Below are 144179 nucleotides of genomic sequence, written 5' to 3'. Positions count from 1 at the left end.
TGTATTGTGAATGCTTTGCAATAGCCCGAGTCTATTGTGTAGATTCATGTACTTGTCAAGGTTTCTTGAACAAGCTAGAGGTTAAAGAAATGGTCTTGGGAACAAGACAACAAAAGTATCATGACCCACTGGCCTTTGCCCCCAAAATTATACGAGGAGCTAATCCTTCAACAAATGGGGATGATTGTGGTGAGACTCTTAAGGTTGTAACTACAAGAGGTCTCGATGTCTAAAGGAGTATTGTGAATGCTATCAAGCGGCAGGTGTTGGCTATCTAGGTGGTTGTCATTGTGAAGGGTGCAAGAATTTGTATGGAAGGAAAGAAGCTTTGGAAGAATCTAAAGATAGAGGTTCTCAAGGCCTATCACTCTCTTATGGATGCCATTATCTATATGGATAGCAATATGACTACGAGCAACATTAATTTCCTTCTTAACTATATGCTTCTCATGAGTACCATGGACAATAGTATGATTATTCTATTGCTAATCTATATAGTGATGATGTGGGTGACATTGTGTCTAAAACCTATAAAGCTTGACAATTAACCAGTATAGTGATGATGTGGGTGACATTGTGTCTATAAAGTGATGATGTGGGCAATATTGTGTCTAAAACTTGTAAAGCTTGACAATTAACCAGTGATCAAATCAGAGAATTGCATGCTCAAGGGTTATGTTATAGATGTGCTAAAGTGATTTATTGTAATCACAAAGACATGTGTAGAGCAAAGACTGCAAGGATATTTGTGGTACTTGAATATTCAAATGAAGAGGATGAAGAGAATCATGTTAAAGAAAATTTTGATGTTGATTGAGCAGAAGACAAAGGGTTGAAAGTTGTAGCCTATAAAGTTTCTTATGAGGAAGACCATGATCATGGGCTTCTATTTGACTCAATTTCTTATGCTTTTATGGATTCACAAGTACATCCATATCATTTCATGAGTGATGATATCTCTGATTTGATGGTCATGACTTTAATGCATGGATGGGATGTCACCTTTCCTTTTGACCTAGGAGGCTAAGGGATGGGCTTAACTCTCTGCATGGACTAGCATTACTTTGGAAGTAATGTCCTTACCTTAAAAATTTTTGAGACAATATCATGCTAACTAGTGGGGTTTGTTTTACTATATAACATATCTCTATTTTGGGCTAGATTCAATGTTGAATTAATGTCAGAGATACATGAGTCATATGATCTCAAAGTATTTGAAGAGAGCTTCAATTGGAGCTATAGCATGTCTGATTTGGATCAACAAATTCAAAGTTATTATAGACTTAGTATGGCAAGGTCTACAATAGACATCACAGAGTCTCCATCTGGAAGACGCTCTTAATGATAACATTTTGATCCAAGATTTCATTTTTATATTTCCAAATGGCTGTCAATACTTTTTACTTGATTCTCAACCCTCTAGTTTTTGGAACTCATTTTGTCACTCCTTGAAGATTACACTAATTTATTTTCAGTCCATGCAAAGTGTTTTTCCCCTTTCCACCACTTGGCAATTTGTAATAAGTCCCATTTTTGTTTTTTAGAACAAAAATTCCTAAGTGGGGATGGAATGTAAAGACGTGAATTAGGGGCATATAAAATGGAAAAGGACATATGTACAAGTTATGATTTTTTAACACAATAATACAACCTTGTCCATCATAACTCTAGCTCTTCCTATCCTTCCATGGCTTCTACCCATCTCACTCTTTCTTTCATGTCTTTCTATCTTTGTTTCTAGTCTGTGTCTCTCTTCTGCATTCTTGTTCTCTCTTTCTTGTAGTCTTCTCTCTCCTCTTAGGTCCCTCCATGACATACAAAGCCTAAGAAACATGTTAATACTACCTAACAATCCAATCCTAGAGCTTATATGTAAAGCCATTCCTCAAGATAAGGAATGTGAGATACTTTTGGCCATAGTACTGTGAGGAAAAAGTTTCAATGCCAAGATAAATGCCTATCATGCAAATAATGGTTGTCTATGCTACCAAGATCAACTTTGTGTCCCAAAAGGATAAGGAGTAAAGTTCAAAATCTTAACCGAAACTCATGATAAAAGCTATCACTAGTAGCTACGACTAAAAAGAGATTATCTACGGTACATAAGCCAATGCCTAACTTGTGAAAGGGTTAAGGTTGAAAGAATTAAGATGCCTAGGAAACTACAATCCTTGAACATTCCAAAGATGAAATTAGAGTCAAAAAGTATAGACTTTGTAGTTAGATTACCTATTACCACTAGCAAATATGATTCTATCATGATAGTGGTGGATAGATTGACCAAAGTCGACTTGGACCAAATTCATGCACTTGATATTTCCCAAATTTCCATCAAGCATATATTTAGGTGAGGGAAAATTTTTAGTGAGATTTCTTAGGCAAGATTCTTTGGCATACCTTTAAATTAGGCAAGCTTTTGCTCCATTATTTACATCAATAACTTCATGGTTTATTAGACATCATCATACCATTAGAATGACCAAGTTTCCAAAAAGATGTCACATAGAAAAAATAGCCATGAAAATAGACATGTCTTATCCAATAGTAATTACTTGAGGGAACCTAAACATTTAGTTCATGTTGCTTCTGTTGGCTCCAAAAGGGGGGTAAAATACTAGGACACTTGCTCAGAATTCTCCCAAATCACTCCTTCTTCTTCTCCCAATTCTTAGTGTTGTTTGTTGCCTGTAAACAACTAGCAAGGACTCCTAGAATAGTTTCCTAGCAAATTAGTAGAATAGGGTCACTAGAGCTACCCTCAATAATAGGTCTTTTAATGCCTAACAATGTCTTTGCAAGAGGTAGACAAATACTCAAACCTTTTCCCAAATATACCTAATCTAACCCTAGAACTTCATGCCTTGATTCCCAATCCCAAACAAATGAAAATAAAATAACCCCCACATACACATATAACACTAGCAGCTTAAGGGGGAAAACTCAAAAAAGTAACAACACCACCGGAATGGCCACAAGAAGCTCCGGCGCAACAAAGCCTCCCTTGTGGCACTTCCTCAAACATGTATGATGTAGTCAGTGAAATAGAAAACCATTAAATGTACCCATACCAAACAAACATATGGCCCTCTTGGCCTAAAGAAATATAACATTTCAGAACCAAAAAACTGGCCCTCTTGGCCTTATGAAATAAAACATTAGAACCCAACAGAGATGACCCTCTTGGCCTTATTAGATAATCCACTTCACTACCAATCATGTACTGTAGAAAAAAATCATTGGTCCTAACATAACACTACTAAAGCACAAGACTGACGGGCTCCTCAAGCCCTATACCAAATGCATCAGGTTATTGGCTAAACCCCCAGCATAAATAGCAAGGGTTGTCTGACGAATATGACAATCCTATACATCCATGGTAGAATAGGAAGGTGCTCAATGGCTACTTGACTCATAACCCAAACTAGCCATCGACAGCCAAAAGTGTTAGCAAGAAGACACCAAAGTAGTCCAGGGCTAATTTTAGAAGGTAATTGTAAGAGCTCCCCTGGACTCCAATTGAAAAAGACATATTCAAAAAAAGCATAATTGGCCAGGGAATCCACAAAGCAATTCCATTGTGGAGAAACTAGCTAACAAGTCATTGTCTCAAAAATATGCAGCATATCCAAGGTTGCATAATGATACATCCATAGGATGGGATCCCACATAATATAGGTCCCATTCAACTGATTGATCACTAAATGTGAGTCACCTTTCACCAATAATCGGTAGATACCACCACATCGGGCTACATTTAGCCCCATAATCAAGGCCTTGTATTTTGCCATATTATTAGTAAAAGAGGATCCTAAATATACTCCTATCTTCACGACAACCCTACATCCGATATCTTTTATGACCGCACCAATGCTTATATGTTTTAGCAGGCCCAAGTGCCGCAAGGTCCCAAGAACAAAGAACTCTACTTTTTTCTCAAAAACCAAGAGAGAAGATTTGCACGACATGAAGCAAGAAGACTAATTGGGTGCAATCTCCCCCCATGCCTTGTGTGAGTGCTCCACAAAGCATGTATTTAATATATTATTCATCTCCAAGCTCAAAAATAACCCAAATTTACAATTAGCACGCTTTAACTTTTGTGTTTGCTTTTTTCCAAATAAAGAATAAAGCGGTTGGGCATCCAAAGAGTCAGACTATGCCCAAATACAATGTCCAATAACAAATATTTAAATCCACTACAAGGATATCAGGCAATAGCGACGTTGATTAGTGACGACAAATAGCGGCATCGCTATTTGCGTCGCATTTGCGACGCTAATAGTGACGCAAAATGCGATGGTACCTAAAGCAAAAAAATGCGGACTGAAACCCGAGCGCGTTACATTTCGCGCATTTACGAAAGAGAGCGAGAGGGAGAGCGACCGTCTTGCTGAGAGGGAGAGAAAGAGAGAAAGAAGGCTTCTCACCGCCATTGCCGCCATCACCACCGTCGCCGCCACCGCCGCTGTTTGCAAAGAAGAGAAGGAGGTGTACGGAGGGCGAAGAGGAGCCGCCAAATCCTTCTTCGAGTCTTTATGGTGAGTGCATTCTCTCTCTCTTTTACTTGTTTTTTGTATAATTTGTGTATATTGAGAGAGGGAGAGGAAATGAGAGAGAAAGAGAGGGAGAGGGAGAGGGAGGGAGAGGAAATGAGAGAGGGAGAGGGAGGGAGAGAGAGAGAAAGAGAGGGGGAGGGAGAGGGGGAGGAAATGGAAAAGGAAGAGGGAGGGAGAGGGAGAGGGAGAGGGAGGGAGAGAGAAAGAGAGGGGGAGAGAGAGGAAATGAGAGAGGGAGAGGGAGACATTAAACATAATAGGGAAATGAGACATGGAGAGGAAATGAGAGAGGGAGAGGGAGAGGGAGGGAGAGGGAGAGAGAAAGAGAGGGGGAGGGAGAGCAAATGAGAGAGGGAGAGGGAGACATTAAACATAATAGGAAAATGAGAGAGAGAGAGAGGAAGAGGGAGGAAATGGGAGAGGGAGAGGGAGGAAATGAGAGAGGGAAAGGGAGGGGGAGAGAGAGAAATAGAGGGAGAGGGAGAGGGAGAGGGGGAGGAAATGGGAAAAGAAGAGGGAGGGAGACATTAAACATAATAGGAAAATGAGAGAGAGAGAGAGAGAGGAGAGGAAGGAAATGGGAGAGGGAGAGGGAGGGAGAGAGAGAGAGAAAGAGAGGGGGAGGGAGAGGGAGAGGGAGAGGGGGAGGAAATGGGAAAGGAAGAGGGAGGGAGAAGGAGAGGGAGGGAGAGAAAAAGAGAGGGGGAGGGAGAGGAAATGAGAGAGGGAGAGGGAGAGGGAGAGGGACATTAAACATAATAGGGAAATGAAAAAGGGAGAGGGAGAGAGAAGAAATGAGAGAGGGAGAGGAAGAGAGCAAAAGAAAATGAGAGAATGAGAGGAGAGAGAAAAAGAGAGGAAAGATGTTAAATATAATAGGAAAGGAGAGAAAGAGAGGGTGAGGGTGAGGGATGGAGAGGAAATGAGAGAGGGAGAGGAGAGAGAAAAAGAGAGAAAAATCATTAAACCTAATAGGGAGAGAGAGAAAGAGAGGGTGAGGGTGAGGGAGGGAGAGGAAATGAGAGAGGGAGAGAAAGAGAGGGTGAGGGTGAGGGAGGGAGAGGAAACGAGAGAGGGAGAAGAGAGAGAAAAAAATGAGAGAGGGAGAGGAGAGAGAAAAAGAGAGAAAAATCATTAAACCTAATAGGGAAAGAGAGAAAGAGAGGGCGAGGGTGAGGGAGGGAGAGGAAATGAGAGAGGGAGAGAAAGAGAGAAAAGGAAATAAGACCTTACAATAAGCTCATCCTCGGCTCATAGGGGTTAGGCCAATCCTCAACAAACCTAAGGGATATATGGTTAGAGAACCCTAGCACAATTGCGCCTCCTAGCATAATGTTCTTCCTACAAAGAGATCTCTCATACACGGGGCTTGTCCTAGCCTCCACCATACAAGTATACAACGAAGGCAATCAGCCTATCAGTTAGAAAAATATTCATTTTTCATAACGTAAATCCAAAAATAACTTTGGATATTCCATAAAAATCAATCTCTTCTTAAAAAGACAAATACAAAAAACTAAAATAGCATCATTCATATGCTTCGCAAAACTAAAATAGCATCACCACAAGATCTCTTAGGAAACTCATCTTCAACTATCAATTTTAATTAAAAAATCAATCTAAAATCACTTGCAAGGAAGGACACTCTTTTATCATTAACCTTCTTTCTTCCTTAGAATAGTCTTAGGAACAAATTTCTGCTCTAACAAGCATATATTTGAGCATAATAACTATTTTAAGGTTTATTCCATGAGTAGTAGTAGTATATATGCAACCATCAAGCTAGAGATCATGCTTTGGTATATGTGGAGATTCCAATCTCATGCCCTCATAGAGATTGTAGTGTGCAATAGTGTGGAGAGAAGGTGGGTGAGTTGTAAATGGTAAAGGATAATTCTATGGATGAAGGAGAGAAGATGAGGTGAATCACCAATTCTATTCTTAGTGAGTGCAACCTACCCATAGTATGGCATCCATGGCCGATTGAAATTAGTAAGACTTTGAAATCCTACCTCGAGTATTATAACTATTGTTTTGTGGTAGATTTTCTTGCCATAATTCAATGTCAATTTGTGCTTGTGTTTTCCACTGTGTGTTGACTATGGGTGTCAAATGCTCTAGTTGGATCTCTCTCACTTTCTCCTCTCTCTTCTCTCAACCCTTCTCTCTCCCTCAATCTTCCCTCTTTCTCTCTTATTATACTCTCTCTAAATCCTTCTATCTCCCCCCCCCCTCTCTCTCTCTCTCTCTCTCTCTCTCTCTCTCTCTCTCTCTCTCTCTCTCTCTCTCTCTATTTCTACCTCTCTCACTTCTCTCCTCTTCTTCTCTAACTTTACTCTCTCCCTAACTCTTGTCTCTCTCTTCATCTCTATATAAGTAGTTGTAGTCGTGGTCGTGGTCGCGGTCGTGGTCGTAGTCGTGGTGGTAGTCGTACTTGGTAAAGATAAGTTCATTCACTTTAAACAGCTACTTGGAGTGATGCAGATGGTTTGAGTTTTTGGTTTGAGCTTGAGGGGGAGTGTTAGAAATCAAGCTCCATCATCAGTTTGTCTTGGTGTGTAACCGACATCTGTGACAGCTATTGTGTACAGCCATCTCCATGTGACTACATTAAATAAGTCAGGTTAGTAGTTAGTCATTGACTTGACTAGAGTTAGCCAGTTTAGTCAGTCTAGTTTACTTTACATTGTATTCAGTGGTTTAGTGTTATTCTACATAATGAAGAAAAGACATTGAGAGCCTCATGGAGTATGGAGTTTTTCCCTGTCTCTCTCTCTCTCTCTCATCTTTGAACAGCCTCCACTACTTTGACCCTTGTTTCTGCCATGATACTCTCACTCTGTGCTAGGGCAAGGCATTCAGCCAGGTCTTTGACCCTTCCAAGATTCTCTCTTCCCAAGCCTTTGCCTTCTCCATCGTTCCTTGACTATGGATCAACTCTTGTGATAGCATTGTCACCACTTTCTCTTATCCTCTCTAGATTGCCAACATCTTCTCCTTGTCTTGTTTGTGAGAGTTCAACTCATCCTTTAGTCATTCGTGCTCTTGCAAGGTCCTAAGGAGTCAGTTTTCTAACAGTAGCCTCTTAGTTGACACCTCATTGTTATGTGCCCTAGCCTCTTGTAGTTCCTTCATAAATTGTTTCTTAGACCTTGCACTCAGTTCATCTAATTGCAAGATTTGATGAAGCTGCATTACCCTTGCTGATAGCCATTACTATCTAAACATTGCCAATGGGGAGGTGAATGTGCTACGAGTCATAGTCCACATTGCAATGTTCTTGTTTCTTGAATGCGCCTTAGTGTTAGGCAACACATAGAAGATCATAGGTAGGCTTTTAGTCTCAATAGTGACTACTATTTTGCACTTTCCCAACACTGAGTAGGACTATCCCCCAAACGGATTGAGTTTAGTGTTAGTAGGTCGCAGTTGGGGCTAACCAATGAGGGTCCAATGATCATGTGTAAGGACATTAAAGTCAGTTCCCTTTTCAATAAGTGCATCAAAGGTGTGTGTCTTCTAGGTAGTTTTACTGATATCCATAGATAGGCAAGTGCTATTGCTTCCTCATCCTTGTCCTCTATCTCATTGATGGTGGCTACTCTTATGTTCACAGGTGGTTCTAGCATTGGAGGCTTATGCAACGGATGCGTTGGAGGGTCATACTTCTTGAGGTGTATGCCATTGAAGAAGCCTATGTCCTCTCCCTCAAGGATATCAAGCTTTACATTGCCAATTTGACTAATGTTGTGGACTGTGAAAGATCCCAATCCTCCTATGAACTTCATCTTTTGCTTATGGCCCTTTACAAAATACAGTAGCACTAGGTTTCCTTTCTCAAAGTCACGTTCTTTCATGTTTGTCAAACTGACTCTTATGTCTTTTCTTTTCACAGATTAGCGCATGGGTAGCTAGGAGTCGGGTCTTGAAAAGGCATTCTAGCTCTACCAGACGTTCTGTCCATGCCTCCTTTCTATCCCATCTCTCTTGCATTGCCACTCTCAAGCTTGGAATAAAAAACTCCACTGGCAGGAACACTTCAATCCCATAGATAAGCTCGAATGATGTTTTCCCTATAGTCATCTTGTAGGCTATGTAGGCCCATAGTGCTACCGTGAGTTTATTGTCCTAGCCACCCACTGCGCGAGGCGGAAGAGAGGGACTACCTTTGTTAGGACGCTCACCAAGATCTTACTCGTGGATTCCGCATGACTGCTAGCTTGAGGGTAGTGTGATGATGCTTTTCTATGGATGATCAAGAATGTGGATAGTAAATGGACAATCACTTCATTAATGAAGTGAGTGCCTTGATCACTAACTATCTCGATGGGGTAGCCGAATCACAAGATCACATTTTCCCAAAAAAACTTAGCCGTGGTCCTAGCGTCATTCTTCCTGGTGGGTCGAAGCTTTAGCCCATTTTGTGAGATAATCCATCACTACAAGGATGTACTTTGCCTGTGAGTATTGCACTACTACGGGACTGATTGGCCCAATAAAGTGGATTCCCCCACTTTTCAAAGAATTGTTGTGCTATTATCAAGATCAACTCCATCTTGTCCTTACGAATGGGCACTTTGGTCCTTTGACATTCTTCATAATGCTTCAAAAACTTAGTAGAATTGTGAAATAGGGTAGGCCACCATAGCTGATATTGTAGCACCTTGAATGCTATAATGTCTTTGCTAAAGTGTTCTCCAACAATTCCACCATGTGCTTCAGTAAAGCACATCATCCATTTCATGCTCATACACACATCTTCTCAATAACCCATCATGTCCTAGTCTATAAATCTAGTCAGCAATTAATTGATAGGGCTGAATCTTAAGGGTAAGGCACTTTAGCCTAGCCTTCTTTATAAGTCTCTCAGACAATCCATGCTCTAGGACTTGGACTATGTCATGTGCCCAATATGGCATTAGATCGGTCTTGAATAGGTCTCTCTCACTGGACATGCTAAACATGTGCATATTAGACAAGTCATCTATGATACCCTATCTAGTAGTTTCTCCTATGGATATGTGGGGTGGCATGTGGTCTGCCATGTAATGCTGCTTACCCTTGTGTATAACCACAAAGAAGTCAAATTCTAGAAGCAAAAGTAACCATCTAACTATGCGTCCTATAGCACAAGGTTTGTTTACTAGATAAAGCAAATCTTGATGGTCAACAAAGAGGGTAAAGGGAGTAGCCAAAAGATAATGATGAAACTTCTTTACAACAAACACCATGGCTAGGCCTTCCCTCTTTGTTGTGAAGTAATTTATCTTTGTATTTGTGAGTTATCTATTAATAATGCTCACAAGATAATCAAGATTATGTTTACCAGATTGGCACAAAACAACTGCCACGGCAAACTTCAACTCATCAATGTGCGCGTTGAATGTTATGTTCCAATCTGGGGCTCATAGGATTGATGTGGTCACGAGAGCCTTTTTCAGTTCCTTGTTAGGCACGTTGACGTTCCTCAGTCCATTTGAATACGATCAACAATTTGTAAAGGGATCTAATAATCAATGCATAGTTTGAAACAAATCGCCAAATAGTACCCTGTGTGTCTCAAGAAGCACTGAACTCCCTTATAGTTTGTGGGTGGTAGTAAATTGACAATGATTCTGACTTTGGAGAAGTCACTGGCAATGATGTTCTTAGACACTACATGCCCTAGGATACATTTGTGTTTCACCTAGAACTGGAACTTCAAGGGGTTCAAGGAGAGATTATACAACCTACACCGCTCAAAGACTACACGAAGTTTATTTAGATGTTTCCTCAAACAATAGGAGTGAGCACATAGATTGTCAAATAACACCAATTCTTACCTAAGAATGTCTCTGAAGATGACACACATGAGGCATTGAAAGGTAACTAGTGCATTCGTCAGCCCAAATGGCATGACTATGTAGGCAAACACATCCCTTTCCATCGCAAACACTATCTTATCCCTATCATTGAGGTATACCTACACCTAATTATAATGTGAGAAGCCATCCAAGAAACTGTAGGCCTCTTTTTCCACTACTCTTTTGAGCATGTGCTCCATGTAGGGTAGTGAATAGTTATCTATCTTTGCCATAGCACTGACTTTTTTATAGTTTACGTACACTCAAATTTTTTTGTTCTTCTTCAGGACAATTAGTATGGGCAATACCCAGTCTGTGTGCTCAATTTCATAGATGAATCTAGCCTTCAATAGCTTATCTATCTCCTCCTTAATAGTGTGTGCATGCTGTGGATTCACATCGGGTATGGATACTATATTTAACTAGTGTTGCATCAGGAGCCATCAGGATGTTATGGGTCATGACCCTCGGATCGAGTCCCTTGAGTTCATCTGAGGACTAAGAAAATACATCTATGTATTCTCATAGGAGTGTGGTAAGATCAGCCTCCTCTTGCTCAGTTAGGTCGTTAGCTATGAACACGGGTCGAGGCTTTTTCCCTTCCCCTACCAAGTTGACTTTCTTGACCATAACATGACTTTCTATTGGTTCATTTGCTTGTCCTTGCCTTATAGCTCCTAGCAAGATCACTACCCTATTGCCCTTTTTGAACTTTGTGAAGCACTTAGGTAGGTCTTGGGGCTTTCATCATTCTTTGGCTTCTGACTCCTTTGGCTACTTTCTATTTTCCTCCTTCAGCCACCTATGCTTTAGGTGGGCTAGCAAGTCCCCTTTGGTGCATTTGGTCTTGGGTGGTCAAGGTATTTCTGGGTCACTCTCAGAGCTCACTTTTCAGATTGGGAGTTAAACTCACAACCTTTGCTAGAAGAAGGAGTTTCCCCTAGTGGTTGCAACTCTGAGGCTGATTTTTTTTAAAGAAGTGGTGCCATACTTGGTTCAACTAAACCAGCTTGCTCATATCACTCCTAGGTGGTTCCAACCAAGTATGGTTGCATTCCATTCTAAATTCTTCTCTTTTGATTGTAAAGACATTGGCTTTCTATGGCTTGGAGTCCACTCGTATCTATTCAATCACTCTATCTTCCGTGTCATACTCTATTGTCTCAGTTTCTTCCTCACATTTCTCATTTGTAGAGTAGTAGTCTTCATAATCATTGTTTGAATCCTTACCTTCTAATTGCTCATCATCTCCTAGGTTTCTATTCTCAACTATCCTCTTCTCATTTATGATCAATGCCCAATTTTACATTAGGTTCAAGTCATGCACTTTGGTCCACTGCCACTTTGGCTCATCCATGAGATCCTTGAGGGGTTTGAGATTGGTAGCTGGGATACCTGCTAGCTCTCTTGTCAAGTATTCAAGGATCCCTTGGAGCTCGAGTTGTTAGATGGAATGTGGAAAGGAATAGGTGTTGGTTGTTTGCTAGAGCTCCTAGCCATCATGGAAAGTGGTATTGATTGTAGGGTCTTACCCTTTGGCAGCTAAGACCTTATGGCTCTATGGGACTCACTAGCTATCATTGCAATGTGCTTATAATCCTCTTCATCATATGAGAATGGCAGGTCAATAGTGGCTAGCACATGCATCTAATCATGCTAATCCTTGAGGCAAGGGATATACTTTTTTAGTGGCCCCTAAGAATTTCTAACCTATGAGTCTCCTTTCAAGATAGCGGAGATGGCATCAAGGTCGACTAGTGTGGTCTTCTAGGTATATATCTTGACTCTTACAACCTCTAATGTGTTGCCTAAGAATATGAGACCATTCCCCCAATCTTCTATCACTCATGTATTTTGCATCCAAGGTCGGCCTAGCAAGATGTCGTAGTCCACTCCCTTCATGACTATGAAGTTCAATGAGAACTGGAATCTCGCTATCTTCAAGGGCTAGTCTTTTGGTACCCCAAATGGCCTAGCTTTCATTTTGTAATATAAAGGGATTAGTTATAGATTGAATAAAAAAGGTTGTATTTTATTCAAAAAAATTTTATGGATAAGGATATTTATAAATATACCTTGAAAGCATGTGATATAGAGGATATACATATAGTCAACTCCGTAAGAAAGGACACAACTACTAGAAGTAAAGATGCCTTGCTCATACATGTAAAAGTATTGCATGCTAACATGCTATTGTGTTGCTATGTGGATACAATGCAAAAAACCTTGGAGTGCATCATCATTCGACTTTCCTATTGATCTAGAGAGTCAATGTCATCTTAGTCATTAATGTTAGTGTCCGTAGTATGGATAGTTTCAAAATACAATATTTTTGGATAAGTTTAGCCTATTTTTGATATTTTAGATATTATTTCTTATAAATATCCTAAAAAGGTGTAAAAAACTTCTAGAATAAAGTGAAATACAAAAAGCAAGTGGCTTTTCAGCCAGTTTTGGGAGATCTCATGCAAAAATAAGGGGCTTTCAAATTTGTGTGCCGCATGATCGCTGTTTAGAGGTAGCGAACAACACTTTGAATGGGGAGAAGAAGAAAGAGTGATATGGAAATTTTGATCAAGCACCATGCATCGTGGGGTTTTACCCCTTTCGGAGCCAACAAACCATTAGACTTGCGATCCAAGCAATATAGAACAAGCTAGTCTTTGGTGGGCATTTTTGGTCTACTAGGGAGCTCCATGAGATCTACTGCTCCAAGATTGCTTTTGAGTAGTCCTAGGCAAGGATTTTGTTTATCTTCTTAGTGTTGGGGGTAAAGGCGCCTCCGCTGTGCCGCCCCGTGTATTACTACACTGACAGTACCCGCCACTGCACACTGCAGGTGGCGGGCGCCCGTCACGTCACTTTATTCTTTATTCTTTTAGTGACAATTTGAATAAATGAAGGCCCGGTCACACATTGTGACTGTTGGAGTTCCCATTTTCTTGTCTCTCTCTTTCTTGCTCTTGCTATCCCGCCATAGCTCGCGTGCAAGCTTCGATCCTTCTCACCTTTCAACTGGTATCAGAGCTTGGCATTCTCTTGCTCGAACTCGACTCGGTGCTTCCCGACCTTCGCATCGACTCGCTTCACGCATTGGGTCTCCATCCCGGCAGTCATATCCGATCTCCCCGAGCTCCCGTCACTCCCCGGCTTCCCGAGCACCTTCCCAGCCTATTGAGGCACCTTCAAGGCATTGATACTGAGGTATTTGATCATTCTTTCAGGGTTTTATTTCAGTCTACAGGTTGCAAACAGCAAGGGCAGCCATGGCTTCAAACCCTTGAAGCTTATTCCCCTCATATTGTGCCTTACACCTATCAAGGCTCAAAGAGGCTTGTCATAGGCCTTTGATAGGCCCTTCTTGAGCCCCCCATTACCCCCTTTTCAGCCCATGTGGAGCAACAGCAAGTTCAGCACCAACAGGGTAGATTGCATCATTTTTTTCCAGGCTGTGAGCACTCATCTACTTCAGCTCCACACTTGGCCATTGCTTCTTGCTCTCTACCTTGATCAAGAGGGCTATAGACTTCATGTTTGATGTCATTCAAGCTTTGGGCATTGGTCTTGATCATTCGGGGCTGATCTCTTCAGATTTGGGACTGTCATAAACTGTCATAACAGGCTGAAAACAAGGTAGCACCATTGGCATTAGCATTTGTTGCTTATACTCCATTCCGGTTGTGCTATTTGATGCCCGTATGCGGTCTACATGATGCCTAGTGCCTTGGGAATGTATGCACATGATTATGCCATGATTTTGGCCTGAAATATTGGCTGATTTGGGACTGTTATTTACTGTTATACAGTGTTGGAAACAGGGCAACCACACTTGGCATTGGCATTTGATGCTTAGACTCTACTCCGGTTACCTTATTTGATGCCCATATTAGGCCCAAAAAGGCTAGGATGTGGAAGAGAAATAGAGATCTCTCTTGGTTCCTCCATGAAAACTCTAAGAATGCTTGAGGAAAGGAAAAGAGAATCCCTAACTTTTGAAAGTAGTGATAACTTACAATTCCACTAACCTCGATTAGCCTTCTTTCTCCAAAATGCTTGTCAAAGTGGCTGAAAATTGGTTTATGACATGCTATTTAGGCCATGATGATGCCAAAATTGTCCAAACCTCCTATCATAGCTTGAAAGATAGTCACTACTACATGTAGAAGGCATGAAATGTGTCTAACTTACATGTTGCATTGTATTTTCTATAGCAAAATAAGAAAATGGATATGGAAAACCGAAAAAATCAAATGGATCAAAATCCTATGCTCAAAGGATGGAGAATGAGAGGAGAGAGAGAGTTTGAATATAGGAGAGTGAAATTTTGTATGAGGAGAGAGAAATGTGAAATACTCAGGATCTAAAGCATGGCAAATGCGAAAGCTATGGAGGTTGAAAGAGGAAAAAGAAACTTATGAAGACATTGACCCTAACTAGGACAAATTGTTACACAAGTGAATTAGGTTCCAAGATTGAGACTTGGACTCATAAACACAATCTTGTGTATTGACACTGACATGACACTTTACTGGAAAGAAAAGAGTACTATCATTGCATTAAAAAAAGAGTGCAAGTACAATGCTTTATAGGAATTGAGTGGTGGTAATTTCTCCTACTGTGCATATGGGATTCTGGTCTTGAGCCCTCACTACTTCTCACAAAGGGACTAAAGTAGGTGTGACTGCAAATATCTAAACACCCCTCCTCAATCACAACCAAAAGTACAAAGCGTATAGAGGCTTTAGTGAAAGTGACACCTGCAAAGTGTGGGCACACCATAAACATGGCAAAAACACCAGAGGCTGTCGCAGAAAAAGCCAAGTGTGGGTACCACAAACATGATGGACATCCAGAGACTGTAGCAGGGACCTCACAAAGTGTACAGAGGCTGTAGTACAAGGATAACTGAGGAGTTTACAAGTTTATGTTTGAGGCATTAGGGCTAGGAAATGCAAAACTAAAAAAGTCTATCTGAATAGAAGGACTGATGAGGTTTGTCCTTCTCCTGGTAGTCTTTTTCTTCTTCTTCTTCCTTTGCTCCATTTTCTTCTTCTTCTTTGACTGCAACTAGATAGGCCTTTTGGGACCTCTTTCTAGCATGACAGAACTTCTCAGTGTGTCTGGTTCTTTTGCAGAAGTCACAGAAGAGCTGATCCTTCTTGCCTTTGTACCTGTATATAATGCATGCTCATCTCTAGAGGTACTTGGTTCTTCCTTAGTTTTTAGCTTATTTTCCTCCTCTAACAGTGATGCCTAGATATCAACAAGTTCAGGATTTGGCATGTTGATTAAAGTGAGACATTATTATATTAATGGCCCGAGCCTTATCATCATTCTTTTTCCAAATGACAGCAAGATCCACATCACGAGGCTTCTTTTCTTTTCCAGTGGTAATGGCCCAGAGGCCCTTCTTCATCAAGATCAGTTTGATGCGGGTCTGCAAGGTATGAAACCCGACTCCTTTGAAACGGGAAGTTGGAGAATCTTTGCCCATGTTTGTCTTGAGAGACCAGTAGAAAATCAGCTTCAAATGACTTAGAATAACCGGCAATGAGTTAATCTTTGTATGTGTCAAAAGACACAAGCAATGGCAGTGAAGTATCAAAAGATACTAGTTTGAAATTTGATGTTTATTGCTTAAGTTTGAATTGATGATCTTCAAAAACTCTTCATAGCTTCCCCTCCTTGCTAATTTGATGTGGTTGAATACTTGCTGAATACTTCAGATTAGAATGGCCTTGGCTTGGTTTAAGTGGCAGGAGAGAGAAAATGAAGGAAAAATGAGCTTGAAGGTAAGTGGCTATGGCTATCCTGTCAAAACAGGGACCAGTGACTGGTAAATGAGCTCCCACGAGCTCCACAGGTAGAATATGCTCAAACCCTTTGAGATGGAGGACCCTCACTAATGGATCTAACTCCCCCTAAGAGGGTTTGTACTCATTTTGCTCCAGTTGAGAGATCTAAGCCTTCAAAGTGGTCGCTGTCAAAATTGCACCCAGATTTGGGAAAATGCAAATCCCAGGCATGGTGTGCATCAATCTCCTTGATTTTTGTGCCAAGAAGTTGCGCCTTGACCTGAAGAACAACTCTTGAGAAGAAAGCTCGAAGAGATATGGCCTGGTTGATGAGATATGGCTGCTCCAACAGAGGTAGGTAGGTGATGTCCACAAACACAGTTATGGTAGCAACTCTGAAAAGAGGCAATGCTAAAGCTATAGTTGCACAATCTCAATGATTGAGGTGCCAAGGAGGAGCTTTGGAAGTAGAGAAACACTTCTCTAGAAGGAAATTCAGAGAGATTTGGCCTGTGGAGAGAGATATGAAAGCTTCAAGCTGACAGGGTACTATTGTCTATGGCTACCATGGAAGCTTCATTGAAGGTAGGAATGCAAATGAAGTTGGAGATAGGGTCCATTACTCAAACTGAGCTAAGCAAAGATGGAAAGGAGCTAAGAAGAGTGAAAGGAGAGTTGGACCATGCTCAACTAAGCTTTGATACCATGTGAAATACGTAGGATCTAGAACATGGCAGATGCGGAAGCTATGGAGGTTGAAAGAGGAAAAAGAAACTCATGAAGACATTGACCCTGACTAGGACAAATTGTTACACAAGTGAATTAGATTCCAAGATTAAGACTTGGACTCATAAACACAATCTTGTGTATTGACAGTGACATGACACTTTACTGGAAAGAAAAGAGTACTATCATTGCATTAGAAAAAGAGTGCAAGTACAATGCTTCATAGGAATTGAGTGGTCGTACTTTCTCCTACTGTGCATATGGGATTCAGGTCCTGAGCCCTCACTACTTCTCACAAAGGGACTAAAATAGGTGTGATTGCAATATCTCAACAAAAAAGACATGACGATGAGAGAGAAGAGAAAGTCATGGAAGTTGAAGGTAAGAAGATTAGAGATGAAGAGGATTTTTTTTACCCAATGAATGATAAAAAAATACTCTTATATCTTATACTAATGTTAGTGTGCCTAGAGTATTTTCCATGTATTCTCTCTCTAAAAATAAGTATCTCTCTTTCACTTCATTACAAGTTTAAAGAATGAATTTATTAAGTAAAGCTACTGCTATTCGCTAAGTGTCTCCCTAACCCTAAGGAGGTCTACTTGAAGAATATATCCATCAACTCAAGCTATTTTATTCTCTAGATTATGCTTTAAATTAATTTTAATTTTTTAAAATACAAATGAAAAATAAATTTAAATTAAATTATTATTTATTTCAATTAAAATTTAATCAAGGAATAACTTTAGTTAAAATCTAACTTGAATTTAGCTAACTTAACAATTTAAATTTAGTCTTCTTTCACATGCATACATATGTGGGATGCATACGTGCTTGCTTCAATCCATACAGTGTCTTCTTTCACATGTATACATATGTGGGATTCTCTAAATCCTCATAACCTATTGGTTGCTCCATGTACACCTCTTCTTGCAATTCACTATGTGAGAAGGCATTCTTTACAACCATTTGCTACTACAAACTCCAACCTTTGGTTATTGCCAAAGTAATAACACATTTAGCAGTTGCCATCCTAGCAAAACTGGACTAAATGTTTCTTCATAATCTATGCTATATGTTTGAGCATAGCCTTTTATAAGCAGCCTATCCTTATACTTACTAACAAAACAATTTGCATTATGCTTAATTTTATAGACCCACTTACAGCTAATAGCTTTCTTGCCTTTTATGCAATGGTACTAGATCCTAAGTCTTATTGGCCTCTAATGCGGCTATCTTCTCATCCATTACGACATCCCAATGAGTACGACCAACAACATCCTCAATACAAGTGGTCTCAACATCCTCAATCACATTTACCATATAAGCATAATGGTGAGCTACATTACCTTCAAAACCAAATATTTTAACAATCTATTTAACCCTACTAGACTTGCATACCATTGGATCACTCATGGGAGCATTTACATTACCATGTGCTCTTCGTACACCTAGTGTCCTAACTGAAGGAATATTAAGCTCATCATCCAAACTCTCTAAACCACTAGAATCTCCATCAAATCCCAAATGACTAGCATATACATCATTACCAATCTAAGACATTCTTCTTTCCTTTGTCTTTACTTGCAACACTTGTAGATGCATTTAAAAATGTGGGACTAATGCCTTAGTCTACCAAAACAAAGGGCTAACTATAGATGTAATACCAAATGTTGTTTCCTGTCTAAGGCTCAATGATTCTTACTTTTCTTTCTGCACATAACTATCATGATCATCATCATTACCCAATGTATCACCACTAGATGCATAGCATGCATAGCAACTACTCATCTCATAAAAAATAACATCATTTCTCACTCTAAACTCACCTATGATAGGGTTATAATGGTGATACCCTTTTTGCTCTAAAGAGTATCTAATGAAAATACATTTTTCAACCTTTGGATCAAGATTCTTTCACAGCCCATTTGGCATATAAACATATGTAATACAACCAAACACTTTCAAGTGTGACACATTGAGCTTCTTACTACCTATAAAGCATTCTTTGAGAGTCATCTCATGAACTAAAATTGTGGGAGTTCTATTCATAATATAGACAATAGTATGAACATCTTCAAACCAAATTTGTTTTAGCAATCAATGCTCATATAACTTTTGTAATATGCCTATATTTTTACTTTCGGTAACCCCATTTTACTGTGGGATATACCACAAGTAAACTTTCACTTTATTTCATTAGACCTCAAGAAGTCACTAAACTCATTAGAGAGGTGCTCTCCCCCTCCATCTAACCTCAAGCACTTAACTTTCAAGCATTTTTCTATTTCAACAGCAACCTTGAAAGTTTTGAAGTGCTCAAACACATCACTCTTTTCCTTTATGAAATATACCCACAACTTTCTTGAACAATCATCAATAAACTTAACATAATATTTACTGCCACTAGTAGATATGTTCTGTGTGGGACTCCAAAATTTGTATACACGATACTAAGTATATTCCTGCTCACATCTCTATGAGGAAAAAAAGATTGTCTTTCCTGCTTACCAAACTAACATGATTCACACACATATAAAATTCTACAACTCTAAAAGCAAGCAACCTTGTAACCAACCCTTTGGATTGTATTAATTTTGACCTTTGCACATTTCCATGTCTAATATATTGGTGCCATATTTCAATGCTTACAACCACTCTTTTACCTTTAGCATACATAACAACATTCATAATAGAAATTCTAGTATCTAAAGTGAGCATGTGGCCAACTCTACTTCCGTTTGTGACCAACCTCTACTTATCATTGAAATCTTTCACAAAGTAGTCTATTGCATTAAATCAAACTTGCAATCCTTGCTCTACCACATCTGACCAACAAACACAAAATTCTTTGTGATGGATAGCATATGTAATACATCTAACAGACTCTTTTTCTAACTATCATGCAAGGACAATTGAACTTTTTTAATGTGTGAAAATAGGTGACATGAATCATCACCCATTTGCACAACTTGGATTTTGTAAATCTTGCACTCAACATGGCTATTCATATGATTAGATACATCTTAATCAGCATACCACTTTCAATCTACACAATCGAAATTGTAGTATACCTTGAAATTGATGTTTGCAATCTTACAAGTCTAAAAGGAGCTCGAAATGACCTTAAATATCCAAAGAAGCAGTGGCAAGGTCCTGAAGGGCTTATTTATAGAATAAACAATGCTTTGCTCATATACCAAATCTCACACCAATCTAAGATTTTTGCTCTGTCCTACTTTCGGTGCATCCACAAGTACTATTCATCAAGAGAAAGAATGAGAGAATGGGAGAGCTTCTTACCCATTGCTCCAAAACCATTCTCTATTAGTGGTGCAACTCTGATACCATGTCACAAATTGCGTAGTGGGGGGACTTGCTTAAACTATTGTACCATACACATAAGAGGAAGCTCACTCAAGGATACACAAAGAGAGATAGAGGCCAAAATGTTTTATTGTTGGTTTCTTCTTCTTCTTCTATTGCATACAATACAATGTACAGAAAGTATAGATAAGATACAATCTATAAAAAAGTGGCCTACAACATCAAATAGTGCATAACTGACTATATTAATTGATTAGTGTTATAAAACTATTCTAGTTTTAAATTGGTATAATAATCCAAATATAATAAGTAATAACTTAGTGGCCATGTAATAATAATAATGACCACCTACATGCTAAGTATAGACATGCAATGCCATCTAGCTAAGTGATCCATCATCAATATTGGTACATGTTGAGCTTGCTATTTCAACACATAGAGAGAGAGAGAGAGAGAGAGAGAGAGAGAGAGAGAGAGAGAGAGAGAGCATGTGTGTGTGTGTGTGTGTAAGAGGAGAGAGAGAGAGTGTGTGTGTGTGTGTGATAGAGAGAGTGAAGGTGGTGTGTGGTGGTGCTGGAAGTGGAAGTGAAGGTGGATACATTTAGGGGTAGAATAAGTGAATGATGTGGAACAAGAATAGAAGGGTTGTCAAAAAAAAAAACACTCAAAAAGCTCATCCTCTTATGAAGGTAGGAAACATTGCAATTTTCAAGGTTGGAAGGAGCTAGAAAATTTAAAATCTAGGTACACTAGTGAGGATAAGTTGAAAATATAAAAGCTAAGCACCATACTAAAGATAAGTTGAAAATTTTAAGCACAATAGATATAACATGTTCGACGACTAAAATCCCTTAGTAACATGATTTACTGGCCCATTAAGAAAGATTCCTAAGTGAAACCGCCTATTACTCCTTAGAATAGCATGAGGTTTGTCACCTAGGCTCAGTTGAGTCCCCTTCGCAATCAAAGGTTTTGACCATGACGCACAAGAACCACCCGAATAATCCAAGTTCTCAATGTAGATTAAGATCGCATATTGGTACATCTAACATTGGTCTTTGAGTATCTACTTTTCATTAGATCACCCGGATCCATATCACACTTAGTTCAAAGAGAGTGAGAAATGAGGAAGAGTGTAGTACATCAACCCCTTTGCCCATAAGGTATAGTCTCACTCTCATCTTCTAAAACAATACAAAGTCAAATTCTATTTAACTACCTAGTTGAGTCAAGGCTTAGCCTCTATTTATAACACATTTTGAACAAGCTCTAAGCTCACCAAACCACTCTACCAGCCTTAGGATCCATTGAAAACTCGCCCTCCCACTTCCCTCTATGGATAATCTTTAATTATGTAATTACCTACCATACTTACGTTTTAACACATAAAGGCAACTTACTTAAGTAACCTTTTAGGACATTATATTCACATAATTTAAATCATGAGATTCAAATAGAATAAATAGTCATTAACCAAACAATATTTATTCATCTTAAGGATATTATTACAATTTCTCCTTCTACCCGTATAGAAGTGGATTCGATGATTTTAAGAGACCAAGACGAGAATGAAAATTTTGACATTTGTAGTGGTTGCAGATTTTTCATAAATTTTTTGAGTGCCAAATCGAAGTAACGCAACTTCTTGGTCATTCAAACCTCAAGCAGACGATGCGCAGGATTTTTTGGATCGGAAATTAAGTGTCAAATACAGAAGATGCGAGAAGTCCGACACCTAAAAGGCCAAAGAATGTCCAAAATTGAGTGGGCATGACTCTTAGGGGGCCTTAAGCCCAAAAATTAATCACATGGGGAGGGGGGCTAGTTTTTAAATGGCGTTGATCAGAAACGGTGGTCCTACACAACAATTTGATAAATGGGTTGTTGAGGGACTAAAAGTAAGCCACCAATCATATCATTGTCGTGAATCTCCTACATTTTTCTCTCCATCATCGCCTTCCATGTGTAAAATGGCTGCCTAAATGAGAAGATCATAATTCAGTCTTTCTTCCTTCTCCCTCTCTCTTCTCTTGAGGCATGTTTCTATGTCTTAATCTATGAGGAAAGGGTGTGGACTAATTTGAGAAATTTTGATTGGGAGATGATGCTGAGACACAATGGAGCGTAGATCAATGTTTGGAGTAGCATTAGCAACTGTTAATGAGCGTCAATGGCCTTCCAAATACGAGATACATGTGAGATAAACCGCAATTTTATGAGTAAGTGATAAATTTTATTGTTTTACGTGATCTGTTTAATGAGAAACATTAAGAAAATCAATAAGAATTGGTCATCTATTAATTTTTCTATAAACACGCAAAAGTCGCAAATTGCAGTTTTAAGGTAAATCATGGATTTTGGGGATTTTGATGTGTTAATGGTGTTCTCATGGGATGAAATGAGGAATGAAAATAATTATCAGCAAGTCTAATCAAGTTACATAAAAATCAAGAAATATAGCCATATCATACTTAATTAGTAACACGACTCTCAAGAAGTATGGTGTCCATGGATATATGGTATGGCTAAAGCATGAGGTTTAGCCTTAGCCCTATCTTTATGTTAAAGTGGGTATTTATCACTCTTTATGAACTCATTGTGCGACACAAGGACTTGGCATGGCAAATGAAAAGAGTTCAAGAAACCATGGATCAACTCATCACAAGAGAAGCAGAAAGAGCTTGAGTAGGAGAAGAGCAAAATGAGGTGCAGAGTGCTAAAAGAGATAGAGGAGCAAGGAAGACAAGAAAGAGAGATTGAGCACTTGGAGAAGGAGAAGGAAAGGGTGACCCCAAAATGGAGAGACCAAGAGCCAACGATAATGGCCTTAGCCCAAAGGTAGAGTGAGAGCCTAGAGGAGATGAAACAGAAGGCCGACCCAAAACAAAGGGGAAGAATAAAAGACCTAGCAAGCTGTCTAGCCTGTGGTGCAGGTGACAGAATATTAGTGGAAAGCAGGCCACCGAGGCAGTTAGCACAAGATTGGAAGCCTAATTATGCGCCTTCCTCAATACCATCTTGGATGTCACACAATTAGAAGAGGAGGAGACTGTTGAAACTCTAAAGAGGAAGTTGGAGATCGTCTATAGAGCCATAAAGCATGGACTGTGTGTCCAACCCCAAAGAGCTCTAAGCCAACAAGAGCAATGCAAATATCTATTAAGGACCGGGCTGACGGTCCAAGAGGTGGAGTTGCTAGGCTTTTAAGGAGGAACAACGACCATAAGAGCCAATGATAAGGAAAGAGTAGCGGGTGCCACCACAGAAGAAGAGAGGCAAGCCTTTGAAGTAAGGCAACAAGATGAGGAACAGGTCCCCCAACCACCCTCTCCAAGACCAAAAGCCCAGCATGAAGTACAACCTGAGGATGCAGTGATTGAAAGGAAAGAGGAGGCTAGGAAACGAAGGAAGGGGCTGCTAGAGCAAGCACGACAAAGACTAAGGGCATGACCCCTAGCAATTCCATAAGTCCCCATTCCACAAAGGGAAGAATGCTTTCCAGTCAACTGGAACCTAAAACTCGCGGTGTGGGAGCCCTTTGAGTTTACCTTCCATTACCCACCCACACTAAGCAGGGTGTTATCCCCTAAAGTGGTGGAGGAAGTGATCAACATGGGCCGAAGGCTTAGGGAGAGGTGGAACAGAGAAAGAGAAACACATCCAACATTGTGGGGGACAAAGGCACATGGTTACTGGGAAGACAAGGTCATGGAAATGCCCAAGACCATAAAAGGGTATGAATCACAACCGAAATGGAGGAGGAGAGTCTAGGATGGGAATATAGATGCATGGATGTCATTTTACAGCACCCTACCCCACGAAAGAAACAACCCAGTGTACATGCTATGTCCAAGAAGGGTAGGGGGCAGACTTTAATCTCAACATCCATGGTCGCTACTGACTTCCCAAAGATCTACAATGTAAATGCTATTATGCTAGAGGCAGCTCTTGTATTCTCCAAAACTGACTTAGGACCCTCAATCACTCACTTCCTTAGCAAATTTTCCTCTTGCCCTGATCATGCCTTTATCAAAACATGTTTTGCATCAAGCAACTGCCTACTTCTCACGAATACTTCCTTCTGCCCCTATTTTTATATCTAAATGTTGGCATAGATAGTTGCGCCATGGCTAGGTTAATAGTCCAAGTCACCCTCTTCCCATCCTTTTGCATGGCCTTACTAGAGGACAATGACAACAAATTCACTATGTGTAGTCATCCATTTTTGTCCACAACTCATATGAATGTACGAATGAACCTATAAGACTATATGCAAAGTAGGAACTCTCTTAGCAAATTGCTTAAGGCCCTAGCCTCCTCCTCTCACGACCCAGAATCCGAGGATTAGCTCCTCGTGAACATTTTGAAAAAAAAAAGATACAAAAAAGAGAAGCAAAAAAAAGCAAAAGAAAAAGTACAAGGACGAGAGCAAGGAAGGAAAAGAAGATTAAATCGAAAGCGGGCAAACACCCCTCACTTAATGAGTGCCACAATCACTGCACCCAGGGGTCCTCAAGTTAGGCACGTCCGATGGTCGAGGTTAGTCATGGCTTCGTTCCTAACCCCCTAGCCCCTTTGGCCCCACTTCATGCTTAGGGCACATCAAGAGTGGGAGACACCTAGGGAGGTCACACCCACCACCTATGGTTAGACTTGTCTCCCTAAGCTACACTCACCACACTTTTCCTCTACATGAATTGGGTCCTTAGTGTGAGACAATACCCCAAGTTTGGGCCCAACTTCCAATTCCACTAGCACAAACACAATAATGCACCACATGCAAGGTAGACATACCCCCTAGGTAGTGCACTTTTCTTTTTCTTTTCAGGTAAATGTGGATGTGACCAACCGTCGGCAACAACGAAGGCCCCCATCACCCACTCAAAGTACCCTTGGCCTCCACAACCTCAATCATTTCGACATGCTTCTCTACCATGTCCAAGCCCCACAAAAGCTTCATTACCAACCCGGTAAACCTTCAGCCAATTGAGCCCTTACCCATAAGTGCCATAGGATTGGCCCTCGACTAGGAGGAGGTAATGTTACAAACATGTTACAGACCATACAACCCAAAAAGAAGCTGAGGAAGCCCAGGTCAAAAAGCGAATAGAGAAGCTCATTCTACCGAGGCAAGAAAAGTGGAAAAGTAGGCAAGCTTAGAAAAACATAGAAGTGCACTAAATATTCTAGCAAGGAAAGTGTAGGGCGTAATGTAATTCATTTTATAAAAGAGCACCAAGCTCCCTCCTATGCAAATTGTAAACATAGAAGTGCAACAACAAAAGAATCGTGAGAAGAGGAAAGACATGAGGAAAGAAGACATTGTCTAAGACGGTCGGTTATGTAAAAAAGGGGATGGGCGCCCAAAGGGATGAGGGTATATATAAAAGTCAAAAAGTGAATAGAGAAGCTCATTCTTGGTGTGTGGCTAAAGTGGCTCTCTTCTCCTCTTCTTCTCTTCTTTTTGTTTGTGCTTGTGGGTGTGTTGGAGAGAGGGAGTGTGAGAGTGTGAGGGTGAGGGAGTGTGGTGGAGAAGCTCTCCACCTTCTCCTCTCTTATTCTCTTCTCTTCTCTTCTCTTGTCTCGCGCATGCGGCTATGGAGGATGGAGCTTTAAGGTAGAGGGTTGAGATTGCTTGAGCTCCCATCTCAGATCGTTGAGCTACTAGGGTACTTGAGGGAGGAGGCTATTCTATTGGGCATTAAGGTAAGCTCACTACATTCGTAGGATCAAGAGCACACACAGCTAGGTGAGAGATAGTCATTAGTTGCTTGCTTGAAGCAATAAGCGGTCCATGGGTCTTGGTAGTCAAGCGTGAGCTCCCACTTCACTATCCATTTATTGTTCTATCACTTCTTAGAAGAGGAACTTCTAAACTGTGATCAGATTCAACTTGTCATCTATATATAAAATACCACAATGCTAAATACCTTTCAAGTACCTCAATACTCTTTTAGTTGTGTCACCCAATGAGACATTCTTGGACTCTAGATAAACTAAGCAAATGAATTGACTACATAACAAATATTAGGCCTTGTAATAGTAAAATAGATGAGGAAATCGATGAGTTGCCTATAAGTAGTAGCATCATAACAAGCACTATTTTCGTCCTTAGTTAGCTTGAGGGTTGATTCCATGGGTGTACATATAGCTTTGGAACTAGCCATATTAAATCTTTCAAGTATGGATTAAATATATTTTTGCTAAGAAATGAAAGCATATCCTAGCTTCATCCTACAAATTTCAATATTGAGAATTTAATGCAAGTATCCGTCTTTCATTTCAACTCATGGGAGAGTTTAGACTTTACATTCTCCACCAAAGTATCACTTCTTCCTATCAAAATTACTTCATCTACATAAAGGAAGAGAAGTAAAATAGCATTTCCTTTAATGTTGTAATAAAGAGTATGGTTAACATTACTTTTTTGAAATCCTTGCCATTTGAGATCACCATCTATTCTTCGATATCAAGCCCTTGGAGCTTCCTTCAATCCATATAAGCTTTTTTAAGCTTACATACCAAATGCTCTTTACCTATATCAAAACATAGCCTTTTGGTTGTTTCATGTAGACCTCTTTCTCAAGTTGTCCATTGAGAAAGGCATTATTTACATCCATCTACCATAGCTTCTATTTGTGAAGAGAAACAACCTGATGGAGCTCATCTTAGCTAGAGGTAGATAACCCCCTTCATAATTAGTACCATATTCTTAAGTAAATCCTTTGGCAACCAACATGGCTTTATACCTATAAATCTATCATTCTTTGTAAGATTTCATCTTGTAAATCCATTTACATCCTATGGCTTTTGTATTGGGTGGGACTGACATAAGTCCTAAGTATCATTCCCATTCAATGAAAACATTTCATTATCCATAACATCCTTCCATTCCTTTTTACCACTTGCATGCTTCTATGTTGTATGTTCATCATGTTGTAAAACTCGAGTGAAAAGGCACTTTAAACACTTGGCTGCAAAATCGAAAGCAAAAATGAGTTTGAAGATGTAGTCCCTATGCAATATCAAGAGGAGGAGCATATGTCTCATGCATTTGAGGCATTCTTGCTTGAGCATGGCATTACACATCAAGTCAATGTGAGGATGACACCTCAACAGAATGAAGTGGTTGAAAGAAAGATCGCACACTTTTGGAGATGACTAGATGTATAATAAAACATAAAGGGCTACCACATAAGTCTTGGCTTGAGGGCCTACAATGTGCCAATCTATGCATTCTTCCTTCCTGAAGCTGTAATTCTTCATCATCCACAATGATTGGAGTGGAGGATTCTCCTTTTAGATTGGATGTCTCTCTTACTGTAGAGGATACCTCTTGCACATATGAAGTTGTGGTTTCTTTTTATATAATGTATATTGTCTCCTTAACTATTTGGGGGTCCCTTATGGCTTCTTCTATGATGGCTATGAGTACTCCTCCAAACTCCACCACGGCTATCTTCCATGTCACCTCCCCCTTTGCTGCTTTGTTGCCTACCTATGGCACATTATCAAACTTCTCTTATCCTCTTGGCCTTTTGGCGTCAAGACTCGAGGCTTTGGGTATAGCATGCATGGTCTCCCTATAGTTGCATTGAAATCTTTCTCTTTAATGTTTCATGTCAGTAAATCTTCAAATAAGCATATGTGTATCATGTTCATGGTGGAATTGTACTTCTTACCAGAGAATAGTATGTGAACTAGCTTGGCTTGGATCTTTAGTGTTGGATTAGGAACCAGTTTTTGCTTCGATATTCCAAGCTTTGCACATATCTTTGTCATTTTCCTAGTGACATTTTCTAACTATTCGATAGGTTGAGAGCCTTCTACACCACAGCTACCCTTAGGGACACCTCCACATGATGTATGTTGCAAATCAGAGTTGAAGGTATGAGAGAGCGTGCACAAGAGGGAGAGAGAGAGCTCAAGTACAAGAACAAGATCTTGTTTAGTGAGTTGCTCAAAGTACAACTAGTACACTCTCCTCTACATTGAGTGTGTACTTTAGGCTGTTTATATAGCCACTGGAGGAGTTAGGGCTAGGGTTTCCCCTGTCCTCCAATCCATTTACACCTAGCTACCCTTATCCTCTCTAATGTAAGGAGAGTTCCTATGCTTATGTTTCAACACCCCCCCTCAATGCGAGGTGGCATTGGATAAAACATTAATAGGATGCCTCCCCTTAATTCTCAATGAGATGCCTTTATAAATCAAGCTACAAGAAAAGGTTATAGGTAGAGAGTGTTACAAGACTCAAAAGAGTCAGTCACCTATGGATTGGGAGGCAAAGTTGATCTCCAATTCCTTAGGTACTTCTAGAACACCGGGAAACTTACTGGTGATATGCCTGGTCTTTTTGCATTTATTGCAGTTCATTTTGTCAGGATATTTCTTCCAGCAATTGCTCATAATATGCCCCTTTTTGTGACAGAAGGAGGACTTAATAGAAGTTGTATGGGCTAACACTTTCTCACGGGAAGTAAATGCTAAAGACCATTTATTATTGTTTCTCTTCTCTTCATCCAGGCATGACTGGATGGTACTTGCTAAAATTGGGTTCGGGATATTAAATAGGGTAGTCACAAGGGTTGGAAAAGCCTTCTTCACAGACTTTAGCAGGATGGCAATGGCATCTTCATCATGGATGGGTGCTTGAACGGAGGCAAGCTGTGCCATAAGCCCCTTCATATGTGAAATGAACTTGCTTAGATCTTCTCCCTGCTTATATTCCAAGCTAAAAAACTCAATCTTGAGAAATATCTTAGAGTTCTTCCTTGAAGCACCGTAGAGCCTTTCGAGCTCATCCCACTTTTCTTTTGCAGTTGAGAGTTGGTCAATGTGATGAATTAAAGATTCATCTAAATGAAGCATGATGATGGCCTGAGCCCGTTCATCATCTTCTACATCAAGGGGATTGGATGGGTCAATTACTTTGGTCCCTTTTATGAAGGGCATGTATCCTCTTTCCATCATTTTGTATTCGACCAAGACTTGCAAAGGATGGAAATCTTTTCCATTAAATTTCCAAATTTGAGGACGAACATCAGCATATGTTGTGGCCATTGGGAAGGTCTTACCACTTGTTAGAACAAGGGCAGTGTCTAGTCCCTTACAACCTTGCCAATGAATGCAGAAGCAAATCAAACAATTGATATCAGAGTTGTAATGAGGAGAAAGTCTGAAAATCATACATATGTAATATTTCAAAATATGACTTTGGTGGTCCTTTCTTATGTGCAATCTTCTTCCAATGTTTAATGGTCTTTTTAGGCTTCAATGATGTGAACCTAGACTAGACTTCGGGCTCCTCCTTGTCGTATGGCTTAGTGGATGAACCTTGTGTTGGACAAGGATGGTCTATGACTTCAATGCTTGTTGTTTATGACTCAGAGGAAAGTACAATGACACTTATCCCTCTGATTTCATTGACTAGTGTACTTGAAAAAGCCACACATGATATGCAATACAAGTTTAGGATAGGATGGTCTATGTATTTATAATTGTACACATAGCCTTACAACATGAAGTAAAGCACTCAATTGTTCTAATTTGCTGATGAAAACATTCAGATTGTGTAAGTACCAACAACAATAATGATTGAGCAATGTGCCTTAGTGCTTACAAGCACTCATTTGTAGTTTATGTTGCTAGAGATGGTAGATGTTAGTCTTGATGAGCTTGATGATGACCTTCCAAGTAAAAGGACCTCTGAAATGAAGTTCCCAGATTAGTAATTGACTCTGGAAGAGTTGAATCAGTGATTAAAATCACTGTTAATGATGAAACATTGAAAAATTTTGAAGATTGAAGAAGCTTGAAGCTTCATGGCTATGGTTGCTAGAGACCCATAGTTAGGGTTTGGCTAATAGCAGCTAACAGAGATGGAATTTCTCAAAACCCTCTTAGGGTGAGATGGCCCACTAGGGGGGCTATGAAAGCCCTATGGTGGCCCCAGTGATTGCACCCTCCTTAGCACGCATAGCAGCTCGTAATATCACGCCTGCAAATCTGTGCCTGTTTTTGCATTTTTGACAATGCTACCCACCATGTCGCCTAATCCCAGCCTTTGATGTGCTAGACTGAATTGGTCTGAGCTAAGAAGAAGATTTCTAGAAGAAATTAGGAGCTGAAACTACTTCTACTGCACACACCAACTCCTTCAAGGTCAAGGGGTCTGGCTGGCTATGGTGGAAAGGAAGGTAATTGAGATGGCAAGAGTTCTTCTTGTGCACTTAGATGTGTAAAGAGGCTAAGGGAAGCTGAAGGATTAGAGATGGCTCTGATACCATGTTGCAAATCAGAGTTGAAGGCATGAGAGAGTGTGCACAAGAGGGAGAGAGAGAGCTTAAGTACAAGAACAATATCTTGTTTAGTCAGTTGCTCACAGTACAACTAGTACACTCTCCTCTACATTGAGTGTGTACTTTAGGCTATTTATATAGCCACTAGAGGAGTTTGGGTTAGGGTTTCCCTTGTCCTCCAGCCCATTTACACCTAGCTACCCTTATCCTCTCTAGTGTAAGGAGAGTTCCTATGCTTATCTTTCAACAATGTAAACCCTTATTTATTATATTCATAGTAACTTTTTATGTTTGCCTCTTATAGTCATAACTAATGAAGAATTCTATGCACTTTGGATGGTCGACCTTTTCTTCGAAATTTTCTACATATTTTTTGAGAGAGCACTACTCCACAAGCTCCTTAGCTCAAGTTCTCGATTTGTCTATACCTCAAGTTGCGATGCTTCCATATCTCTAGTTTTACAATGTTTTTTTCTCTTCTTCATTAATGAAAGGTAGCTAGGGCCTGCAGAGCTTCTCATGGACACAAGAAAGTTGTATTTGCATACAAGAAAGTTGTGATCGTTGACTACCCCTTACACCCCACCGTTGTTGCATAACATATAAATAAAACTATTCAAGAAAGAGTTTGTAGTATGCTTAGTCAAGCATGCTTACTACATATATTTTGGGTTGAGGCAAATAGTACTAGTGTTCACTTGATTAATAGATCCTATGCTACATAACTATTGATGGTAGAGTTGTGGAGGAGGTATGATCTAGAAAACCTTCCTCATATGATCATTTGTGCATCTTCGAATGCGAGACATTCTGCTATATTCCCAAAGATAAGTGTAATAAGTTGGATCCAAAGTCCATCAAGTGCATCTTTCTTAGATAAGATGATGTAGTTGAGATGGGCTATCGCCTTTGGGATTCGTAGGCTTGAAAGATTATCCGCAACCACAATGTTGTCTTTCATGAGTGCAAAATGCATAAGAAACCAGAGCTAGTTGAGGTGCATAGGGTGATCTTTCTGAAGAAGGAGCCTCATGTTACAATATAGCCAACCCTAGTTAGACAAAACCTATAGCTAGTGAATGATGTAGTGGCCTAGGATCCACTTGTTTTGCAAGATTATGATGTTGGATAGAGAGGATAGGATGCTCTACTAAAGCCTTGTGCCTCCTGATCATTATGAGCCCTCTATGCATTATATCATGATGAGAAATTTTGGTGAGACATGGAAGCTATGCATAGAGGTGATATTCACTCCTAGAAAGAGGGCCATGTAGATTGAGTTGGATTTCATGTATAAGAATCATGTATAGGATTTGATTCCATTGCTTAGTGGAAAATATACATTGCCATGCAGGTGGGTGTATAAGTTGAAGAGCACACTTGGTCTCCCTAAGCCAACATACAATGCACGTTTGGTTGCTAAGGGTTTTAAATAGGGAAATGGAGTTGATTTTGATGAGATATTCTCCCTTGTGGTCAAGATGACTCTCATCCACTTGGTTTTGGCCTTGGTTACACACTTGAATTTGAGCTTGTACCAATGGATGTTCACATGACTTTCCTACATGGGGACCACATAAAGATATCTATATGCAATAGCCTAAGGGCTTTATGGAAAAGGACAAGGAGCACCTAATGTGCAAGTCGAAGAATAGACTTTATGGACTCAAGTAGGCACCTAGGGAGTGGTATCAAAAGTTTGATGCCTTTATGTATTCATAGGGTTATTCTCACACTCATATGGATTAGTGTCTTTACACAAAGAACGTGCGTGATGGGAGCCTTATCATTTCGGTACCATATGTTGATGACATATTGGTTGCTACTAGGAGTGCTCATATTGAGTTGGATGCTTTGACGAGTCAACTCAAGAAGAGCTTTGAGATAAAGGACATAGGGGATGCCTCTCACATACTTGGTATGCACATTATGTGCAATAGCTCTAAGGCATTGCTGTACTTATCATAAAAAGAGTACATTCATAAAGTACTTGAGCGGTGTCATATGTAGAGTGGTCAGTCAATTGGTTAACACATTTACCATCTCATGTGAAGGTGAGTTAGGCTTATTATCCCCAATTAGATAATGAGAGGGCTAAGATGGCAAAAATTTGACATGTATCTACAATGGGCAGCTTGATATATGCCATGGTAGCCACTAGACCTAGTATACAATCTGTAGTGGGGCTATGGCTCATCATGTGGTGATACTTAACAGGTGACATTAGACACCACAAAGGATATAATGAGATATCATGAGGGCATTGTAGACTTGTGCCTTTACTATGGTATCTAGGATATTAGAGTCATGGGTTACATAGACTTAGATTATGTAGGATAATTAGATAGTAGGAAGTCCACCTTTGGCTATGTCTTCACTTTGTTGGAGGTACTGTTTCCTAGATGTCTAGAATACTGAAATGCACTACCTTGTCTATGATTGAGGCTAAGTACATTGTAGCCATTGAGGCTTGCAAGGAGGCCATATGGCTAGGATAATTGGTTGCAGACATTGATATCACAGATATAACTCTTACATTGCATTTGGACTGTATGAGTGCCATCCAATTCTGGTCTTTCATGTGAAGACCAATCATATTGAGATTCGATACTACTTTATCAAATAGGTGGTTGAGGATAAGCAGATAAAGCTTACCAATATCTCTACAAATGAGAATCCTGCAAATTTGCTTACTAAAAGTCCCTTGAAAGTTACGACTTCCTTAGGAAGATGATGGATGTAGGACGAGATGGTGTCTATTCCTCATCTAGTTGTACTTATATATACACATTATACTTTGTTGGTTTTTCCTTATTTTCTCCCCACTTAGGCACATTTGCCTTTAAGTTGGAGGTTGCTGGGTGTTGAAGGCCACTTGTCCCTAGCATCCTATATTTATCTTATACTTACTACCCGCACACCTCTACACTATAGTAGGTGGTGGCTGCCTATGATTGCCACTTTATTCTTTATTCTTACTAATAGAATAAGGGAAGGTAGTTTAAAATTTTTGATTATTGAAGTTGCCACATACCGTCTTGCTTTCTCTTTTTGCTCTAGCCTCCATAGCTTCTTGCCTTCACTTGTACTCTCACTCTTGCTCAACCCTTTCACTTTTCACTCAAAAGAGTGTATGACACACAATGCCAGCCAATTGGTAACTCACCATGAAAACCATCTCCTTTATCCTCTTCCTTGCTTTCTCTCTCCAAATGTTATCTACATAAGGTGGGTCATCAATTCTATTGAATTGCACATTTCTTACATGTCTTGCTAATGACCGACATCCCTCTACTAATCATAACAAACCTAGTTTTGATGTAAAATCATTGTAAAAATTTCAAAAAGGCCTTCAAAATTTAAAGAAGAAGGTTTTAATACCTCAAGCTTTCCAAAATTATTGGCCATAAAAATGGTAGATGCATCTAATTTGATTAAAAATTCTCTAAAGTTTTGAGCTAAACATTTATCTATTTGGTTCTAAAAATGTTTTTCATGTAGGTAGATTGATATATATGCAAGTCTATCAACCTACATCGAGGAGAGAGAATGACTGAGTGTAGCAACCCTATGCCACTTCACACTTTGGTGGGATCCTCTTTTGCAAGGGGAGAGAGAATAATTCGATGAGGAGAGTCGTCTGTGGTGTAGGAGAGAGAATGATCTGCAAGGAGAGAGACCCCTGGCCTATACATGCAATCTAGTTGTGCCATATAAGGTGGAATTTAGAGGGTTCACATAGTACCTCCATTTTTAGGAATTTTTTTGCAATCAAATCGCCCATCCACACACCATTGATTTCCACTATCATGACGCATTGAACCCGAATTGACTTGCGCGTGGCCTGGGCCTAAAATCTACTTGTGCCATTGCTTGCGTCATGGGCCTCAAGATCTAGTCAAATTGCCCATCCACACACCATTGCCTTCCACTATCATGACTTATTGAACCCGAATCGACTTGCGTCATGGGCCTCAAGATCTAGTCAAATCGCCCATCCACACACCATTGGCTTCCACTATCATGACTCATTGAATCCGAATCGACTTGCGCGTGGCCGGGGCCTAAGATTTACTTTCGCCGCTGCTCCGGTCGTGGGCCTCGAGATCTGGCAAAGGTGTAGGTACTTCGATACGAAATTCTATTTCCATTTGATTCAATTCAAATGGATCTCGTTAGTAGGGGGCTGGAGGGGACTGGAGAGAGAGGTCTCCTCTGTCTCCCTGTCCGTGTCCGTTGGGTTCCTTCAGTTCCTGTAGGAGAACTCTCACTTCCTTCTAGCCTGGCTGAATGTTGTCTGCAGAGCTCCTCTTCTCGACCCGATCCAAGTCCGCACAATGGTCGCAGAGAACCACAGAGACACGAAGCACACACACAGGAGCAGCAGCAGAGGCGGCGGCGGTCGTGGCAGCGGAGACCGGAGTGTTAGCAGTTTCAGCGCCCTTAGTAGCATTAACAATAGCAATAGCCGCACCACCAACAGCAGCAGCAGCAACAACAACAAGGATTCTCCTTCACCTGGTAGGCTGGTTGGCCAGCGCGTAAGGAAGTTCTTCCCTGGTTTCGGTTTCTTTGAAGGTACCATCATCTCCTACAACCCTAGCTGGGAGTTTTACAAGGTCCTGTACGACGACGGTGACAGGGAGGATATGGACCCACTGGAAGTACAACAGTTCTTAATGGAGGCTCGAGCGAGAATGGAGCTGGAGCCTGTTGCTAGCCCTGCATTTGCTTGCTCCCTTCCTACACATGATTGCTTACTACCCGTTGCCAGTCACAATGTTGAAAATGTGGAGCTTAGTTCAGGTGAATGTGACAGAGATGTCAGACTGGCAGTTCATCTTTGTCCTAGTAAACGATCTCGACAGAGTGAGAGAGTATGTAATAGTGGGACTGTTAGTGTCACTGATGTGAAGAGAGGCTCGTCTGCAATTTTGGGATTGACCGGTCCTAAAACAGTGGCAGGCACAAGCTGGCCATCTACAGAAGAGACAGATTTTAATTCTGCAAAGGACAATTTGATTTTGAAACGGCCAAGAAGAGATACATCAGATAGAGAAAGCAACCAACCTGGACAGTCCAATGTTCTCTGTGGGGAAACTGGGAATTGGTCCTGTGAAGGTACCACAATGAAGGATGACTTAATAACGAAAGCTGAAGAACACATGTACTTGGCTTCAACCAGTAAGGATGTTGACCCGGGAGATGAGTTGCATACCTCCGAGAGCTCTATTGTAGTTGAATTTGGCATTGCCCAACCACTTTCTAGTGCGTCTACAAAGTGGGAACCCTTCTTAGAAAGCAATCCACCTGACGAGGCTAATACTCCACAAGAGGCCAGGAATGAGCCATTAGATAATATCACGAGGCAACTCAAAGTACACATGGATGAAAACTTGGGATCAACCTTTGAGGATGTAGGTGAGCTGCCTGCCTCAGAGAGCTCCGTTCTACAGGAATCTGGCATTATACAGTCGCCCTCTAACAAGTTACTTCCTACATTTCCACCTCTGCCACCTTCCTCCAACGATCTCTTGGTTAAGCAAGATTCAGCACTTGATTGTCTGGTCACATACAGCTTTTTAAGATCTTTCAGTCGAGCACTATTCCTGAGCCCTTTTAGCCTGGAGGCATTCCAAGATGCTTTGTGTGCAGAAACACCCACGGCTTTATTTGACTCATTGCATTTTTGCCTTCTGCAAGTATTAAGAAGACACCTAGAGAGGTTGTCAACTGCGGGGTGTGAACCTGCTCGAACTTGTTTGAGGTAGTGGATATGCCATATTTGTTACTTCAGCAGGCAGAGAGTAGTTTTGCTCCCTAATTTCCAAGTTAATTGTAAAATGTGTACCTCTTCACATATTTAACATATGTACTAGATTATGTTACAGGATTGGGGAATCTTTAGCAGGAAAAAGCAGGTTTTGGTGGAAGAAAATCGTTTTGACACCAGTGTTCCTTGTGCTGCTGTCAGTCTGACACAGGTTATGTTATCTGGCAGGCATCCTGATTGGAGTTTACTGGATCTTGTTACATGGCCTACACATCTGATGGGGTTCTTAGCTGTTTATGGCTTTCAGAAGCATTACGAGTGTACTTTCCCTTTAAGTATAGATTATTACAAGGTGGCTTCAGAAACCAAGCTGGCTGTCCTGAGTTTTCTTTGTGATCATGTCATGGATGCTGAGGAGATTAGGTTGGACATTGCTATGCGAGATTTATCAGATGTTCAAAAAGATTCTGAATCTGATGACTTCTTGCATTCAGTCAACGGTAGATTGTGCTGTAAGCAAAGTGGCTCCCTTTTGGAGGCCACGGAAGATGAGAGGGTAGGGTTGGGCAATGTTATAGAAGGAGATGAAAATACTGACGAATGCATGCTGTGTGGCATGAATGGAAACTTGATATGCTGTGATGGCTGTCCTGCTGCTTATCATGGGAGGTGTGTTGGGATCTCAAAATGTACCTTGCCTCCTGGTGATTGGTTCTGTCCAGAGTGTACAGGAGGTGGGGCAAGCAAAGTGCAGAGTAGATTTGCAGGTTTAAGAGGAGCAGATCTTCTTGGTGTGGACCCATGTGGGCATTCGTTTTTGGCAACCTGTGGATATGTCTTGGTGTGAGCATCTATCTTGTACCTTCTTCATACACCTATAGAACTGCTTATTGCAATGTGGTGATGTCATGAAAGTATTTCTAGGCTTACCTGCTACCTGCTTTTAACTTTTAGGGCTTCTGACATTGTTGATCGGACATTTTCCTTTACAGGACAGAGTCATATGGCAGTTCAAGATTTCATTATTATAGCTCAAAGGACTTGCCTGTCTTGTTAGATTGGTTGGAAGGGATGAGACCGCTCTGTGATTCCATCAAAACTACTTTGATGCATGAGTGCAGAAGCGTAAACAAGGCATGCAACAACCTGGATGGTTTTACTGCACAGACTGCTTCAGTATCAAATCAATCGCCAGAGATGATGAATTCGGCGGACTTTGTAAGCAACAAAAGTCTTGGGGGAGAACAGGGATGCTGGGATGGAAGACAACCAATCTTTGGGCAGTTTAGTGGAGGTGGTGAAAAGGAAGAGTGCCTTACTGAGTCACAAGCTCACTCGTATACTAATCTTTATGTGCTAGGTGATGCTGCTGCTACAGCGGCAGCATGTTTAGCCCATCAAAGCATCAAGAAGAAATTAAAGCCAAATCCTATGACCAGTCAACTTGATGCGTTCACTAGTGTGCCTGTTCAATTTTGCTGGCCAAGTGTCAACAGGAAACTGATGGAGCTACCAAAAGAAAGGTGTGGATGGTGCTTTTCTTGCAGCAATCCTGTCAGAAAAAAAGGATGCCTTTTGAACCATGCTGCTGAAGCTCTTGCAGCTGGTGCTTTTCGCATCCCTGGTGGTATCAGCCCTACTAAGTGTGGGCTGGGACATCTTCCTTCTGTTTCAGGTTATCTATTGTACATGGAAGAGAGCTTAAAAAGCCTACTATTGGGTCTATGGGATGATGTCGGGTTCAGAACTTCCTGGCAGAAACAGGTCCAACAAGCACAATGTGTCCAGGATTTGAAGGCTCCATTGCTGCAAGTAACTACCCTAAGCTGCTTGCCTATCTTACTCTATGCAAGCTTCAAAATTGACTGGTTTGCATTATTAAGTTGCAAACAATGTTTTAGAAGGCAAGCATATATTTTGATTGTGACTTTTGGTGTTGAGAGTTGCACATTGAGTTCTCGAAGGTTTTATTTTGTGTTCAAATATAACACTGCTGTTTGATGCAGCTGGAGTCGTGCCTCAGACCCATTGTTCTTTCAGGGAAGTGGTTCAGTAGTCAAGAAGATGCTCCAGTGCGGAGTTTTGGGGTATCGCCTGAAGTTACAGCCTTGCAGAACAGAATGCTAAAGAAGCCACAATATAGATCAAATGCAACAAGAAGAACTCAGGCTGAAATAGAACTTATTATGTCATTACAATCATGGAGGCAGAGTAAAATATTGAAGAAAGTGTTTCAATGGTATTTGTTACCATCTCAAATTGCAAGACAGGCTGGACGCCAAGGTAAGAGGTTTGGTAATTGTTTGCTATTCTTTCTGTTTCCGGAAATGGTGTGATGGCAAACTCTAGCTTACACCATGCAGGTGGTGTTAGAAAGATACAAGGGCTTTTATACTCAGAAGGCTTGGATGCTCCTAAGAGAAATAAGCATTGTGCTTGGCAAGCGAGAGTGGAGGCAGCTGCTACAGTCTCACAATTAGCTCTTCAGGTTGGTCCTATTGTTAAGCTATTTTTGGCAATTTAGTTGAGCTATGTACGTTAAGATAAACACTTTCGAGTCTATGTTAGTGTCAATGTCTCTCCCTGTTGAATCTTCTTTCTCGACACAAGGTGTTGAAGTCTGTCATCAATCTTCTCTGTCCTTTCTCCTTGCTTGCCTTCACCTCTTGACGTCCCTCCTTTTCTTTTTTCTTCCTGTCGCCCTTCTTTTTTGCTTGAAAGGTTTGCCATGAATTCTTGAGTGTGTAACAAGCGGGATACATAGAAACTAGGGGTTAGACACTCAGTTACACTGACCGGGGTATATAAGGTGTAAGAGTCCCAGATTAGGGCAGCCACTCTGCTCCTACTTTCCTCCTTCTCTCTTCCTCAGACCTCCTCAACTCTGCCTGTACTCTTTGCAACTCAGCCTTTTCTTCCTTGGTCATTCTCTCCCTGGTTTCTTGCCACTACTTTTGAGGAGTCTTTTTCTTTGGCCTCCTAGGCTCTCCTCCTTGGCCACATGGTATCTCTGGTTCTCTGTCCTCTCACTGTCCTTTCGCTCAATTTTTCTTGCTCCTAGGGTGGTGATCTTTCAAGTGTCTTCTCCACTTCCTCTTCATCTTCCACCTCTCCCATAGGCTCTTAGATTATAGTGGTTAGCACCATGCCAAGCCCTATAATCGATGCTTTTGATGATGATTTCTTCATTGCCATCCCTGCTATGGGAGTTGAAGACTCCCCACCCGCTAGTCTTGTACCTGTGGCTAGTGCCTTTACTGAATCTTTGATGGTTTTTGCACATAGCCATTCCAATTCACTTCATCCAGGGACTCGGCTGCAAGGCTTTCTAGCAAGGGAATTCCAATTCTGCTCATTAAGGCATTGTACCTTTGACTAGAGAATAGTGCGTGGATTGTCTTTGCTTGCAACCTAACTTTGGGAAGCTAGATATTGGCTAGGCTAATGCCGTCATTGGTCTGGACTAGGGCTTTTTCCATCCCCAACATGTCGTAGACATCCCTTTTAGATCATCTCTTAACCTTGTTGACTAGGTACAATGCTCTTTCCATCATTTCTGGGCTGAATTCCACCTCAACCTTGCAGGGTTCTTCTCCTTGTCACACTGTTATAGTGTCGCGATTCCTATTAGCATTGAAGGTTCGTAGGAACTTTGTACACTTCTTGTAGTCAACAGCTTGTCGAACCTTTTCCACGTACTTTCCCAAATTGCATCTAAGATGTTTGTGGACTCCGCCTAACCGTTAGCTTGAGAGTAGTAAGGTGAAGATTTCCTATGGATGATCAAGAAGATGGAAAATAAGTAGGCAATTACTTCATTGCTGAAATGAGTACCTTGGTCACTAACTAGTTTGATGGGGCAACTGAATCTTAAGATCACTTGCTCCCAAAGGAACTTAGTCTTGGTTCTAGCATCATTCTTTATCATGGCTCAAGCTTCGGCCCATTTTGTAAGGTATTATGTTGCCACAATGATGTATTTGGCTTGGGAGTACTGTTGCTATGAGATTGATTAGCCCAATGAAGTCACTGCTCAATTTTTTGAATGGCTGGCGTGCTATGACCTATCCTCATGAATAGGAACCTTAGTCATTGTGCAATTTAGTATCATCGCTAATGCTCTCCACATACATGGTCAAGTTCATAAACTGATTTGTGTACTCACATACAGTGAGGTTATGTTGGTCAAGAGTGTACCACCGTTCTTGCCAACCGCTCCTCCATAGGGGGCACAAATAATTGGATCATATGCATTTTAAAATCTTCCCAGTCAATGAACTAACGATTCTCTCAATTGATATAGTGCCACCATGTGTAGGCAAATCCTTCCAAGTGGAGAGAAGCAAAGATTATTTCCAAATCATCAGTGCAAGAATAGATATTGAAGTAAGACTCCAACTTGGACATCAATTCCTCCAAGTCGAATGGTGAGGGAGATTGCCCATTGTACTTAGTGAGGATGATCTTGGCACATAGATCATAAGGGCCATGCTGCCCATAAAACCCTTGCTATCCACACATCCCATGATGTCCATATATACCTTGATGTCCATACATACCATATGGTGCATTTATTCCATGCTGTCCATTATAGCCATGTTGCCCATGATTGCCAAGTTGGCCATTGGTACCATACTGTCCATGATGGGGCTGATTCATATAGGTTGCATGGGGGCTCCTAGGGAGAGTGGGGAAATTTCTCCCAAGGGTAGGAGAGGGCCTCAGTGGGGTGTTGGCTACATGGTTGATGGGGGAGCTCAATAGAGGCTCATCATGAGAGGGTTCACCTATCTCATACTAGAGTTATTTGCCTTCTCTTGGGATGAAGCTATAGCCAACTAAGCAACAAGAGTAGTGAGTAACTCCAAGGTTCGTTGAGTCCTCGAGTTTGAGAGGGCCATGTGCTCAATCACTTCATCAAACTTGGACATCATTTGGCAATGGTTGGTGACCATGGCATTATATCATTCCATGTGATGAAGCTCATGTTGGCACAGGGTGTGGTTAAGCAAGTTGTAGGGATCCGTATAGGGCATTTCCTCCTACATATCACCATGGTAATCTTGTGCCAAGCTTGGTTCATCATTCATGGAGGTCTTGGAGTCTCTTATCTCCCTCTGGAGTTCCTCATAGACCTTACTTTTTCCTTTTTAGCCAGCCATCTGGATGCAGTCCACAGGACCTGCTGTTAGTAAATGGGACACAACTTTTGGTAGGAAACTCCGATTGGTGAGATTTTTGATTCAGATTGGAGGGGACAAAGTCCTCTTCAAGATGGGCTATTAAACTTTGTGACAGAAAATGATCAGAATTTTCTGCAATGGAATTACTGTCTATCTTGCAACGGTCTGCACCCTGTCCACAGTAACCCTAGTGCACAAAAATGGGCATAACTTTCAAACCGTAGCTTTGATTGGGGAGATTTTTTATTCAAACCGGAGGGGATGAAGCCCTCTTTGAGGTGAACCATAGGGCTTACTCCCAGATACAATACAGAATTTTCTGTAATAGGATCTTTATGACTGTCCTGCTTGACTGTGACCAAAAACGTTGCCAGTCTCTTAGTGCAAAAACATTATATGGATGAGCCATATGCTGAGAGACCTAATCAACAACATGAATAGCATCCTGAGCATACTGAGCACCCTCCCAAGCATCATTGCATATCCATCTGCTCTGTCATCAATGCATAAGTGAAGTTTACTGCCATACATCTCTTCTATATGCATGCACTTCAAGAGTCATACATAGGTGCCATTAGCATTGAAAGGGTATCCAAGGGGGATCATTGCATCAAGGAAGGTGGTGAGCACGGGAAAGTACTTGCACTTGCATACAAGTGTTGGGCTCCGAAACACTGAGAGGTAGACAAAGGTTCCCCCGGACCAAGTTGTGTACCCATTCAAGGTCTTAAGTGATAAAGGAGAGTCACCTCTCTTTTGTCTTACCACCTCGCCTAGCATCGACCTTTCTCCTTAACCGGAGTATACATGGCAGGCATTTTTATTAAGCAATCAGCATGAGATGCATTGGAAAGGAAACATTGGGTCGTTTCATGAGATACAAGGAATGAACAAAGGCTTGGATAGGGGTTTCCTTAGCAATCCAGTGACTCATTGGTTGCTACTTACCCACTTACAAAGACTATTACTCACTTTGAGGCTTATCCAAGGTACACAAGACAAAGATGGGGGTTAATGTCAACCAATACAATTGATTCAGGATTAGTTATGATGCATATAAGAGGGATTGAATACTAAGCCTATGCAATCTTAATCTCTCCAACAAGGGAATTAAGCTTAGCAAGTGGATAAATTTGAGAGATTAAGATCAGATTGGCATACCTCTTCAATGCTTGGGGAGACGGTTGAAGCATAGCTCATCATGATGCCCGTTTGCTCCATCAAGCAAGCCCGGTTGGTTGGGGCATTCCCATGGAAGAAGACTTCAACATTTGAATGCTTCCATTGATGATGAGGGCTCCCGTGCTTGTTCCCGAGCTTGAACTTCAAGGATGGAAAGCTTTAAATGGAGCTTTCATGGCTGCCCACAAGAAGCCCATGCATGCTCATTTCCATATCTTCAATCCGGGTAAGAAAGATATAAAAATGGTGAGGGGTCTCCTGAGGGCTAAGCTCTAGAGGTTATGGGCTAGATCAAAAGCTTGAGCTAAGCTGTAATTGCTGCCCACAAATAGTGTACAGTAGGATGTTCATATTCGAGAGCTCAATGTCGGAGGGAGAAGTGCCAATCTTGCTAAAGGAATGTTCAGCCACTTGCCCCAAGGGGTCAAGAATGCCTAGGAGGTTGTCAATGGCTGGAGCAGAAGACAAGAGGAGTGCAGCCAAGGCTACCAAGTATCAAAAGCAAGCCTCTTGTAGAGCGAGAAGACTGACATGATTAGGGACTCAATCTTACATGAGTTGATCAGTTTGATTGACAACCTAGTGGACCAAGAGACTGACCACATGTTAGGACCAAGCTCCAATCATGAAAATGACCAGCTCGACTTGGAAGAGTTTCCAGTCTATATCCAGTAGATGATCAATCGGTACGATTTACAAACCAAGATGGAGCATCATGGTAGGCTGGCTGAGGATATCATAGCTGTGTTAGAAGTGGAGCAGCGGTGGAAGCATAAACATGTGCTGAAATAAACTGCTGAAACACAAGACAAAAAGAGAAAAGAAAAGAACACGATACAGATGAGAACTCAGATGTATGCACGGGAAATGGAATCCATATATTTGAACACGAGACAGTCGCATACAATAGTGAGTCACTGGCTGCGTGGGTACTGGCACTGGCTCCTCTCTCCACAGAGTCTGTAGATGGTGAAATGAAGTGACTGACTGAGGAGGAGCCACTGAGTATAAATAGGCTGAAAAAGTGGGGAGCAATAATGCTGGTCGGACAGCATTAATGCTGGCCGACTGGTGCATAAAATACTCCACTGGCATAAAATGCCACACCAGAAAAATACCTAAAATACCTAATAAAAAATGCCCAGCCCAGATCAAGCTCAGACTCACACATGAGTTGACAAATACTCTGCTAACACCCTCTCTCAGATCATGAGTGATCTGATACAATACAATAGTACAATGAAAAGGGATCAGAAACTATACAACATAGAACCACCAAGTAGAACCATGGATACCCAAGCAGTGGGTGATCAAGCCACCACCAAGGTGCCTCGGAGAGAACCTGATGTCGATGTTGATCGTACCAAACACCTGAAAATAGAGAAGATCATAGCATGTCTCTGTGTCCATCATCAATGTCTCGCAGGAGCATACAAGACCATCTTGTCAAAAATGCCCTTGAACATAGGTGATCATGGAGTCCCCGCCTTTGGCCAGACCGCCAAAGTGTCCCCTCATGTGAGCTCCAGACGAAAGCCTCCCGCTCTCTGTCAGATGATCAGCTCATCATGAACCTGGATGTCAATCCCAGCTCCAGGATTTGATACCACCAGACTGAAGTCGATGCGTCAAGAACGTCCCTCTCTGGAACCTGTGCACCTGTATAAAAATATAGATGAGGCGCGGCTGCCCCATTTGAACACCCGCTCACACTCCCTCTCTGGCACAAGAGAGTCGTGAGGGATGACCTCATCACCACCACTAGAAAGCAGCCGAGGAAGGGGCCACCAAGCCCTTCCCGCGATCCAAAGAAGAGGATCCCTTCCGCGCCTTGGACTTCACCTTGGTCGGAGGATCGGAGTCGAAGTCTGATGAAGGAGAGGACTCATCGGTAGAGTCAGCATCCCGCTTCGTCTTCTGCTCCTTCTTCCTGGAAGCCGCTAACTTCTTGCAGTCCTTCCGCAAATGTCCCTTCTTACCATAGTGGGAACACTGGGCCTTCGACTTCTTCTTCCCGTCACCCCTCTCTGAAGCTACATAAGCCTCACCTTCATAATGTGCTGGAAGCCGCCCCTGTAATCTCAAGGATGTCTCATGCAACTTAGCATCAGGGGAAGTGCACGGAGGAGCCATATGGAGAGGATAAGAAGAGAAGTAGAGAAGAGATGGAATTTAGAGAGGAAACACAGCCAAAACACAAGCACAGACTACAGAAAAAGAGAGTTCACATGCAATATAACCCAAAATCTGATCAATAGAAGACAAAATCTGCTGCAGAAAGTCAAAAAATCAGTCAAAAACTGCCAAAAACAGAGAAAACGGCTTGAAGGAACAGCCACCCAGCCACGAGAGATGCTGAATCAGCAAAACGTAGGCTGTAAACTGGAGAAAAACAGGTAGAAAACTGTCGCCAGCAGCTGTAGATGAAAAACGCAGGCAGCAGAGGGTGCGTAGGCAGCAGAGGGTGCAGAGGCAGCAGGCGATGGCAAAACTGCAAAAAACGCAGGCTGAAAACAGCCCCAAAACAGGTCGCCTGGCTGCGACAACAGTCGTCTGATCAGCAGGGGTACAAAACAGTCCTGAAATCAGCAAGAAAACACAGCAGAAACACAAATCCTGAAAACTGATACCATGTCAGAAGTGGAGCAGCGGTGGAAGCGTAAACATGTGCTGAAATAAACTGCTGAAACACAAGACAAAAAGAGAAAAGAAAAGAACACGATACAGATGAGAACTCAGATGTATGCACGGGAAATGGAATCCATATATTTGAACACGAGACAGTCGCATACGATAGTGAGTCACTGGCTGCGTGGGCACTGGCACTGGCTCCTCTCTCCACAGAGTCTGCAGATGGTGAAATGAAGTGACTGACTGAGGAGGAGCCACTGAGTATAAATAGGCTGAAAAAGTGGGGAGCAATAATGCTGGTCGGACAGCATTAATGCTGGCCGACTGGTGCATAAAATACTCCACTGGCATAAAATGCCACACCAGAAAAATACCTAAAATACCTAATAAAAAATGCCCAGCCCAGATCAAGCTCAGACTCACACATGAGCTGACAAATACTCTGCTAACAAGCTGACCTTGAGGAAGACTAAAGATTGGCCAAGAAAGCGTTGTAGGGTATAACTGCTTACAACCAGGAACATTGAGCTCAAAGGCTGAGACAAGAAATAGAAATGCGAGAGGTCCAACAATAGGACAGGGCCCAATGTGGAGAGGAAAAGAGCACTAAAGCTGATCTCACATTGAGCGAGCTTCTTACACAAAGAGACTCATAGACAACACAGTTGTAGAGAAGAGCAGAGCAACCCCAGCAACTTTGTTGCTAGCATGACTAGGAATCACTCTAAATTCGAGGAGCCAACCAAAGATACTTGTAGTTGCCAAGCAACTCGACAAGTACTAGCCCGACAACACCCATATAGCTTCATAGAGCAGTTCGAGCAGGTGTGCAAGGAAAACAGCCTAATAGAACCTTCTCAATGTGCACATGCTTTCGGTCTTTGCCTTGGAGATAAAGGACGAATGTGGTACACCAATCTAGATGACACTGAACGCAACAACTTCAATACTCTCAAGAGCCTCTTCATCAAGAGATTCTCTAAGGCGGGGTACTTGGATAACCTCATGGTTCGATTGATGAATGTCAGTCAAAAGGACAAGGAGGACATTCGAGATTATGTCACCCATGTGCGGAGTCTCTTTAAGAGAATCCCAGCCGGGCAGAGCGACCTAGTGAGTGAGTGGTCTCCACCGTATTCTCATAAGCGGAACTAGGAGTGAAGAGCTCTACAAGGCCTTGGTAGGCAACTTGAACTTGCAAAGGATGTGTTAGCTAGGGTCTTTGAAGAAGCCGTACGCGTAGATGATCTGCTCAAGGAGAGAAGCTGGAGAGCCATAAGCCGAGATAGTGTAGCCTCTAGAGCCTTAGAGACAACTACCGCTACTATAGCAAGAGATCTAGTCATAGTAACCAAGAGAAAGGGAAGAGTGTTGACCCAAGCCAAGAATTGGTGGATGTAAAGCTAGAGTTGGTCAAGCTCCAAGAAATGATTAGAAGACCTCCACGCCCTTACGTGCAATGTGTCCATGTGGAGGGAAGCACCTCCCGGCTGAGTGCACGGATCCTAGACCCAGACCTTGTACCAACTGCGGTAGGTTTAGTCATAATGCTATGCATTGCCGATTGCCAAGGTGATTACATATCCACATCTTTACAAACAACCATACTACTTGGGGGATAGACCACCACAATTCTAAAGGGAAGCTCTATTAGCTCTTCCAGTGCCTAATGATGCTAATCCAACTATCACCGGAATGGAAATCAACCCTACAGGTATAGCTAGACTACCTGGACCCTTTGTGACCCATTCACCGAGTGACGCTCTAATACATTATGTAGAGGAGCCAAATGAGAACAAGATATACGTAAACCCTTACATCTTGTATGACAATGAGAAAAATCCCATCTTAATGAACTTTAGACTGGTGCCATTGATGGCATTAGACCAAGGAAGAGGTAGAGACCTAGGAAGGAGGGCAAAACCAAGATCCAATCTCATGCTAGACTTGTGGCCCCCAGGGCATATCTCATCTTGTTGCCTGCCTTGAATGAGAACAAGCTAACTGGGAAAAGGCTGATTTGAGGTGCCCTGAGTGTGGAATCACTCACTTATATGCCGAATGTCCTAGGCGAAAACCATCTACTAGCTGAGCCATCATACCTTCTGTACCCTTGGGGCTGTTTGAAGTCGAAACACTTGATGGTGAGGCCACTCCCATCTCGTTGAACATCATGAGACTAGGGCACAAATGAAGTAGGTAGGTATTTCATTGCTAAGACCTAGCAACCTAGATGCGGCCTCGATAGGAAAGAAGACTCGCCAAAGGAAGAAAAAGAGGGTTGACACCAGAGTGACACTCAAAATGTATAATGCAACCACATTAACGAGAGAAAAGCAAGTGGTAGATGCAAAGGCCGAGACTTCAGCACATAAAACAACGAAGAAGGGGAGTGCCAAGGTTGGAGAATATCCTGATCTGAAGCGCCAAATGGAAATAGTTGACAAGGTTAAGGAGTGGATGAGAGAAGCCCAAGATCATCTAAAGGATGCCGAGCCCATCCCAGAAGATCAACGAGTTCTCCTTTGTAAGCATACCGGTCTCACCAACACACATAAACTCAAGAGATGCATCTACACCTGATGCAAAACAATGAAGACAAGGCTTAGATGCCATCGGTAGGCAAGTTGTTCAAGATCAGTGGCAAAAGAGTGTAGGACAAGACGAAAGGCAAGCAGCTAATGGCCTGCTTACAACATTTCTATCGGCTCTTGTAACATTGTCGATGGGGGATTTGCTTAGGAAAAGCCCTTCATTATGAAAGAATTGAAGCAATGGATAGAGGGATCTAACAAGTTAGGAGTAGCCGACTTGCATGAGAATGATGCAATCACAGAGATACCCAGCCTCACATTGAACTCAATGCCCAAGTCCTTGCATGTGAATGCTTTCTGGAAAGGCACGGAGATGCATGCGGTCCTACTAGTGGCAGCACTAGGAGATGTCATGAGAAGGGGGATTGTAGACATGGGAGTGGGAGTTAGTGTACTTAGCCATGCAATTTTGCATGTTTGGGGTAACCTGCTAGTGGAGACCGTAAGGTTTAATGTCACACTGGCTAATGGCATGTAAGTTAAGCCATCCAGAGTACTAAAGGTCTGGCCCTTGAAGATAGCATGTGTCCAGTTGTTGGTGAACTTCATCGTTATGAAGGGAGTATATTACGATATCTTGCTAGGCAGACTATGGATGAGGAATGCACAGGTAATTGAAGATTGGGGTAATGGCCTCATATTCCTAGATAATAGATTGGAGGTACTAAGAGTTGAGATGGTAGGATACTTAGAAGACCCCATCAATCAACTTAGATACCATCTCCTCTATCTTGAAAGGAGACACCCAAGTGGGAAATTTGTGTGAACCCTTGATGAAGTACATTCCCTATCTTAAAGACAAGCAGGATTGGATGCACATGCTAGCCACCATTAACCTAGCGTTTTCGGATTAGGAAGAAGATTATGAGCATGTGACAAGGATAGCGAGTGACTCCCGTGAAGCCATTGCACCTCAGATTCCAAGGGGTAAGACCCTACCATTAGTGTGACTCTATATGATGGCCAAAAACCCTAATAGGCAACAAATACCCACCCCTTTCCATATCCCGTTTAATAGACTTGGACTCCAAGGGATTCTTGAGTATCTAACAAGGGAGCTAGCTGGTAATCCAGTTGCTAATCTCAAGATGCTCCAAGATCTCATGAATAAACCAAGATAGCGGTGGACCAAAGTGCAAGACCTAAATCTTATGTACAATTGGATCAAACGGATAGAAAGAGAGTCGAGAATAGAGCTCTAGATGACGACGAGTAGTCAAAAGGTAGCAATTCAAATGATGAGTATAAGAATTACTATTCCTCGAAGGAAAGAAAAAAAGAAGAGGTCGAGATGATAGAGTAGGGCATTGACGACCAAGTAATCGAACCAACAAAGGTAGACTCCAAGCTACAGAGAGCCAACACAATAAGAATTGAAAGAGGAATCTTTAGAATTCAATGCGATCGCACTTAACTAGCTCACCTAGGTGTGATGGACTATGAGCAAGTAGGGCTAGTCCAGTCAAGTGTTGCACCTCTCTTTAGGACAAAGTCAACCTCATAGCTACGACCACCAGGAGAAACTCCATCCTTTAGCAAGGGTTGTGAGTTCAACTTGGAATCAAAGGTAAGCTCTGAGAGCGATCTAAAAAATACCCAACCACTTAAAAACAAATGCACCAAAGGGGACTTTTCGGTCCACCTAAGGTGTAGACGGTCGAAGAAGGAGAAGAGAGAGGACAACCAAAAGGGTTAGAAGTCGAATACCAAAAGAAAACCCAAGACCTACCAAAGTGCTTCACTAAATTCAAGAAAGGGGATAGGGTAGTGATCTTGTTGGGTGCAAAGAGACGAGGATAGACAAGTGAACTGATAGAAGGACCACTGGCCAAAGTCAAGGAAGTTGACTTAGCAAGGGAAGGGGAGAAGCCTAGACCCGTCTCTATAGTTGCTAACAATTTGGCTAAGCAAGAAGAAGGCGATCTTATTGCTCTCTTACGAGAGTATATAGACGTGTTCACTTGGTCCTTAGATGAACTCAAAGGATTTGATCTGAGAATCATAACATATAACATCCCAATGACTCCTGATGCAATGCCAGTAAAGCAAAGACCTTACCCAATGAATCCAAAGCATGCTCACCCCGTGAAGGAAGAGATCGACAAGATATTTCAGACAAGATTAATCTACGAGATTGAGCACACGAATTGGGTGTCACCCATTGTAATTGTCTTGAAGAAATTAAAAAATCCAAGTGTGCATGAACTATAAGAAAGTGGACGCCAAAACTAAAAGACAATTATCCACATTGCCTTACTACATGGAGCACATGCTTGAGCGAGTAACAGGAAAAGAGGCCTATAGTTTCTTGGATGGCTTCTTAGGTTACAATCAAGTTCAAGTACACCGTGATGACATGCATAAGATATCATTTACCATGAGTGGGGTGTGTTTACGTACATAGTCATGCCATTTGAACTGATGAACATACTTGCTACCTTTTAAAATTTAATGTGTACCATCTTCAAGGACATGCTTAGATGAGAGCTAGGAGTATTTATTGATGATCTATGCATGCATTCTAGCTAGAAAAAACACTTGGATAAGCTTCATGATATCTTCGAATGATGTAGGATATATAGTCTCTCTTTAAACCCCCGAAAGTACCAATTTTGGGTGAAAAACATGGATGCAGCTTAGGGCACGTGATGTCCAAGAATGACATTGCCCCATTGACTCAATGACTCCTCTAAGATCAGGATTATTGTCGACTTGCTACCACCAACCAAATATAAGGGAGTTTAGTGCTTCCTAGGACATGGGGTACTATATCGATGCTTTGTTTTGAACTATGCATTGATTGCTACACCACTCTACAAGTTGCTAATTGTATTCGAGTGGACTAAGGAGTACCAACACGCTTATGAGGAATTAAAAAAGGCTCTCACTACCACACCAATTTTATGAGCCCCAGATTGGAACATGGCATTCCATGTGCATATTGATGTGTCAAAGTTTGTCGTTGGGGCCGCTTTGTGCCAGCCTAGTGAGCATAACCTTGATTATCCAGTGAGCTTTGCTAGCCGACAACTCATGGATACATAGATTAACTACTCCACAATAGAGAGGGAAGGTTTGGCCATGGTATTTGCTGCAAAGAAATTTTGGAATTATCTTTTGGTTATACCCTTTACCTTCTTTGTTGGCCATCAAGCCTTGCTTTATCTTGTCAACAAACCTTGCACTACTGGACGCATAGCTCAATGGTTACTTCTGATTTTAGAGTTTGACTTTTTTTATGGTTGTACGCAAGGGCAAGCAACACTACATGGTAGATCACATATCCTGCATACCCATAGGAGAGGCCTTTGGACAAGGCATTATAGATTATCTACCTGCTGATGCACACCTTTTTAGCATGTCCAGTGAGAAGGATTTATTCAGAGCTCACTTGACACCTTATTGGGCTGATGACATAGTCTAGATCCTGGAGCACGGACTACTAGAGAGACCTATTGAGAAGGCTGGGCTAAGGTGCCTTATCCTTAAGATTCAACCCTATCAATTGATCACCGACCAATTCTATAGGTTAGGGCAAGATGGACTATTGTGGAGATGTGTATGTGAGCATGAAATGCATGATGTGCTGATTGAAGCACATGGTGGAATTGTCAGAGGACACTTTAGCGGAGATATTACGGCCCATAAGGTGCTATAATCTCAATTGTGGTGGCCAACTCTATTCCGCGATGCTATTAAATTCATAAAGAATTGTGACAAGTGTCAAAGTATATCTATGGGATGGAACCGAGTCTATCGGCAAATGTCATGGCCCAAAAGCCTACTACACTATTTGAAGCAATTGAATTGGCCGAGAGAGATGCAAGGAAGTATTGTAAATATGAACCTTTTCAACAAGGGTTTGGACAGCCCCACATCCCTTCAAGATCAGCCCCATATGGAGGTGGTTTCCGAGGCACCTCTGTGCCTAATAACAGCCTCAGAATACCCACTTACCCCACCTTCCATGTTGAAAGAAAACAAGGAACTTTTGGGACAACATTTGGCTCTAATGCTGAGAATAAATATGCTGAAAATAAATGCATCACCTTCCCATAGCTCCAGTGGCTGACGCTTCATTTCTCCGGATGTCGTGAAGGAACGGAAGGAAAAAGGCCTATGCTTTAAATATGGGGATTTGTACATTGCTGATTATGCCTCCAAGTGTCCTTCAAGAGAGCTAAGGTCAAGGTCCATAGCATGTATGTCATGGAAGATTGGCACAATGATGAGGATGACCTACCCATCGACCATGTTGAGCTTGTTGAGGTTGTAGATCACGAGCAGTTCTATGAGCTGGAAGATGGGTTTTCTTTTGACCCGGGTGGCTGTCCATCATAGATACTTGATTTGACATCCCACCCGTCTACCACTTTCCTTTGCTCCATCTCCTTGGATGCTTGGACGGGTTCTTGTAACCCCAGTACCCGGCCCATTCAAGGAAGTATCCATGGAAAGCATGTCTTCATCCTTGTGGAGAGTGGTAGCACTCATAGTTTTGTCAATAAATCAGCCATTGAACAGTTGAAATGCACCCCTACAAAATCACACACCCCTTTGCTCCATCTCCTTGGATGCTTGGACGGGTTCTTGCAACCCCAGTACCCGACGCATTCAAGGAAGTATCCATGAAAAGCATGTCTTCATCCTTGTGGACAGTGGTAGCACTCATAGTTTTGTTAATAAATCAACCATTGAACGGTTGAAATGCACCCCTACAGAATCACACATCCCTTGAAGGTCCAAGTAGCAAATAGAGAAGAAGAAATCAGCACACATGTATGTTCCGTAGTCCCCTTATGCTTGGCTGAAAATTACGTGGCATTGGTTAATCTAATTTCCCTAGATATGGGCCCCATTGATGTTGTCTTGGGTTGTGATTGATTGAAATAATTGAGGAAAATTGCTATGGACTTCTCTCAGCTCTACATGGAGTTTATGATGCATGGACAGCCCATCCGCCTAGAGGGAGTTCAAGATCATGCTGATTTTCAGCGCATTATAGCAAAGCAACTCAAAAGGGAGTTTAAGAAATGCTTACAAATCTTTGTCTTGCAATTGAATAAGGACAATTCAGGTCAGCCCTTTGCAATATCTAATGATTCAGCCTTGCAGGTCCTACTTGAGGAGTATAGTGATCTATTTCAGATGCCTACAGTCCTTCCCCCTAAGAGACAAGTGGACCACCCACTTGATTTAGAGCCCTATTCCAAGCTAGTAAACACCTTATAGACTCTCCAAGTGTGAACGTGAAGAGGTTGTAAAGCAAGTCAAGGAGTTGTTGGAGATGGGTTTCATTGAACCGAGTTCTTCCCCTTATACATCCCCTGTCCTGTTAGTTAAGAAAAAAGATGTCCCTTTCTGCATGTGCATTGACTACAGAGACTTGAACAAAATCACGGTGAAGAACCACTACCCCATCCCACGGATTGATGACTTGCTAGATGAGTTAAAATGGGTATGCTTTTTCACTAAGATTGACTTACGCCCTAGCTACCATCAGATTCATATGAGAGAGGGAGATGAGATCAAAATGACCTTCAGGACTGATGTTGGGCTTTATCATTTTCTAGTGATGCCTTTTGGGTTGACTAACACCCCTGCCACATTTCAGAGCCTTATGAGCAAAATCCTTTAATCCTTTCTGTTCAAGTTTGTGCTTGTTTTCTTTGATGACATCCTCATTTACAGCAAGTCACTAAACGAGCACTTTGCACATGTCAGAAGGGTGTTTGATATATTGAGAGAGCATTGACTCTTTGCCTTGGAGAGCAAATGCACCTTCATGCAGACATTTGTGGAGTACTTGGGATACGTTTTGAGCAAAAATGACATACAGGCTGACCCAAAGAAGGTGCAATGTGTTAGGGACTAGTCCACTCTATCCACCACCACTTCATTGCGTGACTTCCTTGGTCTCTCTTTATTCTATAGACACTTTAATAAGCACTATGCCACTATTGTAGCACCTTTGACTGATCGATTAAAAAAGGAGTCATTCTTTTGGGATGCTACTGTTGATCATAGCTTCAAGCAGTTAAAGGACGTGCTTGCTTTCACCCTCATCCTTGTTTGCCTTGACTTCTCTAAGCTATTTACCTTTCATTGTGATACCAGTGGTAGGGGTATTGATGTAGTATTGTTGCAAGAGCATGGTGTGATTGCATTTGAGAGTTGCAAGCTTGATGAGAAGGAGATGCAAATGAATGTATATGACGAAGAGATGTTGGCTATCCTCCATGCTATCAAGAAATGGAACCACTATTTGTATGGCAGCCGCTTTCAAGTAAAAGTAACCACTGAGTCCTCCAGTACTTATTGAATGAGTCCACTTTGACTCCTATGCAAAGGCGATGGGTGGCAACATTACAAAACTATGACTTTGACATTTCTCACACTTCAGGCAAAGATAATATCGTGGTTAATTCACTCTCTCGGATGTGGGCATGTAGAGTATTCTCTATTTCAGAATTGTATAGTGATTAGATTGAAGAGCTTCAAGAAGCTTACTTGTTAGATGATCACTTTAGTCACATCTTCCAGAAATTACAGCATGGGGTCATGGCTGAAAACTCCCAATATTAGCTCAAGCATGGCCTTATTGGTCCCATGGCAAGATTGTCATCCTACACACTTTCCCCTTCATACAGAAGATCATGGAAGAGATGCATTCTTGCCCCACTGCTGGTCACTTGGGTGTTTTCAAAACATATGACAGGATTGCCAAGAGCTTTCATTGGAAAGGCTTATGGAGGGATGCCAAGGACTTTGTGACCAAATGTGTTCCATGCCAATGGAACAAAGACAGTACACTTAGGCCTGCTAGCCTCTTGTAGCCCTTCCCTATTTCTAAAGTGAAATGGACTCACATCACAATGGACTTCATTACTGGCCTCCCTATGACCAAGAAAGGGTGGAACAGTATCTATGTGGTAGTTGATCGCCTCACCAAAGCTGCCTACTTTATTTCCACTAAGACCCAATACACTGCCTCTCAAGTGGCCACTCAGTTTAGGAAATATATCTTTAAGTTGCATGACTTACCACAAGTCATAGTACATGATCGGGATGCTAAGTTTATGGGCAACTTTTGGTAGACAGTTTTCACATCCATGGGTATCAAGCTTGCTCCATCCACTGCACACCACCCTCAGACTGATGGCCAAACTGAAAGAGTGAACAAATGGCTTGAGACATATTTGAGGCACTTTTGCCATGATGTACAACACAGTTGGGATACGTGGCTCCACTTGGCTGAGTTTGCCTATAATAACTCCATTCACTCTAGCATTGGAGTTTCCCCTTTTGAGGCCTTATATGGGTATAAGATTCCCCTCCCTACATTCTTTTTTAATGATAAGATAAACCCTTAGAGTGAGGCTGAGTTGGATCGCATGCAAGCTCTACTTCAGCAATGCAAAGTAAATCTTCAAAAGGCACAAATGCACATGAAACTCTATGCTAATGAGAAAAGAAGGTATTGGAATTCCAGGAAGGGGAATTAGTCGTCTTGAAAGTGCCCAAGGCTCGTTACTCCACTCTCAAAGAGGGCAGTAGTAACAAGTTGGCCCACCGCTTCTATGGCCCCTAACGGATCCTGAAGAGAGTTGGTGACTTGGCCTATTGATTAGTGATTAGAGCTTCCCCCTACCACCAAAATCCACAATGTATTTCATATCAGCCAGCTGAAACCCTTCATGGGCACCTTAGTGGACTATGTGGAAGAAACCCCCTCTCCTTCTTTTCCCCCCCGCCTAATAGTTGAAGAAGGCACCACTCGTAACTCAGTATATCCCTGAGGCAATCATTGGGCAATGAGATACTTAAGGTCTCGATCGATCAAGGAATATCTCATTAAATGGCAAGGCCTACCCTTGGAAGAAGCCTCTTGGTGCCCAACCACCATTGTCAATGAATTTCCCCATCACTCTCATGAGCACACCACCAAGATCCACGGACCATTATTGCTTCAAGTGTTTCAAGTAGAGAGCAATGGCTACCTCTCACATAGCTGTGTGCACTCTCCCACACACAAATGTAGTGAGCTTACCTTTGAATCTAATCGAGTTACCTTCTCCCATGAATTCATCGGTAGCTTCACGATCCAAGATACACTTCAAACAAGATCCATTTCCAAGCTCCAAGTTCCAAGCTTTGACCTCCATAGCCACATGTGCAAGAAAGGAGAAGAGAAGAAGATGATGATGCTTTTAGAATTTTATACTTACCCAAATCTTAGGCATGTGCATCCTACTTAGTTGAAAGTACTCGTCATAAGCTTCGTTTCGACATGTGTACGCCCCATTTGGAGCAGGTTACCAAAAGTTATGACAATTTTACCTCAGCAGGCCAGTCATGGACAACATACTGTCCCTAGTCTTTACCACCAATTTTCATTGTAATATGGGTGAAAGTAGCATTCTGTACCCCTCCCTACACCCACCCATCACTCCCCTCTAATTCTCTTTGTTTTTGAGGGCAAAAACCTTCAGGGTGGGGATAGATTATAACAAGCGGGATACATAGAAACTAGGGGTTAGACACCCAGTCACACTGATCGGGATATATAAGGTGTAAGAGTCCCAGATTAGGGCAATGAGTTATTATCAAGAACACACTCTTCACCTTCATCTTCAACTTCCATGGCTTCCTCCTTCTCTCTTCTTTTCTGTCTTTCTCTCTCCTGTTTTAGTCTTCTTTTCTCTTTTTCTTGCTCTCTCTCTCTCTCTCTCTTTAGCTCTTCTTCTCTCTCCTCTTAGTTTCATTCATTACAAAGTGCCTGCCCTGCTTCATGTCTGCTCTCTTAGTTAGATTTTTTACTCCTTGTGACGAGTACACAAATAGATTCGAAGATATCCTTGTGACAGCTTGCTTATGTAGTAGCAGCATAGTCCAAGAGTCAATGATGATTGGTTGGCAAGGGTGGTGAGCTTGTAGAGTCCACCCTCTTGTGTGGTTATCCATAGCACAGGACATGTGGATGCACTTTCAACAAGATTTGCGGGTAAAGGTCTTGATTTGATAGAGAGAAGGCAACTTTGTCCAAACCTCTGTTGTGGTCTAGATCTTGCAAACACGTACAAGAATTGAATCTTGGTGGTTCATGAAGATGAAAGACCAAGCCAAAAAGTTGAAACAATCCCAAAGAGTTGTCAGTGTTGATGTGGTGGGCAAAGGTCTTGATTTGATAGAGAGAAGAGAACTTTGTCCAAGTCTTTGATGCGGTTCGGATCTTGCCAACATGTACAAGAACCGAATGGCAGCTCATGGAGAGGAAAGATTGGGCTTGAGAGTTGAGTTGATTCCAAAGAGCTGCTTGGTCAATTGTAGAAACAATAGAAGGATCCTCCATTGGATGGGGAATAGGGGTAGTGACAAAGGTTTATAGATCAAAGGTATCCAATGTACACTCCATTTTGTAGGACCAAATGATCCTTCTTGGGCAATGTGGGAAGAATAGAAACTTGCAGAGATGGTGCCATAATGGGTAGATGGGGTCCTTTTGTTCAACTGCGAGTCTAGATAAAGAGAGAAATTGGAGATGTATGCGGCATTGATGGCTCCGTTCTTTTGGACTTGTAAGAATGTCAATCTTAGTGAGGTTGGGGCTCCAATCATCAATCTTCTTCTTTGCGTTGATCCTCACAATCTTTGGGATTGTGACAGTCTTCACAATGATTGATGAGAGTGTTGATCTTTTTAAGTGTTGGTCCTCATCACTATCTTCAATCTAAATAAACCTCAATGATCCATTGATCCTTTGAAGTATTTGCACAAACACACCAAGAAATTGTTGTATTTTGATGCTAGGTTGCTTGAACGTTGTTGTTATGGGGATGTAAAATTTTAATGCTATGCTTGGCATTTCAGCTTAGATATTAATGAAATGTGCTTATGTGAGGTGTACATATGATGTAAAAGTCTGCTAAGTCACAATGATGGCAAGGACCTTGAGATGGTAGTGGGGGTTTGAAACCAACCTTCCTTCTTGGATAGGGTAGTGAAAACTTGATTAAGCACTTAATTACAACAATTAACAAATTCATAAAACTGAAATGCACACTTTGCCATACAATCTTGGATGTTGGACACCTTGTTGGCCCCAAAACTAGGGTCCCGTGCAGCATTTCTTTAACTTACATTGCAATTGGGAGGAGTACAACTGAGATCTTCACCTAGGACTTGACCAAAATGGATCCTTGATTGGCCAAATCCTTCCCCAAATCAAATGGGATGGGCTGGCATTTGAAATCCTTGGCAATTCCTTGAATTGCAGCTGCTAATTTTAGTCTTCTATGCCTCCAATTGCTAGCATCGGTCCCAATGTGGCTGCTAAATTGTAATTTTTGCTGTAAATTAGGATTTACAACAGAAATTCCTTTGCTGTCCACCAGATTTGGCAATTTGCTCCAAATGGCTGAGTTTTACTGAGATTATCAGAGAATAAGTTGGAAAAGGAGAAATAATGCTGTAGAGAGAGAAATATCTGGTTTTCTTTGCAGGAGACTCTCCAGGGTGATTGCTGCCTTGTCTAGGATTGCCAAGAAGCTATCGCTTGCTGCCCAGAAGCCTCAAAAATGCAGTCGCCAGCCCTAGGAGGGGTCAATTCTGCTGTTGCTTGTCTTCTCAGGTTACCATTGGTGCAGTCAGCTCTCTTGGAGGTACTCTCGAAGGGCATTATTCATTATTCTTGTTAGTCAGTGGGCATTTTCAGTAGACATAGTGTATGAGCAATTTGTCATGCAAGCGATGGTGCCATGTGGTAGTTGGAGGACCGATTGCTGATTATTTTATTCATTTATGTTGTAGTCGGCAATTTTTGATCAAGTCAACTAGTTTTTTGCTGGCCAATTGCATTATTTTATTGCATTTTTTTCTCCTATTTATCCCACTTCACAGCTTGTCCCACACACTTGCTTTCAGGTATTGGTAGGAGAGACTTGGCTCGAGGAGATACATGTGTCTACAGCCCTTGTATATTTGCCCTCTTCATTTTAGCATTCATTGACTGCAGATTTCTGCATTCTTTTGTCTCTTTTCTCTCTGCCTTTCTCTCGTGTTCATTTTCTTTTAGTCTTGTCCATATGCTTCTGCATTTGTTGCACTTTGACATGGTATTAGAGTAGCGTAGAAGGGCTGATTGATTGTGGGCAGACCTGATTTGGAGGATTCTCTGCGATAAAAGTTTTAAGTTTTCGGCCTTTGGAGGGTGTGGTGAACAAGTTGTGTGCGGAGAAGGAGCAAAGTTGCTGTTTTTTGCAGGTCCTTGCCGTTCGTGAAGGAGGATAGGCTGCATTTTCAGCCTTTTGCTACATATTTTGAGTTTTCATCGCCTTCGGTAGGTGAAATTCTTTGAGGACGAGCAGAGGAAGCCTTAGCAAGCATTGGCATTGTGCGCGGAGTCAAAGGGGGACTGCCATAGTTTTATGATTTGGTGGAGCTTGTGACCAAGGCTATAGACCGTCTTGAAGCTCGTGATCCCTCCAAGCTTTCTTCAGATGAGAAAGCCGAGTTGATGAAGATACAGGCGCATTGGGACAAATTGAATGATACATCCATTCTTTTCTCTTTCTTTCTTGTACTCTAGCCATCACTGCTCACATTGAGTACTTGATTGTGGCTTGGGACATATGGTTGGAGCTTGATCAGATGTACAATTAGATGATCGTGATGAAGCAGGTGTCCTTGGAGGTTCAGATGAGGACTTTTAAGTCCTAACAAGTCTTCTTCTATGCATGAGCATGTTATTATACTTCGGCGATTGTAGATGGATGTCTAAAACACAAAGAAGGCGATTACCTCAGAGGACATGGCGATAACTCTTAATTCTGAGTTACCACTTCGATTTGGTGCATTTTACTCCATCTTGATTGCTTCAAGGTGGAAAGAGATGCTTTATTGGAAAGAGTTCAATTACAGATGCATGTCTAAAATGCAAAGAAGGCGATTATCTCGGAGGACATGGCGATAACTCTTTTTTCTTAGTTACCCCTTCCGATTTAGTGCATTTTACTCCACCTTGATTGCTTTAGGGTGGATAGAGATGCTTTATTGGGAAGAGTTGGCTCCTTTGGTTTTGGATCAAGAGGAGCAATTGAAAGGGCAGAATGCTTTCAAATCAGAGGTATTGACAGGTTAGTCCTCTCAGAAGAAGAGGAAGGACCTAAAGGAGGAGGACAAATTGAAGAAGGACAAAGAAGGCTTCCAATTGTCACATCTATGGCAAGATAGGTCATTGGAAGAAGGATTGCCTTGACAAGGAGAAGTCTTTAAAGGATTTAGGAGCGGTGGTTGCTCCTTCCTCGTTTGCCTTCATCCACTTGGAGGTGATTGAGGTATCCAGGGCTTCTAATGTTGCATTGATGGCCCCACATTGTCGCGAGTGGATTGTTGATTGTGGTGCCTCTTGGCACATGACTCCTATAGGAGGTGTTGCACATTTGCAGCCTTCTCATGGATAGATTCTCATTGGCGATAGCTCTTTTGTCTCTATTCAAGGGAGGGATAATTTGTAGCTTATTTCAGATAGATAGGTTGGTACTAAATACTTCAGAGGTGCTTTATGTGCCAGGCTTGGGTTACCATTTGCTTTCAGTACACAAGATTTGTACCCTTGGCCTCTTGGTTAAGTTTGTCGAGGATTCCTTTCGGATTCTTAATCATGGATCGGGATAAGTGCTTACTTCCGGTTATGAGGAGAATGGAGTATACAAGTTGAGGTCTCCTTTTGCCTTGACTTCTCTTCTTCTTACCTCGTAGACATAGTACAAGCTTTGGCATGCGCGGTTTGGCCACTAAATTATGACTATCTTCAAAAGGCTTCTAGGGAGCACCTTGTTCAAGGTGTGCTAGACATTGTAGAGAGCCAGCAGCCATGTGTATCCTATATTCATGGGAAACAACATCATGATGCCATTCCGAGCGGGGCTTCGAGACAGTTGTTAGTATCCTTGGAGCTTGTATCTATAGATCAATATTGGAGCTTGTCCCTTAAGGGGAGCTTGTATTTCATGCTGATTGTGGATGATTTTAGTAGGATGGCATGGGCTTATTTTTTGCAGTTGAAGTCAGGGGCGTTCTCTCACTTTAAGGATTCGTTGCTTTTTAAGGAGAATCGATCAGGTTGAAAACTGAAGACATTATGATCGGATAAGGGTGGCAAATTTGTTTCTAATGAGCTTGCTAGGTTTTGCGCAAATCGAGGTATCCACGAGAAGTTTGCGACTATCAATACTTGAAACGAGCTTTCCTCCTTGGATAGAGTGGTAAATAACCTGATTAAGCACTATTTACAGCAATTAACAAATTCACAAAACTGAAATGTAGACTTTACCATACAATCTTGGACTTTGGACACCCTGTTGGCCCCAAAATTGATGCCCCTTTTTTTTAATTTATTCTAATTGAAGAAGAATTTGATGTACAATGGGATTCTCCTAATTCCTTTCGGTATTCCAACTTCCCTTGCTATTCAAAATGACCAGCAAGTCTTCAATCTGATTTGCCCCTTGATTCAGGTAGTCAATTAGCCTTCATCTTCTTTGATGGAGATGGAAAATGCCCCAAATTCATTGATTTGTTGGTCCCTCCACCTGAATTTGACTAAAAATAGCTTCAGACTTGTTGAATCCAAGTCTTGGAGTTCCAATTTCTGGCCCGCTTCTTGAGGTTGTTGCTAAAGCTTATTTTTGCTGCAGATTAGGGTTTACAGCAAAGAAATCTGAAATTTCTCAGCCTTTGGTGATCTCAATGCTATAATATTTGGAGCAAGGTTGGGAGAATTCATTGATTTGCTGGTCCCTCCACTTGAATTTGACAAAAAACAGCTTCATCCTTGTTGAATCCAAGACTTAGAGTTTCAATTTCTAGCCCGCTTCTTGAGGATGTTGCTAAACTCTTATTTCTGTTGTAGATTAGGGTTTACAGCAAAGAAATCTGAAATTTCTCACCCTTTGGTGATCTCAATGCTGCAATATTTGGAGCAAGGTTGGAAGATGAGAGAGAATGTTGAGGAGAGAGAAAATACTTTCTTTGCGAAGAACTGAAGAATCTGTGCTAGAACCATCAGTGCCTTGTCTATCTTATTATCAACAGATGAGGATCGTGTCTACTGTTGCTGTCTTATCTTAATAGCTTGTAGATGCAAAGAATTAAAGAAAACCCGTCATTTACTGCTGTTGCCCTATCTCAACAACGTGTAGATGTTGTCACCTGCTATTGATTGGTCTTCTCTTGCCCTTGGTTACCTTAGAAGGTCCTCCAATGGCTGCAAATTAGACCAGTAGCATCTCTCTCTCTCTTGCAAGCTGAATCCACTCAAATGCCTCTCTCAAGCCTCTAAAGACGTTTTTCAATCTTACATGGGCATTTTTGATAAGTGGTAGCCTTTTCAAATGTTTTTTCTAGGATTATCCATAATCAAATATTAATCTTCAGTCTTAAAATATTAATAATTAATCTATTAATTATTTCAGTGCCATGAAAAATAATCTGATTGGTCAATAACTAAATTGGCTAGGCAATTTTCATTTCTGAGTGTCTCTGTGCCATCAGCCATCTCTGACCAGCAGATTGGCGTTAGGTATCATTAAATGCCACTTCTCTAGTATTACGAACTGATGCTTATGGCTAAATGAATGACCTCGGCCAATAACTAGCACTAAATACCACCAAGTATGTGTGTAGTATAACTTACATCAACTTTTGCCTTTGACATCCCGTGATTTCCTTGGGTCCTACGCTCGTAAATTTACTCTTACCCCAGTTACATCTCACATGTGTAACATTTACTTAACCATGTGGTTAAAAATTAATCCACATGTTAAGTGAGGTTTCAAAAATACATGTCCTCATGACAACTCTCCCCCTTCGTCCTCGATTACACTGCCAAATGCATCAAAAGCAAAATAGTGGATTGGAATTTTCACAAGGCATGATAGTGAACACAACATTACGCACTGTTGCTTAACCATTCCATATGCCCAACACATGCTGAAAATTACCAGTCAATCATAACATAATATAAGACTCTCAAAGAATTTTAAAAACATTGCTAGATTATCATATGACATGTCTATTTCTCATGAGCTCAACTCATGTGGCAAAACCAAACCATAGCATAGCATAACCAAGCATAAACCATGGCTAAAACATCAATGACGTCATAACATATGCTATTGTCCATGGAACCAGATGTAAACCATTGAAAACTGAAGTCTGAGCATAATCTGATCATAAATTGATCACTTGCCGATCTGAGAAATGATCACAAACTGTTGCTAATGTGACCCCAAACTGATCACAAACTCATTGCAAAAACTGACCAACAATCAATTCAAAAACTGATGCAAAATTGATCCCAAAAGTGACCCCAAACGGTTCTTAAGTTGATCAAAATTTGAGCTGAAACTGATCAAAATTTTTACCTCAAAATTGAGGCAAAATTCATGCCAAATTGATCATAAGCTGATGCAAAAGTATAGTTCTAGTGCTTGTATGAAACTCATACTCATTTGCATACATCTCACGGTGATTGGTCACTAAGTAGTGACCTCATGGCAAACATACTGTCAGTGCAGTACCTTGGATGGATGCTGAATACATTTGAGATGCACTATATACGAGAGCTGTTGACAACTGGAGGAGTGGAAGTGCTATCTTTCCCTTGAGCATCATGCAATACTTCGGATCCTTGCTCTGTTGAACCTGACAGAGCCCGAACTAAAGTTGGCTCTAACTGAAAGGCATCTATGTAAAGTTGCAACAATTGAGGATGGTTTGCCAAGTCATCTTCTTCCATCCATTTGGCATCCATTGGTGGATAATTTTGAAATTTCACCAAGTATCTTCTGGAAACTTTACCTTTAACCTCTCTTTCCTTATGTGTCAAAATCTCTTCGGGTACCAAAATCTCATCCAACTCCTCAACCTCAGGCTGAATTTCAACAGACATATCCTCTGACACTTCACCATGAAAAATCCTCAATAAAGTGATATAAAAGGTATTACGGGACTGAGACCGAGTATTACGAGACTGTCTTTGTGGAGACACCCCCCGTGGAAGGAAGCACGAGAACTCACAATTCGCTACCCAGCCACGCTTAGGAAGATGATGGAGAAACCCAACGTATCTCTCTTGCCACCCGTCAATTCCTGGTGAGTTATACTAATTTATAACTCACTTGCTTCCTAAGCTCCCCTAACCCCGTATGGGCGCCCAAAGCCCCCGGACGATCATCTTCGTACTATTCCCAATAAGTTACATTCGTTAATGTAACATTTCCTTTCCCTTAAAAATCTGTTTCGTCCTCGAAAACGATACTTGGAAGGTCCAACAGTAAATTGGGAAACTTTTTTCTTAAAGTGCTTACTCGCTCCCATGTTGAGTTTTCTTTTGAACAGTCTCTCCATTTTACCAGGCATTCTTGATAAATAGTATGCCTTGTTCGTCTATTACGAACATTTAAAATTCTTTCTGGTTCATGCGAAATAGATTGGTCATTGAATAGCTCCTCAATCTTATCATTTAAGACTAGATTATCCATATCACCCAGTTTCTTTCTTAGCTTGTTTACATGGAAAACTGGATGTGTTTTACTACCAACAGGTAGTTGGAGCTTGTAAGCCTGCTCCCCTACCCTCTTAAGTATTGTGAAAGAACCACAATACCTGGGTGAAAGCTTTGGACATCTTCCCGTTTTCATAGTTTTAGTTTGTCCAAGCACTTTAAGATAGACCAATTCCCCTTCTTCAAAGGAGATGTCTCTTCGGTGAGGATCTGCATAAGATCTAGCTTGGTCTTGAGCTTTCTTAATATTTTCTTGAGCAAATTTTAACATACTATTCATATCCTCCAAAAAATCCTTTGTTGCCTGAACCTTTTCCTTATGCAATCCTGCTGCATGAGGAGCTCTGGGTTGAAACCCATACATTAGCATAAATGGACTATATCCAGTGGAAGAGTGTTTGGCACTATTATATGCAAACTCTGCTATCGGTAAATACTCTTTCCAATTAGTTTGCCTTTTACTTACATATGCTCTCAACATATCTTCAAGGATTTGGGTAACTCTTTTAGTTTGCTTATCAGTTTGCGGATGCTCCACCGTACTCGTGCTAAGCTTAGTATCCAACTTTCTAAATACCGCACGCCAAAATTGACTATCAAATTTTCTATCCCGATGGGAAACTATATTTGTCGGAAGGCTATACAATTGGTATATGTTCTCTATGAACAATCTAGCTAATTCTGGTGTTTTAACATCAGTAGAATCTGGAATAAACCTAGCCATTTTGGTTAATCTATCCACAATCACCCACACAGAGTCGTGTCCCCTTTGTGTCTTGGGTAACGCGACAATAAAGTCCTTGGGGATACTCTCCCATTTTCCCGAAGGAATCTCTCATAGGTAGAGAAGTCCTTCCATTTTTAATATTTCAGCTTTATTAACCTGGCACTTATTACATTTGACTACATAGTCAAGGACGTCCTTATTCATTCCAGGCCAATAGAACTGTCTTTTAATAAGACTATAAGTCTTATTAACTTGTGGATGTCCCGCACTTGGGGTATCATGACACTCAAAGAGTATCTGGCACCTTATTTCTTCATCTTTCGGGACACATACCCTATCCTTGTAGAGTAAATAACCATTAACAATAGTAAATATTAAAATTTTTCCATTTGAATCCCATTTGAGCAACCCCTGATGCTCCATTTTCTTGTTGAACATCCTCAAATGTTCCTTCCTCAGTGGGGGCCCTTCCATTTGGATCCCCATTTTCAATTGCTTCCCATATGTTGGAATATGCCGGATCAACTTGGCATTTCCCTTTTAAGGATTCAAGCAAATTGGAAGAGAATTGAATAAAACTCAATTCATTTAAAATGAGCATTTTGCTGAGTGCATCAGCCACTATATTATACTTTCCTTTTCTATACCTTATCTCATAGTCGAAATCTTGAAGGAGTTCGGCCCATCTGGCTTTACGCCCTTGCAGATCCGGTTGGTCATTAAGCCACTTAATGCTTTCATGATCCGACAAGATCAAAAGTTTGGCACCATACTGCTAGTGCCTCCATTTCTTCATTGCATGTACTATTGCATACAACTCCCTCTCATAAACGGAATAATTTCATTTTGCACGGTCTAATTTCTTGCTTTCAAAAGCAACCGGTCGACCCTCTTGTAATAAGACCGCGCCTATTGCCCTGTCACTGGCATCAGCTTCAACCACGAATGGTTTATTGGAATCCACAATTAATAGTATTGGAGCTGTAACAATAGCTACCTTGAGTTTTTCAAAACTTTCATTTTGGTTTGTTCCCCAATTAAAGCTCTTCCCTTTCTCTTTAAGTTGGTCCGTCATTGGAACAGCTATCTTGGCATAATCTTGAATGAATCTACAATAAAATCCAGATAAACCTAGAAAGATCTACAACTCTTCCTGGTTCCTTGATTTCCTCTTTTGAGATAATATGCCCCAAATATTTGACCTCTTGTGCGAAGAATTCACATTTAGTTTTCTTCGCATAAGGAGAATGGGTTCTCAACAATTGGAACACTAACCGTAAGTGTTCCAAACATTCTTCTCTTGACTTACTAAAGATTAAGATATCATCCAAAAAGACGATTACAAAGTGTCCTAGATAGGGCCGTAACACATTATTCATCAGCTTTATAAATGTAGCTGGTGCATTGTGAGACCAAAAGACATCACCAAAAAATCATAATGCCCGTATCTAGTACGAAATGCCGTCTTACGAACATGCTGGGCCTTAATTTTTACTTGGTGATAGCTTGATCTTAAGTCAATCTTTGTGAAGAATTTTGCCCCTTGTAATTGATCACAAAGATCTTCCATTCTGGGCATAGGAAATTTATTCTTCACCGTTATCTTATTAAGTGCTCTATAATCAACACAAAGTTACATAGAACCATCTTTTTTCTTCACTAATAAAATTGGCGAAGCCCAAGGTGAATTGTTGGGCTGTATAAACCCCTTATCAAGGTAATCCTTGATTTGTCTTTCGACTTCTCGGTGCTGTGTTTCACTTAGCCTGTAAGTTGGTTTAGAAACAGGGCGTGTGTCCCTATCTATGTCAATTGGGTGATTTACATCACCCCTATCTGGTGAAAGGCCACTAGGTAAGTCAGATGGAAACACATCTTTAAATTAATCTAACAAACCACTTAATTCATTATTTACATTCAACTCACAAACATAAGAAAATTGCTGCTTTATATTACAAGAAGTAAAAGTGTCATGTACAAGGAGGGACCATAACATGTATACCTCACAAGCTTCCTTCTTTATCAACTTTTGTACTTCAAGGGAACACATCAAAGGGTTATTAGATACTTTATATTCACCTTGAATCACAAAAGTCTTACCATCTCTTTCAAATTCTAGTGTATTATGATAATAACTATGCTTTAAGGATGGTTCCAATCCCCATAGCCACTCCCTCCCTAAAGCGATATCGGCCCTTTCCATATTCATAATTTGGAAATCAAGCTTATCTTTATATCCTTGGATCTCGATTTCCAAATTGGATACCACTGTATTCCATATTTTATTATCCTGACCTCGCATCATACGAACAACATATTGATGCTCACTCTTTTGTTGGGGAAGTTTCAACTTTTTGACAAGTGCATAACTTATGAAATTGTGGGTGGCAGAGTCATCAATCATAACTCTAACCCTCTTTTCACCTATCAATCCGTGCACTCTAACTAAATCATGTGGCCCGAAGGTAGGTTGCCACATAGAAGTTGACATACAACACCTGTGTTGTACATCCTTGTGCAAGACCTCTAAAGATTTATATTTTTCATGTCCCTTTAATTCCAGGGTCTGCACTATATGGATTTGTTTCTCTTTTCCCTTGCTCTTGTCCTTATCCTTTCCTTTATCTTCCTCCTTTTTCCTTTGAGGGCAATTCCAAGCAACATGGTTAGGAGATAAGCAATTGAAACACAACCTTTCTTTTTTGGCCTTATCAAAGTCATCTTGACTTAGCTTCGGCCGTACATATTGTTTCTTTTCAAAGGGTTGTTTCTTACCCTTAAGGAATGGCATTTTCCTTTTGGATTTACCTACAAATTTTGAGGTCTCAAATTCCTTAGTCTTGGGCTCCGTGTCGGTGAGACTAGTGAGTGCACCTGGACACGTATTATCTTCATTGATTAATGCAAATTTAATTGCCTCTTCAAGCATCTTAGGTGAACTCCTTTTCACTTCCTTTTTACAGGCCTTATCTAGTTCCCTTATGAATCCTCGTCTTTTGAAATTCATCTATTCCTTCCAATTCGAGGATTATCTCACAATACTCCTCGAGATATGTCAGCAAAGGTCTTTTCTTTTGTTTGACAAAATCCCAATCTTTCCAATTTCTTTCCATTTCATTCTCAGGAAGGAATTCTTTCAAAAAGACCGATTCAAATTGAGCCCAAGTTTCAGGTATTTTATTTGCCTCCTTTAAAGTTCTCCTCCATTTATATGCTTTTGGCCCCAAGTTTAAATTGGCTTCCAGCGCTTGGAGATGTAGTGGAGTATTCTTTAATTTGTGTAAATCCTTCCATTTTTGGAGGAAATTAAAGATAGTGTCTTTGTTTCTATCTTTTTCCTCCCCATGAAAGTGAGGGGTTTCATATCTTTTAACATTGGGTTATTCCTCAGCTTTTGGTGGGGTTCCCTTGGGTCTCGCATAGTCACATCTACATCTTTCGATGAAGATGGAATATCTGAGGTCTCTACTTTATCTTTATTCCTTTCTAGTAATAAGGCTAATTGGGATTTTATTTCGTTGAATTCTTGAGTTAGCAACTCCATTTGAATCCCTTGTGCTTGGACACGAGCAATTAGATCATCAAATTGCTCTCGTGTAGCAAAAAATTCTTCCCAAGGTTCTTTTTGCATTTCAGTTTCATGGGGATCCACCATAGGGTGGTCCCCGAAACTAGAGCCTTCCGTTAGCCCCCTTTCTCTCTTTCCCCTTCATCTATACACTGGAATTGGAATTAGAAAGAAATTGTAAGAAATTTGGAAACAAAGGGCGGTATACTTCCCTGTATTTTGTCCGCTTGATTTTTGTCAGGCAGCGTGATAGTAAACGGGCCGTGGAAGATGAGGTGGAGTTTTCGTGCTTTCCTATCAAGTAGGAAAGCTGGGCTGCCCTATCACGCTGGATGTGGTCTTGAATGTATATTATCGCCTACAACCCGAAGAGAAGAAAATTTACGGCCGAAGGGGTGGACGTCACTGGCCACGTGTATTACGAGATTGCTTGAACTTGGGCGACGGCCCTAGCGAATTACCGGGTCGCTTGGACCACTAGACACCAACCACGTCGCCTGTCTTCAAATCGCAAGTGACCCTTAGTAACGACGCTTGTCTCCAATCTCAAATAATTCGCTCGTCTCCAGGCTGCAAATGGCTCTCCAGGTTGCAAAATGCTCTGATACTAGTATTAGGGGCTTGGGACTGAGTATTACGGGATTGTCTTTGTGCAGACAAACCCCCCCGGAAGGAAGCATGAGAACTCACAATTCGGCAAGTTGCATTGCTTCCATATCTTTCAAAGTAGAGACTAAAGGAGTCTGCTTCAACATGGATAATTGTGAGCTGCTGAATGTAAGAGACGGATGATGTGAGGCATTTGTTGAGGATGTTTGTATAATAGATGGTCTCTTGAAGCAAGAAGTAATTGAAGGTTGAACATGTATACCATCTTTATCAATCATAGTTTCGTGCGGTGCTGATGATGAAGATGAAATTGTCAGAGTGCAGCGGTGCGGAAGCGTAGGACTGAGAGAGAGAGAACGCAGAGAGAGAAGGGAGAGAAAGAGACAGTGTACACTGAAGATCTGCTGTATAAAGAATGCTGAATACAAAGATATACACGGGCGCAGTGCGCTGGACTGCGTGTCTCCACCTCGACGATGCGACCTGCTGTCCACCTCGAAGTCTGCTGCAGTCTGCACTGTCTGCTGTCAGAAATCTGCGAACAGAGACAGAGATCTGCACGGCACCGGTCTGTAAATAGCCGAAATCTGCCCAAAGAATAGGACAGGTCGGCTGCATTAAATGCAGCCGACTGGGCTGCAGGCAGTCGGACTGCCACGTGGCAGTCCGACTGCACAGTCCGACTGTGCAGCCCTGGTGCAGCCCTGGCTATGATCTCTGACACCCCCTCTCAGAGCCTGGGCAGGGCAGAAGCTTGAGGGATCTGGAATGTTGCCGAAGTAGAGCCTGAGGAAGAGCCTTCGTAAACAAATCCGCAAGATTATCCTCCGTCTTGCAATACTCCACAGTGATGGTCTCATCCAGAAGCTTTTCTCGGATGAAGTGGTACTGGATCTCAATGTGCTTCGTCCGGGCATGAAAAACAGGGTTCCTTGCCAAGGCAATGCAACTCTCATTGTCACATCGCAGCAATGTAGGACGAGTCTGGGGGCACCCAAGCTCCTCCAACAATCTCCGAAGCCACACAACCTCGCATGTGGTGGAAGATGCGGCCCGATATTCCGCCTCAGTAGACGAAAGGGCTACCGTGGGCTGCTTCTTGCTACTCCATGAAATAACTCCTGCACCCAAAGTAAAGCAGTAACCTGTTGTAGACCGCCTGTGGTCCACGTCACCGGCCCAATCCGAGTCGCTCCAACCTGCAAGTACAAGATCTGACCCATCTGTCCCTGCGGGGTAATGAATCCCCAAATCAGACGTCCCCCTCAGATACCGAAGTATCCTCTGAGCAGCCTGCCAATGCATCGTCTTAGGTTCACTCATGAACCCTGCCAAGAGCCCAACAGCAAAACATAGATCAACCCTGGTGTTGAGAAGCTAAATCAAAGACCCTATCAACTGTCGATAGCGGGAAGCATCCGCCAAAGGAGAAGCTGAGTGGGAAGTGGCCGTCCAGTTCGGATCCATAGGAGTAGAGAGGGCTCGACAATCTTCCATCTCAAAAGACACCAAGAGCTCCTGTACATATCTCTGTTGGGAGAGAAAGATCCCCCTCTGAGACTGAAAAATCTCATGTCCTAAAAAGAAATGGAGTAGCCCCAAATCCGTCATCTCGAACGTCCGATGTAAAGCTGACTTTGTCTCCTGGACCTGCTGTGCATCATCACCTGTGACAATCAAATCATCAACATATAATACAAACAGCACACAACCATCCTCGGAAGTGTGAACAGACAGCTGCGGATCGGCCTTGGACCGCCGATATCCCAACTGAATCTGGAGGAACGAATCAATCTTCTCGTTCCAAGCTCGCGGGGCCTGCTTGAGACCATACAGGGCCTTCTTCAACCTGTAGACTTTCCCATCTGAAGAACCAAAGCCAGGAGGCTGCTCAACGTAGATCTCCTCCTTCAAATCACCATTCAGGAAGGCCGACTTCACATCCAGCTGATAAACAGGCCATCTCCTATGGCCAGCCAAAGCAAGAACAGCTCTAATGGTTGCCATACGAGCTGTAGGGGCAAAGGTGTCATGACAGTCAATCCCTGGGCGCTGGGCAAAACCCTTAGCAACAAGGCGAGCCTTGTGCTTATCCAAAGTACCATCACTGAGATATTTGGTCTTGAAGACCCACTTGACTCCAATCACCTTCTTCTTCGGGGGGCGTGGCACAAGTGACCAAGTGCCATTCCTCTCAATAGCCTCCAACTCAGCTTCCATAGCTTTCTTCCATGGGGCGGACTGTAAAGCCTCCTTCACGGAGGTGGGCTCTCGATCCTGCATAACTCGGGACATCAAACAATAATTGGAGCACACAAGCTCCGAAGAATGTGCCTGGTGCCTCCGTGACCGCCGCGGACCATCCTGCGGTCCCCACTCCTCAGGAACCCCCTCGATCCCTGAATCACGGAGTGTGTCACGGGCCCAGCGAGGAGAAGGCCGAACCTCCCCTCGTCGTTCTCCATCAGTAGAAGACTCTGGAATGTCCACCGGTGGTAACTCCTCAGAAGGATCCGGTGGAACTGTAGACTCTGTGTCAGAAACAGAATCATAATCAAACGGCACAAGCTCCAGTGGAACTGTAGAAGGAGCCAAACTCTCCCCTGGATCTCCAAGAACGGGATGCTCCTCACCCGTTGAAGAAGCCGGAACCTCCACAAACCGCACATCACGGCTAGTATATACATCCCGCTTGACGGGATCATAGAGTCGGTAGCCTTGGGACTGGGAGCTGTAGCCAACAAATACCTGTTTGCGGGAAGCCGCTTCGAATTTGTCACGGTGAGCTTTGGGAATGTGAACATAGGCATCACACCCAAAGACCCGAAAGTAAGAAACATCTGGCTTCGTACCAAAATACGCCTCAAATGGAGTCATCCCTTCCACGGCCGAAGTAGGAGATCGGTTAAGGATGTGGACTGCAGTAGCCACAGCCTCGGCCCACAGAACCTGGGGGGTCTGTCGGTGCTCCATCATGGTGCGCGCCATCTCGATCACACTGCGGTTCTTCCGTTCGAGAATACCATTTTCTTGTGGAGTATTCGTATTGGCAAACTCCTGGTGAATTCCTCTATCTGCACAAAACCGAGCAAATTCATTAGAGACAAATTCACCTCCCTTGTCGGATCGCAAGGTCTTCAACTTCCGGCCTGATCGGTTCTCCTCAAAGAGAAGCCAATCCTTGAAGTGCGAGAAAGCTTCTGATTTTAGTGCCAAAAAGTAGGCCCATGTCATCCTGCTATAGTCATCCACGATCAGCATGAAGTACGAGCTCCCACGCAGGGACTCATTCCTCATAGGGCCACATAGATCCGTAGATACTAACTCCATCGGTGAAGTAGACCGCCGCGAAGCGGTGTGGGGAATGGCATCCCTATGCTGCTTCCCCCTTATGCAGGAGACACATGGCTGCTGGCTCACCACTATATCCGGCAACCCTCGAACAAGCTGTCCCCGTGACGCCTTCCGAAGATAGTCATAGTTCAGGTGACCATACCTAGCATGCCATAATTCAGACTGTGACTGTGAGGTAAGAAGAAGAGTAGAGAGGGCAGTGGAAGACTTCAGTTTGTAAATGCCGTTCTCCTCATATCCCGATGATAGAACCTTCCTCGATTCACGATCAAGGACTCGCACTGTAGAACTGTCAAACTCCACCAGAAGACCAAGGGAGCAAATCTTATGGACTGAAAGGAGATGGTACCCCAATCCTGGTACATGCAAAACCTCTGAGGTATGGGTGCCACCTCGTCCATCCGGAATAAGCTGCATCTTACCCCGACCTGCAATAGAAACTGAAGAGCTGTCTCCAATGAGAACCTGCCCACGCGAAGGTCGCAGCTGGGCAACACCATCCGATGAAGGAGTCATGTGCCGTGAGGCACCACTATCAATAATCCACTCTCGAGATTGGGAAGCTGCCATCGCAGCATCAGAAGCATTCGGTGAAGCGTCCTCAATGACAACTAAGTGTAAAAATGCAGCTGATGAGGGTGCAGCCACCGCTCCAGAATCCTTGGTTTCCTTCTTCTTGGTGTCCTTCGAGTCTTTGTCAGGGCAATCCTTCTTCCAGTGGCCAGTCTTTCCACAAATATGGCATGTGGAATCTTTGTCCTTGTCCTTCTCCTTGTCCTTCTTGGACTTGTTATCCCCCTTCTTCTTCTTTTGGTCCTTCCCCTGCTTCTGAGAGGCTTGACCTATCAACGCCTCGGTCTTGGAAGCATTCTGTCCCTTTAACTGTTCCTCTTGGTCCAAGACCATAGGAACCAACTCCTCCCACCGAAGAGTAGACTCTCGCCCCGAAGCAATAAGGGCAGAGTAAAATGTACCGAATCGTGGCGGCAACTGGGACAATAGTGTGATCGCCATGTCTTCGGAGGAGATCGGCTTCCCCGCATTCTGAACCTGCATCTGTAGCTGCCTTAGCTTGTTAATGTGTTCCCTTAGCGAAGAAGACTTATTGACGGACAAGGTCCGCATCTGTACCTCCAAAGAAACCCTCTTCATCAGGGTCATCCGATTGTACATTTGATCAAGCTCCAGCCATATCTCACGAGCCACCGTCAAGTGCTCGATGTGAGCGATCACGGCTGTAGTGCATGATAGAAAGAGAAAGGATCGAATCCTGGCATTCAGTTTGTCCCAATGAGACTGGGCCCTGGCCAACTCCGCACGAGCATCGGAAGAGAGTTTGGACTCATCTCTTACCGAAGGCCGGTCAATATCTTCCTGTACCAACTCCGCCAAATCATAGGACTCCAGAATGGCCAACATCATAACGCGCCAAATGCGGTAGTTGTCGCCGTCGAGCTTCTGATCTGTAGGAAGAGCCGGTAGGACAGGCACCTTCCGGTCCATAATCGCCTGGAACTCCAAGTCCATCTCTGTAGACATCTTCACCTGCAATGCCTTCTCAAACGCAAAAGCAGCCCCCTCTGACTGAGTAGACTCAGCCTGCTAAGGCTCTTCAGCGTCCCGAAGCTCCTTCACCCGCCGGAGGCGATGAAAAAGCAAAACCTGCACTTTTAGGTTGAAAACTCAAACTTTCTCCGCGACAAACAGCAGTAAACAGCAGCAAATCCACCACCTGTACTCCTTTCCTGTGCGCCCACACTCGTTTCAGCCTTGTTCCAAGGCGCAGCCCTCCTGTCTGCCCTTAAACGCAAAAAACGCAAATTTGTGTCGCGATGGAAACTCCTCTTCAGGTTGATTCTGCGCTCAGTCAGCCCTCATACACTGCTCTGATACCATGTCAGAGTGCAGCGGTGCGGAAGCGTAGGACTGAGAGAGAGAGAACGCAGAGAGAGAAGGGAGAGAAAGAGACAGTGTACACTGAAGATCTGCTGTATAAAGAATGCTGAATACAAAGATATACACGGGCGCAGTGCGCTGGACTGCGTGTCTCCACCTCGACGATGCGACCTGCTGTCCACCTCGAAGTCTGCTGCAGTCTGCACTGTCTGCTGTCAGAAATCTGCGAACAGAGACAGAGATCTGCACGGCACCGGTCTGTAATCTGCGACAGAGAATGCATAGGAAGACTGCTGGAGACCTCAGGTATAAATAGCCGAAATCTGCCCAAAGAATAGGACAGGTCGGCTGCATTAAATGCAGCCGACTGGGCTGCAGGCAGTCGGACTGCCACGTGGCAGTCCGACTGCACAGTCCGACTGTGCAGCCCTGGCTATGATCTCTGACAGAAATACCATCATTCTCAAGCGTTCTTCATCTCAAATTTCCTCTACCGATGATGCTATGGTCCTCAAGGGTATATTGCTAGGTGGCACCTACATAAGGGGATGAGCACCTTCGATGGTTGTGAAATCCAACGTATCTCTCTTGCCAGCCGTCAATTCTTGGTGAGTTATACTAATTTATAACTCGCTTGCTTCCTAAGCTCCCCTAACCCCGTACGGGTGTCCAAAGCCCCCGGACGGTCATCTCTCGTGCTATTCCCAATAAGTTACATTTATTAATGTAACAAAGGGCATTGTGTATCCGCCAATGTGGAGGTAATTTCAGCTGATAAGCCACATCGCTTATCTTCTCCAACACCTAGAAGGGTCCATAGGATCTCATACTCAACTTCAGATATGATCTTTCTTTTCCTTTCATCTTTTTCAGCCTTGCCTTTCAAAATGTAGCAACACATAGCACCCTCTGCAAATTGCAAAACACGTTTGTGGCGATCAGCTGTTTTTTTTTGCTTTTCTTACAATCTTTTAAGTGCATATTTTATCTTTGCATATGCTACATCCAAGTTTTCCATATAATAATCAACCTCAAAGATATTAATAGTTTGTAGAATAGGTTATACCTTCTTGCCACTCTCAACCACCTCAAATGGAGCTTTGCATGTAGAACTATGCATTGTGTTGTTGTAAGCATACTCAACCAAGGGCAAATACTGCTTCCATTGTGTCTTATAGTATGAAACATAGCACCTCAAAAGTTCTAACACTCTGGAATTTACTTCCTCAGATTGATCATCTGTCTGCATTGTCGGAGGGGTTTTAGTCGAAAGGTCGTAATCATCGGAGATCTGAGAGAGAAGGAAGTAGAGAATAGGAGATAGAAGAGAAGGAAAAAAAAAAAGACAAGAGGTATATAAGATAAAGACAAAGCACAATGAATCAAAGCACTATGTATTGATAGAGTCTGTAAAGATAAACAAAATCCTTGTCTGTGGCTACTCGGAAGCAATCTCCAAGCATTAGATCTTCTAGAGCTTCCTGGTAGACCCAAAAGGTACACCAAACACTAGCTTTTTCTTTGTTGCTCAGACGGCAAATCTGATGGTTCTATTGGCTTCAAAAGGGGGGTATAATGTAGGAGACCCAGTCGGAATTCTTCGAGATTGCTCTTTCTTCTTCTCCTAGTTTGGAGTGATGTTTGCTGCTTGCAAACTGTGATTGCGCCGTGCGTGATTTCGAAAGCACTTTTTTTGCACGAGATCTTCCAAATTGGTTGAAAAGCCACTTACTTTTTTACATGTCACCCTATTTTAGAAGTTTTTCATACCTTTTTAGAATATTTACAAGAAATAATATAAAAAATATAAAAAAAGGCTAAACTTGTCTAAAAATCCTGTATTTTGGAACTAACCATACTATGGACACTAGCACTAATGACTAAGAGGACATTGACTCTCTAGATCAATAAGAAAGCTGGATGACGATGCACCCTAGATTTTTTCACACTGTGTCCACGTAGTGGCACGACAGCGTATGGAAGGATGATGAGAATTCCAGTGTGGTACCCATATTCTTAAACAACCCCTTCCAAAATAAATTGGTTATCCAGGGGACTTGATCACTAATGATCGACTCTGGTGTCAAAAGATGACGTACCAACGAGACAACAGGGTTTGCGGGGAGGAACACAGAGTGAACTCGGCAAACGTGGAGAAGAGAAGAGAAGAGAGAAGAAACTCCGATGAATGGAATGATGAAGTTCTGAATCATGGAGTGAATGTGATACAAGGGAACAAGGGTGCCGTAGCACAAGGAAGACGATGAAGACATCCACGAACCACGAACTGCAGTGTCCTCTTGAAGGGATGTGAGGGTAGTGGAGAGGCCGGAGAGGAGGCGTCAGACTGAATGAATCAACCATGAGGAATGAATGAGAGAGTGGCCTGTAAATAGACATAGTCAGTCTAGGATAGTGCCCCTTTTTGGGGCTGCAAATCCTAAACCCTATATGCAAAACGCAGAAACGCAAACTGCGGGTAAAGGGTGAAGGGTTTCTCAACACCCCCTCTTAGGCCCAAAAAGGGAAAGAAGAGAAGAGTGAGGCGGAGATGGAATGCTACATGCTGAAGAATGCCTATGCAATAGATGCCACTTGGATAGTGTCCCTTGTGGGGAAATTGATCACTTGCCCAAGCGATCCAGTATGTGGAGCAAGCAGGTGCAAGCTATGGGTTGACTGTAGAAGGAGGCTCCTGTTTAGGATGGGAGCTGACAACACGTGAGCTAGAGGTGAGAACTTAGCTCTGATACTAAATGTGAGAGGCTAAGAGGATTGAAGCTCGGTTGAGAGTGCAGTAGATGGTGTAGAGAGTGAAGCACGATATCCAATGCAATAGATTGAAAGAGTGTAACTTGAAAGTACAAAGTACAACCCTTAAACCTTAGGGTTGTAAGGGGTATTCACATCCGAAAGTGTGTGCATCATGATAAGTGCCTGTAAATGTGTAATATAGGCACATACGAAAAAAGAGAATAAGTCTGGGGGAAAAAACGTCTTGTGCGGAGAGTAAAAAGTGCTTCAATGTCCTACTGATCACCGACACTCCTTTGTGAGCATAGGTGTGAGTGAAACCCAACATGGGTCACTTGGAAGAAAGGGAAGGGGTTGATGGTTTCAGGAAAGGGGTTTTTAGTTGAAGATGAAAAATCACCAGTAATAGAAGAACCATCAAGTGGATCTTTGGAGGCCGCAACCTCATGGAAGATCACATCCCTCCTCACCTCGATCTTTTGAGTTGTTGGGTCATAGAGCTGATAGCCCTTCGTGATCACATTGTAAATCGACAAACAAACATAGGAAAGGGGCATTAAACATGAGAAATGCATGTTAAAATGCTAGTGCTCCCATGTCTCCATCAGACTTAGACAGGAGCTTACAATCGGGAGATGACAAGCTGACAACACTAAAAGTGATAGACTAATAGAATAATGTTGGGTTTTAGTGGATGATCATCAATTCTTAGTGGTATTCAGTTGGTTTTGTGGACAACAATGTGTTTTATGAATGCCATAGGTAGTTCAACCATGGTTTATACTTTGCTATAGTTGTTTGCTAGAATAATTGGGATATACTATTGAGATATATTCTATGGGTTTTTGGCACAAGTTTTGGATTCTTTACGAGTCTTATGTTTTATTTACGTTGGTTGGAAATTTTCGGCAAGTATTTGGCATTGGCATGGTTAAGCAACAATGACCAATGATGTTTTCACTATGATGCCTTTTGAAATATTCCAGTGCAGTATGCTTTTTTGCTTTGGAACATTGTTGTGCAATCGAGGAGGATTACGAGGATTTCAAGGGGGAATTTTGTCACGAGGATGTGCAATTTTGATGCTTTCTTAGCATCTGATTAAAACTAAATCAAATGTGCACATGCGATTTGCATACGTGAGGTGCAAGTTAATTATTTCACAATGTGATAACTAGGTCTTTGAGATATCAATTGGTGCCAAAGGGAAAAGCTGTATAAATTATGCCTAATAGGTACTAGGTGGAATTCATTGTTAGATTTTGGCCTAATTTATTGGCCATTAATATTAGTGGTGACATTAAAGGCTAGGCATCAATTAATTAATGTTGGTCTAGTAGCTAATAATTGCTCTAGGATACTCAGGGAAAAATTGCCTAGCCAATTTAATTGTTGGTTGGCTAGATTATTTTTTTGGACACAAAAATACTTAGTAAATTAATTTTCAGAATTTGAATTTTGAAAAATAATTCAATGGGTTGGATAATGTTGAAAATTTAGTTTAGAAGGCTGTCATTTGGCAAAACTTGCCCATGTAAGTTTCAAAAAGTTGAATTGGAGCTGAAGGGATAAGGAAATCTCGTTTTTGCATTTTGAAGTTGTTGGGAAGAGGTGTTGGATGCTATTGCTTGCTTTTGGGGCCATTTCCCAGCCATTGGAGACCATTTTGGTGAAGCTGATTGCATATTCTTAACCAAGGGAAGTTGGTGATTGCGGTTGATGCACTCTCTCTTGAAGATGCTCCCTTTGCTGTTAATGAATCCATTTGGGATTGAAAATTGGGTTAGTAGCTTAATTTCTTCAAATTCTCATGAGTAATCTCTAAATTTTCTCTCTACAGTATTCTCTCTCTTTCTCTAGCCATTTCCTAGATTTGCTCTAGGTTTTACTGCAATGCAATTGTTGGAGGTGGAGTTTTTGGTGAATCTTTGATGTAAGCCTTGATTTACATTAGAAATTAGGTTTTGACGGCCACCTGGGGAAGTGTCCCCAGATTTGAAGGCTTTGGCAAGTTTTAGAGTTGAAATTAGTGTATTTGAGGAGGATTCAAGAGGCCAGCCTGCTAACATTGAATTTGGAGCTAATTTGTTTCTTAAAGAGCACATCTGAAGGGCTATCCCCTAGCAAAGGAATGACAGATTGATTTGAAAACTTGTTGGTCATTGATGACAGCAAGAGGCACTTGGATTTGTGGAGGTTTAAGAATCTCAGTTGTACTCCATCCATTTGCAATACAGGTTAAAGAAATATTGCAAGGGGTGCCAAGTTTTGGGGCCAATCGGGTGTTAGCTGTCCGAGACGAAGTGATAAGTGTGCATTTCAGTTATGTGAATTATTTACTTACTGATATTATTGTTAAATAAGGTTATTACCACCCTCTTTGAGAAGGAAGGTTGGTTTTAGCGGGTGTTATTGTTTAGGGAGTGTACAAGCACATTGCATTCTCTTATTGCACGGCACATTGCTTGAACAACCTTTTGAAGGATATTGGTGGGTTAGACATGATGCAAATCAAATGGTCACTTTTATTTTAAATCACCAATTCCTTTGCCACGAGCTCACAAATATTTCAAGGAAGATGTAGTTAAAGTATTCAAAAACACACTTTGTCTACAACTTTTTGATGTTGAGATGTCTTAGAGAGTGCATGGGTGTAGATAGACAGTTGTTTGTTAGTGACGAGTTTAGTATTTCTCCATTAGTAGCCACTCCCATGGGTAGGTTATGCAAGAAAAAGGTAGAGAGCAATGACTTTTGGGAGGATGTAAAGGAAATGATGCAATGGCACATCTTATCATACACTTGTCGAGACTTGTTGATGGTATGCAACCATGTATTTGCAAAGTGTATAAAGCAATGGATAGGATGATTGAGAGGTAAAAGATTTAATACTTGATACTAAGAAATATGAGGAGATACATGATTTATACATTGGTAGGTGGAATGCCTATAGTTTACCTTTGCATTCAACTATCTTTGTTGTGGACCTTGAGTTTCAGGGTCAGGATCAAGAAAATGATGCTAAGATGAATTTGCATTAAAGGCTATTTCTAGAGCGCATGGTGCTTGATGTAGATGTCACAAGATTGTGACAACTATTACCTTTTTGTTGATTTCTTTATTACATATTTTATTTGGTTTTTCTTTTTGGAAGGATCCCTCTTAAAATCTAAACGCCTGAGTTGCATGGCCAGTTTGTGAAACGGACAGGAATGTCTAGTGAGTCAAGATTGGACAGTTAAGGTCCAGTATAAGTCTGGAAGAGACTGATGGCACTGTAGATTGACAAGCCTGGAAGAGACTTGTGAAAGTGTATATGGACAAGTGTGTTGAAGAACTAGCCTGGAAGAGACTAGTTCAAAGTGAAGATGGACAAATCTTCAAGAGATTAGTCTATGTGGGGTCATCAGTGGAAATTCACTTTCAGTTGAGCTACATTACAGATTTGGATGTAGCCATAGTTTGCAAAGATGGTCAGAAGACTAGTGGGGATGCAATGGAAGCAACTCCTAAAATTTAGGGAGTTACTATTTTTAGACCCCAGAATCTGTTCGCGTCATTATCTTTATTTTTGTACGAGGATTAATCCTCTGGTCTGTGCCGAGGTCAAATTTTGAACTGAGGATGGAGAATTTTAGACCGAAAGGTTTAAACAGGAAAATTGTTACATGTATGCCATGTGTTACAATTTGGGCATAAATTCCCAAAAGAGAGAGAGAGGGCAGCACAAAAACGAGTTTTGAAAGCATGGGGGGCTCATTTTGTGAAAGGGAGATGGATTGCTACAGATGGAGAGCTCTTGAGAGCTGGTCTACCTTGTCTATGATGCACAGAGGGCTGGGCTTGCTCCCTACTCTCTCTCTCTCTCTCTCTCTCCCCCTGTCAATATGGTTATGCTGCAGAATCAAGGGCCTTTCTTCTGATTCAGGTACAGCTGTGTGGAATATGCTGTTTTTGCATGAGGCAAGAGCCTCTTTTCTCCAGGAACAGGAGCAGTTGTTTGCTGCCCACAAGCAGGAACAGGTGAGGGTGGTAACCTCACCAAGCAAGTGTCTGAAACAGCACTAAATCAGTTTTGATTCTGGACTGTTCAGAGGTTATTTTAGAGCCCAATTGATGTCAGAATCAAGGGGCACTTGGCCCAGATGATGCAAGTCAGTGCAGGGAACAATATGAGCTGAGAACAGGTGTCAGAACTGGTCTGAACCAGTAATTACAGTGGGCTGAACAGTACAGGGAACAGTATGAGTTGTAAACAGGTTTCAGAACAGGTCTGAACCAGTAGTTACAGCAGGCTGAAATGGTCAATTCTGCACTCCAACCAGAAGATTCAGACTTGGGCAAAGTTTCCCCTCCTGGTCGGCTTGTTTTTGGTCAGTAATTGTACTGTTATGTTGTCAAATTTCACCCAGAATAGGTGAAAGACAGCCCATTGTACTATCTCTTTTTAAAAATAAAGAAATACCGCAAGGGGCGCCTAACTTAGGGGCCAACAGGGTGTATGTGTTACAATAAGAGCATTCTAGCTTCCTGTTTTTCTTCTTGATTCTGTGTCTTTAAGTTCAGGTAAAGTGGGCAACTGTGAATTGGGTGAAAGCATTTATATATTTTGGTTGTACACTACCGCCCTTCCCAGTGAACAGGCCCGTTACACGGTTCCATTGCCGGGATCGAATCACTTTTTCCCTAAAGAGTGAGCCAGGGTCTGTTTGGGTGTAAGACACAGAATTGTGCATTATGGTTGATAGAAAGGAAGACACCAGAGAGGAAGCGTCTTCATCACAGGAGATCCTTGTTGTTCATGAGGTGGGAGAGTCTTCTAGACCTCCACAGTTTGTTACTCCTCCTGTTATGGTTGAGCCACAAGTTCTTACGGCTTCTTCTATGGATGAAGACACTTTCAAGACTCAGTTAGTTGCTGCTGTGAGTATGTTTACTCAAGTGATGCAGAATCCAAGGTTTTTGGCATTTTTGCAGCCATCTGCAAAGATTTTGGATCCAGTAGAGGTCCAGGATAAGGGTAAGCATGCTGCAGATTCAGTGGAAACACCAAGGCAGCTTGCGGAGTCAATGGAGACTTCAAGATTGGTTCTGACTGTCCAGGAACAGGTGGCAGAAACACTAGTTACACAGGCATGCCAGTTCAGCCTGCCACTTTACAGCAACCAAATGTTGGCCTAAATGGACAGGGAAACAGTTTTTAGGCTTTACCACAGGTTTTCCCAGTGACCTCTGTACATCCTGGGTACTTTGGAGGTGGATCTGTATTTCAGAGTATAGCTGGTTATGCACCTGGAAACCAGATTTATGTACCAGGAACAGTGTTTGGGGGTACACAGGGTTTTATGCCAAACCCCATGTATGGTAATATAGGCATGCAGCCTGGATTTCAGGGAGTTTAGGGCAGTTTTGGCATGCCATAGGGCACTTTTGGTATGGCTGGTTATCAAAATCAGCAAGCAAGTATTGTGTCTACAAGCACTGTAGTCAGTGGTCCGGCAACTCCCATGCCACATGTTAGTGTTCCTATGTTACAGGCATATCCTATGGATCCCTTGATGGCTCATGAGAAGCCAAAGCCATACAAGGAAGGGGGTGCAGCCGTACAGTTTGATATCTTTCGAGGGTTTGAAGATAGGACTAAGGCACTCTCTTTTTTACAGCAGTTTGATGCCGCATTTGCAGGAGGGAACTTTACAGAGCCTTCTAAGGTCCGGAAAGCTACCACTTTTCTTAAGGACAATGCTAATCAGTGGTGGAGTACACTGTTGATGCAAGGACAGGCTCCTGCCACTTGGACTTACTTTAAGCAAGTATTTGCTTTTGCTTGGTTGACCAATGAATTTGAGATCAATGTTATGTCAGCTTGGCACAATTTGGACGCATCTAAATGCAAGGATCTGGAAGACTATAACAATAAGTCTTGGGAGGCTTTGCTTCCAGTCACTTCTTACAGGGTTGTGCCATTGACCGAGCAGATAGAGAAATATTGCTGTGGGCTGCCCAATGAACTCCGGAATTATTGTACAAAGACAAAGGTCACCACTTTGACTCAGTTAATTGAGAATGCCACCACAGGAAATGCATTATTGTTGGGACAGTCAAGTGATTTTGGGGGCAGCATTAAACATAACAAACCTGAGAAATTTTCAGCAAAGAAGCCATTTGGTAAACAGGTTTATCAGATTTCTCAAAGCACAGGTAAACCTTGATAGTTCAAGAAGAAGCCAGCGAAGTCCTTTGGACAGCAGTCAAAGGACCAGAAGAAACCTTTTGTACGCAAGTCTCTTGAAGAGAGAAAGGCTTTAATGGCTGAGAGGAAATGCTTTATCTGTGAGCAGATTGGTCATATTGTGTCTAACTGTCCGGACAAGAATAAGAGATCAACTGATGATGATAAAGAGGACAGGAAAGGAAAGAAGCCCAAACCTTCAGCAGGTTTAGTGCCAAATATGCTGCGAGACAAGCCACACTCGGATGTTAATGAGCTTTGCAGAGCTTGGGGTAAAGTTAAGGATCAACATGTACTTATTTTCTTTGATCCTGGAGCTAAGGCAAACTTTATCTCACCAGAGTTGGCTTCTACTTTGGGCATTAGAGCAGATGAGATGGGCTACACAACAGAGGCAGGGTTGGCATATCCTGGCCACTCAGAGTCTGTGACACCCATTCTTGGAAAGCTGCGTCTTCATATACAGTCTTATGTTGATGCAGAAGAATTTTATATCATGCCACTTGAAGGCTGTGATGTCTTGTTGGGAATGCCATGGATGTTCAGAAAGCATAGTGTGTTGGATGCCTTTAACAAGACACTGACTTTGGAACATAGGGGAAAGACTCATGTGCTTGATGTGAAGCTTAAAGGAGAGTCTGTACTTGTTGTATCGGCTTCTGCCATTACATTTGTAATAAAGAATCATCTTTCTGCATACTTGATTTTTACACATGATGTCAAGGATAATAATGAGTCAAATTTCTCTATGTTAGATAGAGACATGTCTACTTTCTTGTCTCAGTTCAGTGATTGTTTTTCTGACTCATTATCATCACAGTTGCCACCAGAGAGGTCTGAGGATCATGCGATAGATTTGGTGCCAGGCAGTAGCCACCCAAATAGACCTCCGTATAGGGTTAGTGCAGCCCAACAGAAAGAGATATTGAGCCAGGTGAATGAGCTGTTGGAAAAAGGCCTGATTCAGCCAAGTCCATCTCCCTTTTGCTCACTAGTGCTCCTAGTGCAGAAGAAGGATGGCTCTTGGCGCATGTGCATAGATTACCGAGCGTTGAACAAGAGTACCATCAAGAACAGGTTCCCCATTCCAAGAATTGATGACATCCTTGACCGTTTGGAAGGAGCGTCAATTTTCAGCAAGATAGATTTGAAGAATGGATACCACCAAATCAGGATTAAGCAAGAGGATGTGCATAAGACTGCATTTAGGACCACGTTTGGTCTCTATGAGTTCTTGGTAATGCCATTTGGACTTACTAATGCTCGTGCTACGTTTAATCGAATGATGGACAGGATTTTTCGTCCATACAGGCAGTTTGTTGGTACATTCTTTGATCACATGATTATCTTTTCAAAGAATGAACAGGAGCATAGAGAACATTTGAAAGCAGTCTTTGATGAGCTTTGCAGTAATAGGTTGCTTATCAATGGCAAGAAGAGTGAGTTCTTCTTGGAAGAAATCCAGTTCCTGGGGCACATAGTGTCAAAGGATGGTGTCCGAATGGATCCTGCTAAGGTTGAAGCAATTAGAACATGGCCAGATCTGAAGACTGTCCATGATGTTAGAAGCTTCTTGGTTTTGTGTTCTTATTACAGGAGGTTTATTTGCAATTTTGCAGAGATTGCTTCACCTTTACATGCTTTACAGAAGAAAGGAGTTTCTTTCTAGTGGACACAGAAAGAGATTTCAGCTTTTAACCTTCTTAAAGAAAAGATGACTTCTAGTCCAGTGATCATTCTGCCAGATCTTAGGAAGTCATTTGTTGTCCAATGTGATGCCTGTGGCAATAGCATTCGTGCAGTGTTAATGCAAGATGGCCGGGTAGTGGCTTATGAAAGCAGAATCTTGCGAGGGCCAGAGAAGACTATGCAGGTCTATGAGAAAGAATTGTTGGCTGTGATTCATGCGCTTTCTTGTTGGAAACACTACGTACTTGGGGCAGATTTTGTTGTCCAGACAGATCATCAAACATTGCGTTATTTCTTAACTTAGACTAAGTTGTCAGAAAAGCATATGCGTTGGGCAAACTTTTTGTCAATGTTCCATTTTCAGATTGTGCATGTGGAAGGCAAAAAGAATGTTGTGGCTGATGCTTTGTCAAGGAAGCCACAAATTTCAGTTGTGTCAATTCCTTATCATCATGAGCTTGATGATATGAAGGAACAATATGCTGATGATGAAGATTTTGCAAGGGGATCTTTGATCAGCTTGTTAATGGACAACATCATGAGCATTATCTTCTCAAGGATGGTTTCATGTTGATGCATGGTAGACTATGTGTGACTATGCCATTGAGACGGAAAGTTATGACAGAGAGTCATTCTCCACCGTATGCAGGGCATCATGGTACTGATGCAACAGTCAAAGCAATAGAGACATTCTTTTATTGGCCTACTTTGAGAAGAGATGTGGATGCTTTTGTGCGGCAGTGTTTGATTTGCCAGAAGGTCAAGTTTGACAGGCAAAAAGCACTAGGGCTTCTACAGCCATTGCCTATTCCAGATAAACCATGGGAAAGTATAGCTATGGATTTTATCTTTGACCTTTCAAGGACACAGACAGGAAATGATGGGATATGGACTATTATTTGTAGGTTTAGCAAACAGGCTCATTTCATTCCTGTCAGGAAGAAAAAACCAGATCAGATGGCACGTTTGTTTATGTGCAATGTCTTCAAGTATCATGGTATGCCACAGTCTATTGTTAGTGACCGTGATCCACGGATAACAAGTCTATTCTGGAGAGGCATATTTGAGAACATGGGCACAACACTTAAGTTCTCATCGTCATTTCATCCACAGACTGATGGACAGTCAGAAGAGGCAAATTCTACTGTCTTGGATCTGCTTAAGTGCTATGTGTCAGAGCACAAGTCAAAGTGGGAGCAGTATTTGCCTTTGGTTGAATATGCATACAATAATACTGTGCATTCGTCAATAGGCAAAGCCCCTTTTGAAATTGTTGAAGGTGGTCAAAAGGTTCCTCCCATTTTGCATACAAAGGATAAGATCTTTCAGGCAGATCAATATGTGTAGAGTATGGGTGAAATGTATTAGAAAGTTAAGCATGCCCTTGAAAGGACTCAGGCAAAGCAAAAGAAAGCTGTTGATCATCACCGTCGTGAATTGTTGTTTTCACTTGGTGATTGGGTACTGTTGCGGTTTGAAAAGGCACGCTTAAAGAAGCGGAAAAGCAAGGAAAGTCTTTTCACTAAGCTTAGTATGTGATACTATGGGCCTTTTCAAGTAACAGAGAAGATTAGTGATGTCAGCTATAGGCTGAAATTGCCTGACAATTGGAAGATTCATAATGCTTTCCATGTAAGTCTTCTTAGACCCTATGTTGGTGATGTGCCAGAAGATATGCCAGCTGAGGAATAGCTCAAAGTTGAGTAACTTGATGAAATTCTTGTTCTAGAACAGGTACTGGCACACAAGGAAAGGAAAGTGAAAGGCAAAGTTGCTAGAAGGTATTTGGTTAAGTTCAAGAACTATCCAACTATAGATGCTAAGTGGATGGATGAAGGTGAACTTGCAGAGTCACCTAATGTGTTGGAACTTTACCTTGAAGCATTTCGCTTGCAACCTACCTTGACCCCTTGTATCTCTAAGCTGAAATAGATTGTCAAAGTGACAATTGCTCAAGAATGAAATTATGTACAGAAATAGATTTTGTACAGGTTAACACTTATTGTGTCCATATGGTTTTCTCAGTGCTAAAGAAGTAAGTATTGCTTGCAAGAATACAGTTTTTACTTCTATTGAATTGAATACATGTTGTAACAATGGTTACTCGATAGAGCATGTATTTTGTGAATTGACTCAGTGGGGATATCATTTTGATGTACCGGCCACTAGATCTCTAGTCAGGGTGATGTGAGAGTCATTAAATGAGAATCTGCCACTATGGGGATATCATTGTGGTGTACCGACCACTATATCTGGAAATAGTGATGTGGAGTCACATGATGATAGTTTGCCATGTTTCACAATTAGAACATACATGTGTTAACAGTGTGTTTAGTTCACAATGTTGATTGGTAGCATGTATGTGTTATACATGTGCTGACAAGTGTAAGTTCATTGGGTTAGCTGGAAGCATGTATGACATTCATGCAAACGAGGACGTTTGCGATTTCGAGAGGGAGGTATGTCACAAGACTGTGACAACTGTTACCTTTTTGTTGATTTCTTTATTACATATTTTATTTGATTTTTCTTTTTGGAAGGATCCCTCTTGAAATCTAAACGCCTGAGTTGCATGGCCAGTTTGTGAAACGGACAGGAATGTCTAGTGAGTCAAGATTGGACAGTTAAGGTCCAGTATAAGTCTGGAAGAGACTGATGGCACTGTAGATTGACAAGCCTGGAAGTGACTTGTGAAAGTGTATATGGACAAGTGTGTTGAAGAACTAGCTTGGAGGAGACTAGTTCAAAGTGAAGATGGACAAATCTTTAAAAGATTAGTCCATGTGGGGTCATCAGTGGAAATTCACTTTCAGTTGAGCTACATTACAGATTTGGATGTAGCCATAGTCTGCAAAGATGGTCAGAAGACTAGTGGGGATGCAATGGAAGCAACTCCTAAAATTTAGGGAGTTACTATTTTTAGACCCCAGAATCTGTTCGCGTCATTATCTTTATTTTTGTATGAGGATTAATCCTCTGGTCTGTGCCGAGGACAAATTTTGAATCGAGGATGGAGAATTTTAGACCGAAAGGTTTAAACAAGAAAATTGTTACATGTATGCCATGTGTCACAATTTGGGCATAAATTCCCCAAAGAGAGAGAGAGAGGGCAGCACAAAAACGAGTTTCAATGCATGGGGGGCTCATTTTGTGAAAGGGAGATGGATTGCTGCAGATGGAGAGCTCTTGAGAGCTGGTCTACCTTGTCTATGATGCACAGAGGACTGGGCTTGCTCCCTACTCTCTCTCTCTCTCCCTGACAGTATGGTTATGCTGTAGAATCAAGGGCCTTTCTTCTGATTCAGGTACAGCTGTGTGGAATATGCTGTTTTTGCATGAGGCAAGAGCCTCTTTTCTCTAGGAACAGGAGCAGTTGTTTGCTGCCCACAAGTAGGAACAGGTGAGGGTGGTAACCTCACCAAGCAAGTGTCTGAAACAGCACTAAATCAGTTTTGATTCTGGACTGTTCAGAGGTTATTTCAGAGCCCAATTGATGTCAGAATCAAGGGGCACTTGGTCCAGATGATGCAAGACAGTGCAGGGAACAATATGAGCTGAGAACAGGTGTCAGAACAGGTCTGAACCAGTAATTACAGTGGGCTGAACAGTACAGGGAACAGTATGAGTTGTAAACAGGTTTCAGAACAGGTCTGAACCAGTAGTTATAGCAGGCTGAAATGGTCAATTCTGCACTCCAACTAGAAGATTCAGCCTTGGGCAGAGTTTCCCCTCCTGGTCGGCTTGTTTTTGGTCAGTAATTGTACTGTTATGCTGTCAAATTTCACCCAGAACAGGTGAAAGACAGCCCATTGTACTCTCTCTTTTTAAAAATAAAGAAATACCGCAAGGGGCGCCTAACTTAGGGGCCAAAAGGGTGTATGTGTTGCAACAGGAGCATTCTAGCTTCCTGTTTTTCTTCTTGATTTTGTGTCTTTAAGTTCAGGTAAAGTGGGCGACTGTGAATTGGGTGAAAGCATTTATATATTTTGGTTGTACACTACCGCCCTTCCCAGTGAACAGGCCGGTTACAGTAGATACCAGGTGAAGATCGGAAATAAATTTGTTATGTACAAGAGAAGACAAGGCTCTTATGGTTGTGATGATGCGTAGTTAGACCAATGCAAGTTTGCGGCACCTTTGTGATGGGAGGACTTTGGATCAAGTGGGCCAGAGTTGCAGAAGTTGGCTATTTGCATATTGAGTGAGGTGGTGAGATCCTCTTTCTTGGAACAATTATGGAGCACCATCAGTCATATTGCATAAAAAAAGATGAATTGCCTTGGAGTGGAAATGACATATGATTTGGCCTTTGTTAGTGCTAATTGAGGATCCTTCGTAAAAGTGTTATGTCACATGCTGATCCATTTACCCAGTGGGAGATGGAACATGAGGAGGAGAAGCATGCTCGTTTTACGGAGACTTTTCCTGGCACCCATGATCATGAGACCATCACTTTGAGAGTTGCAGATGCTCGTTTTGCTGTAGATGAGAATGATGCCCTTTAGATTTGGACTTCATCCAAGCTGAAGTTTTCTTTTGTATGTTGCTTTATGGCTGTTTATAGCCTCGTAGTCAGCTCTGCCTCTGTGATGTCATGATCTATTGGTAGTAACTTTTACTATTTGTTTTTAGTTTGGACTCTTGAGTTTTCATGTCACATGAATCATGATAGTGGACAGATGCACCCTTGTAATACATTGATCTTTAAAGTTTATCCATATGGTTCATCATTGTCATTTGCTTATCTTGTGCTCATTAATCAACATGCTAATAAATACAATGAAAACTGATGTTTTTAAAGCTTAAAATGTGCTTCTTTATATAACATATTGTAGTAGAGTCCAATGTGATGAGCTGAAAACTTTTTTATATGTAAAAATGCATTTTTTAATTTGCCGTCCCCCTTGTTCCTGTTTCATGGTTTTGGCCATCCTCCGTTCCCGTCCCTAACCCTGTCCTTGTCCCCGTTCTTGTCATTTGCTTATCTTTAAAGTTTCTCCATATGGTTCATCATTGTCATTTGCTTATCTTGTGCTCACTAATCAACATGCTAATAAATACAATAAGCTTAAAATGTGCTTCTTTATGTATCATATTGTAGTAGAGTCCAATGTGATGAGCTGAAAACTTTTTTATATGTAAAAATGCATTTTTTAATTTGCCGTCCCCCTTGTTCCCGTTTCATGGTTTTGGCCATCCTCCATCCCTGACCCTGTCCTGGTCCCCGTTCTTGTCTCTTGTTCCATATTACTATGATGCTAGTCCAACTTCCAAGTGGGTGAAGCTCAACCAAGGAAGAAATCTCATGGGAGTGCTGAATAATTCAAGTCTCCAACCCAACCAGAACCGATAGGTCCTTGGGGTGTTAGTTCTTGATGGAAATGCAAATCAAGCACAAGTACCTATATGAAACTGTAGGACAAACATAGCTCTATCAAAGTGCTACGATACAGAAGCAGATGCATGGACTGAAATATAAGATTGAAATGCAAAAGAGAGAAATTCAGAAAGTGAAACTTGAATACTGAATAAGTGCAAACAGAATATGGACGAGGGTGTGTGGCTGTATCTCTTTCAAAGAACCTCACACTTATTGATAGTGGCTTTCACTGTTACTTGAATCACATGACTAAAAGCCATATATAGAACAATCCTAGAATCAGGTCAGACCAAAATATGGGTTGACTTCATTGTTGCATGGGACCAGAAATGGGGACGGGGAAGGGGAACAAGGATGACCATGAATTGCCTTTCCTTGTGACCATATAGTCACATGGAATAGGCATGCAGTCAAGCAGAAATGAGGGACCCAAATGGCATGGTTGTCAGGTACGAAAAGTATGACATGGTACTGTACGATAAAATACGGTACTAAAGGGTATCGTAAGAATTTTTACAGTAGGGTATAATGAAGATATCATATTGAGAGTTGAGATAATTTGAATCTTGGTTTCTTCTCAAATTTACACAAGTGACGTATTAGATGCTATTTGCTGGAAGGAGACAATTAGAGTTTGTAAGCTTTCTCTCCTATTGTGAAAGGTCCCAATACTTAGGTGACTGTTTGGGACAAGGTCTAGTTTTTGTAATCTTGGATTGTTCAGGGACTGTAATATAGACTTGCTTCTAATTATATGATATCCCTTATGCAGTTAACATACTATTTGGGACAAGATCTAGTTATTGCAGTAACTAGTTTCAAATTGTTTTGGTATTGTTTTATAGAATTGCTTCTCGAGTATATGATGTCCCTTATGCACCTAGGCTCTTGCTCATCTTAAGTTTTTCTTATATAGAATATAAACATTTAATTCATGTCTGCTATAAATATTTAGCTGCCTAAACCTTCTCCTTTTGCAGTCTTACCATATAGAAAGCTCTAGGCTGAAACATGTAAATTAACATAAATGGACTATATCCCTTGGAAGAGTATTTGACGTCGTCATATGCAAATCCTATGATATCAAAATACTATTTCCTACTGGTTTGCCATTTTCTTTGATTTGGTTAATTCTGTCAATGTGTCCACTAACTTTGGTCCTTGGACGTTCAGTAATAGTCATCTTAAATTTTGCGTCCAACTGCTTAAAATTAACAATCCAAAAGTGGTAATTGGATTCCTTCCTTGATTAGAAACACTATCTACATAAGGCTATACAATCAGTATAGGTTCTCTTCGAACAATCTAGCCAGTTCAAGAGTTTCACATCACATGTTGGTGTAAGCCAATTTGGTTAATCTATCCACAGTAGTCATGCCTCCTTTGGGTTCTAGGTAATCCTAGAAAGAAATCCATGAAGGATACTCTCAAAGGGATATCTAAAGGATGGAGAACTACTGTAGTTGGCCTTTCAGCTTTATTGACTTGACATTTATTATATATGACTATATAGTCTAGGTGTCCTTATACATTCCAGACCAATAATTACCTCTTCACAAGACAATAGTTCTTGTGAAGTCCTGGGTGTCCCCACTCAGAGTATCCAGCACCAGAGCCTCATTGCTTGATACTTTGGGACACACACACTACTTTTGTAGGGTAAAAAACCATCAAATAATCTAGCCAATTCAAGGGTTTTCACATCACATGGTTTGATTCCATTTTAGTTTTTGACACTTATTAAAGGATGTCCTTATACGTTCTGGAGCAATAGAATATAATCTTCACAAGACAATAGCTGTTGTGAACTCCTGAGTGTACCCACTCAGAGAATTGAACACCTCTTTTCCTGATACTTTGGGGCACCCTCTAGTTTCATAGAATAAATAACCATCATTCGTGGTAATTTTCTTTCACCTGAATTTGTCTTGAGCACTTGTTGATGCCCTATTCTCATTGAAAGCCTCCTAATTTGGATCCTTGCTTGCAATGGCTTCACTTATGTTAGAATATGCAGGATCAGCTCCTCTTATTGACTCAAATAGATCATTAATGCAGTGACTAAAGTATAGTTCACTTATCATAGTTATCCTTCTAAGGAAATCTGCCATAACATTAAATCTCCCTTTTTGGTATTGTAATTCAATGGTCAAAATCATGTAAGAGTTTGGACTATCTGGCTTTACAACCTTTCAAGTACGTTTTTAGCTATAAAATTCCGAAATTCAAGAACAGCCGAATGATTCCTAATTTCATAATGTCTAAATCGCCATTTCGTGGCTGAAATCTAGAAATTTACTGGTGGATTGCCCAATGCCTGGTCATGGTGGTTTCTGAATTGTTGGCTGCATGGACAGCATGTGCAGATTTTTAGTTCTGTGGCAGCAAACAGAGTTGTGTTCAGTGAAAAAAGTTTTGGCAGTTCAATTTGTCTAAGGCATTCTGTACTGTAGTTGCACCAGCAACAAACTACATTGGCTGGGCGAATCAGGTAGGGTAACTACAGATAAAGGGTTCTTAATGCAGGGTGAATGTGTGTCCTTATGTTGTTTTACATAGCCATCTGGTTGCTACTAAATGTATCTTGTAGTTTTGTGTGTACACGCAGATTCTGTGAATGCTGCTGGGCATTGCATGAAGGTTGAGGGGAATATCTATTTACTGGACAAGATTGTTGTCATCACGTGTATGGGCTGCTAGAATGAGTGTTGCTTGCACCATGATTCACATGGAGCATCTCTTTTTCTCTTAACTATGACAGTGTGCTGAGGGACTTGCTTGCATGTCTGCTTTTTTCAGTTACCGCACGTAACTTCCTGGTGGTATTGGTCATGCTAATTGGAAAAGCTTGACCGTTTGAAGTAACACATGAACCTTGGAAGTAATGCATGAGGTGTAATTATCTGCATACGTCAACATGCCTTGCAGTATAACATACTTTATGGTCTGATAAGCTGAGGCTGATTTCATGTACATTGAATTACTGTCCATGTTTTCCATTGTTGTTCAGGTCCGCTGCCTTGATGCATGCATCAGGTGGGATGATTTGTTTGTGAATTCTACTTCCATTAGCAAACTTGAAGTCAAAGGGACTGCAAGGACCTCTATTGTGCATGCTAAGGAGTGGAAAGGAGATGTGCCTATGTATTTGGTTGACTCACAAGAAGTCTTAGGTTTACTCATTGAGTTGGGACAAAAAGGAGCATTACCGGTGATCGAAAAAGACTCTGCAAGGATGTGGCTGACTGAAAATCAAATTCCACTTTTTCTTCTAAGAGAGTTTGAGGAGAGGTTATGGATGCAACGGCAGAGACTTATTCAATGCACAAATTTGTCAAGGAGACCTTTGCCAACTCAGAACAAGCAGAAGGAAGGATCCTCTGCAAAAATTTTGGTGAAGGATGGATCATTTGCTGTACAAGTTGCGTCCTTATCGTCAAGGGAAGTTTGCCAAGACAAGCCTCGAGTAAGGTATGCTCCACATTTTCACCTGAGATCATGCTGTTATTACTTTTGAGAATGATTGACCATTGCGGTTAGTATTTTGTTTAAAGCTTTGGGATCTAGGAATGTGTGAAACTATTCAAAAACTGTAGCCAGTTGAAATGCTATAAAATCTTTGTTGCATGTGTTGCCATCATGTATAGGTGCGATATAAAAGACTCCTTGCACATAGCCTGGTGCATGGTTTAGGGTCTAGTGATTTGACTCTTGAGTTAATGGATGTCAAGTTGGTTTCACCAGGCCTTTGCCAATATGATCTCGTAGTTGTTACTAGCTGCAAATTCTAGTTAGTGTGAATGTTCACTGCACAAATAGCTTGTTATCCATGACCTAAAATTTAATTTTTGATGGGATTGGATGTTTGCAGCTACAAGGATTATTCTTGGAGCTATCAAGGTATGGATTCTTTTTGTGGATTCTCTCCGTTGTGCTTGTGTGGTATTTGTACCACTTATATCTGTGCCTTTGGGCAGTTAATTTCAGGATGGATTACACGACATGTAGTGGCTGGCTGGGTTATAGGCTCCTTTGGGATTAGCATTAATGATCACAGATTACTCCCAGTGCGACTTTGCCAATGTAATGACCTAGGAGTGAGAACATTGCCGGATAAACAAATTGAAGATGAGAAACCCAATTTGTGTTGACATACTATGATAGGGTGGAAAATTGATTTAAAGATTTAGGAGTGCTATAAAATTGAAGAAGGTTGAATGCCAGAATGTAGAACATTCAAGTAAGGTAGTGAGAAAAGTAGAAACTTTGCAGAACAACCTAAAGGAAATAAAAGCTTCAGGTACAGGTGAGAAAGTTGAATGCGAAATGGGAATGCAATTGCAGGAGGTTCATGTCTTCAAGCTAATAAAAACATAGAATATAGATGAATTTTCAGAAATTATCTTCCAGCATCCCTTCTATGATTGTAATTGAAATTATACCTTTCCTGAATGATGTTCCAAACAGTGACTCTCTTTCCAGGTAAAGTATCTGAATCAAGTGCAGTGACAAAGGAACCTTATGAAGGGACAGCTGTTTCAAAACATCAGTTATCTGATTCTGATTCGCTGGATGAAGGAAGTCACATTAAGAGCAAGCTAAGTTGTTTGAAGACACCAAGGCAGAAGGATTGTAAGTCTTCTCATAGTGTGGTCAATAAGCAGGCTGCTGATATTTCAAGCCTTCCCAAGGGAGAATTAACAAAAGAAGGTGCTGAAGGGGTTCGGTGGAGAAAAAAGAAGGAAACCGAATATAAATGTTTGGACTCCAGTAAAATATTACGCCCTGGCCAAGCCGTGTCAGACTCTGTGGGTGGCCCAAAATGTTTTCTCTGCTGTCAAATATATGATGGACAACATCTGTTCATTGGCTGTGAATTCTGTCCATGTAAGCCATGATCTCTCTCGTTCGGTATCCATGATTTGTATATTGTTAACTTAAAGTCAACAGTGGCACATTATGATTGTGGTGTGGTTTCAATTTGTCATGCAGTATGGTTTCATGGAGATGCACTTAAGGTTACCGTGGACAATGTTGCTGAGATTGCGAGATTCAAATGTCATAAGTGTAGGAAGAAAGGACGCCCTGACTGTCCTTACAGCATTGCAAAGAAAGATTCCCTTAACCATGAAAACCTGGACTCCAAAGGCGGTCTTGATTGTATAGAAGCTTTCAACATTCTTAGTAGAAGGCTTTGTAAGGTTCAACAAACTTCGGCTGATCTAGGAAAGGCAAAGGATGATCGTCTATACCATAGCCCACATAAGAGGAGAGTGGTATCTTCAAAATGTGCACAACAGCTAGGCCCAAATCATGATCTTGACGGTGGCATTAAATCTAGTATATCATCCAAGTCTAGGGTAGGAGTGCAGGACTTGCAAGGTGTCTCTGATGGTTGGAATGGAGATAATTGGTTGCAAAATATGCACCACAGTCCAGATCTGATGAGGCCTACCAGAGTGCCGCTGTCAGGCGATTGCTCTGATGTATCACTTGATGAAACCTATTCAGCTAGAAATCTGAGCTTTCCTTAGTACATCTTACTGGGTCATCATTTTTTAAATCTTTTGGGTCTTTGGATAAGATGGTTGTATAGTGTCGGGAACAGTACTTGCCTTGTTAAGGCACCTAATGTTTTACCAAAATTGACATGCATGTGCAAGCTCAAGAAAAATGTTGCAATTGTGATGCAGTGGTTGGTGCCTTCTCTTGAGATTTAAGAATTGACACAGTCAAAAGCTCAAAATCACCTAATGTGTTACCAAACATGGCATGAGTAACTTGCCTTGTTAAAGCACCTAATGTGTCACCAAACTTGGTATGCATGTGCAAGCTCAAGAAAGATGTTGCAATTGTGATGCTGTGGCTGTTGCCTTCTCTTAGGATTTAAGAATTCATACAGTAAAAAGCTCAAAAGCAATCAAAGTTAGCATTTGTTTTGTTCGAGTGTTATTTTGTATGTTTGGATTTTTCAACCTCCCAAGGAAAAAAAGAGAGGGTAACATGTTTGCTTGTCGCCTCATGTTTTGCTAAACAGTAATTTACTTTGTGGTTAATGTTGACAATCCCTTCTTGTACATACAGCCTTAACAATTCGAAGTAGGCAAGCATCACATTGGGTACAATGAGAGAGAAGGGATAATAGAACGTTGATTCTTTTGCCCATAAGGCAATCTTACTTAGGCTCCTTAGAACGGTTATATGCGGGGTTCTAAGACTTGGATCTTAGGAAGTCATCATTTAGCTCAAAGCCCTAATCCTTCCCATACATTCATCCAAACATCTTTAGTCTTTTGAATTAGGACCTCAGCACATATAGTTTGAACATTCAAAATCAGCTTTCCTAATTAATTCTTTAGTCAAGTTTGCTTCATGTCTTTAGATCACACTTGAAAACAAGTAGAAGCAGTCATTTATTTTAAACAAGTGAACAAAGTCAGGTTTGGATGAAATCACCTTGTATTGAGCCAAAAAAAACTTTGAATAGAGCATTTGCCGGATTAGAACTATTGGTATTGGGCCTTCACTATGTTCGCCAACTAGTATCTGGACCTTTGAGAATGCATTTGGACTTGCGAATGACATAGACATCTTGTGTATGGGCTCGATCTAAGTAGTCGTGTTAATTAAATAGTTCCTAGTGGTGGAAATCAATGCGGTGTGCTTGGGGATAGCCATGCATGCTCCCAATCTATCAATATCCTTATTATTGTTAATTTATTGTGAGAATTGTAAAACAGACATATGACCAAGGATATAATATTTTCAAACAATGCCTTTTTAAATTACATCCATTGAACGAAAGCAATACTTTCAACTTGAGTAAAAATAAGTAAACATAAAATAAACATAAATTTGACTATTGAGAGTCAATATTCCTCGATGATGTCTTCTAAGTTGATTTGGCTCCTTGAATTTTCTAGAGTCACCTTCTTTGATGGCGTCCATTTGAGGAGAGACACTTTGGTGGGTTTTAGTAAAATTTGGCAAAGCTTTTGCCTATGTGTGGAGAAGAGGGAAGAAGCTTGGGAGATTTTGGTTGTGCAAATGTGGAGAGCCCCTCAAAATCGAAAAATCCACTTGGTAGGAAGTGCGAACATGCAAAAGTGATCTAGTTTTTTTGAAACTTAGGCTTAAGCTTGTTTAGGCTTTTAGGAATGAAGAGACACATGAAAAAAAAAGACGGGGGGGGGGGGGGGGGGGGGTTCCGGGCTGTGATCTCTATCATTTTTTTACTCTTCATCGCTTCAGGAATGACCAGATTTGGTGCATTATTCGGCAAGATCTCATTCTAGACTTTTTCTCTCCTCTCTTCTCTCTCCTCTTGTAAAATGTTTTTATGGAGGGGGATAGGTTGAGACGGACATTTTTGGTCAAACAATGATGCAGGAGTGGAGCGACACGTGAATTCGATTTGGATGGATTGTCAGTGGCCATGGAAGAGTATCAACGGGCCTCCAATGTTGAAAAACATGTCATTATAAGCGGTTTTATGAGAAAAATGTAGATTTTACTGTTTTATGATGAACTCTTGTTTGAAATGGTTAGTAATGATTGGATTTGATTGCCAATCCTTTGTTTGATCAGTCATGTTGAAAGAATCATAAAAAATTAGTTGTATAGTAATTATATGCAAAACATGCAAAACTCGAGAGACTAGGCATTTTTAGAAAAAATGTGGTTTTTGGGTTGGTGTGTATTTGCCATTCCCATGGAATGAAATATACTAAGAAAATCATATTCTATGAGAGTAATCAGTTTACATTTGAAAATAATAATTATATGTGAATTTCTATGAATAAATAGAGAAAATTAAAGAAAAATAGAAAAAATTAAGTTTTTCACATCATAAAAGTAAGAAAAAATAAGATTAATATGTGATTATATAATGGAGCTGAAGCACGAGGTTTAGCCTTAGTTCATCCCATTTCTTTGTTAGAGTGAGTTTTTACCGCTTTCAATAAAGGAAAATATATAAAGAATCATGCTTACACCTATTAACGCAAGCAAAATTTTAAATGGTAGGGAGCAAGGGGATTGTTGAGTGTTAACGTGTGTTAAATGCTAATGTTTGATGTTGCATATCATATAGAGTTTGCGATTGTTTGAAATTAAAGGGACTACTAGTACGAGGAGGAAACTCGGTGCTAGCCCTAAGTAACAAAGCATTCACGTAGAAAAGAAAATCATTAAAAGAATTGTCTTCGCACTTTTATGTTACTGATTTTCAATGAATATTTGTTTGAGCATGATGGTCATATTCACACTTGCATTGATGCACCTCATGGCATCGAATCTTGGATATACAGCATGTGTTTGTATGAGTGATGACCTAATGCTGAGTGAGGTTTCCCAAGGACCTGTAGGGCTAGATATTTGGTTCCTTGGAAGTTATTTGGTGAGATTTATATATAATCTCCTAGATCAATTTATCAAAAGAGGGGACTTTGTTTCAAATGTATTTTATGTTTACGGCGCATCTTGGGGCCAATCCTTGAGGTGTAGGAGAGCCATAGTGGAGCCGTAGTGATCAACCGAGGGGTGCTCCCTGTGCATGTGCTACGTGGTGTATAAAACCAGCATGTTGTTTAGGGACCCCCTCTTAGGAGTGGAATTATTTATTGGACTACAGAAAGATACAAATGCAAAGTCCTAGACACTTCTGGCTATGAAGCCATGTGGGGTGGTTTTAGGTGACTAGTAGAGGCTCGACTAGTGCCTTAGAGCCAGTGTTCAGGCCCATTTGAGGTTTTGACAAGCAAGTGGTGCATTTGCGGGGAGTTGCTAATAAGTGGCGGTTTTTGAATCTCGGCTAATAGGGACCAGATTATTAGTGTATGCCAAAAGGTAGTGAGATAGATTCAAAAGACTGTCAAGCCGAGCTTCAGAAGCAAGAAAGAGCTAAAAGGGCTAGACGGCGGACTGAAATTATTAGAAGATATTCTCCGCAAAGGAGTGGTTTGATATCTCTATAAGGACGGGGTCTTAGTAACCTTAATTTGATGCATAGTTTGTTAGGAGGAGGAAGTCCTAGTACTTCTCTTCCAATTAGTCCATCCACTTAGAGTGGAGTAATAGTTCCAATCGTTCAAACTCCTTTAGCGAATCTGGTTATTACCAAGACACAACCCATTGCAATCCTAGCAAGAATGTCAGACTCGCTAGCCTTAGGGTTTTCTCTACCCATTTTAATGGGTTAGTAGAGGAAGATGCAAAACTTTATATCAATGAATTTCAAAAGTTAATGTTTAATTGTCGGATTCAAGACGAAAGACACTTGATGATGTTCTTTAATATGACTTTGAAAGGACGATGCAAAATGGTATCACAGCCTAGAAGATGGAACCATAACTACAATTGACTTTTTCTTTGCAGCCTTTCAAAGAGAGTTTTCCCCTAAAAGGGGAGGTCAATATTGGCTACGTGTCCTTAATATAACATGTCAAGAATCTCACAAGAATGCTTGTGGGTATACCAAGAAATTGAAGGAAGTATTACGTAACTTGTAAACCTATATTCCCATTCGTGCTAATGCTCGGTTGCAATACTTTTTGAATGGGTTAGATTTTAATAGTCAAGTGCAGTCGAGTAGTGTTGCTCTTATTGACATTGATACGGCTATTACAAGGGTAGAGAAGGTAGAATCACAATTACAAGTGGCTTATACCTCTAAGGAAAACTGGAATTCGAGTTTAGGGTTTGGAAATATTTCAGTATTGATGAATGGCAGTTAAGGGATATCCATGTGAGTCCTCTTAATGGGAGAGGAAGCGTGATTCAAAATGTACCTATATTGCCGGCTCCTGCCAGTGTGACCATGCTTATGGCTAGTTAGATGGCTCCACAATGTTGGAACCATACAATAAATCCTACCATTGTTCTAGGAAATCAATAGGTGACTTCTAACCAAGTGGTTAGGCCAATGGAACGACATGTAGATGATTGCGGCTATGAGTCAAGTGTCTCGAATCTCCTTGGCGAAGTTAAGGATATGATGAAGCACTATACTGACATGATCACCGAACAATATAAACAAATAGCAGTTGATGTCAATTTTCTTAAGTAGTAGAATTTGATAGGGAGTGGATGCCTTGAAGAGGGTGCCCCCTCAAGATTCAACTGTAAGTGATGTGGCGACCAACATTTCCCTAGGAATTGTCCAAATGTTAAATGTGACATATATGGGAAGTCCGACCATTTAGCTAGTACATGTTGGAGAAAGATTAGTTCTCTTCAGCAAGGAAGTAAATAGCCATGTCTGGTTAATTATTGATCACAAGGGAATAATCTCCAGAAAGATGAGGGACTGAAACAAATATTACAAAGAGGGAAAGCTATGGTAGAGGAGTTGCTTAGTGGCAATGGAGTTAACCTTATAGAAGCTTTTGTGTCAATGGCATTGAAGCTTCTAACCTACGAGTCTTTATGAGAGGGAAAAAGCATAAAGAAGCTGATAAAGACAAGGTAAAACCTACCAAGGAAAACCCTAAGCAAGATGATAAGGGGATACAAGTCCTTAATCCTAATATGGAAGGTAGACCTCTAAAGGCGGTAGGTGGTAAAGCCGACCCTAATAAGGTTAAGAAGTTGCCAAAGAATAAGGCAAAAGACAAGAAAGAGGCACTAACGGCAGTTCAAATACTAAAGGAGAGAATGGTCTAACGTGAAAAGCAAGCTCTTACTAGCTATCATGAATTTGACTTAGCAAGTTCTCTTTGCGAAGGTAAGGTGGATGTAAACCTCCTCAAGTTGATTAAGTTGTCTCCAGGAGCGTGTAAAGAATTTAAGAAGATTCTTGGCACTGGGTATATCATTGAGCCCTTGGGAATAGCGCAAGTAGGAAACACTTAGTTTGAATATGCTGAAAAGCATTGTCCAAGGGTAGCAGCATATGTTGATGGAATATTAGTGGACCATGCTATTGTGGACACAGGATCCTTCGTCAACATTATGAGTTCGGAATTGATGGAGAGGTTGGGATTAAAAAGAAAAAAAGATGCCTCCTATGATTCTCCAAATGGCCGATGACACTTTAAGACAACCTGGAGGTTGCATTACTAAAGTCCATGTGACTGTTACCAATGTGGAATGCATTTTGGACTTTAGGATCATTAGGTTTGTAGGGTGACCCAGCTATCAAGTATTGCTAGGCAGGCCATGGATTTTATAAGCAGACTGTCAGGTTGATAAACCCATTGGCTGGTTGATCTTTGGCAGAGGTGCCAGACGTTTAGTAGTAGATGTATATCCTAAATCTCCTCAAAGTGAGAGAGTTCCTTTATCTTCATCAGAGTTTGATACGTTACGTGCTCCATCTACTAGTGAGTCATCATTAGCTGACGAATCCAACGGGGGGTCCACTACAGAGGATATCTAAGCTTAGGAGAGGATAAGGGACGTGGATGTAATTGAGTTAGACCTTGGTACGATGAATGATTCATGGCCAATTAAATTAGGGTCATGGAAGAAAGAGAGGACTACGTGTCCTTGATTTAGGAATTCCATTACATCTTTGCTTGGAGTTATGATGAGCTAATAGGCATTCCTCCCACCTTAGCTGTTCATACCATTCCTTTAAAGGAAGGTAGCTGCCTTGTATATCAGAAGGTAAGGCATATGCCTTTTGAATTAAGGGACAGGCTATTCAAGAATTGTCAAAACTATGGAATGCTAGCATGATATTTCCAGTTCAACACACATAATGGTGTTTGCAAGTTGTTATCAAGAAGAAGAAGAACAATCAGATTCGACTTTGTGTAGATTTTAGAGAGCTCAATAAGCAGAGAATTAAGGATTACTATTCATTGCCATTTAGTGATCACATTTTGGATCAATTAGCGGGTAGGAAAATCTATTCGTTTATGGATTTCTTTGCTAGATATAATCAAATGGCTATTATAGAGGAAGATAAGCTGAAAACGAAAGCTGAAAATGACATTTATCACTGTCTTCGGTACCTTTGCGTATCATGTGATGGCCTTTGGTCTATGCAATGCACCTGGTTCTTAGCAATGAACAACTGATAAGACTTTTGGTGACATCTCCCAAGAGGAGTTAAAAGTCTTTATTAACGATTTGGGGGCAGCCACCACAAGGGAACGATAGTTGATCATTCTAAGGAAATGTTTTGAGCATTGTAGACAGTTCTCCATTGCTCTTAATCCTAGAAAATGTGTCTTTGGGATGCCCTATGGGTTGTTACTAGGCCATGTGGTTAGCTCGGTCGGTATTACGACTGACCTTGAAAAGATAAAGGTTATAGTCACTATGAGCCCGCCACGTACTCCAAAAGAGATGCACAACTTTCTGTCACATCAATGGGATATTATCGAAGATTTATCAATGCACTGGTAGAAAGAGTATTGCCATTGATGAACCTCCTATGTTTTAACTATTTGTTTGAGTGGAATGAAGCCTATCAAGTATCCTTCGAGGATGTGAAGCAAGAACCAACAAAAGCGCCAATCCTAAAAGCACCCAGAAGAGGTGAAGTTTGAGCAGCCACAATGCATAGTATCAGCTACTGTTTAGCCCAAATTTGGGAGGAGAAATTGTATCATCCAATTGCCTTGGCTAGTAGGAAGTTGGGGATATCTGAAGTCAATTATGTGTACATGGAGAAATTGTACCTTGGAATGGTCTTTGCAACGAAGAGATTTAGGCATTATATTCTCTATGAGAAGGTAGTATTTTTCATGAAGGTGACAGGACTTAGATTGCTGCTGAATAAGTTGCAGCCACATGGCCATTTAGCAAATTGGTTAATCACATTGCAAGAGTTTGATTATGAGATTAGGAGTAAGCCACCAAAGCTACAGGGTATTGTGGAATTTCTTGTGGATTTCGGGGAGCCAAATGAAATTCTGGCTAAAGGTAGTGACATTGAAGGTTTATTCAAGATTGATACACCTTCCATCCCTTCCGGGTATGCTTCTATAATATACTATTTATCTATAGGGGGATTTGGGGCTACTTTATCAAAGTTAGAAAAGAGGAAGATCAAGCAACAAGCATTACACTTTTCGATTATAGTGGGTGTTTTGTATTAGAGAGGAGTAGATGACATTTATCGCGTTGTGTAGTACCTGATGAAGTACCATTTATTCTTGCGGAATGCCATGATTTAGCATGTGGGGGACATTTTGATGGATGACTTACTATCCAAAAAGCTCACTGTGTGCTAGATATTGGTGGCCATTCATTTTCCAAGATGCTTTCAATTATGTTAAGCACTATGATGTTTGCCAAAGACATGATGCAAGGGAGAATTGTAAACGACCTCTAAACCCTATTTTGGTTACATTACCCTTTGAAAAAAGGGGTATTGATTTTTTGGACCAATATACCCTTCATCAACTATGCGAAAACGGTATATTATTGTAGCAATAGACTACTTTATAAAGTGGTCTAAAGCTCAAGCAATGGTGAAGGATAATGCTAAGGAGATGGCTAGTTTCATTAAGGAGCAAATTGTTTGCCATTTTGGTCTATCAAAGGAGATAGTGTCTGATCAAGGGACACACTTCTTGAACAAAGTTATAGTATCTTTGACTGAAGCTTTAAAGATTAAGCACAAAAAGACTACCTCATATAATCCTCAAGCAAATAATCAGGTTGAGGGCACAAATAAATAGTTGGCGAGAATCTTATCCAAGATAGTATCGGAAATCAGGCCTAATTGGGATAAGAAATTATATATGGTAGTGTGGGCTTACAACACGATATTCAAGAGAGTTACATGCCACACCCCGCTTAAGCTAGTGTATGGGGAGAAGTGCATTTTGCCATTGGAAATAGAGCTACCCACTGAGTGATTCGCTCTTAATCTTTGGTTGGGAGAAGCAGAAGCGTTACAAGAAAGATATGCTTCTCTTGCACATCTTGATGAGATTTGGTTGCACGCTTTATTACATCAAGAAGTAGGAAAGTGGAGAATGAAAGCCCTTCATGACCTTTGGGCTAAGAAGTACAAATTTACGAAAGGTCAGTTGGTGCTATATTATGATGCTCGTCATGAGCTATTTTGAAGTAAGTTGGAACCCAAGTGGGATGGACCATACAAGATTGCACGTTTAGGAAAGAATGGATCTGTAGCCCTTCTAAGAAATTTGCAATGGTTAGAGTTTAAAACTAAAGTTAAATTTAATAAGTTGAAGCCTTACTATGTGTAAGAGCTAATGTTGGGCTTGGTGCCTGTGCAGGTCCTTCAAGATTCAACTTTACCTTGCAGTAGGTACCAAGATGATTGGATGGGACGAATCATTCCATATCTAGAGCATCCGTATCTAGAGCAACATTGCCACCAAGGTTGAGTGATCTAGTGGAGTAAAGGGTATCAGGTTATTGAGTGGCAAGACGAATCTTTCAGGAGGGGGATTAAGGTCTACTACCACCATTGTCAACGAATTTTGACTAGTGTTCATATTGAGTTCAGCAAAGAAGGAGGGATTGTACCTATTATACATCCTCTCATTCGACTTGATTTTGATTATCACAAGTACGAGTGAGCTGATTAGTATGGTGTGGCCTATCATTGAAGATTGGGTCTATACTCTGTATTTCAATGGCCTAGAGGGCCCATTGAACATGCAAGCATTGATGTGGTCATAAAGGCCTCCAATGTAGGGTTGTCATGAAAATGGGAGTCTATTTAAGACCCACTTTTACTAATAATATGGTAGAATACATAGCCTTGATCATGGGGCTGAATGTAGCCCGATGTGGTGGTATTTGCCGATTATTGGTTAAAGGTGACCTGTAGTTAGTAATCAATTAGTTGAATGGGACCTATAGTGTGCGGGATCCCATTCTATGAATATACCATCGTGCAGCCTTAGATATGTTGCATATCGTTGAGATGGTGACTTATCAGTTGGTTCCTTGATAGTCTAATCGCTTTGCAGATTCCCTAGCTAATTATGCTTTTGCTGAAGATGATTTTTTAAATTGTGGCCCAGGGAAGCTTTTACAATTATCTCCTAACATTAGCCTTGGACTACTTTGGGGTCTTCTTGCTGACACATCATATTTTGGTCACCAATGGTAGTTTGGACTATGAGTTAGGTAGCCAATGAGCACCTTCCTACTCTGTCATGGATACATAGGATTGTGTACCATCATATTCATCGGACACCCCTTGCTATTTATGCAGGGGAGTTAGCTAATAACTTGATGCACTTAGTATAGTGCGTGAGGAGCCCTTATCCTTGATCAATTTTGTGCTTTAATAGAGTTATACCAAGACCAAGGGATTGTTTTAGCAATACACTGGTGAATGGTAGTGAAGTGTATTATTTTGTTAGGCCAAGAGGGCCTTGTGTCTATTTGGTGCGAGTGCATTTAATGGTTTTCTATTTTAGTGATTGCATTAGATAGGTTTGGCGAAGTGCCTAAAGGGAGCCTTTGCTACACGAGAGCTTCTTGTGGCCATTCCAGGTGGTGTCCTCACCTTTCTGAGTTTTTCTCTTCAGCTGTTAATGTTATATGTGTATGTGGGTTTTTTCATTTGTGGAGACTGGCAATTAAGGCATGAAGTCCTAGGGTTAGGATAGGTATATCTAGGGAGATTCAAGTAGTTTCCTACCTCCTATCAAGACATTGCGAGGCATTGAAAAACCTGCTTTAATAAGGCAGTCATAGTGATCTTGTTCTAGGAGTCCTTGCTAGGGTGAGGGAGTTAGAGAAGCCTGCCAAAATAGAAAAGAAGAGAAAGTTTTGACTATATATAAGGATAAAATTATAGAGGTGTGTAAAAAGGGGTTCTAACCCCTCATTGAGAAGAAAATGAAGAAAAATTCTAAAAGCAGTTGATTATCACCTTACGGAGGCCTGGTAGGTTCTTGGGGACGAGTAGACCTAGGGCCGATGCCTTGTCTTCCTAGGGTTAGCAACTAGCCAAATAAAGTATAAGAAAGATTAGAGTGAAAATAAAAGTGAGCAGAAAAGAAAAGGATTAAGATGCCTTACACTTTGGTTGAAATATCAAGACATCTTCTGATGGCAGCCTGGATAAGTGTTTGGGCCGTACCTTTGAATCAATGTGTGTAGTATTCGTCTGTTGATTTGCTAGGAAACCTGTCAAAGATTGGTTTGCATGATTGATCTACACTAGCATGTTGGAGATTTTTGAAAACATGTGTCCTAATGGGTTTTGTGTAGTGTCTTGCATGAACTTGGGATGCATTGAGGCATCTGCGTAGTGTAGTGAGCTAGGGGTGTGTGTGGGCGAACTAATACGGCTCATGGTTGTGTGTGGGGAGTACTCTTTTGTGCAGCAAGAAAATGGTTGGCTCTATGCAAGAATTGGAAAAAGAAAAAGAAACGTGAGTTGGGGTTCAGTTGGTCACCGTCTCCATCTACCAGTGAAAAATGCACATTGCTTCACTTGGAATCGGGTCCCCTTATTACAGCCCAGGACCTCCTTATATTACAATGAGTTGGCTCTTGCCAAGTGCTTGAGGGGTGGAGTGCGGTTGCCTTACACTTTGGCTGAAATGGATGCCTTACACTTTGGCTGAAATGGATACCTTACACTTTGGCTGAAATGGATGGGACCATGATAAAGATACCAGTAGCCGACAAACGTATCAAGTTCTTCAAACGAAGAGAGTCTTCTACTTATGAGCTTGATGACTTGGATGTGAGCCATCTACTTGAAGACAAGGAAGAAGAAGAAGACTTAGAGGATGAAGATGAAGATATGTTAGAAGAAGAGCCTCCTTAACCTGCAATTTCATGAAGTGGCACATGTCGGAGGATGTGCAGGTTAGGAGGGGGTGAATGTCAAAGGGTTTTTTATTTATGGCATAGATCATGGAGTTCTTATGTTTGCAGAAGAACTTCATTAGGATTCACATGAGAAACTTTCATACATAATTCAGTCATTATTTCCCAACATTTGTCTTAGATGCCATTTAATCTCATAAGTTCCTTTGTAGCTTGATATGCAATTTTCAGTTTGTATCATGTAAATTGACAAAAATTAAGTCTATGGGAACCTTCAACTTGATCAATAAGTGGTAATTGATAGTTTACAGGTTATGTCACATTGGTTCATGAGGTGTATTTGCTTGGAAATCAAGAAGAGTGCCCAAAAGTCCACTTGGTTTGTATGGGACCTGAAGTAATGGTTGTAAGAGACTTGTGTGACTTGTAAGTGACCTATATGGTCCACTTTTTGTGTGGAAGCAGGAGAGGAGTGCAGGCCACATTTTTTGGTGCAATTTTTGGGCCTGCACACCTGTGGCAGATGGAGGGAGAGCTGAAGACTATGGTGCATGCTCCAAAGCATGCAAACACAGAGCAAACTGAAGATAGAGAGGAGACACAAACAAAGAAAGTGAGAGTCCTTTTTTGCCCATCCATTTGGTATCACGAAAATGAGTGGAATGATAGTCCATAAAAGGGAAAAACAGAGATAAAGTATTCAGCCTGCTCTTAAGAACGTCTTCTTCCATTCTCTTATCGTATTCATGGACCATTGAATCCCTTCTTGTACCCAAGTACTTGAGTCACTTTGGGGCAAGTAAAGGGGAGATCTTGGTGGTGTATGGGATTGATTTGGACTGCTAAAACCTATCATAAACAGGGCAGCCCACTGTTCTTGTCTTCTTGAAGGGAAATCAAGTAATCTATGTGGTTGCAAGTGTTGGTATTGACCTCTAAACATCAGGGCTTCATTTGAAAGTGAATAGAGAGCATATTCTTGAGTTTATGTATGTTTTGGGGGACTTGTTTATGAGCTCAAAATTACTGTTATAAAACAGGGCTGAAGTGAATTAAAAGCTTTGTCAGTGCATTTCAAGAGCTTTTGGTTGTATGTCTTGGAAGTAGTGAAATCTACCACTCAAATACTTATACCTTGGAGTTATTGTTCATTGGCATTCATGAAATTGTATCCATCTGGGCTTGCATTTGAAATATGTATTTGGATTAAATCTGAGATAAAATCTCTACATGTAATGGTCTATTAACCTCACAAGCATTTGATGTAATCGAGTCAAAGTCTTTGTTGCCATTCATGTATGCTAAGTATATGAAAAAGCTTGAGGTTTTTTTCTCCAACTGAATCATCTCTAAAACCCAAGACTTATCAAACCCCATTCTTTTCTCTCTCTCCTTACCTTGAATCTCTCACTTCTCTTCTACTCTAAACCCCGGTGTAGACCTTCAATCCCCAACATGACGGCAGTGGTGAACCCGATGTAAAGGTCGGCTATAGAAGAGAAAGTACAATGGGAGAATCATCAAGTTCCCGAGGAGATTCCTTGCAGCAATTGGTTCGTCTGATGCAAGAGAACCAGCAACAACAATTGCAATTTCAGCAGCAGATGCAACTGCAGCAACAACGGAGGCAAGATGAAGAGCGGAATGATGTTGCTGTCATTAAAGCTTTGGAAGCAGTTGGGCAGGAGCTCAATCAATTTAATGGGCAAAATGTGTCCTCTTTTATTTGCCTCTATACTGACAAGATGGTCTTCTTTGGGATCCCTCATCATGCTTGTAGCTGATACTTTGCCCGTTTGGCCGTGCATGGCCTCCAAGACTGGATTCATGGTCTTTTCCAAAAAGATGCAGGATGGTTTGCATTCAAGAAGGCTATTCGAGAAGAATTCTTTCTTGAAGATTGTGGCCTCATGACAAATAAAATCTTCATTGAATGGGTTGAAAGGCCCAATAAGGGACTAACTGCCACTGCTCTTCACCTCAAATTTGAAAGAAAATTTGCTCAGCTAGATCTTGATGATCAGCAAAGTATGGAGAGCCAGAAGATTGAATTGTTTCTGAAGGCTGCGGATCCTTTTCTTCAAGAGGAGCTGACTGATTGGCTTGAAGATCCTGACTTTGAGATGGGATTGAAGAGTGCTTGGGGTGATGCCATTGAAGCAATTAATATGATTGCTCGAAGAGAGCGGATGCGCCTAAGGTGGGGTTCTACCTCTGCACCATCTGAGTCCATAAAAGAGCCTATTCCTGTATCTCGACCTCCTATTTCTATGGCCGAGCAACCAAGAAATCCTGTTGTTCCACCTCCAAAGAAGGATGTCATGGATGAGCTGATCAAGAGCATGCGGGATCTCCATCTTAATCTAACAGAGATTAATTCCAAGGTGGAAAGGCTTGATGAGAAAGTGGAAGAAAGAGGACGGACAGCTACCTAAAGACCCATATGAGAAGGCTTCAAAAGATGATGTATCTGGTGTGACAGCCCACAGCATGATAAGAGGGAGTGCAATGCATTCCGTGAAGCTGAGGTGCAAAATTTAGTTTTTTGGAAGGATGGTAAAATTCATGTGACCAAAACTGGGCTTCCTCTTGAGCCAAATTTCGGTAATGGTGGCATGAAGAAAAGATTGGAGGATTTGGCAATAAGAATAGCCTATGCAGCTACCTATGGGCTGCAAATTGAGCCAACCAATGAAATTGTTAAAGCATGTAAAGCTGACGTAAAATCTAAAGTGTGGATGCAGGCCTTAGATTGCATGGAGCGAGGCAAGGCGTCCAAAGATGATCTGACTACTGCCAGTTAATGCATCCAAGGAAGAACCGGATGGACCGAGCCGGTTTATTCATTTTTAGCTTTCGCTCAATTAGCTGAAATCAATAATTAAGAAGCTGTGGTAGAAGAAAAGAGAAGAAGATGTTGCCGGTCCCTCCTCTTCAGGGCCAACCAAACGTGTGACAAGAAGTAAACCGGATCACCAGAAGGCTGCTGAAAATCCACCACCACTGCCAGAGCATGATATGGAAGATGCCCCACAAGCAAAGAAGAAGGAAGGAAAGAGAAAAGGCAAACATCCCGGCTACAAGCTGCAGTCTGACATAGAGACTGCGAGCGACAGATCTCAAGCGGATCCTAGAAGAAAGGATTCTTGGAAGCAAAATTGAATTTACATTGGGTGAAATTCTTGGAATTGCAAAACAAAGATTTCATGATGTAATAATTGATGTAATTAAACGAAAAAGACAATATGTTGGTGAAGAAACTGAAGAATCTTGCATGCTTTTTTGCAAGCTCTTCATGTGTATGTGTAGGATGAAGAGAAGCTGAATACTCAAGGGATTTGATTAGAGGCAATCAAAGAATTGATTGCAGCCATAGAAGCCAAAGATGAAGACATCTATGAAGCTGAAATTGAAGAAGCTATTGTAGAGAATGTTATGGTGGGGTCTTCTCAATCCAAAGAGCAACCCATGCATAAGAAAGAAGCTCGTCTTCACAACATGCAAGAAGAGATTGATGCTCATTTTATTCCAAGTAGTCACTACTCCCGTACCCATTGGGCAAGGGCGACTACCAAAACTGTTGTCAAGATTGGAGAAAGAGAGACTCCATGCATTGCCCTTATAGACCATGGTTCAGAGATCAACGTCATGTCAAGAAGTCTTTATGAGAATGGTGGATGGCCCATAGATGTGGATCTCGGATGGCGTATGAGAGAAACCAATAATTCTTCTGGCGATCTCTATGCGGCATCTCCTTATGTACGGGTTACTATTGGTAATGTAAAAGATGAATTTCATTTCTTTGTTCAAGATTCCTGTAGCTATCCTATCATTCTTGGTCAACCTTTTATTTTTGAGTCTCGCTTGGAGACAAAGGCCTTATTCATCTTATGCTTGGATAAGAAGTAAGGATAATGACAAAGCTGTCCAATTTCTGATTGTTTGTGTAAATCATCACCACAATAGAGATCGATTGAGAGATCATCTTGTGCCTCCTAATGCCCAAGAATTTAAGGGTTTTCGGGTTGCACTGCTGTAAGTGGAGGCTATGGCAGTGCTTCATGTCATAAAAATTTGCCTCCACATGTAAAGGGGGCTATGCCAAAGGCTGACTTGCAGGTATTTACGACCAACAGTGTGGGCTGTTATAAACAGTTTTCAGCCATGAATAGGGCTGAAAGAAAGCATTTATGTCATGTGGAACAGGAGCTGAAGCAAGTTGATGTTTTGGCTGAAAATGAAGAAATTTCAGGACTATTTTATGGGCTGACTTATAATGATACATTGGTTGAAATACATGCAACTGTTCATGCAAAAAATCAGGCTGAAAATTAGTCCATACAGGTATGCACATTGGATATTTATGACATAATTCAAGAATTTGCTGATCATGAAGCTTTTGGATAGCCAAACAGGGATGAGGCAAGAGTAGAAACGAAGTACAAGACAATTGTCAAGAAGGTCAAGCCGGTGGCAACTCCACTACCTTCCGAAAGTGAGGGACTGGCTGAAAGGGCATCCAAACTACCAAGTCTTTGTAACCCCAAAGATATTGGTCACCAATTTACAGCTGAAAGCTTACATGAGCTAAAAATTGGTGAAGACTCTTTTCTCTTGCCAGCTCAAAAGTAAGCTTTTATGCAGATATTAAAGAAACATGGAAAAGCTTTTTCATTTCAGCCTCATGAAATTGGCTGTGTGGATCTAAGTGTTGTGGCAGCAATGGTGATCTTCACGATCCCACATATCCCTTGGAATCTTAAACCAATTCCGGTACCAAGGGCTCATTTGCCTAAGTTATTGGAGCTTTTAAATGAAAAGATAAAGATGCGAATATTGAAGCCATCTTCAGCTCCGTATTCTAACCGATGGTTTACCGTGCCTAAGAAGAATGGATCTTTGCGATTCATTCAAGATTTACAGCCTATCAATAAAAGCCACTATTAGAAATGTTGGTTCGGGGCCAATTGTTGATGAATTTGCTGAGGCTTTTGCAAGTAGAGCAATTTATTCCATGGGTGATTTATATTCAGGCTATGACCAATTTCAGCTTGCTTTGGAGAGCCAAGACATTACCACAATGAAGATGCCTCTTGGTTTAGTCCGCATGTGTACTCTACCCCAAGGAGCTACAAATTCAGTGGCTCACATGATGAATGCCACGTGCGCGCGCACACACACACACACACACACACACACACATGTTTAATGTGTAAATTGTAAATGTTATGGTGATTTTAGGGTTTTTTTAAAATAAATTGAGGTGGTAGGGAAGGTACCTTAGGGGTGGGTGGGGTAAGTGGGCGGGGAGGGAGTCAAATGGTGGGTGACGGTAGGGGCATAGTCGGCGGGCAGGTGTCACAAGAGCAGGCAACTAGGCGGGGCGGCACGTGGCATGGCTGATGGCGGCAATGGACAGGGAGGGGCGGCATGGGGCATGGCCGAGGCATGATGGCACTGACGGGAGACAGGGCGGGCGCAGGTGTCGTAGGCAAGTGGGAATGCCATGAACGGTGAGACAATGATTGGAGTCGGCAACATGAGTTGTAGGTGATTGGGGCGGGCGACTCAAGGGAAATGCTCGGCGGGGAATGGTAGGGGTGTCTCCAGCGGGGAAAGGAGCGGAGGAGGACGAGAAGGAGGGAGGGAGGGAGGGTGGAGAGAGGGAAAGGAAGAGATGGAGGGCAGGAAGGAGAGGGGAGGAGGAGAATGGGTGGAGACGGTTAGAAGAGGGGGGGAGGAGGCACGAAAGGGACGAGGGCAAGTGGTGGAAGAGGGCATAGGGGGGTAGGACGTATGGGCGGGGGGGCATTAGAGGGGTAGTAGGGGGGGGTGGAAATGGGATTGGGGGGGTCTTTAGGAGGGGAGGTCGCATGGGATTTGGGGGTGATGGGTTGTGTTATTGTTGTTAGTTTGTTTTTGTGTTTTGTGTTTTTAAAAAAAATTGTTTGGTTTTTGTTAGTTTTAGTTTTTTTTTTGTGTTTTTTTAATTGTTTGTTTTTCTTTTTGTTTGTTTTTTAATTTTTAATTTTTCTTTTTGTTTGTTTGTTTGTTTTTTTGTGTTTTTTAAATTGTTTCTTTTTCTTTTTTAATCGATGCGCCTGACGACCCATAATCAGGGATGTTCGCGCACAAACACGCGCAATATTGGAACGTAAATTCATAGAAAAATTAATTTTGAAAAATCTTGTCGCTAAAATGAAACGTGTAAAGAAGGAAAAGTGTGCAGAATGACATGCCTCACAGGCTTGTCAAGGGAGAACGTAGGTCCAACAGGGATAGGATGTGTTCACATGGGAAAAACAAAAAAAAAAGCTCTCGAAACTAGAAAGAAAAATTAATGGAGAGAGAGATCCATCATGCGAAACCCGGCGAGGGGAACATAGAAAATGGCCACAAGAAGATGTCAGACATGATAGGTAGGGTCGAACGCGGTTCTGGGGATAGTAGAGCTCATTCACACATGGAAAAAACAGTAAAAACACAAAGAAAATAGAAGCAAAAAGTAATACAGAAAAATCCGTGCATCGAAGCGGAGGACAACAAAAAGAAAAAATGTTTGGGGAAGCTTGTGGGACAGGTTTGTGTCAGGTGAAAACGTAGTTCCGATGGCGTTAGGGGGCATTCACATGGAAAAAAGAAGAGAAAAGAGCACGAAAACACATGAAAAAAGTAATAAAATAAACTCGATAGGATGGATCAGCATGGGGGAAAAAGGAAAATCATGGAGGGAACCAAGCTCGACATGGCTATTAAATCAAAGTTAAATTCTGAGGTAATTAAGGTAGGTTTACATGGAAAACAGGCAAATATGCTCACGAAAATACCCAAAAAGATGGAAAACTTAATAATGGACAATCCGTACATCGCAATGATGGATAGTAAAAAGTAAAAATGTCCCAGGATGGTGTAGGTTAGGGCTGTCACATCACATTGTTGTTTTGAAGCGAAAAGGGTGCATTCACATGAAAACATGTTAAATGGACAGAAAATTCTTCAAAAATTAATAACACATGATCCGTGGCTCGAAACACAAGGACTGTAAAATGGAAAACTAGCCAATTCATTGAAGGGACAAGCAAGGTTGTAAGGTCATATTTTACTTCTGGTGAACGTAGGGGACGTTTGAATGAAAAAGCAGCAAAACAAAGAAGAAAGACAAATGGATAAGAAACAACCCCAAGATGCGGGTTGAAAAAAGGATAGGTGGGTGGAAAAGAGACCCCATTCGGGCAAGACTAGGACTTGGTAGGCTTAAATCGTCCAAGAGGGATGTTTCCATGAGTGTATGCAAAGTGGACGCATAGGGACGTGCCCCTACACTTAAGATCTTAATAGATTTGATTGACAACACAACAGGGTCCTAACATGGGATCATAACCCATACACATACATCCCCACACTTAAAACATGACTAACTCGTAAAATCAAAAGGGATAGGGTTGCACTCATCTAGCATGGCAGGGACCACACCGGAGCACCTAGGGAGGTATTGTTGTTGTTGAAATTTTGGTTAGGTTGTCGATGGCGAGGTATACAACACTCAATCTCGATAGTCACTCATGTTGAAATGATAGATCAGTCACTCACCCCATGGTGCATGTCACTCAAAGAATAATGATTGAAACCCGTAGCTCACATCTAGTTTAAAAATCGACAAAGGGAATGTTTTAGACAGAGTATGCCAATGTGCACAATTGATGGTGCATCAGTGCATCCCGTCCTGTGTCGGCATACGATGTGGGAAGATAGGCCAGGGGGCCTTATTGTGCAGTGCGCCAAAGAGAATGAGGAGTAGAGTGATGGCAAAGAAGGCATGTCTCATGTGCATATGGAAACGAGAATGTACATGTCTCCAAGTGTTAGAACGTTTCTTGATCCTCACCTCTCAGTTGATGAAAGGGGAATCAATCATGCTCAGTCCCCCCCTCTGTCTCTTGTTCTGTTGATGATAATAGAAGGGCAGCCGAGTTCCTCACAGACCCTTTCATTGAGTTCTCCTTGCCACTTGTGCGAAGTTTGTATACATTGTGTGCAATTGATGGTGCAATAGTGCATTTTGCCTTGTTTTGGCATATGGTGCGAGAAGGAAGGCCACGGAGCCTTATAGTGTTATGCACATGAAAAATTTTGTGCTTTGTGCATTGAGAAGCCCATCCTGTATGTGCAACTCTCAATTCACACATCTCACCTCTCTGTCGAATATAAAGGGCAAGGGCTGGTCACTCGCCCCACCCTCTGTTTCATGCTCTGTTGATAATTATAGAGGGCTACTCATACTCACATCCCCATCCAGTTAGGATGAAAGCTCACATCGCTCTAGGTTTGTCAATGAAGATCGACTGCAAGCTGGTTGATGAGGCCAATGTGGATTGGTTGTGATGAAGAGGAGTACCTAGGGGGGTAGTCAATAAGTCCGATACTTGGATTGCATTTGAGAAATATTGTCTATTGGAGGAGTCAAAAGCACTGATGGGTTTATAGGATTCTACACAGCAAGGGAGGTGGCTTGGGAACTTCTACTGCAAGAGTTCTGCTAGAGATTTACCTTTCTTGGAATACATGGTGTTACCACCTTTTTCATAGCCAACTTTCCGTCGAAGGGTGCGTGCTATCTTTTCTTGGAACAAGGCTTGTTATGCCAGGGAATTTCTTCATTTTCTCCCATAACAGTTTAGATTTTAATTATTTTTCTTTATTTTTCTTTTTCCATACTCTCGAGGGTGTTTCCACCTTTTCTCGAAGAATAGATCGGCATGATAGGAACCAAAGTTCTTTTCTTCCATGACTAATATATACTTTTTTTTTCTTTTTGAAAGAGAAAAATGGCAGGAACGCCATGTATCAAAAGCATCCTTGCCACCTCTGATGCATCATCAAACGAAAAGGAAGCCAAGGAGGGGGGAAGGTGGTCGTGAGGGGCTAATAGAACAAAGCCACATTATCAGGATCAGCAAGAGAGTTATCATGAGCATTAGGTAAAGCCGTATCGACTGTCGTGCAAGAAATGAGGGAGCTATCAACGGGGTGATTGTTAGGATCCCCATGGAGGGTAATACATCTTGAGGCGATAACCATGAATTAGGAAGGAATCATCTAAAGCATCGACTATCTTGGACTTGGACATAGCCATTAGGGTTGACAGCAAGTATCTTACAAGGGCCCATCCATCATTGATGAAGCTTGCTTGGAAACTTGCCAAATCGTGAATCATAGGCTAGGACTAAGTCACCTTCCTTGAACTCCTTCTGCTTGATGAAACTGTCATGATAGGCCTTTCGGTGAACTTGCATAGCTTCCATACACTATAGAGCTATCCTACAAGTCTCATCTAGATATTCTAGGTGCAAGAGATGCCTTTGTAGGGACTCTTCATCTCCCAATCGTCCTTTGATAGGCACGTGCAAAGAGGGTAGCTCGAGTTCAACAAGAAAGATGGCTTCTATAACATACACCAACTAGAAAGGGGTTTGTCCTGTAGTAGCCTTATGGGAGGTTCTGTACTCCGAGAGGTCCTCTGTAAGTCAATCATCCCAATCATGACGATGTGTGGTAATCATTATCATCAGAATTGAACACACGATGTAATTGGTAACTTCAGCTTAGTCGTTGGCTCTAGGGTAGTTAGGTGTAGACTTGCGATGGTGGATCTTGTACAACTTTGTCAATTCTTCCATAATCTTGTTAAGGAAGTACGTACCTCTGTCACTTACAAGCTCTAGGGGACTATCAAAATGGGTGGTGATATTCTCATACAAGAATAGAAACATGCTATTGCCATCGTCTTGCTTGAGAGCTTTGGCTTCACACCACTTGGTCACGTAGTCCGTACAGACCAAGATGTATCTATTCTGTTCCATCTAGTTGGCAGATCAATGGGGCCCATGAATTCAATTTTCCACTTCTCTAATGGCTTTAGGGGAAGGATGGGTTGTAGTGGCATGGCACTAGATTTGGTAGGCTTTTCCATTCATTGGAAAGTATCACAACATTTGTAGTAGTTATAGGCATTCTTGTGGAGGGTTAGCCACCAATATCCTGCAAGCAAGGCCTTTCTGGTGGCTATCACTTCTCCTGAAAAGTATCCACCACCATAGGGCTTGTTGTGGCATGCTTTCAACACTATTCTGATCTCTTCTTCTGCAACATATCTTTGCAATATCTCATCTTTGCCTTTCTTGTACAAAGCACCGCCTAACAGTGTTTAGAGTGTTGATTCCAATAGAAGCTTCTTTTTGTCATGGTTCGAGATACCAGGGGGATACTCTTGGGTTGCCAAGAGGTTGCTATATCTGCATACCATGGGGTAACAGTTTAGACTAGAAAAAGAGAAGCATCATGAAGGTCTGGATCATCCTACTCTTCGTCATTGCTCCGAGGGATTTGTGACAGATGATTAGCCAAGACATGGGAGCGACCAAGTTTAGTAACCACATCGAAGTCGAAATCCTAAAATAGAAGGAGCTATCTCATCATTCTTCCCTTCACATTAGCCTTGTTTACCAAGAAGGACAGGGCTTCATGTTCCACATAGAATTTGAAGTGCGTCAATAGTAGGTAATGTCGAAACTTCTCCAAAGCAAACACCATTGCCAAGCACTCAAGCTCCATCATTGTGTAGTTTCCTTCTCTATTGATTACTTTCCGATTTGTATAATAGATATGTTGATCTAACTTTGAGGGGTCCTTTTGGCATAAGACTGCACCTAGGCCTTCGACTAATGCATCAGTGTGCACATGGAACTCCATCCAATCAAGAGGCTGCAAGATGGATGCTTCAATCAAACACACTCCTTCAAGGTGTTGAATGCCTTATCACAATGGTTCACGTGAACTTTGCATCTTTTCTGAGGAGTTTATGCATGGCACCTACCTTTCTTGCAAATTGCGCAATAGACCTTCTGTAATAACCCACATGGCTAAGAAATCCCCTCAATTGTTTAAGGTTTGTTAGTGCTATTAAGGTGGAAATCTTCTCAATCTTGGCAGGATCTGTTGCTATCTCTTGTGCATAAACAATGTGGCCCAAAAGAACTTCTGATGACGAGACTCCAAAGATGCATTTTTGGGACTGAGAAAAATCCCATACTCTCAACATTTTTCAAAGCACTGCTCTAGGTGTCAAAATTGTTACAAAGTCCAAATGGCATCACTCTATAAGCAAGGGTTCCCCATTCTGTTATGAAGGTTGTTTTGGATCGATCTTCTTCTGTGATTTGGACTTGATTGTATCCACCAAATCCATCCAAGAGAGAATAGAGCTCAAGGCCTACCACTGTGTCCAAAAATTGGTATGTGAAAGGGATAGGAAAGTGATCATTTTTCATCTTGGACTTCAGCTTTCTAAATTCCACACATATTCGTAGCTTTCCATTCTTCATGGATACTACCATAATGGGCAAAACCCATTCACTATTAGACACTGGATAGGTAAACTCATCTTCTATGAGCTTTAGTAACTCGGCTTTCACTAGGGCAACTAACAGGTTGGCAACAGGCTCTAGGTCGATGTGATGTTGGCACACCATGGGATCAATCCCCTTCAGATCTTTGTAGGACCATGCAAACATGTCTAAGTTATCCTTTAGTAGCTCATACAAAACCAATAGCTCTTTATCTGAAAGATTGATACCCACCTTCAAGTGATGTTCAATACCTTTAGCATCCACAAACATTAATTGCTTTTCTCCTTCCACTTCGCAAATGAATGTCCCATAGACTACTTCTTGGTAGAGATCCAAATCCTTCAAGGGAGTGGTCTCCTCTTCTGATGATTCACTATGGAACCAACTTCTTTTGTTAGTGGTGACTTAACTTACTCCTTGGGAAGATAAAAGGGTATTAGAGCGATTTCAGGTTTGGTTTGGGGATGAGTTACTTCTTGGCTCGAGGAATCATCTTCTGAGGATGCATCCAAAAAGGTCACATGATAAGAACCTTTTGAGTTTTGTTTAAGCTGCCAAACTGGTGGTTGTTGGCAAGGTGCATCGTCATCATCTTCTTGTGAGAGGGGTGGATTAGGGCAATAAGAACCACTGCTGAAGGAAGGCTTATTCTTCTTAATCAATTTCTAATGGATCTTTTGTATAAGACGTGACCCATTAGCTAGTCCAAAGGGTATAGAGTCATTCTGTCAAATAGCATGGGATTTTTAGCTTCTGAGGCTTCTCAAACTTCTCCCTCATCTCTGCTTGCGAGTAGAATAGATTCTTCTAGCGTCCTTTCATAGTCTTCTTCTTCACCGTCATTGTTTTCCTCTTTAGATTTTGTTTCTACCTCCGTGGGGGCACTTTAAGAGAAGCATAGACTCTTTGTTATGTCCTCTGCTTCTGCTTCTGCTTCTGTGTCTGTCTTTGTCTCAGTTTCTGCATCAGTCTCTGGCTTTGCTATGGCCATGTAACTAGGAGAACATTACATCCATGCTTTTATCTCATTGTTAGAGGTGATTTCGGAAGTCAATTCGGGTTCATGCAAGAGGTATTCACCCATTGACAAAGACTTTGCTTCTTTGGACAGTTGGCTTACAATACCCTGTCAGGGACTGTGCCTCTATTTTATTAGGAAAGATTTGTTTCACAGATTCTTCCTCTCCTAATGTACCATCTCCTACTTTTTTGGAGGAGTTTGTTAAGACTTTGATGGATGTGGATCCATTTCCTTTTTGTGATCCATACAAATTCAACACCGCTTTATTGGGTCCTCTACCTAGGGTTAAGGTTCCTTTGAAACAATCCATCCTTGCTCTTGCTTCAAAAAGCCAATATCTTCCCACAATAGTAGAGGGTATGAGGTCTCGTAGGAATTTGGTTTGACCACTAGATATGTTAGCCAATAATCTCTTCCTGCGAGGATTGTCTTCACATACCAGAGAATGCCCAAATGCTTGATTCTACTTTGGTCTGCCAATCAAATAAGTCACTGCATAGGCTACATTCCTTGCAAGTCTAGATCCTCTATTGTCACATCCATCATTATATTCATTGATGATCCTCCATCAATCAATGCATCTACTATAAAGCATCCTTCAATCCATACACCAATCTCTGGGGTTTCGGGATCTAGGAAGGCGTTAGCCACATCCGCTTCCTTCATAGGCTATGAGGCTTTTTTGGACTTGGTTGCTGTAGAGCGAGAAATCCTTAGACCTCTTCTTCTTGTTAGTATGCTTTTGAATTTCTTTCGACAACTAGGAGATAACATTAGGAGATGTCAGAATGTTAGGTTAGGTTTAAAGGTGTCTAGGTCTTTGACTAAGTCATATTCTTTGATAGGATCCACAAGTTTCTCCGATTGGCTAGGGAATGTAAACACACCCACTTTTATCTTCCCTTTTTCTTCTAGGAGCGGCAACATCTGCACTTCTTCTCCTTGAGGAGGTAGTTTGGCATCCTCTATCTCCTAGACCTTTGATCCTATCTCTGCAGATATCTCTGTGGCTTTATAGTACTCTGTACGACATTGTTATCTGCTGCACTGTTCTATTTCTTCCTAGGAAGGTTGAACTTCACTATTTTGGCAGAGGGAACATTCTCTTCTGGAACTACAGGTTCTCATTTCTTTGCACGCGTTATTGTGGCAACCTCCAATTCCACCAAATTGGAAGCAGGTTCTTGGGTCTTGTGTTGGGTATCAGGAGTGGCTTTCACAAGAGCTCGACTTGGATAGTCTTTTTCAGTGTGGCCTTCTCCTTTGCATCAACTGCATAAGGGCTTGTAGTCCATAGACCTTCTAGGGTTTGGACAGTTCGGTGAGATATGACCCTTCTCCACATCTGTAACACTCCACCTCTGATCTCTGGCCATCGCCAGATTGTCGTCCTTTGTAACTCTAAGAGAGAAACCTCCTTGGGCCAAAATTAGGACCAAAATCCCTAGGCTTTGGTCCGATATCTTGGGTGGTCATCTTGGATTCCAACAAGTTGAATCTTACTTCTTCATCTTTCTTCCTTCTTTCATGCATCTCCTTCAGAGAGCAAATATTCTCTGTATGGTTCTTCCTCAAACAGTACAAATAGAAGGCTCTAGGGATGGTTGGTTTTCGGGTACATTCAGTGGCCAAATTTCTCACTTGATGGCACTTTCCACACCATGTATTAGACTGCATCACATCTCTTCCACCTCCTACAGGAGTGAATATGTTGGTGATATTCACCTTCAGCATCTGTAGTTGTTTTGGTAATCACATCCATAAGCTTGTTCTTGATTCTTGCAAATGAATTGAATAGGTGATCCTTCATATTTTCACCTCCTGGAGTACTTGTAGTAGGGTTTTGGTAAGCCTCTCTAATTGCTGCATACACTGGTTAAGTTGATCCAGAGGGTCCTCTATTCTGGTTCTAATTCAGAGCTCTTGTTGAGACTAGGGGTTGTTGATTCCAATTGGTAGGATTCCACTATTTTTAAGTCACCATTAGGGAAACTGTTTGAGGCCACTGTTATTGTGGTTGAACCATCATTTGAGGCACTATCGTCTATGGCGGCCACTTTGGATTTGGTGCACTATAGTACTGTAGCACTGTTTGCATCTGAGGATAGGGGTAGGGAACTATCCCGATGACTACATTTGGTGGGTATACCATTACTGGCATGAGAGGAGGTAGGTCTCCTCTTCTTGAGGTCATTAACAACCTTGCTCCAACTTCATCATACAATCTTGCACTTTCCACTGTAGCTTGTAGATTGAGTGGTCTTCTCAACTCCACAAACTTACAAACTTCTGCTTGTAGGCATGTAAGGAAAACTCCCTTCTAGATGCCTTTATCCAAATGATGGTTGGTCCATCTCTTCAGTATGGATTCCATTCGTGAGACATAAGCTTCTAATCATTCACCAGAGTGACTTAGATTCATTAACTCCTCTCGCATCCACTCTTCAAAACCTTTACGCCTGAATTTAGTGAGAGGAGGAAGGCCAACTTCAGGTCATCGTTCCATGTGCCAAAAGTTCCTACTGCTTGTCTCTCATACCATTGAAACGCCACGATTTTTGCCATTCTCTCTTCTCATGCATCTCTGGACTTGTTCTAGTGCTTGCCTCTTGATTGCGTCATTCATCAAGGAGTTAGCTCCACCCAGTTGGTCTACACTCAACATAATAGAATCAAGGGAGATCTCATTCTCTGGAGGACTCTCTTGCCAACATTTCTTCTACTTCCTTCTTTTCTACATCTCTGAATTCAACTTTTAGTCCATTGCAAAGGGGAAGATATTCCGTTCTGAAAGTGTCAAAACTTGTTCTTCTAAGGATCATTGTGGTTTCAATAGTGTATGTTGTGAAAAATACTCAGTCTACTAGCATCGAGTGGGTTGCTAATTGGAGAAACAAGAGATTGTCAGTACACCATGTATCCCATGTGTCTTGTTGTTGAGCATCTATGAATAAATTTTGACTCGTTTTTTTCTTGTTTTCATGAACCTCCCTTGACCATGACTCATGAGGGGGTCTTCTTGACTCTATGAACCCCCTCCTTCACATTGTGTAGATTTTAGGAGCCCCCTCCCTCACGTTGTGTAGTTTCTCCCCCTAGCGAGAGCCGCATAATGTGAGGGGGGGTACCAAAGCTAGGAGGTCCCCCCCTCCCATTGTTTGGTTCCTCCTCTTGACAAATGAGAGCCACACAACATGAGGGAGGTGTCAAGAATTGTGTGGTGGGGGACTTGCTCAAGATGCTGCGCTAAACACACACAGAATGCACAAGGAGAAGCTCACTCAAGAGACAAGAAGAGAGATGAAGGCCAAAACGTTTTCTTGCTGGTTTCTTCTTCTTCTTCCATACTCTTTACAATGTACACAAAGTATAGATAAGATACAACATAAAGAAAAGTGGCCTACTAAGTCAAACAATGAATAACCGACTAGACTAGCCGACTGGCGCTATAACTATGCCAGCTGTAAATAGGTGTAACAACCTGAATATAATAAGTAATTAGTCAGTGGCCATGTGAGAGTTATAATGACCACCGATGTGCTAAGTGTATACGTGTGGACCCATCTAACCAGGCGGTCCATCACATCAATGTCTGCATGTGTTGAGCTTGTCATCTCAACACTCCCCCTCAAGCTCATCTCTACAATTCCAAGTAAGCTTCGAAAATTTTGAAGCTTCTCTGTATCCAATGCCTTCATGAAGATGTCAGCTATCTGATCATGTGTGCTGACATACACCAAGTCAATCTCACCTGCTAGTACCTTCTCTCTCACAAAGTGGTAGTGTACCTCAATATGTTTTGTCCTGGCATGGAACACAGGGTTCCTAGCCAACTGTATACTACTCATGTTGTCACAATAAATGAAAACTGGACCTTCCACCTGCACATACAAATCAGCCATTAACTTTTGTAGCCATACTACATCACATGCTGCAACAGTAGCACCTCTATAGTCAGTCTCTGTACTCGACAAAGCAATTGTAGATTGCTTTTTGCTGCTCCAAGCAACTGCTGCACTACCAAGAGAGAACATGTATCCACTGGTAGATCTTCTATCACCCAGCCCAATCTGCATGTGTGTATCCAAATACCTGTACATCTGTACCTGCCTCATAGAAAAGTCCATAATGTAATGTGGACTTCACATATCTCAATATGTGTCTGATTGTATCCAAATGTGGCTTTCTAGGTACTTGCATAAACTGACTCACAAGACCAACATCGTAGCTCAAGTCTGGCCTTGTAATGGCCATGTAGATCAAACTCCCCACTATCCTCTTGAACATAGTAGGGTCTTCTATCTCATCCCCAACATCAGCGCTCAACTTTACATTATGCTCCAAAGGGACTGAAAGTGGTTTGCATGCTGTCATACCATACTTGGACAATATATCCAAGCCATACTTTCTTTGGGACAGCCATATACCATCATCACATCTGATTACCTCAATGCCAAGGAAGTACCTTAGCTCACCTAAATCCTTCATCTCAAACTTCTTCTTCAAAAAGTCCTTGACTTCAGCAATCCCACTATCACTATCACTTGTAATAATCAAGTCATCCACATAGATGACTATGATGACCAAACTTGCATCTCCCTTTCTCACATAAAGTGAGTGATCAACATCAGAAACATAAAAGCCAATATTGACAAGATACTCTCTAATCTTGTCAGACCATGCTCTAGGTGCTTGCTTGAGCCCATAGAGCACCTTCTTCAAACTGCACACATATGTGGGATGCTCTAAATCTTCATAACCTGCTGGTTGATCCATATACACTTCTTCCTACAAATCACCATGCAAGAAGGCATTCTTCACATCCATTTGCTGCAACCTCCAACCTTTGGCTATTGCCAAAGCAATCACATATCTGACAGTTGCCATCCTAGCAACTGGACTGAAGGTTTCTTCATAATCTATGCCATATGTCTGGGCATAGCCTTTTGCAGCCAGCCTAGCTTTGTACCTACTAATAGAACCATCTGCATCGTGCTTAATCTTATAAATCCACTTACATCCAATAGCTTTCTTGCCCTTCGGCAATGATACTAGATCCCAAGTCTTATTGGCCTCTAATACAGCCATCTCCTCATCCATTGCTGCATCCCAATGAGCATGACCAACAGCCTCCTCAAAACATGTGGGCTCAACATCCTCAACTAGTTTCACCATATATGCATAATGGAGAGCTGCATAACCTTCAAAACCAAATCTTTTAACAGGGTATCTGACTCTGCTAGATCTGCGTACCACTGGATCACTCAATGGAGCCTTTACATTACTATGAGCTCTTTGTAAACCTGGTGTCCTGATAGAAGGAATGCCAAGCTCATCATCCAAGCTCTCTCAGCCAATGGAGTCTCCATCAAGAACTGCATCAATGCCATTTGACACTTTATTCTTTCCTTTGTCTTTACCTGTAGTGCTACTAGATGCACCTGAAGATGTAGAGATACTCCTTAGTCTCCCAGACCAAGGACTACCAGATGATGTCTCTGGTCCACTAAGAGTTTGTGATTCTTGCTTTTCATCCTGCACACGAGTGTCATGATCATCACCATCATCCAATGCATCACCACTAGATGCATACCAACTACTCATTTCATCAAAGATGACATCCCTGCTCACTCTAAACTTACATGTGACAAGGTTATAACATCGATACCCTTTCTGCTCTAAAGAGTATCCAATAAAGACACACTTTTCAGCCTTTGGATCCAGTTTCTTCCGCAACTCATCTGGCACATGAACATATGCAATGCAGCCAAACACTTTCAAGTGTGAGACGTCAAGCTTCTTACCTGTAAAATATTCTTCAGGAGTCATCCCATGAACTGCATCTATGGGAGTTCTGTTCATAATATAAATAGCAGTATAAATAGCCTTAGACAAAAAATTCTTAGGCATATTATTTTCAACCATCAAGGCGCGTGCAACTTCTACAATATGCCTGTTTTTTCTTTCTGCAACCCCATTTTGCTATGGGGTATATTTGCAAGTGAACTGTCTCTTTATCACATGAGACCTCAGAAAATCATTGAACTCATTCGAGAGGTACTCTTCCCCTCCATCTGACCTCAAGAACTTTACTTTCAAGCCTGTTTCTCTTTCAACTGCAGCCTTGAAAGTTCTAAAGTGCTCAAACGCTTCACTCTTTTCCTTCATAAAATATAACCACAGCTTTCTAGAACAATCATCAATGAATGTGACAAAGTATGAACTATCTCCAAGAGATACATTTTGTATAGGTCCCCAAATGTCTGTATGCACAACATCAAGGATATTTCTGCTTACATCTCTGTCATGTGAAAGGGTTGTCTTGCGTGCTTACCAAACTGACATGCTTCACATACCTTATGAAATTCTGCAACTCTAAATGTAGGCAAACCTATAACCAACCCTTTGGATTGCATTAATTTCAGCCTTTGTACATTTGCATGTCCAATGAGTTTGTGCCAAATTTCAATATATGCAACAACAACTTTTCCTTTAGCATACATAGCAGCATTCATAGTAGGAATTCCAGCATCCAGAGTAAACATACGTCCAACTCTACTTCCCTTTGCTACCAACCTGCACTTGCCATTGAAGTCTTCTACAAAGCAGCCCTTTGCATTAAATCTGACTTGTAGCCCTTTCTCTACCATTTGATCGACTACACCAAGTTCTTTGTAATAGATGGCACATGTAATACATCTAAAAGACTCTTTGTCTTACCATCATGCAAGGACAAGGGAACTTTTTCAATGTGTGAAATTGGGTGGCATGAATCATCACCCGTCTGCACATAACTTGCATTTTGCAAATCCTGCATCTCTTCAAACCATTCTACATGGCTATTCATATGATTGGATGTACCTGAATCAACATACCAAACATCATCATGTGTTCCCTTTCCTGTAACAGCATTTAACATATGCTACATAACAAACAGACGTTCATTTTTGTCTTCATTCTATCGTGAAAATGATGCATAGTTTCCTTGCTGCAACTTACCACTGCGAATATTATCTTTCTTAGCATAACATTGGGCTGCAATATGACCTATTTTGCTATAGTAGTGACACACAATATCAGAGTTGTTAGAGCCTCTGTTCTGCCATCCACCTCTTCCTCTAAAGCTCCCCCTGCCTCTAAAGTTACCACGACCTCCTGAAACCTGCATATCTTCAAATTACTGATTCAATCTATTTTGCTGGTTGTCACTACCATGTCATGTACCACGGCCTCTTGAAGAGAACTTGCCGCGTCCCCTTCTTGAACTGGAGTTGAAGGCTTGAACTTGTTCACCACTTCTTTCAGATGTCTCACTCTGTATGTTGATCTCTTCAGTGATCATAAGGGAGACCAACTCATCGAAATCTGGAAATGGCTTTCTGACATATATAGAAGTTACAAAAGACTTCAAAGCCTTTTCATTGTTAAGTCCACCCAAGGTAGACGACACCAAATCATCATCATCTGGCATTGCATCAATCGCTGCCAATGCATCTACAATGCTCCTTACCTTCAGTGCATACTCATTGATAGACATCTTCCCTTTCTTCAATGTATTCAACTCTTGTTTGAGTTGAATCTTTCGTGCCTTTCTATTTACGAAAAACATAATTTCAAGTATGGTCCAAGCTGCATATGAATTCTCTGCATTTCTAATATGTCCCAGCATGTTATTGTCAATTACTGAAGAGAGCCAATACATGACCTTCTTGTCTTTTGCATTCCATTCCTTCCGTGCCTTTGTCTCTTCTGCAGTTGGAGGATCACTCACCTCCGGCTCCTTTTCTTCACCTGAAACAAACTCATAGAGGCCTTTTCCAATAAGGAAGTTCGTGACACGGAACTTCCATGAAGGGTAGTTTCTCTTGTCGAGCTTCTCAATGATGGGGCTTCCACTATTCTCTGCCATTATAACAAAACTAATACCAAATAGCAAGCAAATCTTTTGCAACCCTCAACCTGTAGTGCACAGCAATACACCAGACAACCTTTTTCACTGCTCAACAATACATGCAATCTGCAACCTATTTGCAGATAAACCTTATGTTTTCTTCCTGCAAACACCTCAAGAATCATAGATTCGCAATCTGTAACATGTGCACCCACTTTCGGTCAAAACAGCCGAAATCACAGTGTATCCTAAAACTGCTGTCCGCAACCTTGCGGCTCTAAAACAGGGCCTAAAATGGCCTTAGATGCCCAAAATAAGTGCGGGAATTTTCCATAAGGGCTTTTTCATCTGTAGAATACACAACACTCTTCGTGCACACCAAATCTCACTGCAATCTGAGATTTTTGCTGTGCCCTGCTTTCGGTGCCTCCACAGGCACTATCCAAGAGAAAGAGTGGAAGGTTGGGAGAGCTTCTTACCCATGGCTTGCTTGCTCAAATCTTGCTTCTTCTACTTCACTTCAACCTTCAAAATCAGCCTCTCTCGGTGGCACTGCTCTGATACCATGTCAAGAATTGCGTGATAGGGGACTTGCTCAAGATGTTGCGCCGAACACACACAGAATGCACAAGGAGAAGCTCACTAAAGAGACAAGAAGAGAGATGGAGGCCAAAACGTTTTCTTGCTGGTTTCTTCTTCTTCTTCCATACTCTTTACAATGTACAAAAAGTATAGATAAGATACAACATAAAGATAAGTGGCCTACTAAGTCAAACAATGCATAACCGACTACACTAGTTGACTGGTGCTATAACTATGCCAATTGTAAATAGGTGTAACAACCTGAATATAATAAGTAATGAGTCATTGGCCATGTGAGAGTCATAATAACCACTGACGTGCTAAGTGTAGACGTGTGAACCCATCTAACCAGGTGGTCCATCATCGATGTTCGCATGTGTTGAGCTTGTCATCTCAACAGGAGGGGGATTTCTAAATTTGTACCCCCCTTCCTGCCCCCCCTCCCTTGACAAAAGCCACACAATATGAAGGGGGGGGGGTTTCGAAAAACATAAATCCCCCCACCCTCATATTGTGCAAGTCCCCAGTGGAGGGGAGGGGGGAACCACACAAATCATGAAGACGGGGTTCCAAAATCTTGAGACCCCACCCTTGTGTTATGTGGCTTTCACTAGGGGGTAGAACCACACAATGTGAGGGGGGAGACCTTGAGATTTTGGGACCCCTCTCCTCACATTGTGTGGGTCTTGGGGGGTTCTTTTGGATGAAAACAAAGTATGGAGGAGGTCCAAAATGTAGAAACTCCCCCCTTGCATTGCATGTTTGGGATGATGTTGTTATGGAGGTTCGAGAGGCATGCAATATGCAAAATGAATTTTGATTTTCAAATTTGGACTATATAAGGAAGTTGCAAGTGTTGACTTCAATTGGTGCCATGTCAGTAAGAAACGTTCACCCACCCATGTGAATATTAATGGCTTATGTGTGTGCCATGTGTTCAGTACTAATGACTCTTTACACATGTGGAAATGATTGCATACATACCCACCATGTGTGCAATACCCAAGGTTGTAAAGGTCCAAGTGAGGGAAATATTCGCCCCCCATTTTCTCTCACTCTTGCTCTTGCTCTCTCTCTCTCTCTCTCTCTCTCTCTCTCCACTCGGCCTATGTTATGCACCCACCATCTGTCAAGATTGTGGGAGAGAAGGAAGGAGTCTCACTTGTAGCTTTCTCACTTACACAATGGGGGAATACACACAAAGGTGGAGGCTGAAAAACATTTTCCTCTTCTTAGTTGTGTAAGCCAAAAGAACTCAAGTACAAAGAAATAGAATAACCCTATATATGGGTTTCAAACTAAACTCAACTAACTGAGGTGGCATACTAACTGATCCATGAACTAGAGTAGATAAGGATAGCTGTCATCTAGCTATTATTCATAGGCGATATACCAACCGTATCTGCAGCTAACAAGTCGGTGACATAAATGCACAATGGTCACTCTGGCATATCACGAGTGGAGCTCGATATCTCAACACTCCCCCTCAAGCTCAATCCCAATTCCTGCACACCAAGTAGGTCTCTGAACTTGCGCAGCTTCTCTGTGCCCAATGCCTTCGTGAATATGTCAGCTATCTGATTATCTGTGCTGACATAAGCTAGATTAATAAGACCTAGTAAAACCCTCTCCCGCACATAGTGATAATGCACCTCAATGTGCTTTGTTCTAGCATGATAGATTGGGTTATTTACTAAGTGTATACTGCTCATGTTGTCACAATAAATGACATCTGGCCCATCTATAGGCTGATGCATATCATAAAGTAGCTTATGCAACCAAGCTACCTCACATGCAGCCATTGCTGCACCCGTGTACTCTACCTCTGTGCTCGACAAGGCAACTATAGGCTATTTCTTGCTGCTCCAAGTGACTGCATCACTCCCAAAAGAGAACACATATCCACTGGTACCTCATCTATCAGAAATACTACCAGCCCAATCAGCATTAGTGTATCCATGCAACTGTATCTGAATCCCAGTCTCATAAAATAGTCCATACTGCAATGTGAACTTCACATACCTGAGTATGCGTCTAGCCGCATCCAAATGTGGTTTCCTTGGAGCCTGCATAAACTGACTATGCGCCTGTACATAGTAGGAAGTCTAGGTGCATAGTAGGAAGTTTGATTTATACGAGCCTGCATAAATTTCCTACTATGCGTCTAGCCTGCATCCAAATGTGGTTTCCTTGGAGTCATATAAATCAAACTTCCTACTATGTGCCTGTACGTAGTAGGGTCTTCCAAAAGCTCACCTGCATCTGCGCTCAACTTCACATTCTACTTCAAAGGAACTGAAATAGGCTTACAGCCTGTCATCCCATATTTGGACAGCATGTCCAATCCATACTGCCACTGCAAGAGCCGTATCCCACTTGGTGATCTAATCACCTCAATGCCCAAGAAATAAAGCAGCTCTCCCAAATCCTTCATCTCAAACTTCTGCTTCAATAACATTTTCACATGAAGGATATCTTCATCACTATCACATGTCATAATCAAATCATCAACATAAATGACAAGTAGCATAATACATTTCTCTGTTTTTCTCACATAAAGTGAGAAATCTGTCTTGGAAATATGAAAGGCAATAGTGACAAGATACTATCCTATCTTGTTAGACCATGCTCTAGGTGCTTGCTTCAAGCCATACAAGGCTTTCTTTAACCTGCAAACAAACTCAGGATAAACAGCATGCATATAACCTGGTGGCTACTCCATTTAGACCTCTTCTTGCAAATCACCATGCAAGAAGGCATTCTTTACATCCATTTGATGTAAAGACCATCCCTTTGATGTAGCCATAGCAATGACTGCTCTTACGGTTGCCATCCTTGCAACAATCGGACTGAATGTTTCTTCATAATCAATGCCATATGTTTGTGCATACCCCTTGACTACTAATCTTGCCTTGTATCTATTCACAGAACCATTTGCATTGTGTTTCACCTTATAAACCCACTTACAACCAATTGGATTCTTATCTTTAGGCAAAGTTACCAATTTCCATGTAGCATTTGCTTCCAAGGCATCGATTTCTTCATCCATTGCTTTCTCCCATTTTTCTTTTCCCATGGCTTGCTCAAAAGAAGTGGAATCTGGTTCCTATATCACTTTGACTATATAGGCATAGTGAATGGCTGTAAATCCATCATATTTCAGCCTATCCACAGGATACCTAGCTCTGATAGACCTGCGCAAAGTAGGTTCACTCCCAGGTGCTCTCAAAACATCCCTGGTCTTCCTTACTCCAGGTGTAACAATAGAAGGAATACCCAACTCATCATCAATGCTCTGTTCTGAGCCACTGGATTCACCATCCACATAAGAGTGATCTGTATTCACATCAAACATGGGCTGATATACCTTCTCTTTTCCTTTTCGTGATACTTGCATACCACTATCTGCATTGCTTTGAGAAGATTCTCTTGATCTTAATCTGCCTGTCCATGGCAAAGAATGTGAACCACTGCTAGAGGACGCTCCAAGTCCACTAATATCTTGTTGACTGCTGCTGTGAATTCTGTGCAGCATTACCATTTTGTGCATCTACATTATCAATCACATTTACTCGTTTATACCAGCTACTCATCTCATAAAAAACAACATCTTTGCTCACTGTAAACTTACGAGTAGAAGGGTTATAGCATCTATACTCTTTTTGCTACGGAGAGTAACCAATAAAGATGCATTTCTTAGCTTTTGGATCCAACTTGGATCTCAACTCATCTGGCACATGAACATAGGCAATGCAAGCAAAAATTTTCAAATGAGAAATATCTGGTTTCCTACCAGTATACCTCTCCTCTGGAGTCATGCCATGTATTGCTGCAGTGGGAGTCCTGTTCATTATGTAGACTGCTGTAGCAACTGCCTCAGCCCAGTAAAAATCTGGCAGGTCTTTTTCATTGAGCATGACACGAGATACCTCTCCAAAATGCCTGTTTTTTCTTTCTACAATTCCATTTTGCTGTGGGATATGACTACATGAATATTGCTGGTTTATGCCATGCTCCTGCAAGAACCTTGCAAACTCATTTGAGAGGTACTCTCTCCCTCCATTTGAGCTTAGGCATTTTATTTGCAGACCTGTTTTTTTTCAACCATAGCTTTAAGAGTTTTGAAATGCCCAAAAACTTCACTTTTCTTTTTCATAAAATACACCCAAACTTTTCAGCTATAGTCATCAATAAAAGTGAAAAAATAATGATAGCTTCCAATAGATGTAGCTTTAGTAGTCCACACATCAGAGTGGATTAATTCCAATGGCTTCTTACTCTCTTGAACATGTCTAGAAAATGGTTTCCTTGCCTATTTTCCAAATTGATAGGTTTCACATACATTATGCATTTCTGCAACCTTGAATGTAGGCAATCTTGCAACAATATTTTGGGCTTGCATTGATTTAAGTCGCTATACATTAACATGACCAATGCATTTAGACCAGATATCAATATCTGCAACTACACCGGTCCCATGTGCAAACATTGCTGCACTCAATTCAGGCATGTCTGCATCCAATGTAAACATTCTGCCCTTCTTCTTTCCTTTTGATATCAAGCAACCTTTATTTTTCATATCCTCAACAAAGCATCCATGAGAATTAAATCTGACCTACAAGCCCTGCTCAACCATTTGACTAATAGAAACCAGGTTCTTGGTGATATTTGGGACATGAAATACATCGAACATGTATTTCTTTTTCCCATCCTACATAGACAAAGGAAATTTTCCAATCTGCACAATAGGATGTGCAATATCATCACCAGTCTCTACAAATCCTAGTTTTTCCATTTTCCTTGCATCCTGCATCCATTCTGCATGACCTGTCATGTGGTTTGATGCACCTGAGTCAACATACCACATATCGTTGCTTTCTTCTGCACTTGTCATAGAATTGGTCATGTGTTATACCATAAACAAATGCTCATTTCTATCATCACCCAGTCTACTAGAAGATGCACAATTCCCTTGTTGCAATTTTCCATTCATGATGTCATTCTGCTTTTTATAGTAGTCTTTAGCCATATGACCCCTTTTACCACAGTAGTAGCATTCAACATTGCTGTTTGCATGTTGGCCTCTTTCCTATCCACCACGACCTCTTTGGCTCCCCCTGCCTCTAGAGTTACCACGTCCTCCTCCATAGGACTGGTTTTCTTGAGTTTGCTACATATTCTGATTTCTACCACGGCCTCTAGATCGGCCTCCTCTACCTCTACCTCTACCTCTTCCAGCATTTGAGTAGAAGACAACTTCTTTTGAAGTTCTTCTTGAAGAAGATGTACCACCATTTCTCTGCTCCTCAGAAATTAGAAGAGCAATCAATTCCTCAAAATCAGGAAATCTTTCACAGACGGAAATTGATGTTTGAAATTGTGCATAATCATTTCCTAGACCATTCAAGGTCACAGAAACTAAATCATCATCTTCCACTGGCGACCCAATGGAAGCAAGTGCATCTGCAATCTTCTTCACCTTCATGTGGTAGTCATTGATGCTCATACTTTCTCTTTGCACATTGTGCAACTCTTTCTTAAGCTGCATTTTCTTGGCTTGAGTATTTGTGCTATACATTTTTGACAAAGTATCCCATGCCTCCTTTGGCGTACTTGCATCTTGAATATGCACAATCATAGAGTCTGAAATACTGATAGACAGCCAGTACATAACTTTTCTGGCTCTCTCATGCCATTCTTTAAATGCCCGCATTTGTTGTTGATTGGGAACATCAGGAAGAACTGGTTCTTCTTCGTTTCCTGCAACGAATTCCCAATATCGTTTTCCCATAAGGAAGTTTGTCATTCTAAACTTCCATGCTTGGAAGTTGTTCTTGTCAAGCTTTTTAGTGACAATCTGTGAAAGAGAATTAGACGCCATTATAGAACACTGCAAAAAAATCAGTCACTACAAAAAACACAGCTTCAGTCTCATAAGGGAAAATCTGCAAAATTGACGAAAGTGGTATTTGACCACACAGTCACTTCCTAGTGACGATTTTGTATCAACAGGCAACAAGGATGATTCTGTAACTCCCAATGTCTCTGCGCACATGCATATAATGCAATTTCTACGAAAACTTTTCATCGACCTGTAGAACAGCGGTCGTACAAAAAAAAACATGGCCTTTTCCTGAGTGCGTGCGGAAAACTTCTGCCTCCAAAACAGGCCCCAAAATGGCCTTGAATAACAAAAATAGGGCAACCTAGGGCTAAAGCCCTTTTCCCACAGCATATACTACCCTCTTGCTACACCGCGAAGGGCGTCTCAATCTGAGACAATGCACTCCTGCACTTTTCGGCTGTGCTACCTGCGGAGATCTGCTCCCAAAACAGAAAATGAAAGCCGAAAAATGAAGAGGCCTCAAGATTTTGCACCCAAGATTTTCCACTTTTCGGCTGTGAGAAGAGGCCTCAAGATTTTGCACCCCATCCCCTTGTATTATGCATCTCTTCTCTCTCCTCTACACAATGTGGGGGGGGGGTTTGAGACCCCCCTCACATTCTGTAGGTCCACCCTCTTAATCCCCTCTACTGATTGGAGTTTCTCATCAGTTGTGTTTATAGATGGATGTTATCGAGATGTGGCGTGTGGAAGAAGCTCAAGAGTTTGTGGTGAGTGAAGGCACTCCGAACAATCCTACACAAGATCGTAGGAGTAGTGAAGGCAATCCCTAAGGATATGCTTCTAGATTTTATTTCTTGAGTGGGGCAACAACATTTGCTACCACAAGTATGTAGTTGTTTTCTATCATTGCCACGATGGAGGAATGGATTAGGGCCTCACGAGACTACCTCAAGGAGTAAGAGGTCACTTTTGTGGAGTGAGTATCTACTAGAGAGATTCATATTAAGGGCCTTCAATATGTTCATATGATTTTTGTCTTTGTCAAAACGCTCCTAAGGAAAAGGTTTAATAGGAAAATGTTAAGGGTTCTTGAGGACATGAAGAAGGCAGATCTATAGTGCTCTGCACACAATCAGAAGTACCATGTGGTTGAGTACTTTCATGGGTTTCTTAATGTGTTGCTAGGGGATGAAGGGAAAGATCCTATCAAGACCCAGAAGATACACAATAGCCTATTGAAGGGGAGATTGATGAGGTACAAGAGATCTCCCAACCAGTAGATGTGGCCAATGAGAGGGAGCAAATTGCTCAACTTGATGTTGAAGCTTTGAGAAGTGAGAACATAGAGGCAAGTTCTATTGATGAGCAAGAGACTAAGGAGGATGATGGTGATGTTCCTAACATTAGGCAGGATACTCTCTACTAGTAGTCATTATTGTATAGAATCTTGGAATAGATTTTGGCTTTATTATTCCAAATTGGGATAAGTATCTACTTGTGGATTCAAATATCAAGAAAATGGAATAGTACTCTACAACAAAGACTTTAACCATGATATACAAGGATGCACTCTGATATGAGTCATCCCTTCCCTATAATGAAGAGTTTGAAGCAACACAAAAAAAATTGTGTAATGTGTCCCCCTGTCCGCCTGTAGAACACGTCTTAGCAGCCCATCAAGAAGAGAGTCCAGAAAGCGCCACCCGGCACTCCCAAGGAATGTCACGGGGTTTGTAGGACACGTCTTAGCAGCCCATCGAGAAGAGAGTCCAGAAAGCGCTGCGTGGCACTCCCAAGGAATGTCATGGGGTCTGTGATCTAGGTCTTCTCGAGTCTGCTATGAAGCGGAAGCATTTCGGCGGTTCCCACTTAGGACAAGCTCCTAGGAGGTAGCTAGCATCGAGCCCCAGACAAACTACTTTATGCAGAAACATCAGGGTCGAAGCGCATTTATACTGCACTTGGTTCAAGGATAATGGGAAACAAGAGGGATGCAAAGCTCGATCGATCTCTCTGCCCGTAAGGCACAGTCCCATTCCGTTCCCCTAAAACAGTGTAAATCGGGATTCTAGCTTTCTAGATTCTAGGTCATTGTTACCTTGCTCTCAATTCCCTTGAGAAAAGTTCCCGGCCCATCGGGACCACCCATCCGTAGGACGACCCAGGGTCACATTCACCGCACTTTCCTTGGGTTGCTTTAGTTATCTAATTACCTACCACATTTAGTTTGACAAGCAAAAACAGCTTCCTTAATTAACCAATTAATCACTAGTTCCTTCACGTAACTTAGGCACTGACATAGAAAAAAAATATTAAACAAGTTCCATTTCAACATTTGATTTTTATTTATTAGTCTTTGGAATACATCATACAATCCGCTTGAAGGCTATTCTAGCAATCCTTAGGGATCGCTATTCCAAGTTCTGCCTGTTGACTAGTATGCGGGCCTCGAGATACCATCTCGAGTCACGTCAGCCTCTTATGCAAGATCTGGAGGCAAGGGATTTACAGCCAGAGCCTCTTCTGGCACCCAAGCATCCTCCTACTCCAAGTAGCATTCAAAGAGAGACCTCTTGCGGCGGGTTCGGTCTACATACCCCGTGCGGCTAACAACCCCCTTGGATAGGGTCAGGCAGATAGTCGGAGGTAACTGATGCTGCCTCTCCCTCTAGGATTTCAACATGAAGCATTAGTTATTTTTCCGATATTAGTTCCTTGAGCAAAGAAATACAAACAGTGCTCCTAGAGTACAATCACGAGCATTCCAGTGGTCGTTTGTATGGCCAACTGCTAAGGTGTGAATCCTTCTCTCCGAATACATCTAGCATTCGATCCAGGATCAATCAGGATTTGGCAAGATCCCAAGGGTTTCGTAAGGTGAGTTTCTTGTTTACCCTTTTTCCTTGGGTTAGGGTTTATACCCTATTAATCCAAATTGTCACTACTTTAGGTTTGCATATATTATGGTCAATAAATCCTGGGCAACCTCGTTGCCCTAACTTGGTTGGTCAATTTCTTTCCTTGGAAATTCATAACTCCCCTAACTTGGCAAATCAGCCCCAAGGAAGGGTGATGTAGCAGGATGACTACTCATCCTCTAGAAATTTAGACTTGTACTTAGAACGCACCAAACTTGTTCTAAGGAGTGGCAATAGTATTTTGTGATTTAGGCACAAAACCATGCGGCGTTGCAACTTGTTACACAAGATAGGTGTCAGCACCTAACTTGTGGGATTATTTCTCCCATCACACGGTATTTCTTGGTCAAGAATACCTTTGGTCAAGATGTAGGGTTTGGGAGTCCTATTGACCCAATCCAAAACCTTGACCCTACTAGACCGATATTGTTCTGGCCCTAGGGTTCCTAAATTAATACAGAGGTCTAGTATTTGGTCAGTTTATCCTTTGGGTAAGAATCCTAGATCATTCTTGCGCGGTGTTTAAATAATCCTAACATTTCGTAAATATGGGTAGGACCCTTAAGATTGGAAGTATTAAGTCGGCATCCCCAAAAGCGATACTAGGAAAAATTTTATCATAACTTAACCCTACCTAGCACATTGAGGTGATCGTCATATACTAACTAATCATACCTTTATGATTCTCATGCAAGCTATTCAATTATATGTGAATTACTTAGTTGATCAGACCAGCCCACGATTTAAGATGATCTTTCCTTTTAAGGATGAAAATACTTTCTTCTAAATTTGCAAGTACTTTCCCCTAAAAGATGTAAGTAATCACAAGATGTATGCGATGTATCATTCCATGCAAATATGCGATTTCAAGACCATAGACCTTTTCCTTCTATGCAGCTATAAGATCTACAATGATCTTTCTTTGCCTTGACCTAAACAGTATTAGTTGACATTCAGAACTACTTCTTGTAAATCCCACATATATGCATCAAATTCAAGGCTTTAGTCTTTTAATGAAAATGCATCCTTTCCCAATTTCGAAATTTGATAAAAGATCTTCTATGCATGGATGCATCATTCTTTCGTGACGAGATGCTAATGAATACATGGTTGATTTAATCCTTCTTCTATCGCTTATCGCAACCTAAATTGTAACTAACATTGCATGCGAATTGCATAATATCAAGTTCTTAAATCTTTTCCTTTGGGAGATACACAATTTCATGTTTTAACTTATGCATCATACGTTTAGAATTGCAGTTACCCTTGACCATGGAAGTGTAAGCAATTGCAAACACACAACATGCAACTAACTTGTAGATTGAATGAGTAAATAAATTTTCCAATGTATTTAAACTTTCCTACGAGAATTAAACACATGCTTAATGCATCCTTTTCATGCGGGGTCCCTATTATCGGAACCTGAGCATTAAGAATCGGGGCATTGTCCACTCGTGTACTCGGGGTGGAATTTCCCGCGTATGCTCCTCTCGACTTTTGCTTAGGAGCCATTGGCGCAGTAGACTTCAACTCCGTGAACTCTCCTATTTCCAAAAGTGCCTACTAGGTCGAAATTCTTCCCTGTGCAAAAGTTGGGCCCTGAAGACACTTTTTTTTGAAATCGGGGAAGGCACGGGTGAACAGGGCCTATAGAAGCCTTATTGGAAGCTTCCAAATTAGAAGCTTCCAAGCTTCTGTCATAGCAGAATGACATGGAGTGATGATGATGGAGAGGATGATGAAGATGGTGATGATGATGATGGCGATGATGAAGGTGGTAGGGGCGCGGTAGTAGCCTGCGACGACAGTGCAGCTCTCTGGCGGTGGGCAACCTGGCGACAACAAACGGGCAGCACGATCCTCCTCTCCCCTCTCAAGCTTGGGGAGGGGGGGTTCATATAGCTTGAAGGGGGGGTAGCCACACACGTGGCAGGCAGTACGTTCCCCTCCCCATGCTTCTCCCTACTCCACACATACTCATATTCCCACTCCTCGCCATGCAACGGCTGGAGATGAGGGGGTTTAATAAAAAAAAATTGCACAAATTAATTATCTTTTTTTCCCATGAAGGGGTGTTCCCATGTGGAACTATGGCTTTTAGCCACGGCTTCCTATACATGACATGGGGCTGGTGTTTGTTGATGCACGCGGAGGGAGCACTTAGCCCAGTGTATCTTTATTGCGGGAGATTAATTTGAACTGCTTTTGAGCAAGATTTAGGATCTTCAATATTTCATTGCAGAAATATTATATTCTCTCCCCCTTAGAGGAATCGAGATATCCTCATCTCGAGAAGATTTGGGGGTATCGTTGGTTGAGAGTACTTTCATCCATCCAAGTGGCATCCTCTTCGGGGCAATCTTTCCACTAGATGAGGTATTCTCTCAAGATCCTGGATCTGAAATGCCTCTCCCTAACATCTAAGATCCTGTCAGGCCGTAGCTCAAGGACTCCTTGGCTAGGCATTACAACTTGTTGATCATCAAGCACATGACTAGGATTAGGTACATAATTTTTCAATAGACTGATATGGAATACATTATGAACTTTTAGGTTTTCAGGGAGTTGTAGTTTGTAAGCATTAGGCCCTAGGCACTTGATAATCTTGTAGGGTCCACAATACCTTGGACTTAGCTTTTTGCATTCATGCAAGGATAGGGAACTCTTCTTTGGACGTACGAGAATGAAGACCATATCACCTTCAATGAAGGATCTGTCTTGATGTTTCAGGTCTGCATAAGCCTTCTATCTGTCCTTAGAGGCTTGGATATCTTGCCTTATTGACTTGATTTGGTCATCCATGTCTTCCAACATCCACTTTGAAGTTTCAATCCTCAAGCTTGGATTCGAGAAGCTCAAAGGAGTATGACAATCGTGTCCATACAATGCTTGAAAATGGGTCATCTGAATGCTTTGTTGGTAAGAAGCATTGTAGGCAAACTCAACCAGTGGCAAACATTGAATCCACTTTTTGGGTTCGCGATAGCAGTGTGCCCTAAGCATATCTTCAATGACTTGGTTGACTCGTTCTGTTTGACCATCAGTTTAGGGATGGTAAGCTGTACAAAAACAGAGTTGAGTTCCAATTGCCTCAAAGATAGCCCTCTAGAAGTGTGATGTGAAGAGAGAGTCACGATCAGTAATGATTCTTCTGGATAACCCATGTAGTTTGAATATTTCCTTGATGAATAGCCTTGTGATGTCTGAGGCTTTATAGTTTGTCTTAACAGGAATAAGATGTGCAACCTTGGTGAGCATATCCACCACGACCATAATGGAGTTGTATTCTCCTTGGACTTGGGGCAGGCCAACAACAAAATCCATACTAATGAATTCCCATTTCATTTGGGGAATGTCAAGTGGTTGCAATTTCCGTGGCATTTTGACATGTTCAGCCTTAATGCATTGACAAGACAAACATTCCGTGACATATTTGAGAACATCACCTTTGAGCCTATCCCAATAATAGCTCTTCCTGATCGCATTAAGTGTCTTGGCATAGCCAGGATGTCCTAAGAAAGGGGAGTCATGGGCTTCCCAAAGTATCTTTTACTTGAGTGATTGGCTTGCTGGTATACATAATCTTGTCCTATAGTAAACAAGTCCATTATTGATAGAGAATTCTTGATACTTTGTTTGTAGCTTCGGGTCTTGATCCTTGATGGGGATTTCCCTTAGCAATTTTTGATAGGTTGGGTCATGGCATGCCTCTTCTCTAGCTAGCTCAAGAATTGGGTTGTTTGGCATGGATACCTTTGTGGCTAGAGATCTGGTTGTTGATGGATCTTGCAAAATTAGAGAATTCAGAAATGCCTTGCGACTGAGTGCATTGGCAACCACATTCTCCTTTCTAGGCTGATATTTGATTTCAAAATCATATTCTTCCAACACTTCAATCCATCGACGTTACCTCATATTGGGCTCATTCTGGGTAAAAATCCATTTAAGACTCTTGTGATCCGTTACTAAGGTGAATTTATTACCCAGCAAGTAGTGTCTCCAAAGTTTGAGAGCATGGATGATAGCTAACAGCTCTAGATCGTGGATAGCATAGTTCCTTTCATGGCTCTTCAGTTTCCTTGAAGAGTATGCTACGGGATGACATTCTTGCATAAGCACACATCCTAAGGCAAGTGTGCTAGCATCAGTTATCACTTCAAAATCCTTACTAAGATCAGGAAGTTTCAGGATGGGTGCTAATACCAAGCTTTGCTTTGGTTTGTCAAAGCGGATTGTTCAGCAGGTGACCATATAATTGATACTTGCTTCTTTACTAGATCAGTCAGAGGTGCTGTAATCAGAGCATAGTTTTTGATAAAGACCATGTACCATCCTGTAAATCCAAGAAAACTACGTATTTCTCTGACACAAGTTGGTGTTGGCCACTCCAGAACGTCTTTGACCTTGGCCGAATCTACTAAAATTCCTTCCATGGATACAATGAATCCCAGATATTCAATCTGTCAATTGAAAAATTCACACTTCTTCTTCTTGGCATAAAGCTTGTGTGCCCTCATTGTCTCAAGGACAATGGGAAGCAGGGGTTCATGATCTTTTTCCTGCTTGGAGTAGACTAGGGTATCGTCAAAGAAGACGAGTACAAAGTCATCAAGATAGGGCCTAAAGATATCCTGCATTAGCCTGTTGAAGGTAGCAGGAGCATTTGTCAGCCCGAACGACATGACTAGGAATTCAAAGTGTCCATACCTTGTGCTGAATGCCGTCTTTGGGATATCTTCTTCCTTGATCCTTATATGATAATATCCAGACATGATATCTATCTTAGAGAAGATCTTCGCATCTTGAAGACGGTCAAGAAGTTCCTCTATTCTTGGGATGGGGTACTTGTTTTTAATGGTTGATTGATTCAACCCTCTGTAGTCAATGCATAACCGAAGGGTTCCATCTTTCTTCTTCTGGAACAACACTAGAGCTCCCCATGGAAAACTGCTAGGACGGATGTAGCCTTGGTCTAATAGTTGCTTGAGTTGCTTCTTTAGCTCAATTGCTTTTGGGATGGACATCCTATATGGTCTCTTTGCGATTGATGCAGCCCCTGGCGCTAGCTTGATTTCGTGATCGACTTCCCTTTGAGGAGGAAGTTTTGTCAGCTCTTTAGGAAATACGTCTACATATTCCTTTTACCATGAAGGTTCTTTCCTAGATACCTGATTCTGATCTAGCTTATTTAGCTTAATCAAATAGATAGATAGCCCCTTTCTAACTCCTTTTATTATCCGTGTTGCTTTAGCTAGTTGAATTTTTGGCTTCCCAGCCTCTCCTTGAGTTGTGATTAGTTCCCCTTCAGAATTTCGAAAGGAGACTTGGCCCTTTCCACAGTGAATGTGGGCATCATTGGGTATTAGCCAATCCATTCCGAGCAAACACTCGTGTACACCTAGGTTCATAACCCTGAATCTGACCAAAGTGGACTTTCCACCCAGTAGGAATCTCACCTTAGCAGTTTGCCTGGTACAAGTGACCTCATGACCATTTGCTAATTCCACAAGTAAGGTGGGTGCATCTTTTGTGGCTATTCCTAATCTTCTTGCACAGACTGGTGAAATGAAGGAATGTATACTGCCACAATTAATCAAGGTTTTGAAGCTTTTACCTTGATAATTTGATGGTGTTTGAATCACCGAGAATTGGCGATTTGGGCCTTTCTTGTGAATAGCAGCATGAATCGTTGCTTCCATGGTTGCATCTTTTTCATCACCCAGCTCCTTGCTGGCAACACTGGAGGTTCTCCCTCTGGCCATGACGGTGGCTCCTTGGCCATGGGCGGCTCCTTGGGATGGTCCTTGACGTTGTCCTCTGCTAAGCTTGGGACACTGCCTTTTAAAGTGATCGGGCTCATTGCAACGGAAGCAACGGAGATTGCGGCCATTACCTTGGGTAGGAACGAAATTACTGACAGTGTTGGCCCTAGCTTTCTTCCTTTGTGCTTGACTTTGGCCCTACGCTCTCTTAGCCTGAGATCTAAGCATTCCCTTGTTTTGATCCCTGTAAGACCAAGTCCTGTTATTCTTTGGCTTGGTCTGCACCCCGTGTATTATTGGTGCAGCTCGAATGAGCGCGTCTTGAAGGTCTGTTGGGTGCATTGATTCCTGGTAGGTGTTTATGGGTGGATTTAGCCCAGCACAAAACTTTGACACTTGTTGTGTCATGTCCATTTGTGGTGCACACTTTAAGAGAGAGACAAACTTTGAATAGTATGCATCCAGGGATAGTCCAAGCTGCTTTAATTCATAGAATTTGTTCCTCTTCTATATTTGGTAGGCAAGTGGTAGATATCTCCCTCGCACAGTTTTTTAAAGCTTCTCCCAGGTAACTGACCCTTTCGAGATCCCTTGGTCTCTACACCATTGTTTCCACCAAAGTCTTGCTTGGCCAGTAAGCTTTAGTTTGGTGAGCGTAGCTTGGTTAGCGGGTGTAGTACCTGCTCCTTTGAAATAATCCTCCATGGATTCGATCTAGATCTCGGCATCAGTTTGGACGGTCCTTCCCTTACCATCGAATTCTGATGGCTTGATTTGTTTGAGAAGAAACTTCTTCTCCTGAATTACAGCTGTACTTGGTGCAGGGTCGGACTAGGAATCTGCACTTGAGGTTGCGCCTGGGTAATAAGATTCTTTACATTAAAAACTTGATAAGCGTTTCTCACATTACATTAACATACCCAGTTCAGCTTTTAGCCAAGTGACCTAATTACTTAACTCCTTTACCAACGCTTACAGCCAAGACAATCATTGATAAAAAGTCTATTTCATTCATATGGGCATAGCCCTTTTGAGTACATTTATTTTGGGAAGGTAGAACAAGCTGATTGGCACATCAATTTGGGGAGAATAAGATTGTGTTACATTCAGCTACAGAAAGTGAGTAATAATATGGAGTGGGGTCATGGATGTGACAAATGCGGGATCTAGAGCATGGCAGTGAGTTATGGTGGATGAAAGGAGAAGTATGGACTCATGATGGAGAAGACAAAGACACCGTTTGTTACACAAGTGAATTAGGTTCCAAGATTGAGACTTGGACTCATAAACACAATCTTGTGTATGTGGACAATGACATTGACACTTCACTGAAAAGAAAA

At 41.6% G+C, this 144179-nt stretch overlaps 1 protein-coding gene across 3 annotated transcripts; it reads left to right on the top strand.

The window, feature by feature from the left end:
- The first annotated feature begins 34683 nt into the window (after window positions 1-34683).
- Window positions 34684-96475, top strand: LOC148021884 (DDT domain-containing protein PTM-like). Of its 3 annotated transcripts, none has more exons than XM_087697401.1 (9): window positions 34686-36315; window positions 36550-37164; window positions 37314-38133; window positions 38328-38604; window positions 38685-38809; window positions 93698-94158; window positions 94559-94587; window positions 95155-95574; window positions 95680-96475. In XM_087697401.1, exons 1-9 carry the CDS (start codon window positions 34886-34888, stop codon window positions 96219-96221), a joined length of 4719 nt encoding a protein of 1572 aa, XP_087553527.1. In that variant the 5' UTR covers window positions 34686-34885; the 3' UTR covers window positions 96222-96475. The 3 variants fall into 3 exon arrangements, with proteins under 3 accessions (XP_087553529.1, XP_087553527.1, XP_087553528.1); XM_087697402.1 differs by having other exon boundaries at window positions 34687-36315; window positions 95170-95574; window positions 95680-96472; XM_087697403.1 differs by lacking the exons at window positions 94559-94587; window positions 95680-96475 and having other exon boundaries at window positions 34684-36315; window positions 95170-95308.
- Window positions 96476-144179: the final 47704 nt, after the last annotated feature.

Source organism: Lygodium microphyllum, chromosome 17, assembly GCF_053477565.2.
Source record: "Lygodium microphyllum isolate KBCC chromosome 17, Lygodium_microphyllum_v1.1.10, whole genome shotgun sequence".
Lineage (NCBI taxonomy): Eukaryota > Viridiplantae > Streptophyta > Polypodiopsida > Schizaeales > Lygodiaceae > Lygodium > Lygodium microphyllum.
Note: the sequence above shows the minus strand (reverse complement) of the source record. Positions and strands in the feature narration are given on the sequence as shown.

Excerpts from the sequence above, each read along its gene's own strand:
- LOC148021884 (XM_087697401.1), top strand. The coding sequence starts at position 34,886 with ATGGTCGCAGAGAACCACAGAGACACGAAGCACACACACAGGAGCAGC. Across the intron at positions 38,134-38,327 it reads TGAAGGCTCCATTGCTGCAA|CTGGAGTCGTGCCTCAGACC; the intron begins GTAACTACCCTA and ends TGTTTGATGCAG. Across the intron at positions 95,575-95,679 it reads TGGCTGTGAATTCTGTCCAT|TATGGTTTCATGGAGATGCA; the intron begins GTAAGCCATGAT and ends TTTGTCATGCAG.